Below are 132,270 nucleotides of genomic sequence, written 5' to 3' on the forward strand. Positions count from 1 at the left end.
TCCAAATTGCCTCAACAAACAAATAAATAAGAATTAGATTTAAATTTTGATTTGGATATCTTTAAATTTTCTAGCATCTATAAAATAATGGAAAAAAAATTGATTCCCAAATAATGTTCAATTGGATGAATAAACAATATGCTACGTAAGGTTTAAAATTAAAAAAATAATAATAAAATAATAATATAATATAATATTATAAAAAATATTATTAAAAAAATCCTTCTGCATGATACATCTCATGTTGGGCTCTTCTTGTTACATTCTTGTAGGCAAACAAAACAAGGAATTAAATGGTCAAATTCTAGTTAAACTGACATTAACTGCCCTCAACTTAACTATATTTTAATTGTTGCCAAATTTTAATCTTTTCACTAAAAAAAGTGTTAAGAAAACAAAGTTTTCTAAAAATGTTTAGGAAGTACTATTTATATAAATTTCAAAGTACATATTGAATGTGCATATGCATATACATATACATATATCATGTAACACACGTGAAAGAATGATAGGAAGTGAAGCAAGTCATCTGTAATGCATCTGATGCAATAGGATATCTAAAAAGAGGGTCAAAGTCAACGAGCATTTATTAAACATCTATTATGTGCCAGAAGCTGTGCTAAGTGCTGGGGATAGAGAGAGCCAAAATACCAGTCCTTGATCTTACAGTCAGCTTTAAGGATAGAGAAAAGGTCATTAAATTTATCAATTAAGAAATCATCAGTAACTTTGGTTTCATTTGGAATAGTGAAGCTGAAAGCCAACTTCTGGGAGTTAAAAGGAAAGAAATAAGAGACATCACTACAGATAGAACACAAGAGGAAAGAGACACAAAGAATATATAATGTGGTGGTTGGATCTATTTTTGAGGGAGAAAAAGGCAATAGGAAAGCATTCAGTATACTAGAAAAGTATGAGGATAAATGAGAAAATTAGAATAATTAGAAAATTAGGGAGCAATGTGCTGGATGGGATGGGATTATTTGTGTATACAAAGGAGTTAGCCTTGTGTTGGAATCTTTACAAACTGTTAAGCCATTAGAGCTGATAGAGACAATAATTATCTAATTTAGCATGGTTCAATATGATTGATCTTAGATTAATCTGATCCTAAGAGGAAATGTTATGGGCCAGAACTTGAAACAAGGTACTATGCACAACTGATAGACAATAATGCTTGTGTTCACACCTCCCTTGAAATTCTTAGGGCCAGAGAGCACTCTGGGAGATAACTCAGAGTCCCATTCTCTCAAAGGAAGAGTTAACCTTTGGGAGATCATATATATAGAGAGAGGAAGCTCTTGGAGCTTCAAGAGAGTTACTTGGGAACATTGACTGGGATCAGAGAGGAGCACTCTGGGAGGCAGCCCACAAGCCCTCTCTTTGAGGCAAGAGAGATTCATTGCATCTTCCACCTTGGTGCTGGCTGGAGGCTGAAGGACAAACCTTTGGATTTGGAGACATGGGAGGGAGCTCTTGGAACCAAGCAGAGAGATAGGCCTCTGAGCTAACCCGGCCCAAGCAAAGAGACAAGACTTTGAATAAGAAAATAAACATTTGCATTTTATCAGCTGGCTGCAATTTGGGTGATTATTTACTTTCAACTGAAACTAAGGCTGCCTCGAGGAAAACCTCCCCAAGAAACCTGCTTTCTCCCAGAGAGAATCCTATTATTATATTTTAAAGAAGGAAAACCACCAACAGTCTTGTAAAGGCCATCTATTTGTGTGATACAGAAATGAAAGAGAAGATAGTGGTAGTCACCACTAAGTTCAGCTAGCTCTTTACCAATATTTGGTGTCTAGTTCAATGGTACAGACCTTAATTGATCTCAAAAATCATTACATAAGCAAATTCAATGTCTTTTCTAGCCTTCACCAGTACCTACTATATTTTGAAGTGAATAAAATCCTGAAATAAAACTAATACACAAGGTTCCAGAAATCCTAAGAAGAGTCTGAAGGAAATTTTGTTTAGCCTGGAAAAGGGAAGAATAACAAATATTGTTAAATATTAGAAGTCTGTCACATAGAAGAAGGATTAGATTTCTCTGTGTTACTCTAATAAGAGACAGCATAAACAGATAAAAATTAAAGGGAGGTAGATATTGCCTCAAGTACAAATTTTCTAATAAAAAGATCTATCCACAAATTGAATGGGGGATGGGCTGTCTTGTAGAGGCAACTATCATCATTGCAACCATTTAAACAACCTAGATCTAAAACAGAATTTTTTTTATTGAATTAAATGGCAGGTGAGATTCTATAAAACTTTCTTTTAACTTTAAGATTCTAAAATGAATATTTCTTTTATGATCCTTAAGTTTTTCATATTGGATGGATTCATTTTTCTGTACAATTCTGTACATTTGACAATTTAGGCTTTTACCTTCACAAAGCAGTTTGGTTTTGTTGTCTAGAACGATGAATGGGAATATATTTTCTGGTATTTTTTAGATACTTTTTAAATCTATCTATTACTTTAATTTTAAAGACACCTGGATGGCCTAGAAGAACTTCCTAGCTCTGCACATTACAGACACTAATATTACAGATTATACTACAGTTTTGACTTTGAGACTAAACATCTACCCCATTATAAAATAAATGCAGACATTACATACACTAAAACATATTATGTATATGTATAACCCTTTTTGCCCACTACACATATTACTACTCTGATAAAAATCTTAGAGATCAAGTAACTCATTTATATCCAATTACAGATTCTCAATATTAAATGTTATACTTAAGGCTTATTAAAAAAAAAAAGGTAAGTTGAGATTTTTACTCTAAACGAGTTTTTAGAATTATAAAATAACCTAAAAATATGAAATCAATATTCAGAAAGAAAATTTTAAAGTATCTCAAGTTTAAGGTAAATTTTATCTCAAAAATTTTTCAAAAGAAACCTGTGGGGAGATTTTTTTAAAAGGCTATCTGGGTAGCTTATTATGTTTCTAAGAGTAGGAGTTTACCCTGAATAAAAAGATGATTTCAGAGCTTTCTTAATAATTTGAATGCTATAAAGAAGTGGCTTTATCCAGTTCCTAAGAAACAACTTTCAAAAAATAATTCATATTGAAAAAGACAGTTACAATAATAAAGTTTTAAAAGCATTCAATATTTTATTACAATTCAATAGCTGCAATATGCTTAATGATAAGACAGTTCTGTTAGATTTTTATATCCTAAAAAGTTCATACATGCTATTTTCAAACATATTTACAATACTTTTATTTTTAACCATTTTCACAAGACCCTAAACTTGGAATAATCAGAGTTTACATACAAATTACTTTTTGTACACATTTAAATTTTTTTAAATGTTAGCTGAAATGGATTTTGAAGTTTTTAATTCGATTTCATATAAATTAAGATTTCATAATTATGGGTAACCACAAAGGCAGTGTTTTTTAAAAAACCAGCCCTGAAGTCGGAGGACCGGAGTTCAAATCTGACCTCAGACACTTAACACTTCCTAACTGTGTGACCCTGTGCAAGTCACTTAACACCAATTGCCTCAGCAAAAAAAAAAAAAAGAAAAATATATTGAGTTCAAGTTTTATATTTATATAAAACTATATAAAACTTATATAAAAATATATTTATTTATATAAAATTATTTCAAGAAATAATTCAAGTCACACATTCTCAACTCCTAAAAGGACTCATTTATTTATTTATTTTTTTAATTGTGTGTATAGGTATATCCACAGGCACAAACATGTGGTATTTATGAATATATACATATATATATATATTAGAAATTTAAATATTTAAATTAATAATTTATATCTGTTGCTGGCAGTTTTAAATCAAGCTTTATATGAGAGCCTTCCTTTTAGAATATCTTACTTTAACCATGATTTGAGTCTGCAAATTTAATTTAGACATTAGTACTACATTCATTCTCAGTTGTTTCTTGTGATTCTCAAATTGAGATTACTACCCTAAATAAAAGATTATTTCAGAGCTTTCTTGATAATTTGAATGATATGCCAGGGACTTTATCTAGTTCCTAGGAAACAACTTTCAAAAAATAGTTCTAATAGGATTGAAAATGACAGTTACAGTAATATACAATAAAATTATATAATAACCTACTATAGTGTATTATAATTAAATAATATAATTCAAGAACTATGATTCTCAATTCTTCCTTTATGATCAAAGCTTATTATTATTTACCTTTTAATTACCTTTAAGAAACTGATCATTTCTCCCTATTGATAATTGGTCAGAATTTCTTAATTTGTCTCTTAGAGCTGTGAGGATTAAGCAGACAGAATACTGAGATTTCCTTTTAGCTTTTAGCAAATTTTAGCAGTTTAGAATGTTTCTTCTTAATTTGTCACATTTTAGAAGCACTCAGGACATGAAAAGAGACAAATATTCTACTGAAATGTTACATTTTAGTAGTATATATATTCTTGTAGATTTTGTGGCTCTTCTATGACCTGAGAGGAAGTGCAGAAGTCATTGATGCTGGTGTTAGATTCCTGATGATATTACTAAGGCTTGCAATCTTCTCTTCCAAAAGATAATTTTTCTTTTCTGCTGTTTTCTGCTGCTTTTCAGTAATCTCTAAAGTTTTTAATAGATGAGTCTTTTCAACAAATAGATCTTTCAACACTGCATCAGATTTTGTATTCTTGCAAAGCTGGAAACAGAACCAGATATTTTCAATTAGAGCTGGAGGGTGGGGAATGGATAAGAAGGGATATAGTGTTTATTTTGCATAAAGTGGGCAAGTGAACATAAGGCAAATTGTTTCTATTAAGTTTATAAATAAAGGATTTATCCTCAGTTGACAGTACTTTTAGTACAGAGACAATATACTTAATTCTTCACATTCTTTCACTGCTCAGTTGGCTTGACTGAGCCAAGATGACTGAACAAAAATACAAATAGTGTACAGCTAAAATAGAAATGTAATTAATTCTGTAACATGTTACTTTTAATTTATTCAAACTACTAAAACAGGAGAGTTGACTCTGTATATTAGCCACTAGTCAGTCATTCAATAAGCATTTATTAAAGATTTACAATGTGCCAGGTATTATGCTAAGTGCTAGGAATACAAATACAAGTAGAAAGAAAGACAGTCCTTCCCCCCACATTCTAATGCTGGGAAGATAATAGAGAATAGGAAACTCTTTTCAAAGATGAAAAGGGGGTGGTGATGGGAAGCCAAAAAATTAACAGGCAGTATGTAGGATAGAGGAAGTCCAGAATACAATTTGAAGAGGAATGAGGTATGACTGATTTGGGTATTCTACTTATATGGAGATTCTAGGAAAGACCATCTAATCAAAGAAATATATTGCAGGGGTGGATGGTCCTTCTAATATGCATTGAATTCCTGTGCTGGTACAAGGTTTCAAGAGAAAGAGCAGGAGTATGATCAGATCCATAGTGCCACCTGGGGAGGAGTATTCCCTTGAGCAAATGTTACCTCTTTGTGAGTATTTTTGTATATTTCCTAGAGCCCACCACAATACATGAAAATAAGTGCTTATTATATTTTAAATGAATCATTCATGTCACTACAGCTATGATATATCAATCTTCCTAAAAGTAATTGAAACATGGTAATTCAATGGTTACCACAGCTCAAAAGTATTTTAGAAATAATCTAGTGAAATCTTGTTTATATTTGAGGAATCTCATTTTTACTATCAGATACTAACTAGAATAAAATAAAATTTGAATACAATGATAGAATAAAATTAATATGTATATTAGATAAGCTATTAGTTACTGTAATCAACATAATCTGCATACCAGATATATATGACAAAGTAGTACTCGTCTAAACAATTTGGCTAAAAAATTGAGATGATCAATGGAACACAGTATTTATACAATTATGGAGAAGAAAATGGCTAATATTTGTTAAATTAAAAAAATATTTAATAATTAAATCAAAAGATCCTAGCCACTGGGGAAAGCAAAAACTCACTATTCAACAAAAAACTGTTGAGGAAAAATGGAAAGTAGTTATAAAAAGCAAAAGGTAGGTATATCAACATCTCATATATTTTTCCAAGACAAGCTCCAAATGGGTATATGATTTAGATACAAAGAGTGACATCAAAAAACAAATTACAGGAACTTAGCAAACATTACTTATCAAATTTATGAATAAGAGAAAAGAGAGGTTTTCATATGGACAACAAGTAAACAAGTCATCTCTCTCAAGCAGTGATATGTACAAATTTATTTCAACACTTTTCTAGAGCATCTGTGGCATTATTATAAAAATGACTTTGACCACCACTTATGCTTATTATTGCATTCCATTCAATCAGTAGACTTGATATACCTTAAAGATACAGATCTCAGTGGAGGAAGTTGAGTAGTATGGAAAACAGGCTCTGAATTATGTTTCAGAGAATAAATCAAAGATATGTAAAAAAAGCATAGCTTCTTGCTTTCTGATAATAATGTGCTTTGTTCTAATTGTAGTACCATTTTCCTATTTTATTGAACATTGATTTAATCCAATAAGCATTAATTAATTGTCTGTAGTGAGCAGAACTCTACTAGACATGAGGAGGAGATTTAACGTTTAGAAAGGGCAAGGTCTCTGCATTCATAGATCATATAGTCCCTAAAATTTTTTTCTCATTTCAAATGGCATGTTTGTAGAATATAGATTATATATTACAAACAAGACTGAATTACATTGAGGCTACTAATTATTTAACTATTTTAGGAAACAATGTTGACAAATAAAACCTTTGATAGGTTAACAGTAACAGAAAAATATACAATGTCAAAAGAAAAACTTGGAGGAAAAAAAACTTTTCCATAGTCATATTTTTTTTAAGTATTCTAATTCTTTTCAGATAAATTTAAGTTGTTGAAAAACAGTCTTTACATAACAAAGCAAGTCTGAGATTAAATGCTTTCTAAATTTGAGGAAAGTTAGTATCAAAGTTAGTTAAAGTTAATAGATGAGCATACAATTTGGCAACCATAGTGTAGGTGGGAAAGCTTACTTGTTCTTGTAGTTGATTCACTTTTTCCTGAAAAAGTCTTTTCACCAATTTCAACTTCTGCTCAACTTCTAGCATGCGTTCCTCCATAGCCATCATCAGCTGCTTTTGACTTTCCTGGGAAAAAATATAACCAAAGGGAATTTTCACAGTCCCTCTTCTCTTAGGAAGGTGAACATTATGCACTATACAAAAATGAATTTTAACCAGAATGAAATGGAAATTTTAGACATTACACCAATTATTCATATTAAAAATCAAAAGTTAAAGAAAATCGTTAACCATTCTCACATGAGATAACATAAAATGATTATAAGACTATGAGCAAATATTAGCTTCTCTGCCTATTTGTATTTCTTCTAATGAAGTGTTATTATGACTATTTCCTTCTTTTAATCTTTGGTTTTTAGCTATTACTATATGTTATTCAGGATTTCCTACTCTTACCACATTTATGGGCACCTGATTTTCTTTTCTTATGGTTGAAAACCAGAACTTTAGGAGTGTTTATTTTTGACAATACTCGATCTCTTCTGGTTTTTAACATAAATTGCCAAAATGATTTTGTCATCAAAAAAGTTCAGATTAAAAAAGCTTAGCTAATGTTAAACATAAAGGATAAGAAAGCTAGGCATTTATATAGCACTTGAGCAAAGTGCTTAACATATATTAGCTCATTTGAGCCCTACAACAACTACTTAGGTGGTAAGCCTCAAGCACAGAAAAGTTAAGAGAATTGACTTTATTCTAACAGATAGTGGCAGAAGCAAAAATTGAACACAAGATTCTTCTGACTCCTGGTCAGAATTCTTACTACTATATGATGCTACAAAAGAACTAGGTAAGCTCTAACCATTCCACATTTTCTTATAGCCAAATAGAATATTGCCCCTAAACTAGAGTTCAAATCCAGTTTCAATGTCCCTGAGCAAGTTACTTAACTCCAATTGCCTCGGGGTTGGGGGGAGGGAGAGGAGGAGAGAAGGGAGAGAAGGGCTTGGAGGGGAGAGAAGAAAGGTTGTAAGAGAGGGGGTACGAGGTGGGGGGGGGAAGGAGAGAAATAAAGCTAAAATCTAAAGAATTAAAAGAGGCACGACATATATTGTTCTCAATTTTTTAATCAATAAAATTTTTATTACAAGCCTATATTTTGTGATTATAAAGAATCTTTACAGAAAAAACATTTGATAAAATTCAATACTGATTCCTATTAAAAACACTAGAAAGTATAGAAATAAATGGACTTTTCCTTAAAGTAGTCAGTAGCATCTATTTAAAACCATCAGTAACCATCATATGAAATGGGGATAAACTGGAACCATTCCTAATAAGATAAGAGGTGAAACAAGGTCACCCAATATCACCATTACTATTCAATATTGTATCAGCTTTGGCAATAAGAGAAGAAAAGGAGATTAAAGGAATTAGACTAGGCAATGAGGAAACCCTTTGTAGATGATATGATGGTATACTTGGAAAGCCCTAGAGCATCAACTAAAAAAGTATCAGAAATAATCCACAACTTTAGCAAAGTTGCAGGATACAAAATAAATCCACATAAATCACCAGCATTTTTATATATCACTTAAAAAATCCAACAGCAAGAGATACAAAGAGAAATTCCATTTAAAAAAAAAACTGTCAATAGTATAAAATATTTGGGAATCTGCCAAAGGAAAAGTCAGAATGATATGAGCAAAACTACAAAACACTTTCCACACAAATAAAGTCAGATCTAAAAAACTGGAAAAATATCAAGTACTCTTGGATAGGTTGAGCAAATATAATAAAGATGACAATACTATCTAAACTAATCTATTTATTTAGTGCTATACCAATCAAACTCCCAAGAAACTATTACCTAGAAAAAAATAACAACAAAATTCATCTGGAAGACCAAAAGGTCAAAAATTTCAAGGGAATTAATGGGAAAAAAAAAAATCAAATGAAGGTGGCCTGGCTGTACCAGATCTAAAACTATATTATAAAGCAGGGGTCAGCAAAACTATTTGGTATTGGCTAAGAAATAGTCTAGTTGATCAGTGGAATAGGTTGGGTTCACATGACAAAATAGTCATCGTGACTATAGTAACTATAGTAATCTATAGTCAAAGACCCAGCTTTTGGGAAAACAATTCACTTTGACAAAAACTGCTGGGAAAATTGGAAACTAGTATGGCAGAAACTAGGCATTGATCCATACCTAACACTGTATACCAAGATAAGGTTGAAAAGGGTTCATGATCTAGAAATAAAGAATCTGTGGAGGAAGAAAGAATAGCAAAGAAGAACTGGAAATCATTATTGAAGCCAAAATAGATGATTTTTATTATATTAAGTTAAAAAGTTTTTGTACAAACAAAACTAATGCAGAGATGATTAGAAGGGAAGCAATAAACTGGGAAAACATTTTTACATTGAAAGGTTCTGAAAAAGGTCTCATTTTTTAAACAGATAAGAGAATTGACTCAAATTTATAAAAATTTAAGCCATTCAGCCCTTTTTGTAGTGGCTAGAAACTGGAAACTGAATGGATGTCCATCAGTTGGAGAATGGCTGAATAAATTGTGGTATATGAATATTATGGAATATTACTGTTCTGTAAGAAATGACCAACAGGATAATTTCAGAAAGGCCTGGAGAGACTTACACGAACTGATATTATATGATGACCAGTTCTGATGGACCTGGCCATCCTCAGCAACGAGATCAACCAAATCATTTCCAATGGAGCAGTAATGAACTGAACCAGCTACGCCCAGAGAAAGAACTCTGGGTGATGACTAAAAACCATTACATTGAATTCCCAATCCCTATATTTATGCCCACCTGCATTTTTGATTTCCTTCACAAGCTAATTGTACAATATTTCAAAGTCTGATTCTTTTTGTACAGCAAAATAACGTTTTGGTCATGTATACTTATTGTGTATCTAATTTATATTTTAATGTATTTAACATCTACTGTCATCCTGCCATCTAGGGAGGGTGGGATGGGGTAAGAGGTGAAAAATTGGAACAAGAGGTTTGGCAATTGTTAATGCTGTAAAGTTACCCATGCATATAACCTGTAAATAAAAGGCTATTAAATAAAAAAAAATTAAATTAAATTAAATTAAAAAAAAAAAAAGAATTTAAGCCATTCTCTAATTCAAAGAATATGAACAGGCAATTTTCAGATGAAGAAATTAAAAACATTTCTAGTCATATGAAGGTGCTCTAAATCACTATCGCTCAGAGAAATGAAAAATAAGACAACTCTGGGATACCACTACACATCTCTCAGATTGATTAAAATGACAAGAAAAAATAATGACAAATGTTGGAAGGGAACACTGGGACACCAATATATTGTTGGTGTAACTGTGAACAGATCCAGCCATTCTGGAGAGCAATGGAACTATGCTAAAAAAATTATCAAACTGTGCATACCTCAGTGTTACTATTGGGTTTATATCCCAAAGAGATCTTAAAGGAGGGAAAGGGACCCAAATGTCCAAAAATGTTTGTGGCAGCCCTTTTTATAGTTGCAAGAAATTGGAAACTGAATAGATGTCATCAGTTGGAGAATGGCTGAATAAGCCATGGCATACGAATAAGCATATGGCATATGAATATTGTTCTATAAGAAACAACCAGAATAATGATTTCAGAGAGGCCTCAGGAGACTTGAACTGATGCTAAGTGAAATGAGCAGAACCAGGAGATCATTAATACACAGCAACAACAAGACTATATAATGATCAATTCTGATAAACGTGCTTCTCTTCAACAATGAGATGATTCAAACCAGTTCCCAATTGTTCAGTGATGAAAACAGCCATCTACACCCAGAGAGAGGGCTGTGGGAACTGAGTGTGGAACACATCATAGAATTTTCACTCTCTGTTATTATTTGCTTGCATTTTGTTTTTGTTTTTTTCCTTCTTGATCCAATTTTTTTTAATAGAGCTTTTTCTTTTCAAAACATATGCACAGATAATTTGACAACATTGACCCTTGCATAGCCTTGTGTTTCAGATTTCCCCTCCTTCTTCCTACCTCCTTCCCTAGATGGCAAGCATATAAATATATGTTAAACATGTTAAAATATATATTAAATCCAATATATATAAATATATTTATACAATTATCTTGATGCATAAGAGAAATCAGATCAAAAAAGAAAATAAATAAGAAAACAAAATGCAAGCAAACAACAACAACAAAAAGAGAGAGAATTTTATGTTGTGATCCACATCCTTCGACTAGATAGTGGAACTAAAAGTGCATTTGTGCAAGTGGACGCAAGTGTGTGTGTGTATGTGTGCGTGTGTATGTGTGTATGTGTGCATGTGTATGTGTGTGCATGTGTTTTAAACGAAAATAAAGACAAACAACATTTATAATAGTTTCTTACCACTAAACCCCCCTACCCCTCCTTACTAAATTTTATTGCTTCCGTCAAACCCGAAACCTGGATGATAGGCCTTTAGTATGGTAATTAAATACCGCAGAGAAATAGGTACTAAAACACATGCAAACAGCAACTAGGTCTAACTAAGACCCACAAACCACCACTCACTATTAAACTTCTACTGTTACAGGATATTATAATAAACACCCTACTATCCTATAAACCAAGCATACGCCCGCTTTCCAACCCAATCTTAAAATTTTTTCATGGAAAAAACAAAAAAAATAGCAAAATAAATTTAATACTGACATAATATACAAACTTAAATTTATCAAAAGTTTTTTGAAAGTTTTGATAAGCTGTTTTGATCAGCTTAAAAAAAAGCTGAATTGACCACAGAGGTATACTTCATAAGTTTCATCATTGCATGGCAATCCCAAAGGTACTGGGGGGAAAACATATTTACTATGTCATTAAAGAGTAACCATGTGAATATTTTAAAATCAGAAATTTTTTAAAAGACAATTTTAGAATCTGACCTCAAATTTATCCTCAAATATCTGACCTCGGGGGGAAAAAACCATGGTCAAAAATATATGGAGATTTTAAAAATTATTTTGTTAATATTACGAAAATTTATTTTAATGTATTTATCTGTTTCACATCTAAATGGAAGAAAAACTCCCAAAATTCAAGCAACATTCAAATGCTCCAAATTAATTATGACATAAATCAAAATACTAGACTCCTGAATGACTTTTTTGACTGCAAATAGCAGTCATTTTTGCTTTGGCCAGAAGCTGTGAAGGTTTTCTTCTTTCAGATTCATTCATTCATTCATTTACTTATTACTTTAGATTTTTTTGGACTAGATGAAAAAAGAGTCTTTGCCTCAATTTCTACCTAGCCTTAATCACTAAATGGGTGCACCTTCAGTCAAACTGAGACAATTTGAAGGTCTTAGCTTAAAAAGACCAAATTCTCCTATTTCATCCAGGACCATCTCCAATTGTCTTGATCTTTTAGTCATAACTTCAGGTCTGTTGTATGTTAAAGGAAACATGGTGTTTTATCAATATAATAATAACAATAACAGCTAGCATTTATTTAGCTTTTAGCATTTTTTGGCACTATTTAGCATTTACTTAGCACCTACAATGTTCCAGAGCTGAAGCACTTTTCAAAATTTATCTCATTTGATCTTGATAATAAATCTGAGGTATATGTTATTGTTGTTCTTTTACAGATGCGGTTAACTTAAAAGATCATCAGGATGGATTTGACCTCAGGTTTTTCTGACTCCAGATCCAGCACTGTGGCTGCCTATTGAAGTTTGTACAGAACCTATTTAATACTCCACAAATGTCTACATTTAACATATCCCAGATGCCAAATGTCCTAAAATGACAATAAATGTATCACTATGGTGATAGATCCCTTGCTTACAGAACCAGGGTTATTTATATTTCTATATTAGGAAAAGATTGTTTTTACTGCTTGTTGAACTGGCATAATAAAAGATAATTTTAACTTTCACATAAAGTTAGGTAGCTAAGTGGCACAGCAGACAGAGTGGTGGGCTTGGAGTTAGGAAGATGAGTACAAATTAAGCTTCAGACATTGTATAAGGGCAAATCATGTAACCTGTTTGCCTCAATTTCCTCATCTGTAAAATGGGGATGATTATAGCTTCTACATCATAGGTTTGTTGTGAGGACCTAATGAGCATGGTAACTAATGAACAGCAAAAGGCAAACAGAAAAAAAATCAAACAGTTCATCAAGCTATGCTACCTAAGACTACTAATATATATAAAATATAAAATAATATAACTTGTACTTGTCATATGTTGGTTTCAGAGGTCCTATTTTAAATTTCATTCTGTAAGAGTTGATTTCTCCATTCTGCCTGAAACAATTGTTGAAGCTGGAGAAACTGCTTTCTGGGTATCACAAGACAGCCTTGTCGCAGTAGGAGCGGCATATTTTGATGGTGTAAAGATGGATTAAGCATCACACTGAATTTTGAATCTTGGATGTGAACGAGTATAAAAACCATTTAAATATAACAATGTTTTCAACAAGTTAGTATTGCATAAATTAAAATTTAGTATTAGAGAAATGTAAGGGACCTTAGCTCATTACTTACTAAGGCATTCATTTCAATTCAAACCAATTCAAATATTTAATTATGAGCTTAATTTCTCTTTGGATCCCAGTACAATTACATACTAATGATTCCATTCTTTCCATATAATGGAATTGGTGATGCCAGTTATTATGAAAACTTACATGATTTTCCAATGCTATTATTGCTGGGATTCTTGCACAGGGTACTCATTAGTTGATAATGATGTGTTGCAGAACCATTGTATATATAAACTACAGAGATCAATCACATTCTTTGAAGAAATGTAGCATGTTTACAATCAACTTCATACGTAAAAATAAAATACTATTACGGGAGGGAGGGGAAAAAATGTAACAAAATTACTTGGGCTCACTTGAGACAAACTTTTTTACTTGTCACTGCTCCCCCCAAAATTATTATGCTTTTTTTCATGTTTAATGTTATGTGCATTTGTGAGGTATAGCATGAAAGTATTTCGGTAGAGAAAAACCAATTTGGATTTTTTCAATAAATAAAAACATGCAGTTAGAATGAGAAATAGTTTGAAAAAAATATGTTTACATTAAATCTCTTATAAAAGCCTGATCTTCAAAATATATAGGGAACTTATACAATTCTTTTAAAATTTTAGAATTTTAATCACATTCCCTCAATAGTTAAGTGGTGAAACAATACATTTTTAAAAAGAGGAAAACATTTTAAAAATCACATAAAAATTACTAATCATTAAAGAAATGTCAATTGAAACAACTCAACTTTGAGATATCACCATAGATTCTCAAAGGAATAGTTACTAAGGGCTGGAAAAACTCGTTGTTGGAGACACTGTGGGAAGATAGAAAATTAATTTCCTCCCTTCTATTAAAATAACATTTCCTCAAATTTCAAAATTGACATTTTTATTACTAAAATGTCAAGATGTAAAAATTGAAACTTTTAATAAAAATTTTATAACATAATAAATTTTTATTTTAAAAATAGTCATTTCATCCAGTAGGTTATGATATAAAAGAAAAAAAAATCTAGATGATACTGAAGAGTTTCTTTTTGAATTAAATCAGAACTTATAAAAAGGATCTACTTGACTTTTATTTTATTTATTTTTGACTTTTATTTATTTATTTCCATGCTGAAGTACAAAATATTTAAGAGATCTAAGGAGTAGCATATATATATGTATATCACAGGAAAGATGAAAAAAGTTTACCACATAAAAAAGGTTTACCACATAAAGCTAATCCAAATTTGGTCATACATTCAAAAAGTATCAGGATTTGATGGAAGGCATGCAAATACATAATGCACTAAAATTTAAAGGGAGGACCCAGGCTAGTGAAAATTGTCAGTATCAGGATTTGATGGAAGGCATGAAAATACATAATGCACTAAAATTTAAAGGGAGGACCCAGGCTAGTGAAAATTGTCACTGTAATAAAACAAATGGTAATATGAAACTGAGCCACTATCCATTTCTTGAAACTAGTATCACACACAACTTTAATTCCCCATCTCTATGACTATGACTAAAGACTATGGACTAGTTTATTAGATTATTAGAGCTGTTCTTCATTTGGCTATGCTGAGGGGAAATTCCTTTGGTGAATTTAAAATAAAAGATCATACCTCCCTTTTCCCCTCAGCATAGCCAAATGAATAACGGCTCTTTTTAAAGTTGGTATAAAATGAAATCAGAGCTATTATTGACCAAAAAAAATAAAAAATAATGATGACATGTTTCTATCATGCTATGATAGTACATTGAAAGTAATGTTCTATTTCTAGTCATATGAAAAGATGCTCCAAGTCATTATTAATCAGAGAAATGCAAATTAAGACAACTCTAAGATACCACTACACACCTGTCAGATTAGCTAAGATGACAGGAAAAAATAATGATGATTGTTGGAGGGATGCGGAAAACTGGGACATTGATGCATTGTTGGTGGGTTGTGAGCAGATCCAACCATTTTGGAGAGTAGTTTGGAACTATGCTCAAAAGTTATCAAACTGTGCATACCCTTTGATCCTGCAGTGTTACTACTGGGATTATATCCCAAAGAGATTATAATGAAGGGAAAGGGACCTGTATGTGCACGAATGTTTGTGGCAGCCCTTTTCATAGTGGCTAAAAACTGGAAACTGAATGGATGTCCATCAGTTGGAGAATGGCTGAATAAATTGTGGTATATGAATATTATGGAATATTACTGTTCTGTAAGAAATGACCAACAGGATAATTTCAGAAAGGCCTGGAGAGACTTACACGAACTGATGCTGAGTGAAATGAGCAGGACCAGGAGATCATTATATACTTCAACAACAATACTATATGATGACCAGTTCTGATGGACCAGACCATCCTCAGCAACGAGATCAACCAAATCATTTCTAATGGAGCAGTAATGAACTGAACTAGCTATGCCCAGAAAAAGAACTCTGGGAGATGACTAAAAACCATTACATTGAATTCCCAATCCCTATATTTATGCACACCTGCATTTTTGATTTCCTTCACAAGCTAATTGTACAGTATTTCAGAGTCTGATTCTTTTTGTACAGCAAAATAACGTTTTGGTCATGTATTACACTTATTGTGTATCTAATTTATATTTTAATATATTTAACATCTACTGGTCATCCTGCCATCTAGGGAGGGGGGGGAGTAAGAGGTGAAAAATTGGAACAAGAGGTTTGGCAATTGTTAATGCTGTAAAGTTACCCATGTATATATCCTGTAAATAAAAGGCTATTAAATAAATTAAAAAAAAAAAAAAAAAAAAAAGTAATGTTCTATCTACCTTTACATACTTTATCAGTCAAAGTACTGTACCCCTCTTAGTTATTTCCAGCCAGACTTCTAGACCCAGGTTACCATAAATGTGACAGGAGTTAGAAAAAGAAAATCCAAAGTAACAAGTGATTTTTTCATAGAAGATATAATAAATATAGCCACATATCTGGCAGTATTATCAACCAGGAATAAGTTTTAAAAGATAAAATTGTGCATCTTACTAAATACAAAGTTTGAGAACAAATATGTAAGAACAGTCCTGACTCCAGATAATTGTACATGTGCAGTCATCTGCCTGAATGAATTTGGCTGAGTTGTCCCTTGAATATGACTAGGTAGGTTTATTAATCTCTATCCTAAGAACAATCCAGATTATTATATCACACTATATCAAAAACCTTGCATTTGACAAACAGGGTCCGGATTCTCAAAACAGAAAGAGGTGAAACAGAGATTAAGAATTATCCTAAATCATCATAAATAAGTTAAAGTTATTCCAGGAATTCAAAGATGGTTCAACATTAGAAAAACAATTATTCTAATGAGTTATACTAATAACGAAATGTAAAACCACATGATTTCACTAAGAAATGCAGGAAAAGGGCTTCAATTAAAAAATATAGCACTCATTTATATTGAAAAATTCTTAAAAGTATAAAAAGGAAAAAGCTTATTACTTAATCCAATACTAGAAATGCATTAAAAATATTAAAAAGAAATTAAGCTTTATCCAGCCATAAATTCCTCTGAATTTCAGACCTTTATCAAAACTTGCCTATTGCATATACAAAGTGCACATCTCAACATCTTTCAAACTAAACCTATTACCCTTTCCCATAAACTTCCCAATCTCATAAATTTATTATTTTGTTGAGGAAACTATTATACTTCCAATGTCTCAGATTCATCATTTTGGCATTACCCTTGATTTTTCAGTCTCCTTCATTCACAATTCCAATGAACTGCCATATATTTGCATTTCTTACTTTCACTATTTACAAAGCTATTTAGACTATAATCACCTTTTACCTAGATTATTGCAACATTAAGCTAATTGGTTTCCCTAACTCAAATCACTTACCTCTTCGATTAAATCATGTGATTCTTTTTCTTGAGTAGCTTCCTATTGCTTCCATGATAAAATACAAATTCATCTGCTCAGCTTGTAAAATTCTAAATCTGGCTGGAATCTTTCTAGTCTCCATGAACCTTGCTCTCCCCCATCCCATATTCCATGATACAAACACATTGGCCTTTTTTATGTTCTGTTTTCATTCTATTCAATTTTTCATCTTCATATCTTCATATCTTATAAAGTAATTTCTTCCTTTAAGATACAACTTATATACAACCAGTTTGTAGATGAAATCTTTCTTAATGTCACCAAATGTTAGTGCTTTCCTTTAAACTATTATATATTTATTTTTCATTTGTAAAAAATAAATTTTATTTTCCCAAGTATAATTAGGAAAAACAAATTCACGTAATAATCATGCCCAAAAAAAATGAGTCAATTTCTATTCTTTGTATAAATTGCTGTGATTAGAGATACTGTCTATAAAGGGACAATACTATTTCCTTGAATTTATGATCTCTTTAAATATCAAACTCTTTATCTTTCATTATGTGTGTGTGTGTGTGTGTGTGTGTGTGTGTGTGTGTAAAATATCCTTGCATTCACAGAAGTATTCCTCTGTGGAATCTTCTTTTCATCATTGAATCATGATGCCTTCCTTTTTGCCTCCTTACCCATTCTTTCATAGACCTTCTTCCTCAGAGCCTACAAGAATTTATTTTCGTTATTTCCTATTGACTAGATTAGGGTCCATTACAAATTCTCCTTTATCTTCTTCTTCCCCCTCTCCTTTTATGTGTCCTCTCATTCTGTACCTTAGTTGTACAGCATACATTAATTTACTCATAAATGGGATATCATGAAATTCATGGTTTTTCAGGTCTGTTCCTCTAACATTACTTTTTAAATTTTGCTTTCATCCTTATCTCTTTATACAAAGAGATACAGTTTTTGTAAGAAATCTCTTAATATACCCTGTGCTATTATTTTGTCGATACTATTTTTGACTTGCTCTCTTTTCCTTTCTGAAGTTTTCCCAATTTTCGTTGCTGTAGTTACTTTTTTTGTTTCTGCTTATGGGATATTTTCAAAGCAAATAATCTGATCATGTTTAGGAATACAAAGGTTTCTTCTATGTAGAGTGCTCTAAATAATTTAGTTAGATAAGTATAAGCAAATGTTGCCGCTAATATTGTAATATTATGTAAATATTCAAATTTACTATGTAAATATGCAAAATATTGTGGACATGAGATAAAAGCCTTTCATACCTAAGCCAGTTAGTGGAAAACTTACCTTCATTATCTCTTCATGTACTTTTACTTGATTATTTTTCAGGCTTTGATTTTCCAGCTGAATTGTTTCCAATTCTTCAAGTTTATTCATTTGACTAACCTGTTACAAAGTAGAAATGTCTTTTAAAACAGCCACTGAAATAACCATATATAAAAGGGAACCTATTCTTTGTTCTTGGGTTTAGTTGGTCAATTATTCACTTACTAATTTTGAAAATTTATTTTTATATTTCTGAAGATCCTTTCTAGATGATTATTTAACATAAAAGCAAATATAAGGGTTTTGAGTAGAATTTTATTCCTTATAATACACTCCTTCAATATTCCCACAATAATTCATAAATATTTTATATGATTGCACATATATAACCTATAATGGATTGTTTACTGTTTTGGAAAAGAGGGAGGGAAGGGAAGGGGAAATAGAAGGAAAGGAGATAACATTTAGAACTAAAAACATTATTTTTTGTTTTTTTTTTCAATTTGTACTTTAATAATTGATGTATTAATATATACTAATCTCTATACTAATCCCTACTGAATTTCATTTTGTCAGTTTCTTTTTTTTTTTTTTTTTTAATTTAATAGCCTTTTATTTACAGATTATATGCATGGGTAACTTTACAGCATTAATAATTGCCAAACCTCTTGTTCCAATTTTTCACCTCTTACCCCCCACTCCCTCCCCTAGATGGCAGGATGACCAGTAGATGTTAAATACATTAAAATATAAATTAGATACACAATAAGTATACATGACCAAAACGTTATTTTGCTGTACAAAAAGAATCAGACTCTGAAATATTGTACAATTAGCTTGTGAAGGAAATCAAAAATGCAGGTGGGCATAAATATAGGGATTGGGAATTCAATGTAGTGGTTTTTGAACTAAAAACATTTTTAAAAAAAGTTCAAAATATTTTTCAACATGTAATTGGAGAAAAAATTATTATTTTTTTAAAATTATAACTAATATATCAAACTGTGCATACCCTTTGATCCAGCAATGTTACTACTGGACTTATATCCCAAAGAGATTTTAAAGAAGGGAAAGAGATCTGTATGTACAAGAATGTTTGTGGCAGCCCTCATTGTAGTGGCTAGAAACTGGAAACTGAGTGGATGCCCATCAATTGGAGAATGGCTGAATAAATTGTGGTATATGAATATTATGGAATATTATTGTTCTGTAAGAAATGAGCAACAGAATGATTTCAGAAAGGCCTGGAGACACTTACATGAACTGATGCTGAGTGAAATGAGAAGGCCAGGAGATCATTATATACTTCAACAACAATACTATATGATGATCAATTCTGATGGAAATGGCCCTCTTCAACAATGAGATGAAGCAAAGCAGTTCCAATAGAGCAGTAATGAATGAACCAGCTACACCCAGCAAAAGAACTCTGGGAGATGACTATGAACCACTACATAGAATTCTCAATCCCTCTACCTTTGTCCGCCTGCATTTTTGATTTCCTTCACAGGCTAATTGTACACCATTTCAAAGTCTGATTATTTTGTTTTGCTGTACAAAAAGAATGGACATGTATACTAATATTGTATTTAATTTGTACTTTAACATATTTAACATGTATTAAGTTAACCTGCCACCTGGGGAAGTGGGGGAGGAGAAGGAGGGAAAAAATTAGAACAAAAGGTTTGGCAATTGTCAGTGCTGTAAAATTACCCATGCATATAACTTGTAAATAAAAAGCTATAATAAAAAAATTATAACTAATACGTATAAATAATGAGTTATAATATAGTGATTTATTTTAAGAGTTTATGAAGAATTACATTATTAAATATGATTTAAAATAACTTGCAGAAATTCATATTTTTGTCTTAAAATTCTTACCATAAGCAGTTTTTAATAATATCACTTCCCTTCTTTCAACATTTTAGAATAAATATTTCTTATATTAAAATCATTACATGAAATGAACTGAACCAGCTACACCCAGAGAAAGAACTCTGGGAGATGACTAAAAACCATTACATTGAATCCCAATCCCTATATTTATGCCCACCTGCATTTTTGATTTCCTTCACAAGCTAATTGTACAATATTTCAGAGTCTGATTCTTTTTGTACAGCAAAATAACAGTTTGGTCATGTATACTTATTGTGCATCTAATTTATATTTTAATATATTTAACATCTACTGGTCATCCTGCCATCTGGGGGAGAGGGTGGGGGGGTAAGAGGTGAAAAATTGGAACAAGAGGTTTGGCAATTGTTAATGCTGTAAAGTTACCCATACATATAACCTGTAAATAAAAGGCTATTAAATAAAAAAATAAAATAAAATCATTACATGAAAGTAACAACAAATTACCTAAATGATCCCTTCCAACCCTATTGAAATTCTACAGCAAGTTACTCAAATCTTTAATCTAGGAACATTTTGAAATTTCTCTTTTAATATTTTTTAAAGATAAGTCATAATGTCAGGACGTTCAACTTTTCTAGTTATTGTTTCTTGGGATAAGTTCTGTTGTGGACCTCTGCATCACAAAATGAACTCTTGTATTCTCCTGCATTAATAGCTGCTGTTCTTGGTTAATCAGATGATCCAATTTATGCCAAGACAGCAATTTCTGATGATTATATAATTAAGAAGGACATATGGCTAGTTCTGGAAGCCAGTTTTTTAAAAGAAAAAGTATTGGGCCTTAAAATTAACTAGTAAAAAATTTTTATAGCTATAATTTTAGAAATTTTGAGTGGTTAATTTTCTAACAAGATTATAGTATCTTCATCATCATCATAATTTCTTAAGAGTATGGGGAGTCTTACAACACTCAAAGTCTTACTGTTTGAAAATTTGGCAATAATTTCTTCAATGCAACAGTTAATATTATTTAGAATAGAAATTGTAGGAATTTTCAGTTTCATAAACATATCAATTTATAAATAAATGGCCAGAAAAAAAAATTGTCCCAATGAATTTAACATATTCAAACTTTGGGGCTATCATTTGAGGCTCAGCACAGAAGTTGTTGATAAAATGAATTCTGAAGAGTTATAAGTATAAAAAGTATGAAAAATGGATATTTAAAAAATCGGGTAATCTAATTGACTTCAGAATTTTACTTTCAAAATCTAAATATGCATAGAATCATCTAAGCCCCAAAATATAAAACAATAACAAGATTTACATTCTGAAAAAGTGAATGTCCCAAAGTCACTAAAAAACTAACTACTACTATTACTATATATTATTATTATAAATATTAAATATTACTGGTATCAAAACCTTCAGGGAGAAGAAAAAAAGCAAAACAAGCCAGTTAAAATTACTAGCAACAGATAAAATGATAGTCAACATTAGTTTTATTGCTTTTAAGTTCCTTTCACTTTTAAAATTCTATGCTTACATTATTTATAACAGGCATGATTTCTGTCCTGAATCACTTAACCCTTCTATCAAATATATAATGTGATTTGAAGGTAATGATATTACAGATCATTTAAAATAATAATCTTTTAGTTGTTAAAGTCTTTCCAACAGCCCTTTCTTTACTTTTCAGAATCACAATTATAATGCATCTGTCAGCAAGAAGAATGAATTGTCTAAGGAGCTCACTATTAAAACTATTGACTAGTATTCTGAATTGTACATACTATTTTATATTTTATATAGTACATACTATATATATATATATATATATATATATATATATTTCTATTTCTATTTCACTTTACCATGAAAATGTCATCAGTTACTATTCTTTAGTTAAGCCCAGTAGTTGGCCTACCCTGACCAATACCATTACCTTTCTATTGACATTCTGTAATTATTGATGTAATGTTATCATCTCCTGTTTTAAAGCTTCCTTACCTTTCCATTGACATTCTGTAATTGTTGATGTAATGATATCTCCTGTTTTAAGGAGGCTTCCTTTTCCTGCTGGGTCACTTGTAGGTCTGACTTCATTTGGGACATCTGAATGTTAGCATTCTGTAGACAATCACCTAAATTCTGAATCTGAATTCCAAAAATAAATATGTAGTTTTATATTCACTAACAATCCATTTGCTTTTTTTTTTTTTTAACATGATATAGGTATGAGTATAATGGAATAAACAGGATTAACTTGTCATACAGTTTTTGCTTTATTGTAAGTGTACCTTTCTGTGCAGGTGTCTATATAAAGAGATTTTTAAGTAATGCAAACTTGCCCAGACCTGGGGAAGGGAGGAAAGGAAAAAGGGAAGGGGCCTGCCTATCTGTGGAGGGAGGAGAATAATACATGGTTCAAAAAGAAGTGGGGGTCAAGGAAAGAGAAGCCAGAGCAAAAAGAGGAAGAACATGGGAGCACACACATAGGAGAAGACAGATGATGTGGAGAAATCAGAGATAGGCATACGTTACACCAGTACAGACAAGACATCCACATGCTATACAAGCTAGTGATGTGGAGAGAAAGAAAGAACACTATACAATAAAGTTAAAATATTAAAATAAGTATCCTTTTGGAATGTAGATTTCTTTCAATTTACATAAATCAATTTTCATAAAGCAAGAAGTCTGTATTCAGCACTTTCAATGTCTTTCAGTTCAGCAGAAAACAAAAATGTACCTCATTTTGATGAATTCAGGAAATAACCTCTAATTTGCTCATATATTATATCTATCTAACTCCATAAATAAATATTTCCTAATCAAATATTTTATAAAGAATTAAAACTTGAATATAAACATAGTTCATAACACATAATGTTATGGATGTCCAAAGAGATAGTCCTTTGTCCTGTAGAACCAGATGAACAAAGGAAAAAAACCAGTACAGGTTTTAATGTACTTTTGGTACATTAATTTATTCTAATGTGTTTATAAAATGGCCCATCAGTGTTTAGTAATTCTAAGATTACTGCTAGAATGATTTATGTAGCATTATAAAGTTATTCAATCATCAGTTGAACTTTTCTACTTTGTTGTCAATGCTGGATTTTGCTATGAAAGATCAATGTGGGTGATGAAGTGATGAAGACTATTGAAGTAGATGATGCTACAAATAATTAGGTGATATTAAATGATTTTTAATAATATGTTGAACATATTGAATGCATGGATCAATGCATTGCAAAAATTGCTCAGCTATCTAGGAAGGTTACCAACATTTATCTATTATTGATTCAAAATTACAATCAATTAAATAAATATATATTTAGCGCTTACAACACTCAAGGCACTTGAACTGATATTGAGATAACAGATTTCAATTCTAACTCTCTTTTAAGATTTTTTATGCAATCTTCCAAGAAAGCCTTGTGAAATGGGGGCCAGCTCATGTCTCCTTTTGGGGCTTCATCTGGAGTTGCTTTACCTTCAGGAACCTCATGATTTGATGTCTATGTTCTCTCTCTAAAAGCTGTTTATGGTGTTTTGGTTTTTTATTCATTTTTTTTTTAAGGTTTGAGGTTTGAGGCAAAGGAGTGACAGCTGCTTTAATCTGCTCTGGGGCAGATCTATATAATGGCGGCTAGCTCCAGGGGTCTTCTGGGGCTCAGTGGTTTATGATTTGTCTGCCAAACTACCTGCTTGCAACCAAGGCAGAGTGGCCTAAGAGGCTCACAAAAGATTCCCAATTGCTTGGAAGCTATAATGCTCTGACTCCCAGCCCCAGCTTCTTGCCCCATCTTCCCATGCTGCAGTATGGGTTCAGCAGACTGTCCCCCTGCCCATTTGAAACAGACTTGAAGCTCTTCCAAGGTAAATTCTTCTAAAAGTACATTGTACTCCAAATATGTGTGGATTCTTTGACTCCAAAACAAGTTTAAAGGCTTAATCTGCTGTTGGTTTGAAAGAAGGTCAGAGGAGTATATGATGTTCTTGGTGGTTTTCTGGAGGTCTTGGGAGCAGCCTTCTTTTCAGTAATCACTACAAGAAAGGCCAGAGTGTTACAAGATTCTCAATCTCTTGATATGCCTTCAAAGTCTCTGACTCCTAGCCCTGGCTTCCCTATCTTTCTGGAGAGGTCTTCAGAGTCTATTTCCTGTCCATTCTGAACAGACTCTGAAGCTCTTCAGGCTTAGTTTGTCAAAACTACATTGTACTCATATTACTTTGACTAACAAGTTTACATTACATTGTGTTGTTGAGAATCTTGTAGAGACTATATTAGATGTACTAGTATTACTGAAGTTGAGCAGCTCTTTATATCACTACAAGTACCATGCTAAATAGATAATCTTATTGTCTCTTCAAAGTAATTGCTCACTTGGACTTCAACACCTTGTAGAAGTCCTCTTTCAAGTTCAATCGTTCTGGCTTATAACACAGGCTAGTTCGTCAAGCTCATTGTCTACTTTACTACATATCATGGCTAGAATTTAGAACTATCAAGACTACTAAGTAAATTATAAATTAGAAATATATAAGACCATGCAAATAGATAATCATTGTTCTATATCCATGATAAACCGTGAAGGAATCACCTGTTCAAGCTATAGGTTGGTATAAACAAGGCATAGAGTCATTTATCAATTTGAATTGTCCAAAAACTATGAAATTATATTCAATAGACAGAGATAAATAGAAAGGTTATTCAGATGAAAGGAAGGACTCAACTTACATGAGGAATGAAAGATGAGGATAATCTTATGAATTTGAACTGGCCAAATATATAATTAAGACAGAGATAATAGAAAGTTATTAGATAAAGTAAACGAACAGGTGATTGAAGAGATGGATAATTGTTGATATAGATTGAGATGTAATAAAAATTAGAAAACCATAATGAAGAGGGTCTATGTTCTAGGAAAAAGAAGCTAGAATATTCAGTAGGCAATGAGGAGCCAATAAGGATTTTTGAGCAGGAACTGGATCTATGCTTATGCTCAAAGCATAGAAATTAATTTGGCAATATCATAGGAAAAATGAGTTAGTAAGATCTGTTGCAACAGCCCAAGTGAGAGGTAGTTAAAATCTGAACTATATTGATGCTAAGGATGCCGAAAGGAAGGGAATGAACTGAGAATATGGAGGTAAAAATTATGACAATTGGCAACTGATTAAATAGGAGAGGGAGGAAAAAAAAACTAATTTTCAAGTTTTCAAGTAATGGTTTTAACAAAAAGAGGAAAATCAGATCATCCAAGGTGGCAAAACTATTCAAGTGGAGATACATGTGGAATCAAAAATATGGTGCTCCCGAGAAAGGTCTAGTCTAGAATTGTAATCAAATGAAAAAATAAAATAATAAAAAGAAAATATATTTTCCTTATGCTAATTAACTCCATCATTTTGTAAAATTATGCTAACAATACATAAGTTTGCATTTCATAGCTCTGAGTACTTATTGGCTGAATTCAGAGTTAAATTGACCATCCTTGCCAAGTGAAAATTAAAATTAGCTCTTTAGACATAGTCGAAACATTTCTACACAGATATTTCAGAGATATTGCAAAGATTCCCTATTTTTTCCAACTGCATCATCATTTTCTGGTTTTCCAGTATTTATATTTGGCTCCTCACTCCCCTCACCTTACAGATAATAGTTGCCAAATCTTATACTTTCTATCCCCATAATTTCTTTTGTTTCTTTATTTTCATACAACCACTATCTTAGTTCAGATTTTCATTATTTCTGTCTGGATTATTGCAATAGCCTCCTAATGTTTTCCCTGCCTTCAGTCTTTCTCTCCACTTTACTTTGTCCTTCTCACCCCGGCCAAAAATATTTTCATTAAGTGTTATTCTGATTATGTCACTCCCCTTCTCAATAACTCCAAGGGTTCCCTTTTGCCTCTATGACAAAACAAACTCCATTTAGCTTTTAAAACCTTTTAAAATTAATCTGAGCAAGAAGAACTCAGGAAAACCTAAATTCAAATTCTGCTCATATAATTAATACTTATACTAACTACTATTATAATGAAACTAGCACAAACAATCCTTTGCTTTAGAGCCAGAAATCATTTGTCACCCTTGTTCATACAAAAGCTAACTGAAATGACAGATATAGTATAGTGATGATAAAGCGTTCAACTTGAAAAGGCTACCAGCCAAGACTTAAGTGGAAGGAAAGTCAGTGTGCAACTTTTTGTTTGCAGATGATTGTACTTTCTGAGGTTGAATGAAACCTCATTTGGCTAAAATGTGACAAATTATGGATTGATTCTCCGAAGCTTATCCTAATTTTGCCCTAACACCAAGAAAACAGAGATGTTCCACTAGCTAACACTACACTAATCATATATAGAAACATTGGTTCCAGCAAATGGAGATATTTTGAATGCTATAGATAAGTTCACTTACCTTGGCAGTAAAGAATCTACATGGAATCTACATATTGAGAATAAATTCTCAATTGGGAGAAAATTGTTTTAGTGCCACAGATCATACCTTTGCTTTGCAATTGTCTTGCTCTTCTTTTAGCTTTGAACTTTCTTTTCCCCATTCTTCCAATACAGAGTTTCCGATCTCTTTTTCTTTCTGACAGATAATTTGTGCTAAATATTGTTGAAGATACTGAAGATCTGCTTCACTTTGGGTGTTCTGTTGGATAAGTTCCGCATTTTCCAAATCCAAGTGCTGACTTTTGGCTTTTAATTCTGAAATCTAGTTAATATGGAAATTGAGTTGTTCAAAGTTAGTCCATTTCTTCTAAAGAAAAGCTATAGCAACTTGGATCTCGCTGCTACTCATCCAAACAAATTCTCTATGCATAAATCCTTTCTATTATAGCTAGACATTATGAGGTAGGGAGTTTTCTGCATATTCTCTTTCATTAAATCTTAATTCTGGGTAATGACATGTAATTGAATTTGCAATCTATTTGCTGGGTTCCATGTTCTCTAATAATCTGCTCTCAGCCAAAGCTGAACAATTTCAACAAGGTATTCTCTTTTATATATAGTTAATAGAACTAAATAGTTAATGAACACTTAACTATTCAATGTCTGAAAATCTTTTATGGACTGAAGAGGACGGGAAAAAAATAGGATACCTATCACAGAGCCTTTTAAGAATCCAAAGAAGACTAACACAGGCATACTTAAATGTAAAATGAGAAATTTTCAAAGTCAAAAAAATTGTTAGAAAATATTCAAAATCCATTTACCTGGTTTTTAAAGTTTTCAACCATCTTCTGTATAGCAATTTTTTCCTTTCTTATAGTTTCTATTTTTTTCCTAAAGTGACATTGGAAAAAAAAGATCTTTTAAAATTACAATAAATTTGAGTTCTTGTAATGATTCCTTAAATGTCTGTGTAAGTATAATGAGTATTAAAAAAAAAAAACTTACCATATTTCGTCTTGAGATCCCCATAATTCGCTTAATTTTAGGTAAGAAATGCTACCTTCCTTATTTAAAGTGGTAATTTCCTTCCTTAAAATAGAGTTTTCTTGAAACTTTTCAGACTCCTGTCTAAAATGCAGAGATAAAAAATAGAATTAAAACCTGTTATTTTTAGAAAAATTTCAATAGACTTCCAAAAAGACAAATGCCCTAAAGCCACTGAAAAGACAAATTTATATTATTTTTAATTGGCAAGAAGATGCTAACATACTGACTTTATAAGGAACCAATAGTATAATTAACTACCACATTAGGAAAAACCTAGGATATAGGACTAGAAATGGACATTTAAATTAGTTGTACCACTGACTAATATGACCCTTTGGACTTTTGTGGGTTTCAATCCCTCTCTTCCCTGCAAAACATATAAACAATTCATGTTTTAATTGTAGACAATAGTGATAAAGAAGATGATCTGTGGTGTTCTTTTTCCAAAACACAGGCAGGTGATAAAAGTCAGATCTTTTATTGTGTCCTTCAATATAGCCCGGTTAGCTCAGAGCCTATCTCTCTGCTTGGTTCCAAGAGATCTTGCAGCTTTGTCCTTTATCGCTTCCAGCTCAACTCCTACTCGTAGCTTCTCATTCTCCAACTGAAGTGAGTGGGCTTCTGTATCTCCCAGAGTGCTCCTCTCCGACCCTAGTCAATGTTCCTAAGAAAACTCTTCCCAGCTTTAAGAGCTTCCTGTATATATATGATCTCCCAAAGGTTAATTCCTCCTGGAGAGAGAGGGATTCTGGGTTATCTCCCAGAGTTCTCTCTGGTCCTAAGGGAGGTGTGAATTCGGATATCTCATACTAAGCCTGAAATCTCCCAAACGTGTGAACTCCATTGAGTACTTAGATACTTATAAGCTCTCTAAAAGTGTGAACACAAGCATTGTTTCTATCAGTTGTACTTAGTACCTTGTTTCAAGTTCTGGCCCAAAATATCTTTCTAAGATCAAAATCAATCATATTGAACCATGCCAAATTAGATAATTATTGTCTCTATCAACTTTAATGGCTTAACAGTTTGTAAAGATTCCAACAATGATCTATTACAAAAATTTAGAACTATGGTGTCAAAAGTCCTACATTGTGTGTGTATATGTGTATATAAGAGACAAAAAGAGAAAGATGAGAATGAGACTATCTAGTAATACAATACTAATAGCAATAGAAGGGAGGAGGAACTGGGTTATGCTTCATTCAAGGCAACCATCCCCAAAAATGATTTAGATTATATTTACATATTATTTATATTATATTTATATATTATTTATATTATACATATATATATATTCTATATATGGGTGATTCAATTCAGTTTTGCATTTTTATTTATTCTCTCATAAATATGTAACTATGTATTTATGCTTCTTTATCGTGCTCCCCATCTCCACTAAATTAAGATTTTTGCTAAAAGAAACGATTTTCTAATGTTTACTTTATAAAAAAGATCAACTTAAATTGAAAGCAAAATGACCACACACACCAAAAAAAAAAAAAAAAAAAAAAAATCAAGGAAGTCTTATTTGTGATGACTTTAATTAAACACATCTAGGTATCTAAAAATATGTTTCATTAAATGAAACAACTATAACATTCTTGGCAAAAATCCTTAAAGCCAAATAGAAGGGTTGACTGTGTTACTTGAGTTACTTAGTGTGATTTTAACTGTTCAGATATAGAAAATTAAACAGCAAAAAGTAAATTCATTTTTACACATCATATAAGAATAATTTGGTATACTAAAAAGGAATTGGAAGCAAGAGATTTTCCTTCTAGGAAAGGTTATTCTACTTGTTAAAACAGAAATTAATAGAATCAATAATATTACTCTGGTTTTTCAAATATAACAAATTTAAGTTTTTCTATACAAAACAAGTGGTATAAGTTAGGGGAGTTATAGGTAAGTTCCATAAAAAAATCTATAGGTATACATTACCTCAGCAGATCAACTTTGTGCTGCATTTCACTGCATGTGCTTTGTAAGTCATGCATCATTGACTTCAGTTCCTCCTCTCTTTCTCCATAAGAAAGTACATGTTTTTATTAATTACTATATTAATTAATTACTATATTAAATAATTACTATATTTTATTAATTACTATATTAATTACTTTCTCTCTTAATTGCCTAGTCAGCTCCTGTAACTTGTTTTTCTCTATTTCTAATTCTGCTATTCTTATGTCATGGTGCTGATATTTCCCTTGAAGTTCTGAGAATACAGCATTTTCCTCAAGTTTTTTAAACTGTATCTGTCCAATTGGCTTTTCTTCAAGGTTTGGCTTTTCTTCAGAGTTTAGCTTTTCCTGAAGCTGAAGATATCTTCAGATATCTTTGTTTTTTCTAGAAGCCATGTGTCTTCCTGCCCACAAGCCGGGTTGTCTTGATTACATTCTTTTAAAATAGACTCCACATTCATAATTTTTTTACTCCATTGTTCCACCCTTTTATTTTGTTCTAGTTTTCAGTTTTTAGTTCTTGAGTGTCAAAACCAATTTTACTTAATACTCACACTGTTCCATTGATTTTTCCTGGAATTTCCCAATGTTTTCCTCAAGTCTCAAAACTAGAGTCCTCAGGTCTTCATTTTCAGTTTTAACTTCATCATAACTCTTAAACTTTAATCTTGAGGAATGCTTCAGTTACTGTCTCAAATTTCTTCAGCTCAGTCTGTAACCTGAAAACTTCTGAAGTGAAATCTCTGCTATTTTTCATTTCTTTGTCTTTTTGTACTTCCATCATTTTGAGTTCTTCCTGAAGACAATAATTTTCCCTACTGGCATTCTCACATAACATTCTATACTTGGCAGTAGCCTCAGGATTATTCTCAAGTACTTTTACTTTCTTTTGTAGAACAGAAACAGCAAAAATGTTTTCTGAAGCTTGATCCCATTCTGTGTGCAAGACCTTCAATTTCTCCTGAAGATGAGAATTACTCATTAGGTCTAAACTCTCAGTATTTGTTACTTCATAATTCTCAAACTCAGAAAAACTTTCTAATGATCCTATAGATTTCCTGCATCTGAAAAGAATTTATTTCTATCCTTCCCATTTTTTGAACATTATCATCTTGTGATTTATACAGAATATGGTAATAATGTCTTCTCCTTGTATTATTCTCTTTTGTGATGACAGTGTCTCTATTTGTTCCACTGAAGATCTGAATAATTCATTTGATTCCTCTAAAGAAACTGTCACTGACTTTGGATCTAATTCTTGTAGTCTCTAATATAACCTAATGATTTCAGCAGCCATTTTGACATTATCTTTTACTGCCCTCTCATGAGCCCATTGCAGATTTATAACAATATCACCATTTTCTTCCAAAAGTTGTGTACTTTGCTGAAGCAGTGACATGTCACTAGCCATGTTGGCATTTTCATTTGCTTCTACTTGGCAGCCACTCTGAGGCTTGCTAAGCATTCCATACTGTAATTCCTTCATCTTATTCAGAAGTCTAGAGATTTCTAAACTTAGCTCAACTTTCTTTCTGACTGCTTCCTTACAAGTTTTTTTGAAGTCCTCCACTATCAAAAATTGAGAAGCCATGTCTTCATTTTCATACTCACACTTAATCTCCCATTCTTCAAGTTTCTCCCTCTCTAGCTTCCCTGCATCATCTACTTGAGATACCTTCAAATTCTTTTGATGGTCATTCTTGAACTCAAATATTTGGTTGGACAATTTTTGTTGACTTTCAGACATATTCTTTAGCTTTTCTAGGTGTTTTTGCAGCTGTTGTTTCTCATCCATTAAGTTGATTAAATTTTTTCTCTAATATCTTTTGTTCTCTTGTCAGAGCAAGAAAGGTTGCTTTCTCATGTGTCAATGTCTCTCTAAGTTGTTTTTGTGCTTTAGTATAATCCTGAATGAGTTCATCCCTTTCAAATTCTCACTGAGATGGGAATATGACTGAGAGGGTTAATATGCATTTGGATGTTTAATGTCATTTTAGGTATCAAGTTCAAATTTCAAATTAATTATTCTCATGGCATGCTATTTAGAATTGTATCCTCATGGAGGGAAAGTCATCTCAGTTAGGCAGCATATTTAATCTGTCAGCCTTTAATGAAAAAATTCTTTAATGGATTTGTATGTATTAATCAGATTATCCATAAATAACAAACCAGTTTATGAAATAGCATAAAATCAAACATGGAATTCAAATACTATTTTATAGTTCAACTTATGAAGTATGACTGCACTCTGAACAATGTAGTATATTAGCATTTCTTTTTAAACATTTGAAACTGCACTGGGAAAAGCTAAAATGAACAAGCAACTAAGAGAGCTTTCTTTGTATTACACTAAAATTAAGCCTAATTAAAGAACAACTTTTTAAAATTATATTGTTATAATAACAATTAGAAATTTTTATCAACAATTATAAAATTTCTGAATAGAAAGGAATCTTTGAAATAATAGGCCAAAACTGATCTCACATCATTCTAAATGTGCTTTTTCATGTGTGTGGTATTTTATGCTATTAAACCTTGTTTAAAAAATAAAATTAAATTTCACTTTAATAGTTAAAAGTAATTATCTCAAACTAGGCTTGTATCTACACAGAGTAATGTCTATACAGAATTTAGTCTTCAGAAAATGGACTGTTACCGAGTTTACTGAACTGATTGAGTACTTTAGTGTCATGTAATACAATTATTTCACTTATCTTTGGTTTCTTACCTTTCCTCCTGCAGTTTATTTTGATGCTTTTCTAGTAGTTTCCTTTGTAGCTCTTCTTTCTCAAGATTATGTTTTTCGATTAAGCTTTTTAGCTGCTTCTGGTAAAATTCTTCCAGTTTGCATTTCTCTTCTTCCTTTGCTTTAACTAAATTTCTCAACTTCTCTTCAGCCCATATACCATTTTGAATGAGACCCTCCCTCTCTCTGTTAAAGCTTTCCTCTATCTGTTGTAGTCTATTCTTAAGAGCTTCTTCATGTTCTAGTTTCAACTTCTCCTGGAGATGAGCCTTTTCTTCATTAAATTTCACTTGTAATTCGTTTTTCTCTTTCATATACCTACAGTCTGTTTGTTGTTGTTTTTTTTTCAGAACAACTGTCTGTTTCTGCAGTTCTGCAATTTCACTTTTAAGGGCACTAATTTGTTTTTCCAAAGTATGTATCTCATTCTTGTACTTTTGTTTCACATTTTCTTGCTCTTTTCCACAGTTGGCTTTGGTTTCATCTAGCTGCTTTTCATAATGACTCATCTGTAGCAGAAATAATACAAGTCACTTAATTCCAAAATTAAATAAAGAAACAAAAGATTGATAGGACTTTTCCTTGGAGAGCCTAAGATTTTTTTCTATATGGGTACAATGGAATCTCAAGAAAATTATCCACCAAAATCAGGAGTCCACCAGGTGAACCTACAATGTCACAGTAATAGATATACTAAATGTTATCTAGTAGCTAAACTCTGAGATTAGACAGTTTCTAAGTAAAGAATCTTTATCTTTCTAATGTTTTTTTTTCTTTCCCCAAGGCATAGCCCTGCTAAAATTGAATATAAACCAACAAATTCAACAATGTTTTTATGTTGTTTCTGAAGCAGTGCAAATTAGCAAATATGTGTATGTTATGTGTAGGAGATGTCAATCAGACTAAAAATATGCCTCCCTCCTAATTTTTTTATTAGGATCTGTGATTTTACTGGAATAGAAATTCTCTTCATAAATTGGTGAATAAGAAATGCCATCTGTTCATTTCAAACCATTTTAAGAACATCACTCTCTCCATGGGAACTTAACCCTTCTTTAACCCTATGAGACCAGGAACGTGTCACATGTGTTGGCTTCACTTCCCAGGAACTAGCCACTCCTTAGAACACAAAGGATGTCAGTACGGGTTGGCCCTTTCCCTGATATCTACATTAATCAAGTTATATCTTGAAGCCCATCTGGCACTTCCTTCTCCTATATATAAAATTCTATATGTAAGCCAGTTGGTTCTGTGCCTTCTTTGTTTTCAAGCCCTATAAAAAACTACTCAAGTTTAATCGTCTTTGGGACCTCACCCATGGAGATGACAATCTGCCTGGGATCTCTTTTCCCGTTCAGGACTCAAAGGCTGTTCAATCAGGGTTTTCCAGCCTGTGCAACTTAAGTGTTACAACTTAGAGTCGGTGCTCCCCCGGACTGGTGATGTTCTCTCTCTTTTATCTCTTTTTCCTTCTATTTTTATCATAATTTTCATTATTCTTTGTCTTTTATGTATTATTTGCTGTATTGATTGTTATTGTAAGCAATCTATTCCGTGTATTGTATAATTAAATTTTACTTTCACTTTGAGTGGGAGAATGTCACTTATAGGAGCAAATCTGAACTTTTCCCTAAAATCACATAACAACTGGCAATTTATCTGCAACTTATTGTTCTGGAGAGTAGCATACATACCACTGTGAATTACATGGCATAAGTGATTCCTGTATTGTTGTTGTGTTTGTCTGTTGTTTTTTAAATATAATTTAGAGATCGTTAGGAAACTAAAAACCTCATTTAAAAATAATTTCATAAATGTCAGGCAGAATTTAAAATTAACTTTTGGGAGTTAGATTTAAGGAAAATAAGATAAGCTCTTCATCATTTGAAGACGGGGGAAAGAAATAAGCATTTATTAAGTGCCTGCTATGGTGCTAGGTGCTTTACAAAGATGATCTAATTTGATCTTCACAACAACTATTTTCCCCATTTTGCAGTTGAAGAAACTTAGGCAGACAAAAATGGGTCTGCCAGACCAGGATTACAAAGCTCATAAGTATATAGAGATATATTTGAACTCGGGTTTTCCTGACTCCAACCCAACACTATCTATTTGGGTCAAATAACTTGAGAAAACATTTCTCAGACATAGAAGATTTTATGAAAAAAGCTTTTGGGAAACTCATAAAGATCTGTTGAAGTTCAAAAAAACTGCTTGCCCTTTTAGAAGATAAACATGTTTTTGAAGTTTAATGGTCAGTACTTACTTTATCCTTAAGTTCCAGTGTTAAACATTTCATGTCCCTGTCATGTTGTTCTTTCAGTTGTTCAATAATCAGTTCTGCTTCAATGCTCATGTTGGATGGATCACAATTTTCAGAACCAAATCCTAAAATACAAATTACACCCCATTTACAGTTTTCCTCCCCTATCCCCAAGAAAATACAACTCTGGAATCTGAGATAAGAAATTTATCCTAAGAAATTTATCTATGCCTATGGTACTTCAGAGATAATTGCATGGTCAAAAAAGTTCCCTTATATTCACTAGGTAAATATTTAGGTGAATTTGGGAGAGTGAGAGAGGTTGTTAGCAACAACTGCTTGTAAGTCATTTGGCAGAAGTATGGTTAGGGGAGGAAAGATACATACATCTCTAGATCTACTATGGTTTACACCACATATTTGATTGCCATAAAAGGAAAGATATGATATGATATGTTTATCAACAACAGTTTTCAGATAATGAAATTTAGATATTATCTAGACCAGAAGTTCTTAATCTTTTTAAATCATGAACACCTTTCTCAATCTGGTAAAGCCTATGGACCACTTCCTCCAACCCCAGGCCTTGAATTTTTACCTAACATTCATTTCACCTTCCAGGCCATCAAGAAGCAATGTAGGGACGCAACAAAGACCCAGGATCCTCAATATATCCTCTATGCCTAAGCATCCTCTTGGAATATATATATGTAGAAACCCAATAATAAATGCGTATCTAAGTCTAAGTAACCAAGAAGCTGAGATCAATATTATCATCCAATAATCAAAATGTCATTTTTTAATATTTATATTATATTTTTCTTTTATATCCGTTCATTTCAGAAATTCCTAGATGAGTTATAGTTCTTAGGGATTAAGATTTCAAAGAACAAAAACATCCTCTTCTTCTCCAGACATAGGTGAATAGCTTAGTAAAATAATGATGACAAATTATTTTTACATTTTAGGTGATTTTAGTCAAAGATCTCAACAAGGGAATGCTTCAAAAATGGCTTGGGTGTTTATACCTTGGTCAAGATCTATACTGTGACGTCTAACATCAAGCTCCTTAGAAAGAGAGTTCTTGAAAGGAACTTTAAACACTTTGCCTTGAGAACGATATTCCTCCAGTTCAGACTGGAGTTCATCCACTTGGTCCTGTAACATCTGAGGAAAAAGGCCCAAAGTAAAATGAAAATAAAATTTTAACATTAGGGAAACAACAATTAAAAAAAAAAAAAAGTAGCAAATCTCTGATTCTTGAGGGCAACACAACAATGTGGTAATCCTTTCCTTGAATATAACAGAAGTCTTACCCTCTAGCAAGCCCTAATAACTCCAAGCTCTATGAAGCATAAATTCTCTAAATTAAGGTGTATTTTATTTGCAATTTGTATGATTCTTCAATAATTATTATGCTTCAAGAAAACAGAAAAGGAATTCTAATGCTTACTCTGCACTGCTGTTCGTATTCAATTTTCATCTGGATTAGCCTCTCTTCTTGCAAAAAGAACTCAGCACTGTTGGGATCTGGGTCACCAAACTGCAAGAGAAAAAAAAAGTAGAAAGTTTTCACAGATGTCCTTCCTTATCTATAACATGCTAGACATTGATTTCTGTGTTATTCAAACAAACAAAGCATTATTCAAACAAACAAAAAAATCATCAAATACCTGAGAATAAAACATTAAATTTACTATAGATGACCAGACTGCTATTTCTGGTATCATGTATTTTTGCCTGCTTCTTAAAAACACATTAATACAGATAGTTGCAAAAACACAAATCTACCACTAACAATAATCCCAAACCAAAACTAAACTACTTTAGTACACGGTTTTTTTAATGAGGCTGTTTTCTTAATCATTTATCATCAAAATACATAAAAATAAAGAAAGAGCAGATCAAGAAATTGTTGCAACTTAAAAAAAAAAACACTAGAAGAACAAATTTAACACTAAATTGGAAATTGAAGGAATTAATAAAATTTAAAATGAGAAAACCACTGAAATGGATGAATGTTTATAAAATTTGTATAAAAATATATTTTATGTTTTATAAACTGACCAGATAACAAAAAAGGAAAAACAACCTATCAATGAACTCCCTATGAAAAAAATCTCCAGGAATAGATTCACAACTGAATTCTACCAAACATTAAAAGCACAAATAATTCCAATACTATTTAAGTTATTTGGGAAAACAGGCAAAAAGGGAGTCCTATCAAATTCCTTTTATGACCCAAATATAATAATAATAATAATACTTAAACCAAGAAGAAAAAACCAGACTAATTTCACTAGTGAATATTGGTGCAAAATAATTTAATAAAATAAATAAATAAAATACTAGCAAGGAGATTACAACATTATACCACAAAGATTATGCACTATAACTGGGTGGGATTTATACCAGGAATATCAAGGCTAGTTCAATATTAGGAAAACTAATTGACCATAACCAACAGAAAATTGAATTAGAATAGAAAATATACAATTTTTTTCTCAGTGTTACATGGCACCTAGACAATGACAGAATCAGAAAATTATTTTTTAAGATTTTAAAATTATCACATTCATTCTTTACAAATCATAATGTAATGAAAATTACATTCAATAAAGGGCAATGGAAAGATTAAAATTAATTAGAACCAAAATAATTCTAAAGAACAAAAAGGTCAAAGAACAAATCTGAAAAACAATTAATTTCATTAGAATTATTTTTATTAAAATTAAAACAGCATATCCAAATTCATGGGATGCAGCAAAACCAGTACTTACCAGGAAACTTCTATATATAAACTCTGATATCAACAAACAAGGGAAAGAACATATTATCTGGTCATAACTAAAAAATTCAAAGAACAAATCCTCACTTAAACATCAAATTGGAAATCCTAAAAACCGAAGCTAAGATTAATAAAATTGAAAGAAAACTTATTTACTAATAAATAAAACTAGTAGTTGGTTTTATGAAAAAAACAATAAACCAATGATTAATTTGATTGGTTAAAAAAAAAGAAGAAGAAAAACCCAAAATACCAATATCCAAAATGAAAAGAGTGAACTCAGCAGAAAACTTTTTAAAAACCTGGGAAGACTCATACAGTCAGGAAAACATGGTAATAGAAATATTGTATGATGGATGATCTACTCTGAATGACAGCTATCACCAGCAATGCAACATGTATTTGCTTGTAATGGAGAAAAAAAAAAAAATTTAAACCTGACCTTTTCTGATAGCACATTGTCCAAATTCTTCTGCAGTTTGGCGATTAAACTCTCATATTCTGTAAGCTTTTCTGTATTTTCCAGTAGTTCGCTTTCTAAACGACTGTTCTCCTAGACAAAATTGAAAATTTATAAAAATTTATAAAATTTATAAAAATTTATAAAAAGTTTCCCTAACTTTTATACAGCACCCTATATCACTTATTAATAGAATTTCCTCCATTTTGAAATGAAAACCATTGTAATTGGATTTCAAACACCTAATTAAAAACCTAATCAAAATGGGCTTTTTGTTTTGTTTTGCTTTTCTGTTTTTAGAAAAGATACTGATGGTAGCAAGTAAATATTGGTAGCAAAGTAAAGAATAACACACATATGGCACCCATAAAAAGAATAGTTGAGATCCACTGTGGTTGCTCCACATATTTGGCTATCAAACAGTCTTCTAATAATAAACTAGAAGTACTATGCAGAGCATAAGGTGAAGTGTCCCTTCTCAGAATAATGTTTTTAAATGCATATAGCAAAATACAAATGAAACCAAGTGAAATTATCAAAATACTTTTAAAAATCAAGTTCATATGCTCCAGATTAAGAAAGTTAATGTATACACACAATACAAAATAAATTAGAGCAGGCCTAAGGAAAACCAGACAGCAGAGAGATACATAGAAGAAACATAGAAGAAAAAATGCTTAAAATGGCTGAATAAATTATGGTACATGAATGTTAAGGAATATTATTGCTCTGTAAGAAACAACTAACAGGATGATTTCAGAGAGGTCTGGAGAGATTTACATGAACTGATGCTGAGTGAAATGAGCAGAACTAGGAGATCATTATACATGACAACAATAACAATCAGTTCCATTTGTTCAATAATGAAGAGAACCAGCTACACCCAGCGAAAGAACTATGGGAAATGAGTATAAACCAGAACATAGCATTTCCATTCCCTCTGTTTTTGTCCACTTGTAGTTTTTATTTCCTTCTCAGGTTATTTTTACCTTATTTCTAAGTTTGATTTTTCTTGTGCAGCAAAATAACTGTATGATATGTATACATGTTTTATATTTAACATATACTTTAACATATTTAACTAGTATTAGACTACCTGTCATCTAGGGGAGGAGATGGGGGAAAGGAGGGGAAAAGTTGGAACAGAAGGTTTTGCATGAGTCAATGCTGAAAAATTATCCATGCATATATTTTGTAAATAAAAAGCTATAATTTAAAAAAAACATGATTCAAACCAGTTCCAATTGTTCAGTGAAGAAGAAAGCCATATATACCCAGGGACAGGCCTCTGGGAATTGAGTATGGACCATCATTTTCACACTTTTTGTTGATGTTTCCTTGCAGTTTGTTTTCCTTCACAGATTTTTTTTTCTAGATCTGGTTTTTCTTGTGTAGCATATATATATATATATTGGATTTAACGTATATTTTAACATATTTTTAACATATTTAACATGTTAAATCTAGGGGATGGGATGGAGGGAAAGAGGGAAAAATTTGGAACAGAAAATTTTACAAGAGTCAATGTTGAAAAATTACCTATGCATATGTTTTGTAAATAAAAAGCTTAAAAAATTATAAAAAATTAAAAATTAAAAAAATTAATTTAATTTAAAAATTAAAAATTTAAAAATTTAAAAAATTATAAAAATTATTAATTTTTTTTAATCTATGCTTTCAAGATACTGGGCAGGGATAGACATGGGACATTTTATTTCAGCAACTTCTATGGTTGAGAAAATTTCCCTCTGCCCTCTGTAGGTAAATGAGAGCTAAAGTGATTTGTCCACAGTCATATGGTCAATATGATTCAGAGGTGTTAAATTCCAACTAGCTCCCTGGAGGCCTCAGGATCAGCCAGAGTCAGGATAAATTAAAGTCCTTGGTCTTTAGGGGGAGAAGTGAAGGAGAAAGACAAAGTCACCAATGTCTCTCCTTGTCCTCCAGCAAAGTCCCTCTGGTCTGTTTCACCCCACCCTCTAATCCTTGCCTTATCTTAACATCAAAAATTGAGTAAGCACCAAACAGTGAGAAGAGCCATTTATCCAAAATATATGCTAATAGAGTCATTGTCTCACATCTAAACCCATAATTCTGTTACTTAATGCCATGGCTCTACAAGCCAAATCTAAGAGATGACTAGATCTCATACAGCAATTAAAAATAATCAGGACCGATACCAATTCAAAACTATTCCCTTCCCAGATGTTTCCTAGGCATTTCCTTCTCTGTGAAGGTGAAGGATTTTGAATGTGGAACACTGCATATAATTTTATTTTTATTATTTAACGTAAAGGATTTCTTTCTATGCAGGGAACACTGGGAAATGCAGATGATAAAATAATTTTTTTTAATGCCTTCTCCAAAAAAGTACTTATATCTCAAAATAAGGAAGAATTTATTATATGGCTATTATTCTGGGCAACTATGTGATGTACAGGATGGAATCTAGGAATCAGGATACCTGAATTTGAATCTTGATTATTACTTAGGCAAATTATTTGACCTTTCTCACCCTTAGTTTTCTCATGTGTAAAATTAGGACAATAATGTTACCTATCTCACAAGATTGCTATAAGGAACAAGTAAAATAATAAACATATAACTCTTTGTTAATCTTAAAGCATTATAGAAATGTTGGCTATCTGCTTTGTTACCTTTAAAGAAAAACTAAGACGGTCTCGAATGTAGCTCTCTTCAATTTTCATTTTTTCTATTTCCTGTTCCAGTTCCAAATGCTGTTTGCCCACCTGCTGTAGAAGCTGTTCTCTCTCCTTTTGGATATCATTTTTGAAGGATGTTATCTTTTCCCTGTATAATTCCTCCAGTTTCCTACATAAAAGAGTGACCAATAAATTGCTATAAATTTACTAAAACCCAGCTTATATGAAATCAGCTTAAAGTTACATAAATGTAAAAAGTAAAATGTAAAAATAAATGTAAAAATCAAATTGATGAAAAGGATCGTGAAAAAAATCATTTTATCTCCTGCTTTCCTTTAGGCAATCACATAAACCATTACAGCAAGCAACAAATAAATTCTTATTTATTCAGATAATTAGAAACAGTACTCCAAGGTATGTCAATGTCTTATGATAAAGAAGTAGGTAAATAAGCTTCCAATTGTTACTGTTCTTACTTGAACTTGTATTCATATTGGTGTTCTATGGCAGCATGGTGATCATCCACTTCAGAAGCTATTAAAGACTTTAGTTTCTCAGCTTTTTCAAGATCCAACTGCAACTTCTCTTTCTCTCTGGCTACTAGGTCAATTTGTTCCCTGGAGCAAGATATAAATTGAGTTAAAGTCCATTCTTAAAGCAAATTCCCCAACCCAACAGGATTTACAATTTCCCAAACCCTTTTCTTAATGACTTTTTTTCAATGACTCAATACTTGCTTGTATTGGTAACAAAAAGTCATTATTAAGAATATTTCAAAACACAAAGAAAGCACTACCTTTAAGGGATACCCAAGATCTTCCATGTTTGCACACAAAATAGAATATTTATCTGAACAAATTACTAAATAAGAATTGGAGGACAAAGTACCACCTGATCAACTCACAACAAGTGCCTGATCTCTGTCTTGAAAGTGGCCAAGGCTGCCTGGTGCATGCTATTTTTGGTAATTAAAAGCTCATTTTCTAGTGCTAAGGTCAATTCCATTAAGTTGATATTTCCATCAAGTCTGAAATCCAAGTTCTAGAAAAAAGTAAAATATAATCAGTTGAAGGCAGCTAATAATCCTTTCTTTAGAGAGTAAAAGGAAAGAAGTTTATATAGCTTAAAGAGTAAAATTTTTGGTCCTTTATAGAACAGTCATATTCCATTACTTTTATATGCTATATTCAGCCATTCCCCAATTGATGGGCTTATACTCAATTTCCAATTTCTTGTCACCAGAAAAAGAGGTGCTATAAACATTTTTGCATATATGGGTCCTTTTCCCTCCTTTATGATCTCTTTGGAATACAATCCCAGTAGTGGCACTGCTAGATTAAAGGGTATGCATTTATAGCCCTTTAGGCAAGTTCCAAATTATTCTTCAGAATGACTGGATCAGTTCACAACTCCATCACCAATGTATTAGTATTCCAATTTTCCCAACATTTATCATTATCTTTTCCTGTCTTCTTAGCCAATCCAATAGGTATGAGGTAGTACCTCAGAGTTGTTTTAATTTGCACAGATAATTTGATTTTCAAATATAAGAAAGAAAACAATGAGAAGTCCTGGGGCATGAAAGATGGAGCCTCTGACCTCTGGTCCTCCTTCAAATTCCTCCTCCAGCCTTGAACCAAATCCAAGAATTCTACTTAGGGCTGGCCACAGCCAACAGTATCACTGCCTCACTGATTCTGCTGTCCTTTTCACCCAATGTTATGTCTCAGGCAGCACAGCTGGACCGGACATCTCTTATCAGAAGTGATTCCCTCAATCTTTCTAGCTCAGATATATAACTTCCCAAACTGTTCAGAAAATGGAACCAAAGTTACCTCACAATCCAGTTAGCCCCAATGTTCCCTGCTGCCTGTTTCAACACAGCTAGCCTGGAAGAGTTCACTTCACACAATACAAATATTCACTATTCTTCCCAACTCTTGTTTTTTGTTTTTAACCACTGTACACTCACCCTGAGGTACTATTTTGTCTTGTTTGAGGGAAATCTAAAGAGCTTAGAATTTTCTGACCTACTCCACAATCTGCACAGAATCTTCTTTCAATAATTCTTAAAACTGTCTCTTATTTTCCAAGAAGATATTTTTCTTCTTTTTCTTTTCCCATTCTTTTTACTGTTTTTTTTTTTTACTGTTTTATGAAGTTTTCTGAAATCAAACTTCCAGTTTTTAATTTTTAAGGAATTATTCTCTTCAGAAGGATTTTGTACTTCTTTTTTCCACTAATTCAATTTTACTTTTTAAGGAATTCTCTTCAGTAAATGCCTCTTATCATTTGACTTATTCTGTTTTTTAAAGTGTTATTTTTGTACCTCCTTTACCAGACTGCTAACTTGCTTGCATCACTTTCATTTCTTTATCTCATTTTCCCTCCATCTCTCCTTTTTGAGCGCTTCTAGGATCCAAGACAATTCCCATTTTTCTGTGCATGTAGCCTCTTTGATATTATTTTCTTCTGAATTTGTTTTGATCTTCTCTGTCATCACAATTACTTTGTATAATCAGATTCTTTGTTTGTTCATTTTACACCTTTTTTCTTTGGCTTGTTAAGTTCATTTTATACTTTTACTCTGCTCTTGAGATGAAGATGACACCACCCCAAGTTTCAGGTTTTTCATGCTGCTCATGCTGCTCTTTTTAGAGCAAGTTCTGCAGATCTGTAAGTTTCAGTTCTTCTAAAATTGTATGATCTAAAGATAGATCTGGTCAGTGCTCTCCTGGCTTGTGCTCTGCAGAGTGACCACAAGCACTCTGGAATTGTAATGAGTCTGACCCAGAATCATATAATGACAAAATAACAAATTGTCAAAAAAAAAAGAATCTCCTATAATCTCCTTCTAACCAGTTTTTTGACCTCCTCTTAACATCAGTGAGCTAAGAGCTCTGGAAGCTGCCACTGCTTTCACCCTCTTGACTCAACCATTCCAAAGGTGTGCTGCTTGTTTGCTGAGATGCTGCCTGTAGTGACCAATATGTACTGGATAGTGCTCCACTTTCACCTCAGTAAGATAGATTTTTCATGCTGACCTAAATTGTCTCATGCTGGAAAACTATTTCATCCCATCCTTTTGATGTATCTGCACTTGCAGAATCCATTTTGAGGCCTCATTTTAATATTATTTGGAGGGTAATTTAGATTTTGGAAGAAAAAATCCTTGGCTCTGCCCCTTAAAAGTTTATTTTTTTTTTAATCAAATATTGAGTTATTTCTTAAGTTATTCTTGTTTTTGGAGAGTAATTTGGAACTATGCTCAAAAAGTTATCAAACTGTGCAATCCCTTTGATCCAGCAGTTTTTCTACTGGGATTATATCCCAAAGAGATCTTAAAAGAGGGAAAGGGACTCAACATGTGCAAAAATGTTTGTAGCAGCTCTCTTTGTAGTGGCAAAAAACTGGAAACTGAGTGGATACCCATCAACTGGAGAATGGCTAAATAAATTATGGTATATGATTGAAAAGACGGTATATGAAAATTACGGTATATGATTGAAAAGACCAGCAAAATGATTTCAGAAAGGCTTGGAGATACCTACATGAGCTAATTAATGCAAAGTGAAATGAGCAGATCATTATACACGGCAACAACAAGACTACATGATGATCAATTCTGACAGACATGGCTCTCTTCAACATTGAGATGATTCAAACCAGTTCTACTTGTTCAGTGATGAAGATAACCATCTACACTCAAAGAGAGAACTATGGGAACAGAGGGTGGAATACAACATAGCATTCTCACTCTGTTGTTATTTGCTTGCATTTTTTCTCAGTTTTTCTTTTTCTTCCTTCTTGATCTGATTTTTCTTGCGCAACCAGATAACTGTATAAATATGTATACACATATTGGATCTAACATTATTTTCAACATATTTAACATGTATTAGACTACCTGCCAGACAGGGGAGGGAATGGGGGGAAGAAGAGGAAAATTTGCAACAAAAGATTATGTAAGGGTTAATGTTGGAAAAATTACCCATGCATATGCTTTGTAAATAAAAAGCATTAATTTTTTAAAAATTGGTATATTGAAATATTTAATTTCATTGACTTATTTTTTTTCTTTTTTTAAAAAAAACCTTTATTGATATCTTCTGTTTCTTACATCATCATGATTATCTTCCCCCGCCCAGAGTGTCATCTCATGAAACAAATATTTTTAGTGGGGTAATAAATCAGTAAACATGATCAATACACTGAAAAAGCATGCAATGTGTAATCTATTAGGTATCCTCTTGTCTCTCTTCATTTATGTCATACAGATTCCTATATAATTGAAATATTGCTTAATGGTAAGAATTCTCCATTCATTGTTGTGCAAATAATCGCTATCCTTTTCCCTCTTTTGGAGTTAATTGCCTCCCACTCTTAGGGTTGCCAATTGTTCCTAGGACAATTTATTCTTAGGCTGTAGAATGAACGTACCCTCTTTGAACATCAAATCTCCATTGTAATGTCCCCATGGCCTTCTATGGAATTTGGGAGTATTGTTATTGTAATCACTTGCCATCACTGAAACAGACCTGCCCATTTATTTCTCCATGTTTCAGTCCCTCTCTTTGCCTTCTCATCCATTTTCTCTTAAGTCTTCTTTCTGAGAGACCACAGGAATTATCTTCCCTTCATTGTGAACTTTAGATTTTATTAGGGTCACTATTTATTTTTCTCTTTTTACTTCCCTTTCCATTTTTATGTGCCTCTCCCCCCCCCCCACTATTCTGCAATGCATTTTCATATACAAACACAAAATTATTCATCTATACATGGCTTAAGATCAGGCTTATTTCTCTAGCAAAACTATTTCTGCTTTCATCTTTGTTTCCATATATACTTTTAGAAGGAAAAATCTCTTAATGGTCTTTCTGTGGTTATTGTTATTATTGTTGGTATTTACTCCATGAGTATTTTGATCTTCTATTTTTTTCTGCCTTTTTGGAGATATTTTCCTCCATTAATAGTTGCACTTGGGTTTTCAAAGTATATTATCTTGGTCTTCTTTCTTGGGCTCTTGTGATCTTTTGAACAACTGTAATTGCTTCCTGCAGTTTTGGGTAGATACACGAGTCCTGTGCTATACAAATTTTCTTTCCCTTATATATGAGGTTCTTGTCCTGGTTCCTTGCAGGATTTGTTGTTATGTCACTGAAACTGATAATTTAATCATGTTTTAACTGGTAATTTATCCATCATGTTTGTTAGAAGCTTAGACTTGTATTCTTTTGATTGGCACTTTTTTATCTGTATTTAAACATTCTGGACAATTTTCTTATGTTATTTCTTGCATTCAAGTTCAGAGGTTTTTTGGGGGTTTTTTTTGTTTTTTAACATGCTTCCTTCTGGAAGCATTTTTACTTATATATTTACCTATAATAAGGATTATAGATGTCTCTATGTATCCTGTCTTGAGAACAAGATGTTTTGCTTATATAAACATTTAACTTTTAAAAAAAAAAAAAAAACTGTTGGGGGGATTTGTTTTTCTTTAAATTTTCTTTCATTGTATTTGCATTCCCAATCAGTAGTTCTCTTTTCCTTTCCTTTTGGTGAAGTATCCCTACTGTGGATTCAAGTTTTCCTATTCTATTTATTTCCGAAGACCACAAATTCTGTTTTAACAAATATTTTTTCTTAAATCATTTGAGAACATGCATGTTCTAGGGTCTCTCTGGAGTACATCATGCTATCTTCTTTATTAGCATAGATTCATTTTTCTTTTTTTTCTTGAAAAATTTATTCATACATATTTCGACTCATTTTGTTGATCTAGAAACCTTGTTCCCTTCTGTTACCATTATTTCTCTGGTATTTTATCTACTTATGCTAACCTGAGTTTTATTCCTGTTGAGGTCTTTGGTAGTTTTAGTCCTTTTTCCTGTTCACTTTCTGACTTTTCCTTTGATGATGGCTTCCCTAGGGACTGGATCCTAATGTTCTCTCAGTTTTTTCTGCTGGCCTCAGTGTCTGCTCTATTCCACTGAATACACTTCTACTGCTGGAAAGTAGTGCACTTTCCCTCAGATTTGGTGGATGGAGTGCCACCTATTTGTTGCTCTAGTCTAGTTCTTCTGTTCCTCAGCTCTCTATCCAAGTACTGTTGAAGCACAGAATGTTCCCATGCTACAAGTGTAGCCAAAGAAAGCTTTTCATTTTCCATGATAAAGGAAAGATAAGGACAACCAATTGAGCAACTGAGCTTGTGGGTCAAACTGTGCATCCCTGCTGAAGTATGGTGGACAGTGAGGAAGGAGCTACTAAATTAGCATATTAAGGGTTAGAAATTTGCTTTCTCTGTTCATTGGGTTTTTTTTTTTTCTTGATGTCTCAGAATGTGAAAAAAGCTGAAATTATTTTATCAAATCCTCTTTTGAAGTGGTTTGAGAAGTTTCTTGTTCTCTATCTTGTTGGTCACATGACTATTAATTTTGCTAGTATTAACAACTATAGTATAAAACATCTTACAATTTGCTAACCAGAAACTAGAACATTCAACAATAACAAAAATATTCCTCTCCACAATTTGCTGATTGTCTTAGAAGGTATTTCGTATTAGAATTGTTAAGCAACAGACTAAATTGACTAAATTCCCTTTGAAAGAAAAGAGTGATTGTGAAACTTTCAAATGAAATAATCAGTCAGAAATTGAACCCATTTCTCTCAAAATTCTCCCATTATATTTCTCTCAAAATCACCTCAAAACTTTTCCTTCTTCCCTATCTCTCATCCTACAATGACATCCAAATATTTGCTAAGTTTTAGATATTATGTTTACTTTGGCAATAATTCTTTCATCTTTTCGCTCTTGACTCATACTGCCCCCACTGTGATAATTTAAATCTTCCTTATAGTTTACCCTCTTCACTAAGACAGATAACATTTATATAATGCTTAAACATATATAAAGTGTCTTATATACATTGAGTTCTATCTTTAATTTTCTTCCTCCTCTCTATTCTTCATACAGTTTCCAAAATAATTTGAAATAACAAAAAATAATAAAATAATTAAAAAATAATGTGTGTGTGCAATAAGTGATCAAATTACCTGAATACCAAGGCAGCTCCAATAGACTTGAGATGGAAAATGCCATCTATATCCAGAAAGAGAACTATGGAGATTGAATATGGATCAAAGAATAGTATTTTCACTTTTTATTTCTTTTTCTTTCTCATGGTGTTTTCCCTTCTAGTCCGATTTTTCTTGCACAATATGACAAACTGTATACATTTAACTTATATCAGATTATTTGCCATCTTGGAGAGGAAGAAAAATTTGGAACAAAAAATACAAATTGGATGCTACTGTTTCCATGAAAGTTTTCCTAGGTCCCCTGCCTAACTGAAAGAAATTTATCTTTCTTCAAATTTCTGATATATGATAATATGATGTCTCTTTTTAGCCTTTAGAAATTTTAATTTCTATCAAACTTAATTTATTAAGTTATAATTATTAATAGTCATTAATTTATTAAGTCATATTAATAATCACTAAATAAATTAAGTTATTTAATTATTAAATTAGTGTTCAAAAGCAGAGTTTTAAAAAGAATTATTAGTAGGCTGTTTCTTTCATGATGCTAATTTTTGTTCTAAGTTACCTGTAAGATCTCCTGGCCATTCTCAATGCCCTCTTCATTCCAGGTGTCAAGTATTTGCTCCACAGAACCATACCCCATTCCATCATCAAGGCAGGAGAATAATTGGAAGGTAACTGAACTTGAAATTGTAGAAGTCATGGTGCGTCTCCCACTTTCATCAAAAGACTAGAAAAGGGCGAGAAATTCTGTAGGCTAAGCTTGGTCCTCTACATTTCACCACTACAGTAGGTAGAGGTTGGTTAAAAGACTGGGATTTATTTATCCTATTTATGTGACAAAAGTCATGTTGTTCTAGAAAATAGTTAAGATAAGAAAGAAGTCCTTTTGCCCTTTTGATCTACTCCTTAGAATACTAAGACCATGAAATTCACTAAAAAAAAAAAACCCTGCCTAATAGGTTTTTTAAACTGAGTAAAGAAGTATGTCCTAAATATAATAATATTTAATAAGATAAGGATGTTGCACATAAAAATTCAATTTTTTAACTCCCAAAAGAATTTCTGGCAATAAATAGTCATCCTTTAGGAATGTGAGACCAGTTACTGCAGATACCTTCATGGAAACTTATTTCATATATTTAAAATTTCATATATTTAAAGGGTCAAAAAGAGAAGGTAATTTGAAATATCTTTATATCAAATTATGTGAAGCTGGAAAAATGGCTACCAACAACAACTAGTAGTAGAACTTGCCCACAGCAAAAGTATTCCCACAATTCAGGTCAAAGAGTATGAAAATTTTACTGTTGCTTCCCTTTAAATTAGATTGTAGGGGCAAGATGGAAGGGAGGCTCTTACTCCCGATCCTATAAATCAGTGGCAAATAGTCAAACAATTTTCTAACATCACCTCACGAGAAATAATCTTCTATGTGATCCTTACCTGCATGGAAAGATGCCTTTTCAACTGTCTGTAAGGAGTTGATGCTGATGTTGTAAGAGATTTTCCATTTTTAAATAAACCATGGAAAAAATCTTTTATGCTCATTGTACCATCAGGCTTAAGATCATGGAAGATATTTTCAAACATCTGAAAAGAAGTTAAGCAGGAATAACAAATCTTAAAATACTTCTTTGCTCACATAAGGTCTTTTAAATAAATAAATATTAATCAAATATCTTACAAATTAACATAAATGATCAAGATTTATATATAGGAATATATATTTCTATCTAGGAAGAGCTAGAAAAGTCAATTCCATTTAAAATAAATGAAGACAATGTAAAAACCATTTGCAGCTTTCTTGCAAATAAAGACAGATCTAAATTATTAATTGCTCATAGAGAGGCTGAGTCAACATATTAAAAATCTCAGTTATACCCAAATTAATTTACTTATCCAAAGAATTATTTTATAGATCTAGAAAAGGTAACAAAAATTCATCTGAATGAAGAAAACATCAAAAATATCAAAGGAATCAATGAAAAATAAAAGTGAAAAAAGCAGTTTAGCAGTACCAAATTTTCAATTATATTACAAAGCGCTAATATCAAAATAATCTGGCATCAGCTAAAAAATAATGCTGGATCAGTGAAATAGATTAGATACCCAATGCATAATAATAAATGGCCAAACTGATAAAATCTTTGATAAGCCAAAAGATCCAACCATTTGGGGCAAGAGCTTACTATATGACAAAAATTACTAGGAAAACTGCAGGGCAGTTTGGCAGAATATAGGCCAAATAATTAGGAATACATGGAAATGTTACATGTCAGATTTGTGGATAAGGGAAGAATTTATGGTCAAAAAAGATTTAGAAAGTTTCAAAGGAAATAATATTTCTAAATTATGATTACATAAAATTTAAAAAATTTTCCACAAAAAAAATCATAGTCAAGATTAGCCTATGAACAGGCAAGTTTCTGAAGAAATCAAAGCAACCTATGTTCCTATGCAAAAAAAAGTGTTCTAAATCACTAAATGCAAATTAAAATTACTACTTCACATCTTTGAGATTAGCTAATATAACAGGAAAGGAAAATGCTTGAGAGGATGTGGAAAAATAGGGACACTAAATTGGACACTAATTGTGAACTGGCCCAACCATTGTTTAGAATAATTTGGTGTGATGACCGCATATTTTCAAATCAGCTGGAGTCAGGAATTCAGGTTAAGGGAAAATCTTCAATCTTTATGCTCAGTAGAAGTGGAGAAGGATCGGAGGTAAAAGGGAATCGGAGGTAAAGGGAGATTAGCAATGTCAGCAGCTGCCTCAAGAAGCCAGCCAGACCAGAAGCCACAAGACCAGAAGCCAGCTACCTAAAGCAGAACCCAGCCAGCAGTCTCTCTCCGCCTCTCCTACTGCCCTTTTGCCTCCACCCACCAAAATCGTTATTTCCTATACAACACATCAGGACTTACACAGAAAGTGGGCAGGGGCCATTCTTTCTCCAAGCATATATGTTAACAGAGTATGGTCCAATTACTATTTAGCCTCACGTGTTTGGGACCTCAGTGCATCAACTCAAGCCTCAGCCCATTACAATTTGGAACTATGCCCAAAGGGCAATAAAATTGGACATAACCTGTGGCCCAGAAATACCATACTGATTTTGTATCCTATAGATTTAAAAAAAGGAAAATGACCTTATATGTACAAATGTCTTTATACCAGTTCTTTTTGTGGTAACAGAGAATGGGAGATTGAGGTGATATCCATCACTTGGAGAATGATTTAACAAGTTATGGTATATGATTGTGATTAAAAAAACTATTGTATTATGAGAAATGAGAGGAACAGTTTCAGAGAAAACCTATGAATGCAAATTTAAGTAAGCATAACTAGAAGAAACAACATTATTGTTACAATGATCAACTGTGAAAGATTTACATGCAATGATGTAAGACAATTTCAAATCAACTATTTTTGTAAACTGAATTTTGTAAATTTGTAAAATTGTAATCTTGTAAAAAAAATTTTTGTAGATATACCCCTGTGTACACATCTTACAACAACTTCCAAATATTTAATATATTCTCTAATTATATTAAATGGAATTTCCTTTTCTATCACTTTCCGAAGAGTTTTATTGATAATAATCAGAAATGCTGATTTGTGCATTTTTAAAATACTGCTACTTGCTGTAATTTGAAGTAATTTTTCATTAATTTTTATCTATTATGGTTTTCTAAGTAAACCATTATATATCTGCACAAAGTGATGATTTTTCTTTTTTGTCTCTTCCTTTAATCTCTAGAAACAGATGAAATAATAGAAATGACAGTGGATATCTTTATTTCTTCTTTTCTCTAGGTTAAATACATCCAAATTAAATACATCCAATTCTTTCAACTAGTTTTCATAAGCCAGTTAAAAGTTCTTAAATCTTCCTTTGGCTGCCCTGATTCTGGAGACTTTTTAATTTTGTAAATGCTATTTTTATGGTATTCCAAATAGAACACAAAAGTCTGATATGGACTAATCACGAGGAGTTTAGGACACACTATTTCATTTTCCTAGCCTTCTACATCATTTAATACATCCGCATATCACAGTAGTTTTATTATCTGTCACATTTTGGCTTGAAATCCATTTATCCCCATTTAATTACAGCTTTTAAATTTAGTCCAGCACTCTTGTCTGTCAAGATCTTTTTGGTTTCTGACTCAGTTATACAATATGTTGTATATCTGTTCTATCTGTCTTGGCTTTATAGTCTCTGTAATTTTGATAAACATATCATCTATAACTTTAGCAGTGCTAAAGTTAACCAAGATGAGGCCAACCAAAAATCACTGGTGGTTCTCCACTGGAGACTTCCTGTCAAGTTAACATTAAACATTACAACCTATTTTAGAATGCATAGTATAGAATGTAGTACATGCTCTAGAATCTTACTTGTACCTGCAGGTTGGGTCCTCCAAGAGTAATTGTTCTGTTTCCCCTTGGGATTTTAGTTTTGAAAGTGTCTCATGAACCCCACAAAATGTGCTTTCCAAAAAATCACCAACTGATATTCCTTACTCAGACAGTCATATTTTACTAAGGAAGACTGGGTATTACAAAATGTAGCTCCAATGTCTGTAACATACACTCTCCTAGCAGTATAGGAGAAAACTGGCTCAAGTTTAAGAAAATATATAATTCACAATTCCTGGTTGTTGGAAATCCTTTTCCCCTCATTGTAGCATTCTTGTGAATTTTCCTTCAGACATAAATTTTCATTCTGAATATTTATACCTCAGAAATTGGCAATAAATATTCAAGTGGGCTATAATCAAATATTCAAGCTAGATGGCTCAGTGGATAAAGTGCCGGGCCTGGAATCAGGAAGACTTTCTGAATTCAAATCTACAGGTTTAGGTCCAATGGTCTTGTGATGAAGAAAGCCATCTGCAGGCTTTGGATTTGGAGCTAGAAGGGAATTCAGAAGCCATTTAATTCAATCCTTTCACTTTACAGAGGCCCACAGAGAGTAAGTGATTTCCGCATGTATTAATTGGCAGATTTTAGATTTAAATTGAATCCAATTGCTCTGATTTCATATTACTCCAGTGATCATTTTATGGTGCTAACCTTTCCAATCCAAAGTCAATTCTCCTTGTTAGAGAAAAAGGAAGGAAAAGTATTTTTCCCTCTCCCCCTACTATCTTCCCAAAGCACTTAGTACAGATTTCTGAATATTTTCTGTACACTCATGACTAAGTCATTGAGTTTTACTTTGCTGATCTGTAAAATGAAGAAAGCATTGTAAGTCAATGTCTTATGAAAACATTAACTGCCAAACTGAAAAAGAAAAAAAAAGAAATCAAAATTTAACCATAATTACCTCCTTGTCAACATTTCTCAAGCCATACTGTTCACAGATGGAGATCAGCTTCTTTTTGGTCAAGTGGCCATCTTGAGTTAGTGCCAGATCTTCACAAATTTCATGTAGTTTGTCATCAATCCAGTCTTGAGAAAGAGAAGATCCCTTCTGTGAGGCATTTAAGTCATCAGGGTTCCAAAATTTTAACTGGCCTGAAATAAAATGATTAATTGTTTTCTGTTGTTGAATTTATACAAGGAAAAATTCTTACAACCTTAAATATACTAATTTTCTCCTTGTCAGATTTAGCCAAGTTTAAAAATAGCCCTGCAATCTGAATATTCAGCAGTTAGAAGCCTTGTGTTATACTTTCAGCAGAATAATTAGAAATCTGGCTTTGATGTAATCAGAAGAGTAGATCAAAAATTAAGATAACTTAATTTTTATTAATCCTTTCTCACTATTTGTCTATTAAGTTATCCTTCCAATAATTACCATTAACATTCTAAACAGTTTCAAAAAGATCAATGTTGTAACCTCCATAAGCCTATCATATATATAGGAATTAAATCATGCTAAACTCCCAATTAAGGATTAAAGTACATTAATCCTCTGTTACAGTGTCATGCTGTCTACTTACTAGTTCTGCTGCATGTTTCATACATCCATAAATTCATGATTTAGTATGAAGTCATCCTTGACATAGTTAATCCATGTCCCTGAAAACTGTGACATTCAAAAACTTTGAGAGACATAGTTTCTGGATAATTTAATTATTTTATTAATGATGCCAGCATGTTCATTAATAAAAGGTCATTTGGCTTTCTCTCTTAGACCAAAAACCCCTTTTGGTGGTGGGTTGACAATTTACGTGCTCTTAGAAGAGTAGGTGTTTCTGAGGAAAACAATCCTGATTGGTTAACAATCAATGATAAAATTAATATTACATTAAGAGGTTGAGCTATATTATAGTGAGGGTTTTAGGTAATGTGACTTAGATTACCCAAATTTTGGTTAAAGACATTAATTCCATATCATCTGTACAACAAAAGGAAGGATCCACATTTTCCCAGACCTGCTGAGCAAATAATGAGTAGAAATGCACTCATTAGCCCAAATTTTTAAAAATTTAAATGTTTTTTAAATTTCTCTTACTGTCTGATGAGATCTTGGCCTGGGTAAATCTTTGCACAAGATTTTCCATATTGGTTGATTTATGGATAAAGTAGGTCTCATTACAATAATTAGTTAATAAATAAAACAGAATAATAATCATTTTTCTCAAAATGAACCCTGGAGTATCAAAAGTAGTACAGTTAACTTATTCATTAACATTTACTATCGGTAATGAAGATCACTGCTTGCTCTTTCTGGTTTGAAGACTATTTAAATTTACTGTTAACCAAGGCTAACTTATAATATGCTACTGAATTACCCTGTTACTAGTTGGCAACTGATGCTTAACTTATTCTAAGCTTTAACCTTAAATCACAAGGAGTTACATCTCAAAACATAAACTTTTACAGAATACTATTTTTGTGTTGTTAAAATGATAGTTATATAATGAGAAACATTAAGTTTTTGAAAATGATAACTGCATTTTTTATAATTAGTTAGAAATGGACACATTGGGGCTCAGCGCACAATGCTTGAGAAAAACTATACGTAACCCACAATTGGACTACAAATCAGAAAAGTTTTGTCACATACCATCTTTGGAAAGTCATTTTTGTGAATCTTAATCTTGTGAATTGCTTCTGTAAAGTGGGTAAAAGTTATTTTAGATCTTATCCAACTCTAAGAATCTATTGATTTCATTAATGAAAATTTTGATATATATATATCTTTCACACTATCATGCCACCTTTTCTCCCTGTCTCCCTTCCTCAAGAGCTATAAGAGTTGAAAAGGACTTTAATGAACATCTAGTCCAACCTGTACATAACTAAGAACTCCTTCTACAATGTTACCAAATCAAGAGTCATTCAGCCTTGGCTTCAAGACTACTCTGCAAGTAGTCTGCAAATATTCCATATTTGTTTAATTCTTAATTGTTAATTTTGCCCATACATTAAGGCAAATTCTGTTTCATAGTAAATTAAAATTAGTAAACTGCAAGCACAGAGGACAGCCAGTGCTTTGTGATTAATTTGGCAGCCATGTGAAGTATGACTAGAAAGAGAAGAAAATAAGAGATTCTTCCCATAATTTAAGCAAGAAATAATAATAGAGTGGTAAGTATATAAATGGAAAAGGGGGAAAGGAACAATACCCATTAAGCAATTACTATGTACTAGGCATAGTGCTAAACAAAATATTTTATCTGATAAAGTTATGCAAGCAGAAATAGTAAGATCTAAAAACTTATTAGATATATGGGATGAAGGATTATGTCACCATAATCATAATAAGGATTATGTCTAGGATGACACAAAGATTGTGAATCTGAGTAATTAGAAGATTGTTAGTGTCTGTGAGAAATTATTATTTCTCTCTTATATTTAATAAGTAATTGTTACATTATTAGGGCCAAACTTTTTTCCTCCTTTATTTCCTCATCCAGAAATTAATCAGTATGGAAAATCTGAAAGATTTTCCCAAGCCAAGATCAAATCAGACAGTACAAGAAATTTGGCACAACAGGATTCTGCTCTTTTCCAGACAGATCTGGAGAAATGTTCATTCTCTGTCCCTGTCTCTCTCTTGCTCTGTGTGTGTGTGTGTGTGTGTGTATGTGTGTGTGTCTGTCTTTCTCTCTCCCTCTCTCTTTCTTAAGTGGAAACTGATATCTCAATTAACCAAAACGAGGATGACAGAAATTGAAGCATTGATAAAAATTATTCCCTGGAGCAGGCAGGGAGAAGGCTCCAACAGAGATAAGCTAAGTTCCATGATCCCACCACTGGGGAGGTCATCCAATCAGTATGTCAAACCTCTGAGAGACTACCCTCTGTAAGCCTCACCTTATCATGTCCTGTCAGCAATCCCAGTCATGTTCCTAAGCTTAAATTTTCCCTATCAATTTACTTAGGGTCCATATCACACTGACTGCCCTCTTTTGAGTCAACAACATTCCATATCATGGTGTCTTTCCCCTTACCTCTTCCCCATGCTATCCACTATCCCTCCAAGTTTTATGGTACCTCGCCTCTCCTGACCCTACTTTTCCTTATACCTAACCAACTTTTTCAGGATTTTGCCTGCCAGCTAGGGGCATGCCCCAACCTAATGAGGGGTTCCCTTTCTCCTAGGTAATTATAAGTTCCATTCTGTCACTATTTCATATTTCATATTTATCATTCCTAGTGTCTATTGTATCTCTTCATTTTGTCTGTAACCTCTCCTACACAGACTTTTGCCAAAGAGAATGGCCACTGTGAATTCTTTATATGATCAAACCCCTTACATCAATCACGTCAAGTGCCCCAAGACCTTTATTTTAATCTAGCCCACCTCCCATCACATTTATCAACTAGATTTAATTTCTGTTTGATAGATCACCTCTTGTCCAAAGGCATGTGGGGTCTTTTTGGCTGCCAGGGGACAATGAGCCTAGTTTGTTAACAGATTTGGTTTCCCCAAACTTTTCACTGTCACATCTCCTTTCAAGAAACCAGAGAGTTGAGCAGAGGGATGGATTTGGCATACATGTAAACATTTCAATTTTTTTCTATAGAGCATAACTATCATAATGTCAATTATTCTTCCTCTGAATATGAATCCTAAATCTACAGCTAAAGGTATGACCTTTTATGAGGTCTAGGCCTCAATTTCTAATTGTCTAGGGGAGAAGTTCATATGGATATCCTACTTATAACTCACTTATGTTAAAAAATTATTAATAAAATTTCACAATGTAATTGAGAAAATATTTAATTGGAAACCAGGAGTACTGATAATTAGGTATACTTTGTATTCAATTATTTAAAAATATTATTTTAATAATATTTCATATGAAACAATATTTCATATGAAATTATTTTAAAACTATGTTAAAACTTATTTAGTATCAACAATCCTACTTGCTTTCAGAGCAAGATAGTCATATGACTAACAGATCTGATTGACAATTTGTAAAAAGCATAAAATATAAAGGGGAGTAAGCATATTCAACCTCCTTCATGTGGTAAGAATGTATCTTTTTGGACTTTCTGTTCAAAAAGCACATAAGCACAGAATTTTGTACAGTTTGGGCTTTGGTTATTCTTACAAATTCATTTGCATAAAGTTGTGGTCAAAATAAATAACTGCTCTTACCTTCTGCCTCATATTCTTCATTATGCTGAGCCTTGTAATACTAAGAAAAATTTAAAAAGAATGACTATCATTGAGTCATGGAATATGAGTTTCTAAAGAAATCAAAATTAACATCACACAGCAAACAATGAAAAGATGCATGGTAGGTATGAACATGATGCAATTTATAACCAATAAGAAATTTGGAAGAACAGTAGTATAAAAATGTCATCAAGGAATTTTATAAGAAAAAATGAGCTGAAATATGGTGAGAGATGACAGGTAGGTAGTCATCATGCCATTCCAATGGTATCCTCAATATGTCATAAAATTAGACAGCCTCTCATTTAGAACACATTCAACAAACCTACTTTTTATGTATACAATTTTTAAAATTATATGTCAACAGATCTTGAATAAAAACCTTCTATATATCTGGTATAAGTCCTTTAAACCTGAAGAAACTACACACATATTTGGCTTCCTTTTTTATCCAAACTGGAACTGAAACAATCATGAATATAAAATCACAACCTTTGTGACTATTTTAGCTCCTAACTTCATTAATATTTTATAATAGATAATTCTGATTTGATGAACTTGTAAATCTTTTAAATGAACAAGTAATGCAACTAAGATAAAAAAGTAGCTAACTAGGAAAACAAATATATCTGATAAAAGTCAATCCATGATATGTAGACAATTTAAATAAGTATATAAGACCAAAAGCCATTCTCTAATAGTCAACAGATATGAATAAACATTTCTCAAAGAATTACAAATTATTAAATATGTGAAAAAAATGATCCAGATCACTAAAAGAGAATATATATATATGTATATATATATATGTTAAAACCCTGAGATTTCACCTGACGCTAAGAAAATTGGCAATGATAACAAAAAATGACAATGATTAGTGTTGAAGTGGTTGTAGAAAGAACAACAGAAGAGCTATTATTGGTGGAGCTATCAAGTTATTATCAAGTTAATTATCTTGAAAAATAAATTTTGAATTATGAAAATAAAGTGATTAAAATGCCAATTCTTTTTGACCAGAGACAACACAACTAGGCAATAAATTTCAAAAGGAAGTCAATGACAGAAAGGCCTTCATATATCAAAATATTTGTAATAGAATTTTTTGGGTTAACAAAGACCTAGAGAAAGAGTAATTGTCCATCAAATGAGAAATGATTAAACATCTTGAGGTACATGAATGAATGTTACTATGTTCCCTAAAAATCAATTAATATGATGAATGTAGAGACACCTAGGAAGCATAAGAACTGATGCAAAATAAACAGATCCAAGAATATGATGTTGTTTAAAGTGCTGCAGTCAATATGCCTGCACATTTGGGATTGGCCAATGGACTGGAAAACATCAATTTAAATCATAGTCCTACACTGGTACATTGTTGGTGGGGTTGTGAATGGATCTAACCATTATGGAGAGCAATTTTGGAATTATGCTCAAAAAATTGTCAAACTGTGCATACCCTTTGATCCAGCAGTGTTACTACTGGGCTTATATCCCAAAGAGATATTAAATAAGGAAAAGGGACCTGTATGTGCAAAAATGTTTGTAGCAGCCTTTTTTGTAGTGGCTAGAAACTAGAAATTGGACAATGGCTTAGTAAATTGTGGCATATGAATGTTATGGAATATTATTCTTCTATAAGAAATGACCAGAAGAATGAATACAAAGAGGTTTGGAGAGACTTACATGAACTGATGCTAAGTGAAATGAGCAGAACCAGGAGATCATTATACACTTCAATAACAATATTACATGAGGATCAGTTCTGATGGAAGTGGCTCTCTTCAACAATGAGAGGATCCAAATCAGTTCCAATTGATCAGTAATGAACAGAACCCATCTATACCCAGTGAAAGAACACTGGGAAATGAATATGGACCACAACATAGCATTACAAATAACAAAGCATAACTTTCTGTTATTGTTTGCTTGCATTTTTGTTTTTCTTCCCAGGTTATTTTTACCTTCTTTCTAACTCTGATTTTTTCTTGTGTAGCAAGACAACCATATAAATATGTATACATATATTGTATTTAACATATATTTTAACATGTTTAACATGTATGGGACTACCTACCATCTAGGGGATAGGGTGGAGGGAAAGAGGGGAAGAGTTGGAACAGAAGTTTTTGCAAGGGTGAATGTTGAAAAATTACCCATGCATATGTTTTATCAATAAAAAGAAAAATAAATAAATGAATGAAGGAATGAGTCACAGTCTTAAAGAACAATCTTTGAATAGAAAATGTCATCTGCATCCAGAAAAAACTATGGAGACTGAATGTATATCAATACATACAGTGTTCACTTTTTTCTGTTGGATTTTTTTTGGGTTTTTTTCTGTCATGATTTTTTCCTTTTGTTCCAATTTTTCTTTTCCAAAATGATTCATAAAGAAATTTGTACTTTTTAAAGTTAATAACATGTATAACCAGAAAAATAGAATCTAAAAAAGAATATCAAGAAATGCTCAGATTACTAAGCATTAATACTGTAATTAATACATTAATTACTAAGCATTAATAGCACCACTCATTTCACAAACTAGCAAGATTATGCTTAAGATTCTGCAAATTAGGTTTCAGCATATCTGAATTAACAGGAAAGCAGACTGGTTTTTGAAGAGGCAGAGGAACTAAAGACCAAACTGCCAGTAATTTCTGGATTATGGAGAAAGCAATAAATCTCCTTCTGCTTCATTGACTAAAATTAAGTTTTTGACTGTATAAATCACAATAAAATGTGGCAAGTGTCCTCAAAGAGATAAAAGTACCCGAACATTTTACTTGTCTCTGAGGAATCTGTATGTAAGTCAAGAAGCAACTATTAGAATTAAACAAGGAACAACTGGTTAAGAATGGGAAAGGAATATAATAAGGTTATATATTATTACCTTATTTATTTAATTATAGACAGAATACAAAATGCCAAGCTGGTTGAACAAAAGCCAGAATTAACAATGCTGCACATCTCAGATGTGCAGATGATACTACTTTGACGGCAAAAAGTGAAGGGGAAGTTTCTTGATGAGGGTAAAAGAGGATTTGACATAAAAAAAATTAAGATCTTCACAACTGGTCTCATTACTTCCTTTTCTTAGGGAGAAGACATGGAAGCAGTGTCAGGTTTTATATTCTTTTATATTCTACTATATTCTTATATTTTATATTCACTGCAGATGGTGACTGCAGTCATGAAATCGGAAGGAAAGCTACAGCAAATCTGAACAGCATACTAAAAAAGAACCATCAACTTGCTGATAAAGGTCCACATAGTTTAACTATATACGGCTGTGAGAAATGAACTATAAAGAAAACTGAGCATTACAGAATTCACACTTTCAATTGTGGTACTAGAGAAGTCCCTTGGACAGCAAAGAGACTGAATCAGCTAATACTGAATTAAATCAGGCTATTTATTGGAAGGTCAAATACTGAAGCTAAAGCTTAAATACTCTGGATACATGTATAATAAGATGGGGAGTCTTTGGGAAAAACCCTGATATTCAGAAATTGAAGGAAAAGGAAAAGGATATAGCAGAGGATGAGATCATGGAAAATGTGGACAGATTTTGATAGTGAAGGATAGAAAGGTAAAGTATCACAAAGAATCAGACACAAATGAACTACTAAACAATTCAACTACTACAACAAAGAACAATATAAATGTGAAGAACAAAACAAGACAATCAAAAACTGAAGGACAAATGTGTTCCACTCCCTAAATATAAAAAAGTTCCTTTGCAGATATGGATGTGGCATATTACATAAAACATTTCTTTTTCTTTTTCTTTTCTTATATCTGGAGGTAGAGGGAAGACTATTGAGAGCAAGAACATTTTTTGTTTGTTTTTTCTTTTCCTTGTACCACCAGTTCATATCACAGTTCCTGCCACATTATAGGTACTTACTGACTAACTAATTATAGAGGAAAAACCCTCTCCTTTAGTAGAATATAAAGTACTTGAAGGTAGGAACTGTTTTTGCCTCTCTTTATATCTCTAGAAATTAGTTGTCTCTGGCAGTCTGCTTTATAAATGACAGTCACTTGACAACGGAGCATAGTCTGATGCATGGACTATACATGCTATGACTTTCTAAAAGTGATTGAATCTAGCAGAATCAAGGATATCCAAAACAATGGAGTGGGAGTAAAGTATAAAGATGCAGATTTCTTATGACCTTTCTTTACCTATAGTAGCAGCAAGTTTGAATACTTGGTCTTTTTTTCTCTAAAAAAAACCACATCCATGATCTAAAAACCCATTTTATGGAACTGAAATCATCATAAAATTTGTTAAAATGACCAATTACAGGATTAAAATGTATACATGCACTTTGAAATCTGAGGAAATTTTTCTCATTCTATTTGGCATATTTGGCATTGGGGAATTTTGCACTAACAGTATCTGATTTTTCATTCTTAGACTATTTTATTCTTGGCTCAAGTATAGATAATATTATCTATCACACATACACAATGTCTATTTGTGAAGATTATGCCTCCATAATCTTCAGTAAAAATCTGTTTTAAGAAATGGAAGACAAGCACAACAGAATTCTTAGGGATCAAACATTTCTCATTTAATAACATTTTTGGGGTGAAAGATAAAGATCCAATTCATTCACAGCTTAAATTATATTTTCATCTTTTTCTGCCGATAGTTCAAGTAGGGAGGTAATAGGGAGAGGAAAAGAAAGACAGCTTAGAAGGTTCACTGATGGTTAATTAATTACTTTGATTACTGAGAAATTATGTTTAATCTGTTTAATCCATGCACAAAAATAAAATTAAATGAAGTTGGCTTATTTACTACAGGGAAACAGGAGGTACAAATGAAGAGGGAGAAAATTCCAGGCATTGAAATAGAGCATAGATATTAAAAATGCAGTCAGGAAGAATGTCTTAGTAAGGAACAAGTAGGCTTGTGTCATTGAATCACTGAGTAAACAGTTCCTCAGAAGAATGGAAAGGTGGGAAAACACCAATTTATAAAGAGCTTTAAAAAACTAAACAAAAAATGTTTATTTGGTCCTAAAAGTAATAAGAAACCACTAGAATTTAATAGGGAAGAGGGGTTTGACATGGTAAAACTTGTTTTAGATAATCACCTTGGTAACTGAGTAAGCATGGACTAGAATTGGAAGACAAAGAGACAGAAGCTTATTGAAAAAGTCCAAGTGTGAGATAAAGGCTTTCAGAGTGCTGGCTGTAACTAAGGAAAAAGAGGATATATACAAGATGGAAAGATGAAATCAATAGGATTTGGCAACTTTCCACTCTCTTTTTCTGTATCCAAAGTTGAGAAAGATACCTAGAAAGCACCACTCAGCTGCCATAAAGATTTTCCTAAAGTACTGGACTGATCATGTCACTCCCATATTCAATAAACCTAGTGTATTGTTATCGACTCTAGAATGAATTTTTCATATTCATATCATGCTTTTCAATTTATATTTTGTAAAAGTTTTATGCAAATTATTAGTATGGAAGTATATGGTGTTTATTTATTAAGTCATTAATTGCTCAAAACTTCAGGATGGGGATATCCTCAATTTAATTTATAAATACCTAAATATGCATATTTGGGAAGTTCCCTCATAAGTTCCTTCAGGCAAAGAAAAAGTCTTAATTTTTAAAAGATTTGATCTGTTGCTCTTATTTTCATAAAAAATAAAAAGGGTTCAGGATTTTATTATAATGAAATAGTCACGCGCGCGCGCACACATACACACACACATACACACACACACACACACACACACACACACACACAAAGACAATTTCTAATTTAGTTCAGGTACTGTCAGTCACTAACCTCCTCACATCTCTCATCCCTCTGACCCTCCAGTTCACCCTTCCTAGCTGCAGCTAAAGGTGGCAAATCTTTCCTTATTATTATGCTAAGTATAGTCAAGAACAGTTTCTATGTGAGCAGAAAGAGGTAAAGCATCCAATTGTCAAGTAGACTGAAAAGGTATACCATAGAAGCCAGCCATAGTTTTCAGAGAGCCTGCTATTTTCTCCAGATCATACATCTCTCTGCCACATTAAACAGCTGTTTAACCAGCTGGGATAATAATCAGCTGGATATGGGTGGATCATGCCCAGGAGGAGACCTCCATAAAGAAAAAGATTTTTGAGATTGGAATACACTATTTGAATAGGTCTACACAGTGAGACAGAAGAGCAGATGTCCAAAGCATTAATAATTCTGAGAATCTAGCTTGGAATCTATGTTAACATCTGCAGCCTGTGACATGCACTTTCCACAGTCTCATTCTATACAAATTTAGCAACCTATCTTGCCCTACCATCTGCTTCAGCTTGCCAGACTTTTGTGTTCATTCAGGATATGTTGCTAATTAAAATCAGTATAAGGGCACAGATTAAGGCTATTTTCCTTGTTGAGCTAACACTTAACATTACTGCTTCCCATCATAATTTTTTAAGGAAATGATAGTACAAAGAAGGCATTTCTATCGTGTGGAATGACATGAGTACAAAGAAGACATTTCTAAGGACAAAATCTTTTAAACTTAGAAAGAAAAAAATTTACTGATGTAAGAAATCAGAAAAAGATTCCCTAAACAACTATTCTCTACTTTTTTTTTCTTCAAGTCAGTGCAGTAGTAGATAAAATATGAACCTGAATTCAAATTCTCTTTCTAACATTGAGCTCCCACCAAAAAAAAAAGTCAGCTAGGTGATCAAGACCTTTTTGGTCTCTCAGGCTCATGATTTATAAAATAGGAGGAATAATATTTACATTCTTTATTACACAAGACTGCTAAGAAAATATTATATAAACCTTAAATACTACATAAATGAAAATTATTATTTAAAATTACAATATGATTTAGTTTTCTTAAAAAGTCAAGAGAAAAAATTTTAACAAGATCAATATTTATGAACAGAATTTTATCATTTTAATTTTCATAAGAAATCCTTTGAAAAATATTTTACTTTTAAATACATATGAATCTATGTAAATAATTCATAGCACATCAAATCTGCCAAATGATCTATTACTGTTTCATTGAGAACACAATATCTTTGAAAATAAGTAAATGTTTCACAGCTCAAGAGCCTATCATCACTGGAGGCATGAGACAAGCTGCTCAGTTGCAGGTCTATCATTAATGGAATGTGGATGTTGTATTTTCATGTATAAAATAAATCATATCAGTAAATAAAAAGGTCTCATCCTTTACAATTTTATAAAAATTGAGAATGTCATGTAAGTTACTGCCATACAGCCAATATAGCTTTAAGTATTACCAATTTGGAAACAATATCATCAAAAAAAAAAAAAAAAAACCTCAAACTCAAACCAGACTCAAACCATGAAGATTCCCATGCCATCTTGACAGATGATTACTACTGGTTTGGTAGCAAAATGCAATTAGCTAAGGCTTACTCTTTATTAACTAAAATTTAGAATTTAGAATTCCACTAATGCAACTAGTGTAGTATATATTTTCTGTACATTCAAATATTCTTGGTGAGCTACAGTGACTAACAAAATGGGGAAGCGGCTAGTTGTGGCCTCTTCATCTGTCATGTGGCATGAAATGATGCAAATGCTTGCTGCTCAATGAGCCTTCTTAAAAGCTTATGCTTTAGGAGCAGCTAGATGGCACAGTGGATAGAACACCAGCACAGTAGATAGAGCACTGGCCCTGAAGTCAGAAGGAACCGAGTTCAAATCTGAACTCAGAGTTAGCTCAGATCTCAGATTTAGCTCAGATTAGCTGTGTGACCCTGGGCAAGTCCCAACTGCCTCAGCAAAAAAAAACCAAAAACCTACTGCTTTGCTGCCATTGTCTATACATTTATTTTTTTTCTTGATGCTCAACAATTTTTTGTTTGTTTTTCTGACTCAGGAAATCTGTCAAAGACGTAATTATTGAACCCCAAAACACCTAAATAGCAGAATAGGACTTAGAAGGCAGATGAACCTAGACAAAATTTACTGTTTAAGTATCTCATATTTTAAAATTTAAAATTACAAATAGCTCGGCGTTTCCTCAGCTATATACATGAATTTAGGGAATTTTTATCTGAATTATGCCAATGAAGTACCAAAGGAAGACAAGTCATATGCTATTCTCATAGTGAAACCTGATTTTCTATAATACCTCAGCAGTGCTTAGAAATGCACCATTCTAAAAATAAGAACAATCACCTGTAGATTCCCCAATCACCTCAGGAATACTCAAAGCTACCCAGGAGTTTCATGGATAAACAAATAGACAAAGATAGGAAAATGGAAAGCTGAGGGAAGGCAGCTTTGGGAAAGGTCTAGCATGGCACTGCACATTTAGTCAAGTGTCCCTAAAGCCTGGTAAAGCAATCCCACAACCCATAGCCATATGAGACAAACATGTTGAGAGAACAACATGAGATATTTCAGATAAACTGAAACTGCAGGAATCCAGCTCCAGTGAGCAACCTCCAAGTGTGCCAGGTAGAGTCTTAGAATAGCACTGGACCATGAGCCCAACTGCAGCAAAAGGTCCTAGGCAATATCTAGCTAGAGCAGTCCAGTAAACCTATGCAGGACCCTGCATGGATATAGATCCTAAGAATAGCAGCAAGAAGATAGGATCCCAGTTAAATAGGGATATTCCAGAGCCATTGGCAAAAGGGCAACAGAGAAATCTTGGATTAACTTGAAGTAGGAGAGCTATTCTGGTCTACCATGCTCAACTATGCCTAACTAAGCAAGTAATAGAGAATGATCAAAGCACAGGCTTGCCAATCTTGATATCATAACAAGTAAGATAAGCAAACCAAAGAAAACTAAGGAAATGCCTTAATGAAAGACATCCTTTAGGTAAACCACAGGGGGGATAAGAAACACATAACTGAACTCAATAGACACTTTAAAGCAACTATCAATTAATTAGCTAGGTAACTGGGAATACAAATAAGATAAAGATAGTCCTTGCCTTCAAGGAGCTTACAATCTAATAATAACAAAAACATCAGAAAAAAAAAGTCTTAGCTACTTTGAAAGACTACCTGACTACCCGGAAAGAAATTAGTCAAGTACAAATGGAAAAGCAAAGGAAAAAAAGAAAAACTAAATGATAAAATGAAACGATACTAGAAATCTTTACTCAAGAAATGAATGCTCTGAAAATCAGAATGGATCAAAGAGTAAACAATAACTCAATAAGAAAACAAAAAATATTTTAAAAAGACTGGGGAAATGGAAAAAAAGGAAAGATATTAAACATATATATATGTTTAATATGTATAAAAACAATGTAATATGTAAATGTAATATAATATGTAAAATGTAAAAATGTAATATGTAAAAAAATAGAAAAGAAATTAAGGAGAGATAATTTAAGAATTATTAATCATCTAGAAATCACTGTTTATTTACTTTTTAGGATTCCTTTGGTGTTTTTCCCCAGTTACATTCAAAACAAATTTTTTACATTGGTAATTTCTAAACACATTACTTCTGATCACAATTCAATTAAAAAATATACTTTGATAAAGGACCTTTAAGGATTTTAAAAAGGAATTAGAGATTAAATTACATAAAATAAAATGAAAATTATCTAGAGACCAAAAAAAGAACCTGAGGAAATGATGGTTCAAAGAATATTAAATTGATAATTTTTTAAAAGGAATAAAATAAAGTAGTAGCAAATAATATCTAATTCCAAAGGGAGAAAAATAACAATTTTCCAATAAAATAGAAAGGCAAGAATATTCATCATCACCACTACTATAGCAATAAGACATAATAAGGCAATAAGAAATTTGAGAAAATTTAAGGATAGCCAAAAAGAATATGAACAAGTAATTTTCACAAAAGAACAAATGAAAGCTACAATCATATGGAACATGTTTTAAATCACTAATAAAATAAACATATGTTGAAACAACACTGAGGTGCCACCATACATCTATTAAATTAGGGTAATAAATGAGAAAAATCACAATTGTTTTTGGAAGGTGTCAGGGAAGAGAGACTAATGCATTGTCTAAAGGAGCTCTGAATTGGTCAAACCATTCTGAAAAGCCATTTCAAACAACCCAAAGCTCAATTAAAACCAAATATACCCAGTCAGTTTAAAAAAACACACACACACACAGAAAAAGTACCTATATGTACAAAAATATTTCAAGTAGCACTTTTTGTTATAGTACAGAACTAGAACTAGAAGTGTCAACTGAATAAATTATGATATAAAAAGATAATGAAGCATTGTCAATAATTATTATTATTAAATAATTACTAAATTATGACTGATAGTTTTAAAGAAACTTCATGTGAGTTAATTAGACAGATTAAAGGATTCCCTAGCAGCAGTGAGGGCTGAATTGAGATTATATAACATAAATTTGTAGCAAACACAATCCAAATGATGATATAATAATAAGGTCAGAGATCCCAAAGAAGAGAATAATATAGAGTTGAACTGGTTTACCAAGGAGTTAAGATAATTAAAAGAGGAGTGCTGCTATTGCAGGGGTGAAAGATCTGAGGGATCCAAATCCAGGATTTGATATTGGAAGGCAGAGAAAAAGGAGCTATGCCAATTGTAACAGAATTTCAGAGTTCATTAATGTAGATGTAGTGTATTTGCAATATTGCAACTTGAGTGACAACAGTATTCAGTGTATGATATTGTATGTGGCCATTTGAAATTTATAACATAAGAACTAGGAAGTTAAAGATTTGAGAGTATTAAGATGTACACAGAAGTACTTTAATATAAAATATAATATAATAAAATATAAAATCAGGAGTTTTGGAGGTTTGTTCTAGAGATCTGTTTTACAGAGTTATGGGATATATTTGGAATTAAATAATATGATACCATTAAAAAATGATTAAAAGAATGGTTTGATAAAATGAAAAATGTTGAAAAGGAACCTGGAAATACTGGAACAGTGAAGTAAGAAGAACCAGGAAAAATGACTCAATAACAACAGTTCTTAAAGTTATAAATTAGAGTCATTTTTCATTCATATCCAATTCTTCATGAGCTCATTTGGGATTTTCTTGACAGGAATACTGGATTGGTTTAGATCTGGTGCAGCTCTTAGGAAGGATGGTGCATTAACCCCACCTGACCTTGTATGTAATGTTGTTAGAAATGATATATTTCTTCCTTTAGGCTATCCTGTCCCAATTTATTCTGTATAACCAGGATGCTAAGCCCACAAATATATACTGGCTGTCAGGTAATAATAGCCTATTGATCAGTGATAATTTTGAAACTAATGAGCAACAATAATAAGGTGCTTAAAGGGATGTAGACACAGAACAAAATTGGGTGCTTATTACTTAACCTAGTGAAATTTCAGGCCTAAAAACTCACTTAAGGAAGGTTTTCTCCCTCTTCTCCCCCTCAACTACTCTTCAGGCAGAGGCTATATGACCAGTTATTGAGCATGTAATTGAGCATGAGTTATTGAGCATGTAATAGTAGAGATGAGTTACCTGGTCACGGAGATATATTCCAACTTTGTAAATTTGTGCGATTCTGTACAATATTTAGCCAAAATAACGCATGCACACACACACACACACACACACACACACATACACACACACACACCTTTAGTTACACATAGGACCAATAACCTATTTTCCAAATCTTTACATCTCATTAGGAAAAGAGGAGGATTTCTGTAAATGGAGTCACTCTACTCCTATGAAATCCTGTGCTCTGTATACACTAGTAGTAGAGTAGTTTGAAAGCCTGTTAGAAGTCATAACAATAACAAAGAGGAATCTTTCAATCTTCTAGCAAAAAAATCTATTATTTCCCCTACATCTGAAGAAAATGTCAATGCAATGATGTATTTTCCTGTTCTGCAGGACACTAAGCAGTCCCAAAGCCTTGAGTAACTCAAAAATCCCATGAGCACGAACAACAAGGAAAATATTGAAGATTTACATAAGATAACAATGATATGATATGATCAGTAGATTTGCTAACCAGAAGCAGATGCTTATACTAGAAGGAATTGTTATAAGACCATGAAAATTGCTGGAGAAGTCTTCAAAAGGAAAAAGGAGGGAACATTTTTTTTAAAAAGAAAAAGAAGAAAGGCAGATCATGAAGTAAATAATGCCACAACAAGAAGCATTCAAAAAGAATGACATGACTAAATAATGGTTTTTAATGATATGAACCTTAAAATATGCACAAACCACTATTTATCACCCACATCAAATGTCTGCCAGAAACATTTCAAACTTGCATAGTATTATTATTACTTATTATTATTATTTTCTATAACAAGACTTATTCTCAAAAGACATTTCTGTAAGTAGAATGCAATGTATGAAGTGAGATGGAAAAGGGAAAAGGTCTTTGTGTTGTGACAGGACTATTTCATTAAAAAGCTAAACTGGGTCTGGATATTAGTGACGTAGTAGAGAAACAGTACAATTATGTTTAACCTATATAAGGATTGCTTGCCATCTTGAGGATAGGTAAGGAAGACAGAGGAAAAATTTAGAACAGAAGGTTTTACAAATGTTGAAAACTATTTTTGCATATTTGAAAAAATAAATTTTTTTTAAAGAAAAATAGTGTAATTTCAAGGTATTTGGTGGCTCAGTAGATTAGAGCCTATAGTCAGGAAGACCTGTGTACAAATCCAGTCACAGCTATGTGATTCCAGGCAAGTCACTTAACCTATGATTGCCTGACATAAATGAATCCACTGGAGAAGGAAATAATAAACTACTTCAGCATTGAATTTATAGATGGTCAGACATGACTAAAACAATAACACAAAGTACAATTTTAAAAGAGTTCTCACTGCTTAATATCTATATACAAAACTAAATTTTTCTTAATATATACAAAACTATCTTAATATCTATACAACTATCTATCTAAATATCGTAATATCTATATAACTATCTATCTAAACTATCTATACAAAACTATCTTAATATCTATACAAAACTAATTTTTCTTAATAAAAAGCAATGTTTTTAAGCAATGGTTCAGATTATTAAAACAATTCTAAGCATTCATTTACATTTTTCAATTTTCATAAATACTACTTCATGTTTCTCAGAGGTTAATATTTTGCATAACTAAAACTGGTTGAAGCTGAAATAATGTACCTTCACAAAGATATAGTAATGACAAGACTATATGCAACTAACATGTGCATACTGATTTTAAAATAACTCAAAATTAGGTAAAAAATCTCAAACTGATACTGAGTCTGGGATACATTTTTTAAATGTAAATAACTTTTAAGATACTAACTACAGGTTGATAGCATGACAAAGTCTCTTCTTTTCACAGAATAATATTATCTGGGTCCCTAAATGTATGAACTAGATAAATGTATCTCATAAGTCTCATCTCTCTTTTTTTTTTTTTACCTCATTGAAGTCACTGGCAGCGACAAGTGAAGATTGAGTTTCTTTGTTCAATGATTCAAGCACTCTCACTTCAGCAAAGTCCCCCAAAGGTTCTTGAAACTCAGGTAAAGACCTTCGGCCATAACATTTTCCGTCTTTTATGTATTTGGGCTGAACTTCTGCTAAGCAGCCTGAGGCAAAGAAACAAATTGAAATACCACTGAATGACATATACTGTAACAGCATGATTCCTTATATCCAACAACAAACAGAATTGTAAAAGAAATGAATGTGTTCATAATCTCAAATTATACACAGAGACAATGAAGACTTTCAGTGCTGAATGACTTGGTTCACATTGGATATCGATTTGAATATAATGGGTTTGAAAAGGAGGAAAGATGCAGAATTCAAATAAGAAAAGAAGGGATTGGGGTATGAAGCCAAGATGGTAGAGAGGACACATGTTTCTCTCCGACTTTCTCCTACTACCCTCACACTAATTACGAAATCCAGCATCTGAATTTCAAGCTCTGAACTGACAGAATCCATGAATTTGGGCAGTGTACCAAATTACCAGCAGAAGACAATTTCAAAGATTGCCAGAAAAGGCTTATTTCAATCAGGCACAGAGAGAAGCAGGTCCAAGCACAGCCATAGAGCACAGACAATGCAGAGTCCCAGGGCAGTGGGAACTCCATACAGTGGAAAAACTATGAGGAGGAATCCACAGGAGTGTTGGCTTCTCTACCCTGGCTGCTAGCCAGTAAGATCAGAGAAGTTATAAAACACTCAACACAAACAAAAAAGGTAAATAGTGAACCCCAAAATGCCAAAAATTAGGAACCTGGCCACGCCTACCCAACATCTGGAGTGAATCTGCCCGGATTCAGCACAGCTTTCCACTTGCAGAGGAAGCTGCTGCCACTTGTAGAGGAAGCTTGAACAATTTCCCTTGCCCTAAAAAAAGATCTCAACTTAAAAAAAAATAAATAAAAAAGCAAAAAGAACTCTGACCATAGATAGTTTTTATGCTGAAAGAAAAGAGCAGATTTCAAATCCTGAGGAGACTAAAAGCAGATTGTTTCCAGATGAAGCCTCAAAAGGTAATATAAATTGGTCCCCATAACTAACACAAATGTCTCCTAGAAGAAATTTATAGTTTCCTAGATCTTAAAAGAGAGCTGGAAGAAAAATGGTGAAAGGAAATGAGAATATTACAAGAAGCCTAGGAAAAGGCAACACAGAAATTATCTGAAGAAAATTCACTACAAAATAGTGAAATGGAAAAAGCATACAACTCCTTAAAAAATAGTTTTGATAAAATGGAAAAAGAAAACAACACCTTGAAAAACAAAATCAGTTTTGAAGAAAATAATAAAAAAAGAAAAAAGAAAATAATAAGAAAAAGAAAATAATTCCTTAAAAAAACTGTATTGATGAAATGGGAAAAAAAATCCATAGAACAAGATAACTGATTTTAAAATTGGACAAATACAAAAAGAAGTACAAAAAAGTAAATGAAGAAAACAATTCACTAAAATTCAGAACTGAACAAATGGCAATGAACAACTCAATGAGATATCAAGAATCAGTCAAGCAAAATCAAAAAAAGTGAAACAGAAAAAAATTAAAATACCTACTTGGGAAAACAAATGACCCAGAAAATAGATCTAGGAAAGACAATCTAAGTATAATTTGACTTCTCAGAAACGATGACAAAAGAAGCCTAGACACTATTTTCTTTTCTTTTTCTTTTTTTGCTGCTGATACAGGATCTGTAATTTATTTATTTTTTAAAGCTTTTTATTAAAAAACATACACATGAGTGATCTTTCAACATTGACCTTTACAAAACTTTGTTCCAAATTGTTTCCAAATTTTTCCCTCTTTCCCCCCACCTCTTCCCCTAGCTGAGAGGTAGTCCAATATAGGATAAATATGTTGAAATATGTTAAATCCAACATATTTTTACATATTTATACAATTATCTTGGTGTACAAGAAGGAAGAAAAGAAACTGAGAAATAACAACAAAGAGTGAGAATGCTTTGTTGTGGTCCACACTCAGTTCCCACAGCTAGACACTATTTTATAGGAAATCAAAGAGAATGTTATAGAATCAGAAGGTAAAATAGCCATTCACCAAACACCTACTGAAAGAGATACCATGGAATATCATGGCTAAATTTCAGAACTATCACACCAAGGAAAAAATATTACAAACAGCCAGGAAAAAAAATAATTCAAATACCAAATAGCCACAATAAGGATGACTCAGAACCTAGCAGCTTTGACCTTAAAGGATCAAAGGACCTGGAATCTGATATTCCGAAAGGCAAAGAAACTTGGAATACAGCCAAAAATAAACTACCCCACTAAACTAAGCATTTTCTTTCATCGAAGAAGATGGACATTCAATACAACAAGTGAATGCCATTCATTTCTGACCTAAACAAAAAACAAAAAATTTGACCTTCATAAAGCATAAAAAGGTAAAAAGAAAACAATTTTTGAGAACCATATTACAGAGAGTACATGTATAATTTAAATTTACTTTTATAATATAAAAAAGAATCTAGAGGTGGGAAGGGGATTGTATCAGAAAAGGAGAAAGGAAGAAGCAAAGAAAACCTATAATAATTGAAGGAAAAAAGGGAAGGGGATAAACATTGTGTGACTCTCACATCAGATCTGGCTCAAAAAGAAAATATTAGACATTTGCTTTCACAGAGAAACTTCTCTCACCTTATTAAAAAAAAAAGAAAAGGGAAGGGATAGGCTAAATAGAAGGGAAAACAGAAATAGTAGAAGAAAGGTATAAAAGAAAGGGGGAGAAACTCTAAAGAGGGAGGGCTACTTGAGTCAAGTGGTGCTCATAAGTAAAATGCTGGGGAAGAGGAAAAGGGGAAAAGAAAAGAGAAAAGTATAATTTGGTGTTCATAAGATGGCAGGAAATACAGAATTAATATTGTATACCATAAATATGAATGAGGTGAACTCTCTCATAAAGCAGAAATGGATTGCAGACTGGATTACAAGTCAGAACTCTACAATATGTTGTTTATGAGGAAATATATTTAAAGCAGAGTGAAACATAAAGAGTAAAGGTTTAAGGCTGGAGCAGAATCTATAATGCTTCAGGTAAAGTAAAAAAAAAAAACAGAAAGAAAAGTAAAGGAAAGAACTGATAAAAAAAAAAAAAAGCAGGAGAAGCCATCCTTATCTCAGATCAAGCAAAAGCAAAAATTGATCTAACTGAAAGAGATAAGGAAGGAAACTATATCTGGCTAAAAGGTACCACAAATAATGAAGCAATATCAACATATAACTAAACATATATCCACCAAGTGGTACAGCATGGAAATTCCTAAAGGAGAAGTTAAGAGAGCTGCAAGACAGCAAAACAATAATAGTACAAGATCTCATTCTTGCACTCTCAGAACTAGATAAATCAAACCACAAAATAAATAAGAAGTTAGATAAATAGAACACTAGAAAAGTTAGGTATGATACATCTTTGGAGAAAACTAAATGGAGACAGAAAGGAGTACACTTTTTCTTTTCGGCAGTTCATGGAACCTACACAAAAATTGGCCATATATTACGACAAAAATACCTTAAATTCAAATGCAGAAAGGCAGAAATAGTAAATAGAAATAGTAAACGCATCCTTTTCAGATCACGATGCAATAAAAATTACATTCAATAAAAGGCAGGGGAAAATAGACCAAAAAGTCTAAATAATCTCATCTTAAAGACTGAATGGGTGAAACAGCAAATCATAGATACAATTAATAATTTCATCCGAGAGAATGACAATGAGACAACATATCAAAATGCAGACAAAGCAGTAATAAGGGGAAATTTTATATCTCTAGATTCTTACTTGCATAAAATAGAGAAAGAGAAGATCAATGAAGCGTACTTGCAACTAAAAAGGCTAGAAAAAGAGCATATTAAAACCCCCAATCAAATACTAAACTTGAAATTCTAAATTAGATTAGAAAAAGGGAAATCAAATTGTTAGTCTCAAAAAGAAAAGGGAGAATGTTCCACCCATGAAGAGGAAATTAGAGCAATAATTAGGAGTTATTTATTCAACTTTATGCCAATATAATAGAGGAATGCCTACAAAAATATAGATTGCCTAGATTAACAGAAGAGGAAACAAATTACTTAAATACTTCAATTTTAGAAAAAGAAATACAACAACCTGTGGCCTTCTCTTCTTTAAAATATAATATAATGGTTCTCTCTGGGAGCAGGTTTCTTGGGGAGGTTTTCTGGAGGCAGCCTTAGTTTCAGTTCAGAGTAATAATCACTCCAAGGGTAGCATAGACAATGAAGCAATATCAATAATAAACATATATGCACCAAGTGGCCTAGCAAATTAAGGAGAAATTAAGATAGTTGCAAGAAATAGACAGTAAAACTATAATAGTGGGAGATCTCAACCTTGCACTCTCAGAATTAGATTAATCAAACCACAAAACAAAAAAGAAAGAAGTTAAAGAAGCAAAGAGAATATTAGAAAAGTCAGGTATGATTGATCTTTGGAGAAAACTGAAAGGAGACAGAAAGAAGTATACTTTCTTCTCAGCAGCTCATGTAACCTCTACAAAAATTGACCATATATTAGGACATAAAGACCTCAAAATTAAATGCAGAAAGGCAGAAAAATAGTAAATGCATTCTTTTCAGATCATGATGCAATTAAAAATTACATTCAACAAAAAGCTTGGGGTAAATAGACCAAAAAGTAATTGGAAACTAAATAATCTCATCTTAAAGAATGAATGGGTGATCACAGCAAATCATAGACACAATTAATAATTTCACCCAAGAGAATGACAACAATGAGACAATATACCAAAATTTATGGGATGCAGCCAAAGTGGTAATAACAGGAATTTTTATATCCCTAGAGGCTTACTTGCATAAAATAGAGAAAGAGAAGATCAATGAATTGGGCTTGCAACTTAAAAAGCTAAAAAAAGAGCAAATTAAAAACCCCCAATCAAATACTAAACTTGAAATTCTAAAATTAAAAGGAGAAATTAATAACATTTAAAGTAGAAAAAAACTACTGAATTAATAAATAGTTTTATTTATAACACTATATGTTTTATGTTTTATGAAAAAAACCAACAAAATAGATAAACCTTTGGTAAATTTGATTAGAAAAAGGAAAAAGGAAAATCACATTGTTAGTCTTAAATATGAAAAGGGAGAACTTTCCACCAAAGAAGAGAAAATTATAGCAATAATTAGGAGTTACTTTGCCCAACTTTATGGGCAATAAATAACCTAAGTGAAATGGGTGACTACCTTCAAAAATATAGGCTGCCCAGATTAAGAGAGGAAGAAGTAAATTGCTTAAATAGTCCCATTTCAGAAAAAGGGAGTTGATTAATAGCTTTTTCTATTTCTTTTTCTGAAAATTTTTCTGAAAATTATTTCTTGAAATTATTTCTGAAAATTATTAATCAACTCCCTAAGAAAAATCCCCAGGACTAGATGAATTTACATGTGAATTCTACCAAACATTTAAAGAACAATTAACTCCAACGCTATATAAACTATTTGAAAAAATTGGGAATGAAGGACTCCTACCAAATTCCTTTTATGACACAGATATTTTACTGATACCTAAACCAGGTAGGTTGAAAACAGCAAGAAAATTATAGACCAATATCCCTGATGAATATTGATGCAAAAATCTTAAATAAAATATTAGCAAAAATCATCCCCAGGATCAAGTAGAATTTATACCAGAAATGCAGGGGTGGTTCAATATTAGGAAAACTATTAGAATAATTGACTATATCAATAACCAAATTAACAAAAGCTATATGATCATCTCAATAGACACAGAAAAAGCATTTGCTAAAATCCAACATCCATTCCTATTAAAAACACTGGAAAATATAAGAATAAATGGGCTTTTCCTTAAAAAACCATCAGTAAGCATGATATGTAATGGGGATAAACTGGAACCATTCCCAATAAGATCAGGAGTGAAACAAGGTTTGCCCACTATCACCATTACTATTCAATATTGTATTAGAAATGCTAGCTTTGGCGAGAGTTGAGAAATAAATTAAAGAAAAATTAACTATGTTGACAAGAAAGATCAAAACACACATTCAAAAGATGACAAAGTCAAAGCTCCTACATCTAAAGCCTCCAACAAAAATAAGAATTGGACTCAGACCATGGAAGAGCTCAAAATGAATTTTGAAAATCAAGTAAGAGAGATAGAGTAAAAGTTAGGAAAATAATTGAAAAGTGCTTTTAAAAAAAAAAGAAGAAAAATTAAAGAATTGAGAGAGGTACAAAAGGAAATATAAAAAGCTAATGAGGAGAATGCCTTAAAAAACAGAATTGGCCAATTGAGAAAGGATGTACAAAAGCTCACTGAGAAAAATTCTTAAAAATTAGAATTGAGCAAAGGGAAGCTAATAATTTTGTGAGAAATCAAGATACAATAAAACAAAATCAAAAAAATTGAAAAATAGGAAACAAAGCAGGTCAAATTTGGTTTGCATGCTGATCAGCAGTGGTTTCCAGCCAAAGAGTGGCTACTGCATTAATAGCCTGGACAATATAGGGAGAAATATAGGGAGAAAAAAAGACAAAACAAAAAATAAAGCAGTTCTTAAAATCAATAGACCAAACTTACTTGAGGTGAAATGAAGAGACTAAGAAGACTAGGTTAATTAACTTGGCCAGAATCAAACAGGAAATATCTGAAGTTGGATTTGAACTCAGATGTCCCTGACTCCAGATCCAGTGCCCTAGCCATTGTGCCAACTAAATGCCTCCTAACTGTTCTGGGTATTTTCTCTGGCTGTCCTTCATGCCTGCAATGCTTTTCCTCTTCAACTTTGATTAGTACTTCCTTTAATTAGCTTCCTGTAAAAGGTGAGATTTTAGTTGGTAATCTCACCTTTTACAGGAAGCTATCTCCCAAATCCTCTTAGTTCTAGTGCCTTCCTTCTGCTAATTAATTATTTCTAGCTATTCTATGTATAGTTTGCTTTGTATATGTTTAATTGTATGTTGTCCTCCCAATTAAACTGTAAGCTCCTTGAGGACAGAAACTGTTTTTTGCCTCTTTCTGCATCCCCAATGTTTAGAACAGTGCTTGGCACATATTAAGAACTTAATTTTTGTAGAAAACAAGTAGGAACTATATGTTCTATTATTTCTTTCATTAAAAGTGAAATTGAAGCTCAGAGAAACTAAGTACCTTGTCCATGGTTACATACCTAATAAGTGCCATTAGGTTTTTTTAAGTTCACAAAAGCATTCTATTATAAATCTAAACCTCACAGAAACCTGTGTGATATAACCATTCTCATTTTGTAGGTGAATAATTGTAGAAAATTTAAAATAATTAGAATCAGAATATATCAGAATTGTAAAGGGCTTTCAAGAGCATTAAAGCCCTCCCCCATCAATTTTGTTGTTATTGGTCAGTTGTGTCTGACTCTTCATAACTTGATTCAGAATAGTTTGCCATATCCTCTCTCCAAATCACTTTGCAGATGAAAAAATTAAGACAAATAGTATTAAATGACTTGTCCAGGATCTCATAGACATTAAGTTTCTGAGGCCAGATTTGAACTTAGGAATTTAAGTCTTTCTGCCTTGAAATTAAAGCCCAAAGAAGTTCCATTGTCATCCATGGTCACACAGATAGTAAGTGGAAAAGAATAATTTTAAATCCTGGTCACTTCAGTTCTCACTTCACAAAGTTCTCAGGTCTTGTGTTCTCAGGTCTTCTCTTGTTGGAGTTTCCTTGGGGTCTCTGGAGGCATTTCAGTTCAGTAATCACAAGTGTGGCCAGGTATTAAAGTCCAAATCTTTTATTGTCTCTTTCTAAGTCTTGTCTCCTTTCCTAGGGCCCAGTTAGCTTTCTTAAAGGCCTATCTCTCTTCTTTGTTCCGAGAGTTTAAGCTCCTGCTACCAGTCCTTTGTCTTCTCTGCTGCCAGCTTCTTGAGGTCCGCCTGAATGTGTCTTGGTTTCTGTGGGGGAGTGAGGAGGACTGCCACCACTTCTCTGGTCTTCCCTAGTTCTCCCCGCCTGCCTTCTCTGGCTTCTGAATCTCCCAACTGCCTTCTCTGGCATCTGAATCTCCCTGACTGAATCCTGGTTGAGGCTCCTAGTTTATATATGCTCTCTTAAAGGTGTGAATTTTGTGGAATTATAGTAAGTACTAAGTACATGTACTAAACTAGAAAACTGTTAAACATCATGCTAAATTAGATTAAATTAGATATTGTCTCTTTCTATTCTACTGACTTATTTCAAGTTCTGGCCCATAACAATTTTGCACTTACATTTAAATAGAAAAACAGGCTAAGACAGCAGACAAGATATATTCACCAAAAAGATGAATGTTGAAGGGGATGTGGAAAAACTAGGATACCAACACATTGTTAGTAGAGTTGTGAACTAATGAAACCATTCTGGAGAGTAATTTGGAACTATGCCCAAAGGACTATAAAATTGTGCATATATACCCTTTGACTCACCATTGCTTCTACTAGATCTATATCCCAAAGAGATCATTAAAAAGAGAAAAGGACCCACCTGTGCAAAAATGTTTATAATGGCAAAGAACTGGAAACTGCGTGGCTGTCCATCAGTTGAGGAATAGCTGAATAAGTTATGGTATATGAATGGAATCAAATATTATTCTATATGAACTGATAAAGCAGGCTGATTTCAGAAAAGCCTGGAAAGACTTACATGAAGTGATGCTAAGTGAAGTGAATAGAACCAAAAGAACACTCTATACAGCAAGATTATGTGATGATCAATTGTGATAGATGATTCAAGTCAAGTCAATTCCAAAGATTTGTAATGGAAAGAGTCATCCACATTCAGAGAGAACTATGGAAACTGATTATAGATCAAAGCACCTTTTTGTTGTAGTTATTGTTGTTTGCTTGGTTGATTTTTCTTTCTTGTGTTTTTTTCTTTTGATGTGATGTTTTTGATATGATTTTTTTTTGGCATATTGATGAATATGGATATATATTTAGAATTACACATTTAGCCTATATTAGACTGATTGCTGTCTAGGGGAATGGGAGAGGGAGAAAACTTTGGAACACGAGGTTTTACAAAGGTGAATGCTGAAAACGATCTTTGCATGTATTATTGTTTAAAAAAAAAAGCATTACCTTCATTTTGTATAAGCAAGTAGTTACTTGCAATTGAAAAATTACTCAGACCATCTGCATCCATAGACTATGGAGTATGTATCACAACATAATATTTTCACTTTTGTTGCTATTATTTGTTTGCATTGTTCTGTAGGGTTTTTTCCTTTTTAATCTGATTTTTCCTGTGTAGCATGATAATTGTGGAACTATATATAGAAGAATTGCACATGTTTAATATATATTGGCTATATATTGCATTACTTGCCATTTAGGGGAGGGGATAGTGGGAAGGAGGGAGAAAAAACTATCAATGCATCATGTTTTAAAAATAAAAAGCTTTTTGAGACACCTAGGTGGTGCAGTGAATCTAGAGTACCAGCCCTGAAGTCAGGAGTACCAGAGTTCAAATCTGGACTCAGACACTTAACACTTCCTAATTGTGTGACCCTGAGCAAATCACTTAACCCCAATTGCCTTAGCAAAAAAATAAATAAAAAGCTTTTTTAAAAAAAGAATGAAAAAATTTTTTAAATTTTTTTAAAAAAAGAATTTTTAATACAAAAGTTCCAGTCTCCAAATATTTGAGTATTATTTAAAGTTTAGCTGTTCCACAGAACATAAAAATAAATAAATAAATACAATCATCTCAAGGTAAATTTCTCTTAAGAAACATCCTATCCAAAATATAATTTCATTTGCCCAATGTATGCTGCAGATCAACTCAATCTTGGAATAAACGTGACAGAACCTATATGACAAAGACATTTTAATGAAGCTACAACAATATTTGTGAGGTTAATATGTTGGAATGTAAAGAGAATATACATATAGAAACCTCAATATCCTCGACATTTCCCCACTACTACTACTACTTTCTTTAAATCTATGAAATGTAAAGCTGTATCATATAGGATTTGAATAGTTCTCAGAGCAGTCTGATTCTATTTCTCCTTGCTTAAATTACTAAAGTTTCTTGTGGCTTATGTGACAGTACAGTTATCCTTCTATATTATAAACGTTAAGGGCACAGTACCCAAGTAAAATTTTTTGACCCTCCCTTTGTACCAGAGAAATCTTTTTTTTTTCTTTTATAGATATTTACAACATCTTATTGACAATTTTGATTAATTATTTGGTCACAGGCTCTGTTATCTGCTGATCCTCCCCTGTAGTCTTTAGTATCCACAAAACTCCCGTTTAATTTCTTGTGCTGACACATGATACATTGAAACACGAAAGGAAAAGCCATGATGTAGAAGGGAAACTGGTTTGAGCCCTCTTTCAGCTCCTTCAACTCTATTCTGAGAATGAATTATTTCTATACCATCTGATTTAGGGGAAAAGATTAATTATTTCTTCCTCCATAAGTGATACAACTTCCTCCATAAGTTGTTAGCAATACAGTTTAACTTCCATAAATTATTCTTGTTAAACACAGTGTTTGAAAAGGAAATGTGGAACAATATAGAAAAAATCCCACCTGGTTTTTCAAAGTGCTCTTCAAAGGACAGAGTTCTGGATAAAACAAGTATTAGTGCTTCTTTAAACTGGTCGAAGTATACCTAAGTGGAAAAAAATTGAATTAAGTTGCCATCCAAAGAATAAACAAGCACATAAATAATAGGTTTATAGAAAGTCACAATTTCTCTTTACTTTGGGTTTGTTTTTGTTTTTTTTTTCCCCGATTTTTTCTTAAATATAGGAGAGGGAAAAAAGAATTATCTTTTTAACCTTTCTACCATTAGTTTCAAAAGAGATATTTCCCCCATTTGCTAAAAAGAAAGTCATTTGGCAAAAATAAAAAACAAAAAAAGCCCCTTTTGCAATATTAGAAAAATTATTTTATCTTGTTTTCCATTTTTCTTTATGTTTAAGGTAAGTAGGCACAAACTATAGCAGAAAAAATAAGGGAAACCTCCTTAGGGATTGTGAGATACTAGAATAACTTAAGTGATATCATTTTAGCCTGCTTTTCAGATTGAGTGAAAAAGCAATTATCTTTCCCAAATGATTTGAATGATTAGAAGCAAAGAATAGATTTTTCCCTCTCTTGGTCTATTTCAGTCTGAGGATTCTGTAAACATAGATGAACAAGAAGAGCATTTATTTTAGAACTATTTCTTCAGTTCCTTTAAATAAAATTGTCTAACTGAAAAGGAAGTTCATCAAGAAATTAGAGCTAAAAGATAACTGTATAAATATGTATGTGTATACTATACAATATATATATATATACTATATATATATACTATACTATATGTATACATATATACAGCATATATATATATATATATATATATATATATATATATAGTACTTAACATATATTTTAACATATTTAACATATATTGGACTATCTGCCATCTACGGGAGAGGGGGGAAGGAGGGGAAAATTTGGAACGCAAGATTTTGCAAGGGTCAATGTTGAAAAATTACCCATGCATATGTTTTGTAAATAAAAAGCTATAATAATATTAATAATAATAATAAAAGAAATAAGAGCTAATATTACATTCAATGCCAAAAACTTTTATGGAATTTTTACCGTTATCAAATTTATTTTTACTGTAGATAAGTTAAATTATGTAACCTCATATCTGAAAAAGAGGGAAACATAAAATTCTCATATTGTAGGATAGAATTACCTAGGATAGACCACTTTAATTCTAGAATAATTATTAACAATTTTATAATGTGTGTGGTTGTCAATATGAAAGTGAAAATGAGGTTCTGTTTTTGTTTTTTTGAAAATGGGGTTTTTAAGATGTACTAATCACAAAACAAAGTATTTTCTACTTATAATACTTATAAAACTATGGTTTGGATAAGTGTAGAGTAGAATAGCCTTAGATTAAGGAAGACTTGGACACAAGTCCTATTTTTTGACCTTAGATATTTTAGATGAATCAATTAACTTCTCAGAGTCCCAACCAACTTGATACTCCTTACCAAGGAACTCTCCATCTCCGCTGGGAGAATGAGGAAGCAAGAAGTTATATCCTCCTAGAGTATAAATAGATATACTACCTTCCTAACTATTGTTTTTAATATGTCCTTTAAGTATTAACATGAGCTATATATTTGCCCACTTGAAAAGACAAGAAATTTACTCAAAATTTAACATTTCAACAATACATTTTTAATCAGGTGACTAAAGATTTCCTTAAAAAGAAAAGGGGAATCACAACTCTTATCTGTCTCAAACTAATAATATTGGATTTTACTTGCTTGAATCAACTAGGGATGTGTTTTTTTTTAATGATACCATCTTTGTACTTATGGGCTTTTTAAAGTAAAAAAAAAAAAACATATTTTAAAGGCATTAATTGATTAAATTTTTAAAAAATCCTTCCAAATTGGGGATCACTTTTTTTCAACTGGGAATTATGGACCTAAGAAGTTACCTAAGGACCTAAGGCACGGTCGCCTGGCATCAATTAATCCATTTTGTTTTGTTAGAGTAAACACAAGTTTAAACTACTTTATATCTTTACAGACACACACACACACACACACACACACATACACACACACACACACACACACACACACACACACTAGTGGCAGAGATGAGTCAACCCAATTTTTTTGATATCCTACATTCCAATACATTAATGCTCCATTCCTTACCCAGCAAGAAATTCCTTGAAATAAAGAATTAATTTTTTTAAAGGACAAAAAAAAAAAGTTACAAAACTATCCAAACTAATCTCAAAGTACATGGATTACCTTGTACCAATAAGATTCCACTTCTACAAAAAGGGAGTAGGATACTTAAGTACTACCAAATTCAGTCATTAAAGTTATCCAGGATTAAGTATTTTTTTATATCTTTCCATTTTCCCATACTGTTTCACTCATTCTCTTATTTGCATCTACATAAATTCACATAACTCTATAATTCTATGTATTTTTCATATTCTCTTACATTTGTATACCAGTTTGTTTACCCATTCTCCAATATATTATCATCAACTTTGTTTCCATTTCTTTGCTACTACAAAAAATGCTGGATTTACTATTTGCTCTATTTAGGACTTTTTATATTTGAGTACCTTGTGATTTATGACTAGCAGTAGAGTCAGTATGAACCTAACTCAAACAGACTTGTTGAAAATTAGAGGGGCAGCTAGATGGTGCAGCCCTAAAGTCAGAAGGACCCGAGTTCAAATCCATCCTCAGACTCTTGCTAGCTGTGTGACCCTGGGCACGTCACTAAACCTCAATTGCCTTTTCAAAAAGATTATTAATAGTTTGTAATTCTATTGAGAAGTGTTTGTTCATATTGTTTGACCACTTCCATATTGATATTTTAATTTTCTCATGTTTACCTATATATCACAGATATCAAATCCTCAACTGAGAAACTTGATATAGAGAATTTTTTCCTAGTGAACTAACTACTTCCCTTCTTTATCTAGTGGCATTAATTTTGTTCAAATAAATGCTTTTCAATTTCATGTGACTGTAGTTATCTATTTTATATTCTTTGCTTTTCTAGGAATTCTCTCCCCCTCCCTTTACCCATGGTGGCAAAAAGATACCCGGTTCCTTCTCTTTTTTTTTTTTTTACAAGGTGGTAAGATCTTTAATATTAAGCTCACTTAATATTAAGCTTTTCTGTTCATTATGATATGACATAAGAGATTGATTCACATCTACATTCTGTCAGGCAGTTTTCCCAATAATTTTTTCAAATAGGGAGTTCTTTCCTAGGTAATTCATGTTTTGGGATTTATTATACATTGGGTAATATTCAGTTCAACTATTTTTGTTTTTTCCTTGTCTAGTCCATTCCATTGATTTATTATTAAATATGAAGTGTGTGAAGGGGAAATAATGAGTAAAAATATTAAAGCTAGAATGGGACCAGACTAGGAAGAGCTTTAAATGTGAAACAGAACAATTTATATGGGATCATAGAGATTATAGAGAACAAATGGAGTTCACTGAACAGGGAAATGAACAAACTTGCTGGTACATGATTTATTGTGCTATAAGAAATGAAGAAAATGATTTCAGAAAAATCTGGCAAAAGCAGTTCATATAAGCTGCTACAAAATGAAATGAATAGAACAGGAGAATATTGTAGACAATAAAAACAGTATTGTAAGGATAATCAACTATGAAAGACTTAGCTACTCTGATACAATACAAACCAAAGGACTCATGATGAAAAATGTCATCCATCTCCAGAGATCAGAGTGAAGATTAAAGTATAATTTTTTTCTCTATTTTTTTGCTTTTTTTTTTTTTTTTTTGCAATATGACTAATATAATTGATCGCCTTCTCAATGGGAAAGGGGAAAACAAAAGAAGGGAATTTTGGCACTCAAATTTTTTTAAATGAATGCTTTAAATAATTGGTTTTATAAGAATTAATACAAAAATGGCAAGACTTGGCAACTAAATTAATATGCAGAGTGAAGAAAAAGGAGTCAAAGATGATGCTAAAGCTTTGAACATGGAACATGATTATTTTGTCAGTTTATGTCAACCTATTAATCTTAAACCTTTTCCAGGAAAAAAAAAAAATCTGCAAACATAATAGGCAGAGAATAGACTCTTCTCCTTACTTTACTCATGAGAATGTAGCCCTATTGTCCCAGATATAAACTAAGAGGTTAGTTGTCTTGTGCCCTGAATTTCCTAACCTGCATATAAGTGGCAAGAGGAAAAATAGTACATTAAAGGGAAAGGAGAGAAAGCCAAAGAAGTTTATTGTTTATGACTATGAGAAATGAATATTTTGGCATTTTCTCCAAATTCCTTTCCATCTTTGCCTATTTGGATTCCTAAATCCATGGGACTCCGAGTTCCTATTCAGAGTAATAGGATTTAGGGTTCAAACCATCATCATATTTATATGGAGTGATCACTCCCTTTTCAATGATTGCTATTAATATAAGCAATAATACATTTATCTTGAGCTAGTCACAGTAGTAAATACATAATTATAAAACATGGCATCGTGGATCAAAGTCACTTTCTCTAAAAATGTTCAGTCCTCCAAATTCCTACCTTCCCTCCTCCACAAGAAATTATGTGCTAGATGTAGAGTAAGTACTTTACAGAAATATCAGTGTATCGAGTACAACATATAGAGTACTCACTATAGAGTCCCTCCCTTTATTTAGGAGCACAAAATAATTTCTAAGTTTGTATGTGGGATTGTATGTGGGGAGGAAAGCATATATAGTTCAGTAGTGACTGTCCCTTAGGATTGTTTTCAGAAAAGGAGGAGATAGTAAGTAGACGGCAGGGGAAAACAAATAAAAGTTGTAACATTAAATACATAAGAAAAAATAAATGCCTAATGCTCTACAAGATAAAGCAAAAAAGAAAACAACTGATTAATATATAATGAATAATTTCTCTAAATTAGTGAAAAAGGCATTAATGGATTTTAAAAACTAAAATACTTAAGTGGATAAAAATGTAATAGAGGAAAAACAAAGGGAAATATCAAAAGAACACAAGCAATACTAAACAAATCAAAGCAAGTGACTTCAAAATCAGGAAGAGAAATGCACAAGAATCATAGATATTCCAGAAAATCATGACAAATTTTAAAAAACAAGTTCAATACCATTAATTAGGAAATGATAAAAGTAAAACTGTCCAAAATTTGTGGTCACAGCAAACAAATAATTGAAAAGAATCCAAAGATTCTTTCCATACAACCATACAAAACAAGCGAATACAAACATGCTTTAAACTACCTTAAACTACTAAACTTTAAGCTGTCGAAAGATCTTAAAATATGAAGAAAAAAAATTGCCCCATAGAATTTATGGAAGATAATATATTCTAAAAACTAATGAAGTTCAACTGAAAATTACATACCCTATAAAACTAAGCCTACTTACTAATGGGAAAAAAAAAAAAAAACCAACAGATTTGAGAATATTTAACTTGTAAATATCCTAAACAATAGAAGTACAAGACAGCTAAATAAAAACTACCAGGGAAATAATGACAACCATAGTAAGTATAACACAAATAATAATGGCTAACAGTTTGTAAAGCATGTTATATCATTTATTACAGTAAATTTATTTTTATTATATAGATAAAAAAAACTGGGACCGAGATTAGGTGATTTGTGTAGCGCTTGTCTGAAGCAGCATTAATATAAAATTTTCCTGACTCCCAATCCAACATTGTAATAAAATTCTTTTGTTGGTCTTTTTAAACAAGAGACAAAAGGACTCTTATCATTTATTAAGTACCTACTTTATTCTCTATTATACTCTATAATATTGTGCTAAGTATTATATCCCTAATACTTAGCACAATATTATAGACAACAACCACAAAAAATATTCCCAGCTCAAAGTCTAATGAGAGAAATAACATGCTAACAACTATACACAAATAAATAATAAACTCAGAAGGAAACCATTAAGTTTCTAAGGTTTCTTATGGAAAGGAGGGCTTTTGCTAAGATTTAAAGGAAGTCAGGTTTATTTTATATCTGAAATTTGCAAGTTGTTAAGTTTCAAATAGTTTAAGTTATCTTTCTTGAGTTCTTCAAGTAAACAATAATCATATCCACAAAAAGAGGGTGATTTTGCTTTCTTCTTTGACTTTAATATTTTTTTCTTTTCATATTATGATAGCTAGCATTTCTAGCATAATAACTGGTCTTGGTTTTGGTCTTGATAAATTACTTATTTTAGAAAAAGCCCTATTTATTTCTGTGCTTTCTAGTGTTTTTAACAGGAATTGGTCGTGTATATTTTTCAAAAGCTTTTTCTGAACGTATGGAAATAATTGTGACTTTTTTTTTGTTTTTGTCATGTCTAAAAGTTTCAAATAAGTTTATAATTTCTGTAGAACTGAAGCAGTGCTATATTCCTAGTATAAATCCAGCCTAGTCATAGTATATGATCTTTGTAATATACTATTGGGATCTGATTGTTAGTATTTTATTTTTAAATGTGCATCAACATTCATCAGGGAAATTGGTCTATAGTACTGTTTCAATTCTCCCTAGCTTAGATATTAAGATTTTATTTGTGTCATATAAGGTATTTAGTAGAATAATTTTCTTTCCATAATCTTTACCTAGAAGGGAAAGGGATAAAGGGGTCAGAAAAAAAAATTTTTAAAGATCATTCTCCCCTTATATATAGTTGTAAAAATTGCCTGACCTTGGTCTTTTTTTTTATGGTATATTTGGATCATAGGCACAATATCTATTCCTATTTATTTAAACATTTTCTTGCTGATAATCTTGCTGATTAAAATTTATTATTATTTATTAATTGAATGGAATATACAAGACCCAATGGATGTGGGTCAATGAATATGAATAATTCTCTTTTTTTCTTTTTTTTTTTTTAATAGCCTTTTATTTACAGGTTATATGCATGGATAACTTTACAGCGTTTATCTCGTTGCTGAGGATGGCCAGGTCCATCAGAACTGGTCATCATATAGTATTGTTGTTGAAGTATATAATGAACTCTTCTTGGTCCTGGCTCATTTCACTCAGCATCAGTTCGTGTAAGTCTCTCCAGGCCTTATATGAATAATTCTCAAATGAAGAATTGTATGTTTTTAATAACCATATGAAAGAATAATATATCTCTAAAATTACTCTTCAGAAATGAAAATCAAAATATCTGAAAGCCTTTTACAATCAACAAAAATAATAAAACATTTATTAGCTATTAGTCAACAAAACAGTAGCAAGAAAATTAGGGCAACATAGGTGTCACTATGGATAAAGCACCTGGAATCCTGAGGTCAAATTTGACCTTACCCTCTGTTGCCTCAAGTTTTAGCATCCATTCCTCAGGATTGTTGTGAGGACCAACATTTAGCATAGTATTTGGCAACCAGTAAGCAATGTTAAAAATGTTAGTTTTATATCATTATTACAGCACAAAAATGATACACTGAGTAGAGTGCACAGAGAACACAGAACTAGTTCAGCAACAAGAAAAGCAGAAACATAATTTTAACCATAATTTGTCAATAACAAAACCACTGACTATTTCAACAGATGCAATCCTTTATTACATCATTGCAATAGTCCACTGGTAGGTTGGTCTGCTTCAAGTTTCTCACTACTCCAGCCCATCCTCTGATTTTCCTAAAATGCATGTTCAACCAGTGTTCCTTCCTACATGCCCATGGCTTCCTATAACTTTCAATATCAAATACAATATCACAATTGTATCACAAATACAATTTCACAATCTAAGAAATAAGAAGCAGGCTCCAAACAGACTAAAACAGATCCAAATCTAGATATCCTATCCAGAAGCATGACATTAAAACAACATTCTATACTGTAATTAACAGTGGAAGAATGAATAAACCAAAGGGAAAGTTAGATGGTGAAGTGGACAAAGCACCGGCCCTGAAATCAGAAGGACCCGAGTCCAAAATACTTAACCTCAAAATACTTAACATTTATTAGCTGTGTGACCCTGTGCAAGTCATTTAACTCCAGAGGCCTCACCCCCCCCAAAAAAAAAAGCATGAATAAACAAAAACAGAACAAAAATTACACTATAAAGAGCTGTTATGAAGACAATAATACCCAAAGTAAAAATCTGAAAAATAAAGAGAATGACTCAAAAACACTTCACAGTTTGGACACAACTAGAATTTCTAAAAGAAATGAAGCAAGATTTTTTAACAGTTAAAAGTATTTTATAGATGAATTAAACAGCAAAAATGTTTGTAGCAGCCCTTTTTGTAGTGGATTTTGTCAGGGATGCATAAATATTTCAACATTAAGAAAACAATAAAATATACTATAAACCAAAAAACAGAAGACCACATGATAATTTCAATTAGATTAAAATAAAGCCTTTGACAATGCACAACATTCACTTATGCTAAAAACCTTGCACAAAGCATAGGCAAGGGACCTTTTCACAACTCATCTGACAATGGGTTAGTATTCCTCTTTCCATTATCTTTCCAAGTTGACTATTCCCAACTTTTATCATCTGTCAATTTGCAAGGTGTTGGGGAAAACCAATTTCCATTTCTTTTATGATGAATGTTTTGGATCATTTTTCATATTTCAATTCATACAATTAATAATTGTTTTCTAAACTATCTACTTCTATCCTCTCATTAAAAAATTAAAATAAATGCTATAAAGAGAAAATGACCAATCTTGACTGCAGAAAACAGATAAAATACAATATTACCTATCCAATATTACCTATCCTGACAGAAAGATCATAATCTCTTAAAATACTTGAGACATTTTTATTCTGGACATCACTGTTTGTTTAGCCTATCTATGCATATTTGTTACAAGGATTTTTTCTTTTTGTTTCTCCTTGCTTTGTTGTGATTTCACTTTATTACTTGTTATTTTATTGATCTGATTTTTACCTTCTTGTTTTTAAACAGATTAACCAAAAGCTTATCAATCCTATTTGTTTTTTCAAAAAACTGGCGTTTAGCTTTATCATTTCTATAGGAATTTTTCTAGTTCATCTACCTCAATGTTTAACATCTCCTTTTTCATTTTAGATTTATGTTTGTTTATTTTTACTTAAAATTGTCATTTTCATTTCATTGTTTCTTTCTGTCTTAAGCTTTTTAGTTTTAATTTCTTCAGCAATTTGTTCAGTTTCATATTTATCTTTTTATTTAACTTCACTGACATTAAACTTCCCTGCCACTTTTGTATTATTTTAATGTTTCCTTTATGAATTTGGATGCAAATATGTTGTTTTCTACGGTATCTTTCAATGTTATGGAGTTTCCTTGTCTCTGTTTTATGTTTTGAATGTTTTTTTTTTTTTTTGCTTTTTTCTCCTAGCATGATTATAACCCCTAATTTTTAATGCATAATAAATCTTTTTCCAGGTCCTTGTTTTTATTCTTTGTATGACTTCTTAAAATTTTTTTTTGTTTTGAATTCACTTTATTTTGTACTTCCATTTGTCTCTAATGTTAAGAGTTTTTTCCAACTTATTTTTTCTTTCTTCCACAGTAAGCAGAATATTTTAGCTTAATCTTCAATAAAATGACCTGTTCCCAACTGTTCTCTCACCCTTATCCTTGGCTTCCATCTTGCATCTGATACCCTTTACTCTAGTTTGGGAATTTTATCACTTCCCTTTTTATTTCCTCTTATTTTCATCTGGTTATTTAATTCTTTCCTTTTTTTTCCCTTTTAGTTAAACAAGTGTAATCCTTCTTTTTCTTTTCTACATTTTCACATTTTCATTTTCTGTATCTTTTACTAGAAGGGATTTCTTTCCTACATTCTCTTCATTATTTATCTTCCCTTCCTTTCCATTTTAACCTTTCATTCTTGGTTCATGATCCTCATACTTATTTAATCTTTCTTTATTCTTGGTAATTTTCATAGGATTAAAACTTTACAAGTATTTGGGTTCTTTCTTTTAAAGAGTCTCTGTTATTGTCTCATATATTTTGTCTCTTAGATATCTTTTCCTGCTAGCTGAGCAGAGGGTTAGACAACAATTCGAACTTTTACCACGTATGGGTTCTTGGTGTTCCAAACCATGGGAAAAACTGAAAATGATTTATTTCAGCTACATTATTTCTATTTTTTGTTTTGAGAGGTTGTGAGGAAAAGAGAAAATAGATTTTTTTTACCTTGTTGGTCCTCAATTTTTTTTCATTAATTTCCTTGAGAATCTCTAAATGGATTCTGTTATTTTTTATTCTAGCTTTTTAAATAATGGTGGCTGGCTTGATTGATATGTCATTGAAATTAGACAATGTTTTCATTTTTGTGGAATTAGCTTGGTGTATTCATGAGCAATTAATATTTCTCCAATTACTTTTATCTATATCTGAGTAATTTCGTTGTATTCTTATGTATGTGTGTTAACAAAACAAATCTATCTTTATAAAAGCCAGCTAAAGTACCTTTATATGTCAATTTACATAAATATCTTTTCATACATAGATCATATTTTACTCATTGCATACTAACTAAACTTTTTTCCTCATTATTTTAAAACAAATTTAAAAAGAACACGTAGGCTGAAATACAAACATATGGCCAACACTACAGAATCATCTGTACAGAATTATACAACTCCTCGGAAAGTGTAAAATATTATTTCAAGGTAGCTTTACTTTAAGTGAAAACTACAATATAATTAGGCAGATCTATTTGAATTTCATCATCTTCAAGACCCAGAGTAAATATCATGCTATTGAACATATCCATTATTCAAATGAAAATGTCAATTGTAATGGGCAGATAACTTATAATATCAAGTTTTTACAAAGTTAGTCAATGATTCTGCTTCCCTATTTTATTATCATAAACTATTAGGATATCATATGATCCTAGGTGGCTTAATGGCTAAATGCTAGACAAAGTCTTTAAGAAACTAAGTTCAAATACTGTTTGGTACTTGCTGGTTGTCCTGGGTAAGTCACTAAGCCTCAAGTTTTTTCAGTTTTCAAATGTAGCTAATGTCTTGGTGTACTGTTATTTTGAGCAATTGTTTTGAGGATTAAATGGGATAACTTATGTAAAGTAACTTGCAAATCTTACGTAGCTGACACAAAACATACAGTTTGGCTCTGGTGTTCAAATCTGGTCTCAAACACTTACTAGATGTGTGACCTGGACAAGTCAATTAAGCCTACCTCAGTTTCCTAACCTGTAGATTGGGGATAATGGTAGAATCTGTAATTAAATGATATTTGTAAGGGACTTTGAAACCTAAATGAAACCTTTGAAGCACTAAATAAATAGAACTATCATTGCAAATAATAATATTTAATTAAATAATATTTTAAATAATAATAATAAAATAAACGGTTGCACATTTACTCCAATTCTAGGACAACTTCCCTAAGAAACAAAAAGTTTTTTGGTCCTAAATTCTAACATATATTAAATGAAGCTGCTTATTATAAGATAAAAAAAAAAAAGTAGGATAGGCAACTAATTAATGGGGATTTATTTAGGTTTTTATTTTATAACTGAAGTTCCATTAATGGTACATGAACATTATTAAAGTCAAACTTCATGACAATGTCACACTCAATATACTAATTTCAACTTGATGTGTGTTTGATTGGAGTTGTTGTAGTCCCTAGCTCATAGTAAACATTTTAAATGTTTGTTGACTGATGACCAATAAGAGTTATGTATCACTTTTTTGACTGGATGAGGAAGAAAAAATGGAGGAGGAAGTTGTGAACGGAAGTTTTTCAGTTGGTAAAAGATACAACGCAATTTATACCACATGGTAAAAGCCAGTCTCAACAGGTGTTGGTATTCATACTGGGGAAAGTAAAAAATGAAAAACAAATGTCCGACAATTTAAAAAATGACTGTAATGAATTGGAACATATTGACATGTGAGTTGTATTTCAAAATAATGGTATTTCAGATAAACTGTAGGGACTATTTTTTTTAATGTAATAAAATCTGAACATGACATTAATGTGAAAAATTCTAAATCTTATTCAAAAACTGTTTTGAGTTTTCAAAATGAAAAAAATTTCATGTTTTCCTTTTTTACTATTGTGGAAACAGGTAATATTATAAAATGCACATCCTTTACATTGAATTAAAAAATTCAGAAATGATAAGTTATTTGATAATGTATCCTTGGAGAATTTACCCTTTTCCTATTGGTGCAGTAAATTTAGTAATAAAACTAGACTTGGGGCAACTAGATAGCTCACTGGATAGAGCATCAGCCCTGAAGGACTTGAGTTCAAATCCTATCTCAGATATTTAACAAGTACTAGCTGTGTGACACTGTGACACTTAGCCCCAATTCCCTCACCAAAGGGAGAAAAAAGAATAAATTGTTACTTAATTACTATATGAACCTGAGGGGGGAAAAATGGATTCTCACTAGATTCTTTTCAATGGCTGCATTATAAGTATTGCTTACAATTTTTACATCTTTTATAATATAATAAAGTATATTTTTAAATGAAAAATATTGACAGCATTCACAAATCAAAGCAAACCAAACCACCCTTCCACATACTCTGACAAAACCAGAGGAAAAGAAATACCTTCCTTCTGCACCTATAATCTCAATTACATTCAAGAGATAAGTCAAACTATTTGGTTAGCATTAATGCACATATATATATCTGGGAGAAATCTTGCTCCATTCTGAATGATATATTATGCCAAAGCTCTTATTACCTACCTTCCCATACTTTTATATATTTTTTCATCGAGAATGGGTATTTAATTTATACTCCACTACAGAAACAATCCATATGACGTAGGTTTGTCAGATGTTACAAATCATAACCAAATTCCAGATATAAATGTCAGTATTCTTAATGAATTTTCTCTTCTCAGTGAACATCTCAATTCCAAAATTGACTAGTACAAGCCCAATAAAATAGCTGTAGTCAAGAAGAGTTCATAAAGGATAAAAGAAATCACGATAGAAACTTGGACATCCCCTTTCCCTTTACTCTTGAAGATAGTTCATTTCCTTTTCTTCTATTGTAATTACTGTTCAGTGTACACGTAACAATAACAACTATTTGTTGTAATTACGACTGGGTGTTACTACTTCCATTTTAGAAATGAGGAAAATGAGTCTTATAGAGATAAAGTGGCTTATAAACAGCAATGTTAACCACCAATAACATATGCATCTACCTCTTTTACAAGTTGCAACACATACTGATCTTCCGTCTACATTTACACCCCACAATCCAAAGTCTCCTAATCCTCTGCCTCTCTCCAAATCTTACCCTGCCTAAGAGGTTATCCTGAAACAGTGTCTGCTGTAGTGCTGATGTCACTTCTTCTAAGTTCAGCAGTTGGCAGAGGTCTGTCAACTCCTCCTGGCCCAGAGACCCAGTGCCAGTGGCATCAAAACTGTCAAACATCTCCTTGAGTCGAGCTTCATGCTGATCTTGCTCTGCTTCATCCATCCCATAACCCACTGTCCTGACCTAAACATGACAAAAGAAATAAGAAAAACTCATTGAATGTTTTAGCATTCACTTTTGAATATTCTAATACTATAACAATAATTAATAACCCTGATAGCCTAATCAGCTGATTTAATAATATTAATATATAAAATTATAATTTTCCTTATTAATCAGTCATTCAATCAAAAAAGCATTTAGTAAGACCTGTTCTATGCCAGAAAAAGTAGCAAGTACAAAGATTCCCTTGAAGAGCTTATACAACAGTCTCTGCACTGAAATTATTGACATAGATTAAAAAAAAAAAAAAAAAAAAGCTTGTTGATTATTATTCTGGAAAGACTTGTGATGGCTGGAGAGAGACCAGAAAAAAAAAAAAAAAAAGAACCAGCAGTTTTAGTAAGGATTTAATGGTTACTTTGACTATTATCTTTCTTACAGCTGTACAATATTGTAAAATTACTTATTACTTGGCTTAACTGTGTATTATGCTATAAATAAACAACATAATTTTGTACTTAATCCTATGAGTTTAGGAAATATTACACACACTAATATTCATACATAATAGATGTTATGTATTATAAATATACACACAGATGTTAAAACAAGGAGTATAAATTGGGGAAGAGCAGAACAAATCATGGCATCTGTATAGAATGCAATACTATTAAGCTGGAAGAAATAATGAAAGCAAGAGTTTCAAAGAAAATTTATATAAAGTGAGCAAACCAGAACAATTCACATCAATATCATGCAAATAAAATATCTATTATCTTCTTTTTTTTTTTTCGGTTTCCATTGTAATTTTATTTTATTTTTAAATTTTTAAAAATTATTATTATAGCTTTATAATTACAAAATATATGCATAGGTAATTTTTTCAACATTGACACTTGCAAAACTTTCTGTTTCAAATTTTCCCTTCTTTCCCCTTACCGCTTCCCCTAGATAGCAGGTAGATAAATACATGTTAAATATGTTAAAGAATATGCTAACCCCAATATATGTATATATATCTATACAATTAATTTGCTGCATAAGAAAATTTGATATCCATATCTTCTGACCCAGAAATTCTACTCCTAGGCAAATACTCCAGGTATGTCACTCATAAAAAAAGTCTCTATGAACAAATGTATTTATATAAGGCATTTATGGTAACAAAGGACAACAAAGATATTTGCCTATCCATTTGGGGAATGGTTAAATAAAATGATTTATGAGTATAATGGAATTCGAAATGACAAATATGATTAATACAGAGATGTAGAGGGTGGAACTTTGGAGAAGTATACCTGAAACAAAGGTTAACTCCATTGATAAGTTGATTGTTCTCTACTTCACATATATACTTAGTACTCAGCTTGGTGATGTAATGGTTTACACATGCTCAATATAATATAATGATGTAATTGTAATAGGGTATTTAAAGTAGGGACAAAGTCAGGGAGGGAGACTGAGACTGTCCAACTGTCAGATTGCTGGAAGAGACTGGTCAGACTATGACATAAGAGATAATAAAGACCTTCAACTCTATTCTTGTCTATTTTCAAGGTGTCTATCCTGCTGAGACCAGAGGACCTCCAGAAAGCTAGCCCAAACATTATATTTTGGTGCCTGAACATGTTGACAAAGACCTATATTCAGCAGTTAGACTGGCATGATCATGAGTTCAGTGGAGAAGTTCCTATGACCTGGAAATAGGGTAAGTATAAAAATAGACAAGCAGGAAGGGTAAGGGTAAACTTCCTTTTTTTTAGCTAAAATGGGGCAAATACTAAGAAAAGAGTCTCCCCCACCCCAAGGGAAATATGCGGAATGCGTAGTTTGGTTAATAAAGAAGCAAGGATTGTTGGTAACTTGGAAGCAGATCACTGGACTTTTAAATTTATTAGAGTGCACATCTCCTTGCTCTCTAAGGAAAAAAAATTAGAGCCAGATATATGGGAAGTAGTGGGAGAGCAACTAATTGAATATTATGAAGCTATGGGTCCTGATTCAATTCCTGAAGTAACATTCCTTATATACAATATAATACAATTGGCTTTAAAGAATCCCAGAAGTTCTAACAAAGCAGCTGAAAAGCATAGAGAATTGGACAAGAACAGTGCTGATGAACTTAAGGGGTGTGGTGCTTCTCACTTTCACAATTCAGTTTCACCTGAGCAGGTGCTATTATGGCATTCCCCATCTCTTGACCTTCCTCCCTCAATTTCGTCATGAGTGGAGGGAGGAGGAGGACAGGGAAGGGCAGTGAAACCATTAGCACCACCCATGCAGCAGCATGGACAAGATATATCTGATTTAAGAATAGAAACGTACCCAAGTGATTGAAGAGTTTAACTCTTCAGGTCAAAAAAAAAAAGAAAAGAAAAGAAAAAAAGAAAATACACTCCATTTAATCTAGAAATTATCAAAGATCTGAAAAAGGCTTGCACTCTTTATGGGTCTATATCATTTTATGTTAAGATGCTGTTAGAGAATTCGGCTTTTGAAATTTTAACCCCTAAATGATTGGAAATCTATAGCGAGGACATGTTTAGAACCTGGACAACACTTGTTGTGGCTTTCTGAATAAAGTAAACTCTGTAGAATAAAAGTCCAACAAAATAGGCAACCTGGAGTTTAATATACCAGTCATCTCTGACTAACAGGTATAGCTCATTATGCAGACACTTTGACAGCATATGAACAAATCTCTTCTGCTACTATCAAAGCATGGGACACCCTCCCAGGAAGAAAAGAAAAAAGAGAAACCTTAACGAAAATAGCACAAAGTCCAAATGAACCCTTGGCTGATTTCATGGGACATCTGCAGACAGCTATCATACAAACTATTGGCGAAAATGTAGCAACAGAAATTATGATAAGACAACTTGCTAAAGAAAATGCTAATGAGGTTTGTAGAAGAATTATACTAAGGCTACACAAGGGGAGATCATAAGATGCTATGCCACAGTGGGCACAAATACTTTTAATACCCAGACTATGATGAAGACTGATCTGAAAGATCTGAACATGGGAAGACAGGGTCCCTTTTGGCAAGGGACTTCCAGAGAGACTTGTCAATGCTTTCAATGTGGCAAAGTAGGCATCTGAAAGCTCAATGTTGGCAAAGAAGACAGGATGGGAGATCAAGACCCAAAATTCTGTGTCCAAAATGCAACAGAAGCTTCCATTGGACATCAGAATATAGATTGACTCGGGGAAATGGGAAGTGGAACCTAAATCCAGGGCCCTAGGCAAAAAACACTTGGGGTATGATAGCAGCTGATGTTACACCCAGAGAGTCTCTACAAGTTCAGTATTCCGACATGATCAATCAGCCGAGAAGCAACTGAATGGGAGAAAGGGATTATAATTGGGGAGGATAGAGTTATATGCAGCTACTGAGATATCCCCTGGAGAGGTAAAATCTGTCCCTGTCCAGCTTATGGATCCTTTGCCTCCAGACACAGTAGGCTTGACCATTTCACCTCCTGAGAGTAGTTATAAAACAGTGTTCATCAATACACTGATGTGGGAAATGTGAGGAATGTGTAGCTATAATATCCCAGTCACTAATACAGGTAGATAATGTGTGACTTAGCAACTAGGAGAAGTAGTAGCATCAGGATTACTGATACAGACTCCTAATAAGCAATTTGGTGATATGTGCCCATATTTTTGACTCCCAAAAACAGAATCCAGGAATATTTTGGACTGCAGCTGTTACAGCTGACCATCCAGTGCTCACTATCTATGTAAATGGCATACCATTGAAAGGGTTGGTAGACACTAAATAATCCAAATCTAAAAATGAGTGGGTCAAAGAACAAATCCAGAAAAATGATAACTTAAGTAAAGTCAATGACCACAATAAAACAACATATGAAAACTGAGGTGGTAAAGCAATACTTAGGGGGAAATGTGTGTATCTAAATGTTTACAACAATAAAAAAGGGTAAATCAGTGAACTGAGCATGCAACTTAAAAAAATATATATTAGATAAAGAATAAATTAAAAATCCCTAAATAAACACCATTATAGAAATTTTGAAATCAAAAGGAGAGATTAATAAAATTAAAAGTAATAAACCATTGACTTAAGTAAAACTAATAACTGAATTTACAAAAAAAGTTTTTGGTTAACTTAAAAAGAAAAAAAATCGAGTCTCAAAATAGGTAAACATACAATGAAGAGTGAAATTAAAGCAATTATTAGGAGTTATTTTGCTCACTAATATGCCAATAAAACTGACAATCTCAAAATAAAATGAATGAAAATTAACACAAATATAAATTGTCCAGATTAACATAAGAGGAAATAGAAAATTAATCCTATTAAAGAAGAAATTGAATGTCATAAGTAGGCTCTCCCCCCCCAAAAAAAAAAACAAATTCTACCCAACATTTTAAAAACAATTATGTCTAATATAATGTAAACTGTTTGAAAAAAAAAAAGTAAAAGTCTTGCCAAACCCGTTTTATTATACAAATATGGTTATGATTTTTAAACCAGGGAAAGCAAAAACAGAGAAAGAAAACTACAGGCCAATTTTCCTAATTCCTAATTGACGCAAAAATGTTAAATAAAACCCTAGCAAGGAGATCACAGAAATTTGTCACAAAGGTCATTCTACCAGGAATGCAGGGCTTGTTCAATATTAGCATATAAACACATCAGCAATATAAGTATAGTTGACCATATCAATAATAAAAAAATTTAATCATATGATTTTATCAGTAGATGCAAAAAAAGCATTGGTCAAAATACAACATTCCTTGTGAAAGCAAAAGAATCAATGGAAATAAATAGTATCTAGCTAAAACAGTGAGCCAGATTTATAAACGGAATAAATTGTAAGTCTTGCCACTTTGATCAGAATGAAGAAAGATGTCCATTATTACCATGATAATTGACTATCATACTAGAAAATCTATCTATAGCAAAAAGACCCCAAAAAAAGGATATTATAGGAATAGGTAGAAAAATTATCATTTTTTTGTAAAAAATGAGTTGAAATTATTAAGCTTAGCAAGTTATAGGATATAAAATAAACCTATATAAATATTTCTATATATTGTAAACAATATAGGAAAGCCCTTAAAATAAATATAGACAGCATAAAATACTTTTAAGTATTTAAGTATTTAACTATTTGATTCTAAGACATCCAAAGGAATATATGAAGACAATTATAAAACACTCTTCACATAAAGCAGAGCTAAACAATTGAAAAAATATTAATTGATCATGAGCAGGTCAAGTCAATGTAATAATAATAATATAAATAATAATAAATATATTAATATTAATATTATTTAATATTTATATAATATATAATTTAATTAATATTAAATATTATAATAAATAATAATAATAAAATGCTACCTAATGCTACCTAAATTAATTTACTTATTTATGGCTATACCAATCACAGTTCAAAAAAATCACAGTTCAAAAAAGGGGCTAAAATAAAATAAAGTTCTAAGGGGCTAAAATAAAATAAAGATCTAGGAAAAAATATTATTTTAAAGAGCTAGAAAAAAATAACAAAATTTTATTTGGAAGAATAAAAGGTCAAGATTAAGCATATCAATGGAAAAAAATTTAAAAGGATAGCAGCTTAAACAATATCAGACCTCACACTATACTACAGAGTGGTAATAATTAAATCTCATATTACATAAGAAACAGTGACTAATAGAGATTATGCAATAATCAGAAATAAATAATCACAGTAACCTAGTATTTGATAAATCCAGAGATTTTTGTTCATTACATGACAAAAACTATTAGGAAAAACTGGAAATCAGTCTGGCAGATAGTAAGCAAAGAACAACATTTCACATGGAATACCCAGATAAATTCAAAATGGGTACATGATGTAGACATAAATGGGAATATGATAAGCAAACTAGGGAAATGGGGGGGAGGAAATACCTGTGAGATATTTAGGTAACTCAAAAGTTTATGATAAAACAAGAGATGAGTATCATAGAAAGGAAAATGGCCAATTTTAATACATGAAATAAAAAGGGTTTGCACAAACAAAACTAGTACAGCCAAATTTAGATGAACAACAACTTGAGATACCACCATCAGATTGGCTACCATGACAGAAAATGAAAATGACAAATGCTAGGGAAATAAGAAAAAATAGGTACATTGTTGTTAAAAAATAGGCATTGTTGTTATTATAGTGAACTAGTCCAAATATCCTGGGAAATGATTTGGAATTATGCCTAAAAGGGTTACAAAAGCATACATATCCTTTTATCCTGCAATACTACATTCTAAAGAAACTAAGAGGAAAAGAACCCATAAGTACAAATATATTTTTAGCACCTCTTTTTGTGGTAGCAAAATATATATATTATACTGAGAAGATTCACTTGAGTAATGTATAAACAAATTGTGGTATATGATTGGAATTCTTTGATTCTTTAACAAACAACGAGCTTAATTTCAGAAAAACAAGTGTGAAAGTACAGGTCAGTTCTCCAAAAGCCCCCATAGCTGTGAATCATAACAACCCTAAGGAATTGCAAATCAGCCTTTACTGACACAGATGTTGCTTTTGGATTAGGAATGAAATAAATGGAGGCAGGAGGAGAAAGGTCAGAGAATGCAACTGCTTCTCAGTTTCCTTGTATCATTATCATCCTCTCACATGAAAGGATCCATTCTGCTGGTCTGAGTAGGATCCCCAGCAGCCACTGGCAGGTGGGTCCCTTAACATCCAACTAGTCCATAATATATGGGAAAACATATGAATTGTTACAAAATAAAGTAAGGTGAACATTGTATACATTAAGAGCAGTGACGATCAAATGTGAAAGATTTAGCTTCTTCTAATCATTACATACTGTTAACATTCTAATAAGAAAGAAATGTCTCTTTGGAATCTTAACATCTAAAAATATTGAAGGAGATTAAAAAAAAAGCAGAGTTGAGGGATTGGTTCAGTTCTGGGGGATAAAAAGGAAATAGAAAAAATGGTGACAGGAAGAATATACAGTAGCGTAGAAAGAAAAAAATTTTCTAATTCTCATAATTTTAGCGTGTAAGAAGAACACAGAAACAAGAAAGAAGAGGTGGAGATAATTGGTATAAGATGAACCTCATATTTATGTGAAATGGTATAAGGAAGATAGAATACCCACAGAGACAGACAAAATTGTGTAAAAATAGATCAAACTCAAAAATACATAGGAATTAGGGAAAGGAGTTAAGAAGAAGGCATAATATATGAAAAACAGTCAAAACCAAAACAAATTTTCTACTTTTAAAGGAGGATTGAAATGGAGCAGGGAAGAAAAAAGACTAAAATCTAAAGTTGTACTTTAATGTGATATATTAATAATGTAACATATTAATGTAATGATTATTACATATACATATTTACACATATACATATGCAGATTTAATTCAGAGAACTTTGGGTAATAAAACTGATGCAGAATAAAGAGACAAGAAACCAGAGCAATTTATACAAAGACAAGAATACTGAAGAAAATACTAAGAGTTCTGATTTTTTAAAATTTTAACCTTGAGGACAAAAACTTTTATTTTCATATTTTAAAAAATCACAATGTAAGAGCATATTAAGTGCTTATTTAAACAGTTGCCTCACATTTGTATATTTCTGTATATCTCATTTAAATGAAAATTTTAAATTCCTCCCAATTTTTCCTCATTTCTTCTGTATTTTCCCCTTTTTTTCCCTCTGAAAGCTTAAAATATGGAATAAAATCACTCCCACTAATCTCCCCGTCATCCTGATGTAAACTGGGATCTTTTTTTTGGGGGGGGGGAATGATGTAATCTCTGGGGGGACTCCAGATGTAAATTGTGTCCCCTTTGGGGAAATTCTCAAACCCTGGGAAAAGCATACCTTTCCCAGACAAGTCTTTTCCAAGTTATGTGGTTTCAATTCAATCAAAGATCTTGTTCAATCACCCTCCATTGACATATCTTTTGGAGGTGGCCCGGATCCCCTTCAGGGAGGAGTTCCCAGACCCTGGGAAAAGCCTTCAAAGTCCCAAAAAAATTTTAAAGAAAAGGTAAAGCTTTATTTGACAATGGCCCTACTAATTCTTCTAAAAAGAGACATCTCCCACCACTGTGCCTTAGCATTGCCCGTTTCCTGTGTCTAGAATGCATGCTCCTATTTGCTCAATAATTTTATTGCGATTGCCTCTGTTCTTCTGGATATGGTGGCCTGACCTCTGCAAAAATCTAACAGCCAGCACAAGTTTTAATCTCACTCTTTCTCTGTCTCTTTCTTCAGCTTTAAATTCTAGGAGGAATTGCTTTTATCCCCTCTTGTGGACCTGATAAATTATACATGTCTTAGATCTCCTAATAAGTTTCCTATCCTACTCAATTGCTGTGATGGCCTTGACTTTTTGCTTTCGTGGTGATAGCAATGCCAGTTTCTAACCTCTTTTGGGGTCCTTTAGTACTAGGACTTTCTGGGCATCATGCTTGCCTTGTCTCCTGTGTAGCTTCAATACAGACTAGCAGGGAACCAGAATCTTAGAAAGTTAACATATATCTCCTCCTTATTGTCTCCCTATGCAAAGACCTGTGGAGACTTAAAGCCCCAATTTCCAGTGATAATTTCCTTTTTCTCTCTCCCCTTCCCCTTCTCCCCGTCTCCCCTCACTTTATCTCTCGTCAGAGAAGTTTATGACAATCTTCCTGTAGTTCTGGACTAGACAGAGAAACTGGTTGCTATTTTTCTTTTATTTTCTTCATTGTTCTTCATTGTGTTGAATTCTTATAACTTTTCTGGAATGTTTCTGGTGCATCTGAGCCCTTTCTTTTGTCATTTTCTTTTGAAAAGCAGACTTGCAACAATTTTTATTTCTAGGGTCACAATTACTCAAAGCTAAATATAGTATAATAAAGTATAGTCTATAGACTATACATGAAGAAAATGTGTACCTTGGGCTTACATTTGAAATCCTGCAGTTTTCTCATCTGTATTTCTCTTGAATAAACAATAAACTATGCATTTTGTTTTCTTTCTCAGGTTTTTTTTTTTCCTAGATCTGACTTTTTTTGGATTTAACATATTAACATATTCTAACATATTTAACATGTATTGGACTACCTGCCATCTAGGGGAGGAGGTAGGAGGGAAGGAGGGGAAAATTTGGAACAAAGTTTTGCAAGGGTCGGTGTGGAAAAATTACCCATGCATATGTAAAAAGCTTCAATAAAAAAATAAATAAATATTTACTTTGCTACATTTCATTATTATTTTTGAAAGCTTACATAAGATTATCATAAGAACAGAACTCAACTAACAGCCTTTAATAGAATTCAATCCACGTTAATTTAAAACAAATTCCTATTTTTAAATAAACTAATTTTAAAATTTTAAATTTAACAAAAAAAATTTTAATTTCTCTAAAGTTGTCTAAAGTGAAAGGTTAAGCTAGTCTATCCTTTGTCAAACCATTTTGTCAATAATTAATAATAATAATAATAATTTATCCTTTGTCAATCCATTTTCATCATTCCTAAAATTGAACTATCAATATTGGTGACATATCACTTTAAAATCATTTAAAAATCATTCAAAGAAATTTATAAAATATTTGACTCATAGCCAATACAAAAGTACTTTAAAATTAACACTAGCTGCAGACAAATTATTAGGCCCTCAGAGAAGCTCTGTTGATATTAAAGGTCATTATACATCTGGATGATGGGAGTGAACCCTGAAACTGTCCAAACTCCTCTGAAAGAGGCCCAAGGGAAGAAATGACATAAACTGGAGATCGTTTGGGGGGACCGGATGTCTATCCCCTTTAGGGAGTCCCAGACCCTGGGAAAAGCCTGCTCCCAATTAAGTGGTTTCATTCAATTGGAGATCAATCACCCTCCAATGAATTTCTATAAACAACTCTCAGTGGCTCAAACTCCCAGTTAAGTAATCTCATTCAATTTTAAATTGAATAGAAAATCAGGCTCTCAAGAGTTGGCCACATATCTAAGGCTACATGCCCAGATATCTTTGTAGAAGTCCTAAATAGGATTATGCTTGCCAAGGAAGCCGTCTTCTTAGCAAGCTGCCCACTGAGGGAAGATACTCTCTTCTCAGTGTTAACCTTTGCTATTTTCCTAACAGGATCTTTTTCCTACTAAAGGAGTCTGTCTTCCTAGCAAGCTGGTTCTCAGTGCCAATAAATCCCTTTTGCCACACAGATTTCAGATTTGTGAATTCTTTCACATAGGATCTGCACCTCTGAGCAGAGGGGATCTCCCATCCCAATTTTCACACCCCATCACAACTACCACTAACCTCATCTTTGCACCTCATCATAGATAAAGATAATTTTGACCATTCTAAGAAAGCAAAATGACCAATTCTTAAAAGTTTTACTAGAAGAACAGTGTGTATATTGTTTTCTATGGTCACTACTTTCTATTATCATTTCCTCCACTAAGGAAAAACATTTATTTTGGGGTATCTGTAAGGCTAGTCCAGATCAGAAAACTTCCCTCCTATAATAAGATCATGTACCATACACCAAAAAAAAGCAAAAAACTCATCTGAGATTCTACCTAAAACCTAATCTGAAAAAATTTTGTTGTCATTACTATCCTTATTAGATAAATAGGTCATAGATGCTATTACTATCCTTATTAGGTAAAAGATGAAATAAAACAAAATGAGATTAAGTGATTTGCTCAGAATCACACAGCCAGTAAATGTCTGAAGCTATTTAAGAACTCAGGTCTTCCTGACTCCAGCGCAAGCTCTATCTAATGAGCCACCTAGCTATTATACAAATAACTTCAAGTGAAGACAAAATTTTTATGAGTTATTTTAAGAAAAAATACAGTATATATTTTGTATAGTTTTTTGTAAAGTACGATATAGCTTTGTAAGTTATATGTTGAATTTATTATTTACTTTTTAAAAAAAGTAAGAGCTATGGAATATTCTACATATAGAAATGCTATTTTTTTTAGTGTTTGAATAAAGAATTTTTAATACTAAAAAAGAGAAAAACAATTGATTTTATTATTTTATTTCCACCTTAATTGAAATTTACTAATGCTTTAGTCTAGGAACAATGACTTAGTCCAGACCACTAATTTAATAGCTAGAACAATTCTTTTAGCACTATTTTTTATCAGTACAAATCTTTTGGTTAAAGGATGATTACAAAGTCTCAGAAAATAAACTAAGACATAAAACTGGAATTTCCTTCCTCCAGCAACATATCATACTTCAGTTTTTAAAAACTGGAATTCCAGGATTTTTTCAGTAATTAAGGATAGCATATTTTCTTCCTCTCTATTTTCTCCTATCCCTCTATGTTCTGATACTGATTCCATACATCTCTTAAAAAAAAAAAAAAAAACTTTTATAAAATATAGTAAATGAACGACATCAGCAAAGTATTTTTAATAGGGAATAACTATTTTAATATAATAACTAGATAGAAAAGGATAGATTAACAGAACAAGCCTACAAAGTTAGAATCCACTCTGACTCTCAAAACTGTCAAATTAGCAACAGGATCAAAATAAAAGTTGTTTATTTCCAACTCAGTCAGGTGTCAGTGGTTGTGAACTAGTGGTGCCGAACAGATGCGTTTTCCCTGTCAGCAACAATACATTTTCAATCACTAATTCGTTGCTATTAAGAAATATCATGCACATATGTCACAATAGGGCCTTTTCTTCCCTCCCCTTCAACTTGCCATAGACAAAGAAATTCCGCTAAGCACGCAATCTCCGGATCCGACCCCACCCCCATTTCTTCCCCGCCTCCTTTCCCCTCTCCTCCCAGTCGGGGTCACTAGAGAGCACAGCAACCCGTCCCAAGAGCCCCAGGAAAGCAAAAGATTAGGCTTTTGTCCAAAAAGTCCAAAAAGAGAGACAAAACTTTGCAGCCAACACAGCAGTACAGACAGCAAGTCCTTTACAAGAACACAAATGAGGAACAACCTTTCCATACGTAATGAATTAGCATACAAAAGCAGTATTTTTTTTTTCAAGAGATGCAAACTGCTAATTCCCCAAACTAGTCTTTCATTCTGTCCGGATCGTAGCCAGTATTAAAGTTATTCTCTTTCTACCTTTTTTCCTATCTAACCACTTTATCCCAGAATTTAGGCGACAATTCCTTACCCCCTTTTGAACTTTTTTTCCCGAAACAGTGGCACAAACCCCGTTAGTCTCAGAAAGGTAGGTAGGAGGTTCGTCCCTAATCCCAATCCCATAAACCAAGGTGACTCTCTGGCAAATACGAAAAGCCTGTATCATGTATCAACTATCCCTACCGCACCGGTCCCACTCAATCCCAAACATTCCATAGAGCTAAGGGCCCCGGGAGTATGCAAGGGCGGGGGGGAGGAGGAGGGGGGAGAAGAAAGTATGAATTCCTACCAGTCCGGTATAAAACTAGGTCCAACAAGCTCATTTCCCTAACCCGGGCGTTAATACCAAAATAACATCAGTTTAGACGGTGCTCCCCATCCCGTTTTCTCCCTATGCTTTATTCAAAGTTTACTTACCCACTTTCCAGCTCTGCCAAGAGTTTCTGACCCACAGAGGCCCAAGCTGAGGCTCACTTCAACAGATTGATGTGACTTGGTCAAACGCTCCGCACAAGGTCGGAATCTGTTAAATCTAGATTCTGCAGTAAACAAGCAATTGGGCACTGTGCAAAGCAGCAGGTTCTTTTCCTCCCGGAAGGCACAGGCGCCACAATAAACTACCTTAACTTCACTTTAATCTATCAAGACTAAGGCTGAAGAAGCTACTAAGATTTGAAAGCTCTTGATAGGAAGAAGGCGGTTCAGAGGTGGAGCCACGCCTGACCAAATGATGCAAAGACACCGGGACTCCTCCTTCCTACGTACCACCCTCCATTATAGGAAAGTAGAGAGCATTGTAACGCTTGTTATTAAATTACGGGAGAATCGGCGATTCTTTTTTGTTGTGTTCTGGGAAGGGCTTGATTTTTATGTGCTGCGGGAAAGGCTGGAGGAAATCAAAGAAAAGCGTTCTCCCTTCGGCTACTGCTTTATTCCAGAGAAGAGAATTTGACGTTGAAAACTTTGTGGATCCTTTTCCTGACAAAAGAAAGGGGAGAAGGGAGGTAGTTGGTGCAGTGGTTAGAGCACCAGCCCTAAAGTCTGGAGGACCTAAGTTCAAATGTGGCCTCAGACACTTAATACTAACTAGCTGTGTGACCCTGGGCAAGTCACTTAACCCCAATTGCCTCAGCAAAAAAAAAAAAAAGAAGACGATTGAGTCTCCAATCACAACTGTTTCCTACTGCTCCTTGTGCACTTTGTTTTTCAACTCCTTTTTTTCGTTATGCCTGAGGTACTATTTAAAAGTGTTTAGCACAGTGCCTGGCACATAAGTAGGTTTTTTATTAACTGTATGTTCCTTTTGCAACCTCCTCTTTTCCCTTAAAAAGAAAGTCTGGAGTTACATATTGACACGTTCATAAATGTAATAGTAGCATTAATTCTTTTCTTACTTTTAACTGTATCAAATGCCTCTGTAAGCACCCACTTTGTGATGCTACTATAACTCAATACTCAAAGGTTTTTAGGTTCAGTCTTCATGGAAACGACTACTTTCATTTCCAGGGTATTCTGTGGGTTTTGAAGATTAATAATTGGTCCATAGGCAAGATTAGGTCAAAGCAATTCTATTTTCCCATTAAAAACTGTTAATGAGGCTGGTAAATAGGAACAGGAAGCCAAGATAAGTCATAACTCCAGAACCACAATCTCCATGCCCAATGAGTTTTTATAGGTTCCTCTTTGCATCTCAATTTTCAATTATAATGTCCCTGTCTCTAGATTCCTAAATTCTAAAACATATCCGGTGTTATCAATTTCCATCTTTCTATATCTCATATATTTATGTATGTTTGCTTCTCTGCCCTAATATTACCACTATCCTGGTCCAAGCTTTCACCTCACTTCTGGACAAATGTAGTAGCTTCTGACTTGGTCTCCCTGACTCCCTCCCAATTCCTTTACATTGGCCATTCAACTATTTTTTTGTTGTTTTACTAAAGTGCAGTAATGACCATGTCTCCTCCTATGTTATCCCATTTAATAACTTCCAGTGATTCCTTATTATCTTCAGGATCAAGCATAAAATCCTTTTTGGCCTTATATAAACTGCCCCCTTACTATCATTCCAGTCTTCTTACACTTTGTTCCTCTCCATGTACTCTATAATCCAAGAAGTTCATTGATCTAGCTTTTCTTTGCACATGACATTCCTGCTTCTGAATGTGAATCTTCACTAGCTGTTCTCCATGTCTGGAATGATTTCCCTCTTTGCCATAACTTGGGTTTAGCTAGTTTCCTATGAGTCTCAGCAAAAATTTTATCTTCAAATAGTTTTTTTTTTTTTTAATCAGTCTTTATTTTCTGAAATTACCTCCAATTTATCCTGTTATTGAAGGCAAGATTCTAATGCACACCATTTCCTAGTTCAGGTTTGATGTTATGATGAAATGAGGCACTTGGAAGTTATTGAACACACAAGCAAGGATATGCAAAAAAGAATACATAGCTATCCCTTCCACATAATGGGGGGTAGCAGCATAGCACCACCATGATCTGGAAAATTCATATAAAAATTTTTGGCCCTCCATACACAGAAGAAATCTGAATTTTTTTTCTTTTTCTTTTATGGGGTGTTTACAATACGTTATTGTAATATTTGGGTTGAGCATTTGGTCATAGGGTCTGTATCATTTACTAGCCTTAGCATGTCATCTGCAGCTTCCACAAAACTAAAAAAACAATTCCCACTTAATTTTTTTATGCAGATCTTCAATATATCAAACTTGCAATGGGAAAAATCAAGATGTTGAAGGGATAATTGTAATTGTACTTAGATTCTCTAGCCTCAGCCCCACCTTCACATGTCTGATTAGGTAGGCAAGATAATGTTACACTTTCAGTGACCTAGATTCCATTAGGCTGGGACATTTTATGCCCCAGTGAATAGGATTAATCAAGTAAGAAAATCAGGTCCTAGAGGGCAGTTTTGTCTTTTAAGTAAAGCCTCTTCATGTAGCAAGAAGAAATTGTGGAAGTCCTATCATACTTGTGTGTAGATTGTTTTTGTCTCCCCCATTAGAGTGTGAATTCTTTGAGGCCAGGGACTATGTTTTTTGCTTTTATTTCCTTGGTGCATATACCAGTGATTGGCACATAAATAAGCACTTAATAAATGGTTTGTTTGTTTGTTTGTTTTTGATTGACTGACAATGGGTGAGGTAGATTAATTCTCTTCTTTCCCTAAAAAGGGAAAGAGATTGCTATCTAGTGGCTCAGGTCTTAAATCTCCCAAGCCAAAAAACTCTCCCTTTCTGATTCTAGAGTTTAGCTATTTAAAACCTTTTAGGGATATTCATCCAATGAAATTGTTCTTTTATAATTCAATCAGGAAAGTATTCATACTTGATTTTTTAAAAAAGTGTCAGATAGTAAACACTCAAATATGTTAATTTTGAACAAGGATCCCTGTTATTGAATCAAATGGTATATGAGGAGGAGGTAAGAAAGGAGTTTTAAGTTATGAAGGGCTTTGAAAATCAAACAGAGAATTTTATATTTGATCCTGGAGATGATAGAGAGTCATTGGAATGTATCGAGTAGAGGAGCAGCATAATCATACCTGAACTTTAGGAAAATCACTTTCATTGTCTGAATGAAAGATGGATTAGAGTAGACAAGCAATTGAGTCAGGCAAAGAATTGAATCAGATAGACTGAGCAGCAAGTTCTTACAATAAGACCTACACTATGATGTTCTCAGTGTCAAAGAAGAGAAGGAGATGTATACAAGAGATGTTGCAAAGGAGAAATCAACAGACCTTGGAAACATTGGATGGGAGAGAAGGGAGCAAAGTGTGAAATAACAAGGACTCCAGGATAACTGCTAGACTGAGAATTTGAGAGACTGGAAGATGATGTTGCCCTTTACAGTAATAGAAAAGGTGGGAGAGGGAGAAAGATAGAAAGGGAAAGATAATGAGTTTTATTTTAGAAATATTTACTTGACATCCAGTTTGAGATGTCTGAAAGGAAAGTGGAGATCTGAGATTGGCGATCAGTAGAGAGGATGGGGCAAATATTAGATAGATTTGAGAGTCATAGGAATAAAGATAGTAATTAAGTCCATCAGCAAATTAAATAATAGAGAGGGAAAAGAGAAGATAGCCCAAGACTATCTTGAACCTATGGTTGAAAGGCATGATCAAGAGGTCCTATCCAGCAAAAGAGATTGAAAAGTCTGATAGGAGAATAAGGAGAAAGTGATGTCACAAAAACTTGAGAAAAAAGGGTATCAAGAATGAGAGAGTGATTAAAGGCTTCAGAATGATCTAGAGAATGAGGATTAAGAAAAGGCCACTGGATTTGGCAACAAGATGAATAGTAACTTTGAAGAAAGCAGTTTCCATGAAATGATAAGATGAGAAGCCAGATTGTAAGTAGTTAAAAAGAGAGTGAGAGGAGAAAAACTAGAGGAGCCTATTGTAAATAGCTATTTTAAAAAGTTTAGCTACAAAGAGCAGAAGAGATATAGGATGATAATTAACAGTGATGGAAGGATAAGGATGTTTGGTCTTTTGGGATTTTTTTTCCAGGATGGGGTAGACATAAGCATATTTGTAGGTAATAGGAAATGAACCAACATAAACAGAAAATAAAAGAGTGAGCATTCAGAGGGACCAGTTTGTTAGAGGAGATGGGATGGAATGGAATCGCTTGAACAAATAGATGTGTTAAAGTAAGTAAAGAATAAGATCACTTCATCATGTGAGAGAGTAAATAAAGAAGATCAAGGCAGAAGGCAGAATCATAGGACTTGAAAAAACAAGAAGCTCATTGCAAATGACCTCAATTTTTTTCCCCATAAAATTTCAAGGCAAGCATCTCAGATGACAGTTTAGGGAGAGGTAAATATGCATAGCAAAGAGAGGTAAAAAAGGAAATCTTTAAGTAGCAATTGGGAGCAATTAGAGATTTGAGGAGAGATGAGAATGTTTAGAAAGGAGGTTGAGTTGAGTGGTATATAGTAAGTTGATAAGGGAAGTTTAATATAATAGGAGTATCAATGAGAGGCTATGTAACATAAAGTTATAATGGACCCCCATACAATGGTTGGATAATTTTCTTCACTTAGCATCACCAACATGTGTATTAACATAAAATTATAATGGACCCCCACACAATGGTTGGATGATTTTCTTCACTTAGCTTCACCAACATGTGTATTGGAATGTAGGTAGTGAATGGCTGAGGGATCTTAATCAGAAATTTAATAAAGGGATTCAAGAGAGGACAGAGTAGAATTGAATTGGTTCTCTAATTGAATTGGAGAAAGTGGAGAAAGTAGAGTAGTGCAGGGGAAATAGCCAGGAACATAATTGAAGGGTAAAGGGATTGGCAGTCATAGTGCAGATCGAAGACTTGGGTTTTGTAAGGGGAGATAGAAAAAGAGGTTAATTTTGAAGAGGAATCAATATATACATATTGATGTCTCCTAATATTGGAGCAGGAGTTAGAGGGTAAAGAAAAATTATAAGCCTGAACTCGCTGAAAAGGCTAAAATTAACTATTTTATAAAATTTTAAAAGCTTGTACACAAACAAAATTAATGTACCTTAAAATTAGAAGAAAAATAGAAAACTGGGAAACAATATTTGTAGCAAATTTCTCAGATAAAAGTCTCGTTTCAAAGCTATCTCAGTGAACTGACTCAAATTTATGACAGTAAGAACATTTCATCAAATGGTAAAAGAATAAAGGATATGAATGGACAGTTTTCTTTGAAAGAAAACCAAGTTATCAATAGCTATATGAAAAAATGTCACTAATTAGAAAAATATAAATTAAAACATTGATGCAGTGAATAGAGTGCTGGCTTGGAGTTAGGAAAACCTAAGTTTAAATCCAGTACTTACAAACTGTTTGACACTGAACAAGTTATTTAACCCTCTTTGCCTCAGTTCTCTCATCTGTAAAATGAACTAGAGACAGAAATGGCAAACTACTACAATATCTTTTTAAAGAAAATCCCAAATTGAGTCATGGAGAGTCAGACATTACTGGAAATGTACTAAACAACAACAAAATTAAAACAACTCTGAAATCACATTTCATTTCTCTAGAATTGTCCAAGTTCACAAAAAAGGAAAATGCTCAATTCTAGAAGGGACATGAAAAAATAAGTTCTTTAATGCACTGTTAGTGAAACTATGAATTGATCCAACCATTATGCAAAGTAATTTGGAAATATGCCCCCCAACACTAGTAGTGCTAAAGTGCACACCTTTTGACTCAGTGATATTATCACTAAGTCTATTCCCCAAAGAAATCAAGGAAAGAAGAAAAAGACACATATGTACAAAAAAAGAGTTAAGAAGAAGCTAGAGTTTAGGGAGTTTTGAACATACTAAAGTTAAAATGTTCACTAGATATCTAGTTCAAGATGTCTGAAATGCCCTTGGAAATATGAGATTGGAAGTCAGTAAGAGACATTAGATGAAGAGATAGATTTGAGAATTAGAGAATACAATTAAATCCAAGGGACTTGAAGAGATCACCAAATAAAGTAGAATAGAGGAAGAAGATAAGAAAAACCAGATGAAAATCCTGCAAGGGAGACTGAGGAGTGATTTGATAAGGAGAATTAGGATAAAGAGCTATCATTCAAAAACCTACAGAAAAGAAAGTATCAAAAAGAAAAGAGGAATTTACAGGCTGAAGAAATATCTAGAAGAATAAGAATTGATAAAATATCTTTGAATTTTATAACTTTGGAGAGAGTAGTTTTGGTGAAATGATAAGACTAGAATCCAGGTTGTAAGGGATTAAAAAGTGAGAGAAGAGAACATGGCGGCACCTATTGTAGGTAGCCTTTTTAAGGAGTAAGCTACATAAGAAAAATGTCATAGATATGTGACTGATGAAATGATCTAATAGCAGGGGTTTGAGATAGCAGAATTTGTTTATGATATATTAAAAACTTTGGTACAACATAAAATTGTTAAAAGACTTATAAACAGTCAAAGGATATGAGCAATTTTCAAATGATGACATTAAGGTCATTTATGGTTATAGTTTTAAAATGCTCTAAATAACTATTGATTAGAGAAATGCAAATTAAAACAAGCAGAACTAGGAATGCATTGTGTACAATAGCAGCAAGAATGTACCATGACCAACTAATGAAAGTCTTGGTTCTTCTCAGTGATTCAGTGATCTGAAGCAATACCAGTAAAATATGGACAGAAAATGCCATCTGTTGGAATCTTTACAAAGTGTTAAGTCATTATAGTTGATAGTGACAATAATTATCTAATTTAGCATGGTTCAGTGTGATTGATCTGATCCTATGAGGAGATGTTATGGGCCAGAACTTGAAACAAGGTACTAAGTACAACTGATAGAAACAATGCTTGTGTTCACACCTTTAGAGAGCTCATATAAGTAAGAAGTATTTAAGTACTCATTGGAGTTCACATGTTTGGGAGATTTCAGGGTTTAATATGAGATATCTGAATTCACACCTCCCTTGAAGCTCTCAGGACCAGAGAGCACTCGGGGAGAAACCCATAATCCCACTCTCTCAGAAGAGATCATATATAAGAAACTGACAGAGGCTTGGTTGAGAGTTGAGCTGAAAACATTGAGAGGGGAGCATCAAGTCAGTTCAGGAGAAGCCCACTCTCAGAGGTGCGAGCAGATTCACTTTATCGCACAGCTGTGGTGGCTGGGCTCCTGCACTTCCCCCATTGAGACCAACGCTGGTCTGAAAGGCTCTCCAGAAAGCTGCCCAGCCCCAGGCAAGGAGGTGCTAGCTAGAGGCTGAAGAAAGTAGAGACAGAAGCAAGGGACAAAGCTGCAAGAGCTCTTGGAACCAAGCAGAGAGATAGACCTCTGAGCTAACCAGGCCCAAGGAAAGAGGTAAGAAATAAAAGATCTGAACTTTTATCACCTGGCTGCATTTGGAGTAATTATTACTTTTAACTGAAATGAAGACTGCCTCCAGAAAACCTCCCCAAGAAACCTGATCCCAGAGAGAACCATTATATTATTTTAAAGAAAAAGAAACACCACAGCCATCTGTTTGAAGAAGAAAAAAGAAGAAAAAAAAAAGTGTTTGGGGCAATTGCACCTACCCAAACTGACTACTCTGGAGTCACTCCAAATGATGTACAGAAAGAATTTATTAGAATTTCAAGAAGCGGACTGTCCTGGCCTGTGGGCCTGAAAGGACAGCAAGGATACCCACAGGAGGAGAGTCATTCACTTGAAGATGCTTACAACTTTTATACATTTCAGACAAAGAACCCCCAAAATCTCACCCTCTATAGGTTGTGATTGGTTACATAAACCTTTATCCCCCTATTTGGTCAGTGGAATGCAGTGAAAAAGGTGATATACAGCTTCGGCCACTTAATTCCTTCTTTGGACAATGGAATGCAGTCCAGGTCTCATCTAAAATCACTTGACTGGGGCCTATAGGCCTGATTTACTTTAAGCACATATTGATCAGAGACTGTTAACTAAAGTTCTTCTTTAAGTAAAGTTCTTCTCCTTTCCACACATAAGGAAACTAAGTGTAAATCAACACATGCTATTTTCACTTCTTTCTTCTGTTTTTTTAAATCTCTCCCATGGTTTTTACCTGTTGCTCTGATTTTTCTCTCCCAACTACAATAAAAAAAAAAAAAAAAAGACATATTTTAAAAGAAATGTTCCAATACCTGAGAGAAGAGAAACCAGGAATTTCAGGTGGTAGGGTAGCTATGTTATTGATTCCTGTCCTCTATAGTCAGCTCAGATATAGGAGATAGTGGGTAATGGTGTTGGGTATAGGTCCCTCACCCTCTTTTATTCTACTCTTTTTTTTTCTCCAACCCATCCACCAAATCTTGACTCCTGTACTTCCACTGTTAAGATCTTTGCATTTTAGCCTACTTTACTCTGGGATAGTATGACAACTTTCAAAGTACTTTCTCTTATCCACACCAATTGTAAGAATGCTTTGGACCACTTGCATCTGATATAAATGCTGATTTGCTTTTGGAACCTTTCCATCCCTTCAGTGTCTTCCACAGTTTATAATCTCAAGGTTAAGTTCCATACACTAGAACAATTATCTGAACTTTAACATATAGATTTTCCTTGGAACTGAGAGAAATGAATGTTACTTATCACTCCTTTAAAACTAATGTTTTCTGCTTTAGCAAGGGCACCTAGTAGTAGACAATAAGATGGAAATCATTCAAATTCAAAAACATTGTCTAGCTAAAGAAGATCCTGAAATGGACAAAGGATTGGCCTCCCCCTCCCCTCCCTCAGTCTTAGGTCAAAGGGCCTCGGGCTTGCAGAGAAAAGTTTGCTCAGCCAGATTAAAGATGTTTTGCACTTCAAAGTGCCTGCTCAACAATGCTCCAAGGAGCATCTATTCCATAAGGAAGGTGTTCAATAACCCTGATCTATAATCTATGTCAAACATCTGCCATTGTACATTCTCCTTACATCCTGTAAACCCCTTATTTTTCCCCCTGTAAGTGGAAAGTCGAGTCACTATTTAATGTCAAATGTAACCCACAAGGCTGAACAAGAATGCTTATAAGACTGTCTTTGCTTCTGTTTGGGACCCTATGGAGAGGTCCATCCTGGCCATCTGGGCTGGTAAATAAAACTCTCTTTAAATTACGAACACCTTGGCTGTCTTGAATTTTATTGCCTGGGCTATCTCAACCCTCTCAATCTCAGTTTTGGTATTCATTATTCATCATGTCAATTTTTATTTTGTCCATATTTTTATTGCGTCTACTAAAGATGAGAGCACCTTTCAGGGTGAAGGAGAGGAATTATTGGCATGTTTCAATTTTCTGTACAAGAGATTTGGATTTGAGTGTATGAGATGCCATTTCTGTATAATCATAGGCATTTCATTTAAACTCCCTGAGTCTTAATTTCCTCATCTGTAAGTGGAATATAACAGTGTTTATTTTACCTACTTTATATTTTTAAGACAGTGCTTTATAACCATTAAATGTACATTGCTTTTGTTGTCATGTTTACACCCATACAGTCCTAGAAGGAGACCCACTGCCATGTTAAATAAAAAGTTTATAGGTAGGTATGAGTGGGGTAACCCACATGGAATGTGAGTTGGAATTGCATTGTTGGAGGGAGTCAGATTGAGGGTTGCTGATCTCTTGTGAGGGGAGGATAAAGGTATTCCTAAAGGTAGTGATTTGCTAGAGGAAGTAGCTTTATTGATTGTTATTCATGGATGTAATGTCTATGTACATCAACATAGTATGTCTTATGTAATATATACATATTATGTATTATGTACTATATGAGATATATTAGGTAAAGATATGCATGTATTTAATGATTTATAGTAATAGTTATATTAATGTCTTTAGTAATATTTACTTAATATGTATATTATTATATGATAGAGGACTATAAATGTATGCTCTATAAACAAGGTGAGCCATGTGCCGATAAGGAGGCTTAGTGTTAAAATAATGAGTACGTAGAGGGACATTAGTATGGGAAGGGTGTTGTAATGGGTGAGGCTTGAGTTGATGCACTGAGGTCCCAAGCACATGAGGCTAAATAGTAATTGGACTATACTCTATTAATATATATGCTTGGATAAAGAATGGCCCCCGCCCACTCTCTGTGCAAGTCCTGATGTGTTGTATAGGAAATGACAATGTTGGTGGGTGGAGGCAGAGAGAGAGACAGGAAGAGAGGCTGGGAGAGATTGGCCTGGGTTCTATTCTGGTGGTGCTGGTCTCGGGGCTTCTGGTCTAGCTAGCTTCTTGACTCAGCTGCACACATTGCTATTGTCGATTCTCTTCCACCTCCGATCTTTCTTCACTGAGAATAAAGATTGACGATTTTCCCCTAACCTGAATTCCTGACTCTGGCTGATTTTAAAATATGCAGTCATCACAGGGTATTTTCTGGGTATGGACCTAATAGTTTATTTAGCTGACCATACTAGGATGTGGTGTAATGGGAGCACAAAGGGTTTTGAGTTCTTTGGTATAGATTCAAGTCCTGTTGTCCTAGAAATAAGGGGACTTGCACCCCTATTTTTTATCCTATCAAGATAATTCTTTTTTCAGACATATCTGAATGTCTGATACATGCTAGGATAATACATGCTAGGGGGATATATGCTAGGGAAATGGGTAGGGAAATAAATCATAGGCATAGTGCTAGAGTTATTGGTAAGAAGTTTTTTCATAGAAGGTGTATTAATTGGTTGTAATGAAAGCATGGGTATGAGGCTTGAACTCATAGAAAGGCCATGATAAGGAGAAGTGTTTTTAGTATAAAGGAGATGGTACTAATGTGGGTAAGTATGGGTGTGAGGGATGGTCCTAGGAATAGGATAGTTGTGATGGTATTTATATATATATATATTTTTTTTGCTTTTTTATTTTTTATTTTTATTTATTTATTTAATAGCCTTTTATTTACAGGTTATATGCATGGGTAACTTTACAGCATTAACAATTGCCAAACCTCTTTTTCCAATTTTTCACCTCTTATTCCCCACCCCCTCCCCCAGATGGCAGGATGACCAATAGATGTTAAATATATTAAAATATAAATTAGATACACAATAAGTATACATGACCAAACCATTATTTTGCTGTACAAAAAGAATCAGACTCTGAAATATTGTACAATTAGCTTGTGAAGGAAATCAAAAATGCAGGTGGGCATAAATATAGGGATTGGGAGTTCAATGTAATGGTTTTTAGTCATCTCCCAGAGTTCTTTCTCTGGGCATAGCTGGTTCAGTTCATTACTGCTCCATTGGAAATGATTTGGTTCATCTCATTGCTGAGGATGGCCAGGTCCATCAGAACTGGTCATCATATAGTATTGTTGTTGAAGTATATAATGATTTCCTGGTCCTGCTCATTTCATTCAGCATCAGTTCATGTAAGTCTCTCCAGGCCTTTCTGAAATCATCCTGTTGGTCATTTCTTACAGAACAGTAATATTCCATAATATTCATATACCACAATTTATTCAGCCATTCTCCAATTGATGGGCATCCATTCAGTTTCTAGTTTCTAGTCACTACAAAAAAGGCTGCCACAAACATTCGTGTACATACAGGTCCCTTTCCCTTCTTTAGTATCTCTTTGGGATATAAGCCCAGTGGTAACACTGCTGGATCAAAGGGTATACACAGTTTGATAACTTTTTGAGCATAGTTCCAAACTACTCTCCAGAATGGTTGGATTCGTTCACAACTCCACCAACAATGCATCAATGTCCCAGTTTTCCTACATCCCCTCCAACAATCATCATTATTTTTTCCTGTCATTTTAGCCAATCTGACAGGTGTGTAGTGGTATCTTAGAGTTGTCTTAATTTGCATTTCTCTGATTAATAAGGACTTGGAGCATCTTTTCATATGACTAGAAATAGTTTCAATTTCTTCATCTGAGAATTGTCTGTTCATATCCTTTGACCATTTTTGTGATGGTATTTATAGCAATGATATTTGCATATTCTGCTAGGAAAAATATAGCGAATGGGCCAGCAGCATATTCTACATTGAAGCCTAATACTAATTCGGACTCCTCTTCGGTCAGATCGAAGGGTGCTTGGTTTGTTTCTGCTAGTGTGGAAATATATCATATTATGGCAAGTGGTCATGTTGTGATGATGAGTCATCAGTTTTCTTGGGTGGTTGAAAGTGTTTTTAAGGTGAAGGAGCCGTTAATCAGTATAATTGATAGGAGAATATTAGCTAGTGTTACCTCATATGAGATTGTTTGTGCAACTGCTCATAAGGCCCCAATTAGGGCATATTTTGAGTTGGATGCTCATCCTGATCATAAAATTGAGCGTACTGACAGTCTAAACAGTGATAGAATGAAAATAAGTCTGAGGTTGAGGTCTAGGAGTGTGTTGGGCTTGAGTAGTGGTGACCAAAGGCCTTCAAAGTCTTAAGCAGGTGTTAAATCACTTAGCCTTTGAATACACCCAGAGACTCCCCCCATTGTAAGAGAGAAAAAGGCAGGGAGTCCTGGGAGGGGTGGGGAAGAGGGAACAGATCTCAATAGATACCTCTGCCTCTAAACTGGAGGGTATCTATCTCCCAACTCTTAGTTAACAGCTAAGCGCCTTAACATTTGGCTTCAATTTATTATCCTAGTAAAAAGAGATATCTAGTTTCTGTCTTTGAATTTACAATTCAATGCTTACCCTCAGCCATTTTACCTATGTTCATTACTCCATGACTTTTCTCTACTAATCACAAAGACATTGGCACTCTTTACCTACTATTTGGTGCCTGAGCAGGCATAATTGGTACAGCCTTAAGATTCCTCATCCAAGCAGAGCTTGGCCAACCTGGAACCACTAATAATCAGAGCCCCAGATATAGCATTTCCCTGAATGAACAACATGAGTTCCTGACTGCTCCCACCATCATTCCTTCTCCTTCTGGCATCTTCAACAGTTGAAGCAGTCACTGGAACAGGATGAACACCCTCTATTCCCACCTCTAGCGGGCAATCTTGCCCACACAGGAGCATTCATAGATCTAGCCATTTTCTCACTCCATCTAGCAGGGATCTCCTCTATCCTAGAGGCTATTAACTTTATTACAACAATTATCAACATGAAACCCCTGGCAATATCCCAATATCAGACACTGTTATTTGTCTGATCTGTGATAATTACAGCTATATTAGTGAGATCTTATATTCATTGTATCAAATTCTCTCTTTTGGGAGACAAGTACTTTTGGGGGATATTTAGGTTCATTGAGTTACTCTGGATAAGTCATTTAACTTCTCATTTTCTTAATCTTAAAGAAAGGAAGCAAAGTGTCAAAAAGACTAACATTTAAGTCCCATTTCAATGGTATACTCAATTTGTGAACCTGGAAAACTCTCAATTATTAGGTAGGTTGCTGAGCCCCCGTATACTAATGAAATCATATGATCTTAAGTAATTAAATATTTGCTCAACTTGCCTCACCTCAAGTGTATCACAAATAGTAAAATGAAAGACTATGTGAAAGTGCTTTAGAAAACTAGAAATATTATGCAATGTGTTATTGCTATTATTTGAAAGACAATTGTATCAGTAATCAGAGCAAGTGGATTATTAAATATTTCAGAATTTTATTGGATCCATGATTTCATTGATATGGGTACTTCCTATAATCTATAAATAAGCCCTTGCCTAAAACTTCTATAGGCAATCTACCCTATGTTTTTTTCCGCCATTTATTTGATATTTTATTTTTCCAAGTTACATGTAAAACAATTTTTTTTTTAACATTTGTTTTTAAAATTTTGAGTTCCAGATTCTCTTGCTCTCTCTCCAATCCCTCCCTATTGAGAAGGCCCATGTGAAGTTATATAAAACATTTCCATAAAATGCTACAAAAGAAAACATATATCTGCCTACCTCCCCCCAAAAAAAACTCTCAAGAAAAATAAAGTTAAAAAAAAAAAGTATGCGTCAAATTGTATTCAGACAGAATCAGTTCTTTCTCTGGATATGGGTAAGCATTTTTCATCCCAAGTCCTTCCTAGTAGCCTTGGATCACTATTACTGAGAATAACAAAGTCATGCACAGTTGATCATCCCACAACTTTGCCATTACTTCATACATAGGGTAATTCATTTTGTACAAGCTCATGGAGAATTTTCCAGGTTTTTCTGAGAGCATCCAGCTCATCATTTTCCATAAAACAATAGTATTCCATTGTAATCACACATCATAATTTATTCAGCCGTTACCCAATTGATAGGCATCCCCTCAATTTCCAACTCTTTGCCCTAAGAAAAGAGGTAATATAAATAGTTTTATATACATAGATCCTTTTCTTTAAAAAAAAAAAATCTTTTGGGATTCATGCCTAGTAGTATCTACTCTATGATCTTGAGACTGTCACCCACATAGTTTCATATCAATAGAACTCTCTGGTTGTTTATTATCCTGCACTATTGCAACCTACACTATTGCAACATAACTAAAATTGTTTCTTTTATCTTTTTTTCTTTTTATTTTTTTTTTGAAAAAAACAGAGTATGAAAAAAAGTAAAATAGAAAAGAAATACAAAGCAAAACAGAATATTGTCATGTGCCCAGCAGCAGAACATCAGGAAGGACTCAAAATATATAACAATTGTTTCCCTTTCTAGTCATACACATCAGCAAAATGACTTTTTAAGGCTATCCTCATGATAAGGAATTCAAATATTATTATCTATATTTTACAAATGAGAAAACAAACTTGACGCTGACAGAAAAAAATTGTCAAAAGTTGTACTCAAGATTAAATTTCCTGACTAGGTTTGTATACTTGTGAGCAGGGCAGCTAGGTGGCACAGTATATAGAGCACCAAGTCTGGAATTAGAAAGATCTGAGTTCAAATGTAACCTCAGACACTTACTAGCTATGTTACCTTAGACAAGTTACTTAACCCTGTTTGCCTCAGTTTCCTCATATGTAAAGTGAGCTGGAGAAAGAAAGGACAAATTATTCCAGTATCTTTATTTTTTTTTGTTTGTTTGTTTTTTTTATTTAATAGCCTTTTATTTACAGGATATATGCATGGGTAGCTTTACAGCATTAACAATTGCCAAACCTCTTGTTCCAATTTTTTACCTCTTACCCCCACCCCTCCCTAGATGGCAGGATGACCAGTAGATGTTAAATATATTAAAATATAAATTAGATACACAATAAGTATACATGACCAAACCGTTATTTTGCTGTACAAAAAGAATCAGACTCTGAAATATTGTACAATTAGCTTGTGAAGGAAATCAAAAATGCAGGTGGGCATTTATATAGGGATTGGGAATTCAATGTAATGATTTTTAATCATCTCCCAGAGTTCTTTTTCTGGGCATAGCTGGTTCAGTTCATTACTGCTCCATTGGAAATGATTTGGTTCATCTCGTTGCTGAGGATGGCCTGGTCCATCAGAACTGGTCATCATATAGTATTGTCAGTATCTTTATCAAAAAATCTTAAGTGGGGTCATTTCAGATTCAGATATGACTGAAGCAACTGACCAACAAAAAATTGTAAGGAAGTAATTTCATCTTTCTTGCTCCTTAAAAAGAAGGGATTCAGACTCCTAGGAAGGCATATATGAGCTGACAGTGTGAAATAAATAGGTAGTATCTTTAAAAATCACATATAATGAGTATAACAATATAAGTAGAAACAACAGACACACAAAATGGGATACTGTGTAATTATAATGACTAACAGGACACTGAATAAAAGTTAAGGAATCAAACTTTTCTCCATTTACTGAAGGGAAAGGGTGGGTATTATTGTGGGAATATAATACTGTACAGTTCCTCTAAAATGTAATCAGTATGTTGATTAGTTTTGCTGACTTACTTTTGTCCTGTTTCAAAAATCTTTGTTATAAAGAATAGTTGACTTGATAGGGTACATGAAGGGATATATTTAGAAATGAATGATATAAAAAACAGTCATCAGTTTAAAAAAGATAATTGCTGAAAAGGAATTGGATTAGGTAAAATCTAATCTCTAAAATCCTTGTTCTCTTTTATTATGACTTTTCTGAGAACAGGCTCAGTGAAAGGATATTTTACCAATAGTTGAAGGATAGGGTATTGTTGGAATACAAAGCATCTTGAGAATTAACAGCAAATTAACTGCATTAATTTAATTAAATTAACATCAAATTAACAGGTATTAACAGCAAATAAATTGGAATTCCTAGAAAGGGAGAGGAAGAAAAAATGGGAGGGATCAGATTAAAAGTTGTCTAATTTTGTTAGGATTTCTGAAGGGGAAGATTGTGACATGGGGAAGATAATAAGGATTTTGACCTGTAGATGAAAATCCTTTTTAGTGTGACTTTAATAGTGTCCATCCTAATGGAATATGCATAATGATAAGTCTGTTCCCTGGACACTTATTATGACATTTTCTGCAGAGGGCATTTCCCATTGGACTTGGACACAAGTGTCTTAGACACTTTCAACAAAAATGGTAGCTTCTCTTCACTGGTTAGAGACTCACAAGACCTAGCCAGTGAGCATGATTTATACATGCTTATGTATATAATTTATGATTTATACAGAAATGCAAATACTGTCTTCACTGGAGTTTCCTGTCACATTAGAATTTTCTATTATTGGAATCATAACTATTTGTATTGCATCAAGACCAAAAATACTTTGTGAGCCAAGAAAATCCATGCCATGCTTATTTCTGTTGCTTTATTATTTATGTCTCTCATAAATATGACTATAACATGGCACTGCTAAACAAGATGAGCTTTTCAGATTGTTGTCAATTACCTCTAATCCTAGGAAACTAATTTCCCCCTTTCAAATGGTTTGGAGTAACTCTAGCAATTTTTTGCTCTTGTGGGATTCAGATTTCCTTTCAAACTTTCTGCTTGATGCCTTTCAGGGAAAAGTAAAAAATGACTGTCCATCTTAGTTCACTCAACATACAGGAGAGCTAAAATCTCCTAGCAGAATCTTTCTTAAGTTTTGTTATATTTCTTTATATGTCCAAATATTAAAAGCAATTAATAAATCCTTATATCCACTAAACTTATGGCAGCACAGGCTGCTCTTCAGGGGACTGCACAGAATTCATTGTAGAAAATATAATGCCAGATCTTCTCTATGTCACTCCACTTGGTTACAATGTTAGTAGGATACTTCAGGGTCAGAATACCTTTCTTTCTCTAAGTCTCACTTTCCATATAGCTATCTTTCTGCTCTATACTCACCATCACATCCTGATGTCTGGGGCACTCAATAATGGAAGGGAAGACAGTCCAAAGGGCATTGTCTCCTGCAATCAGCTTTGCATGTTCCAGAGCCGTTATCAACAATGAGCAGAAATATCACCATCGATAGCAAACTTTGAAGTGGCAGGTTTAAACCCTTAAGAGAGAGAGGAGGTAGTCCCTATACTTGGAGGCAGGTGAGAGGCAAGTAAATGCTTGCGGAGTGGAAAAGTTCACAACTTTAGTTGGTTCTAGGATTCTTTCTAATCCCTGGCTGGTCCCATGCCTACCTATGCTATTCTCCAACTCCAATATTGTCTTCTCCATCTCCAAAAAGAGAAGATGCAGCCCTGTCAATTTCCTCCAAACCAGTAAGAAATGGAAACTGTTCCATGTAAAAGAACTTATTCTCTAACTAATTCTCAGACCTCTTATCTTTATTGACTTCTGGAAAGAGAAATTATATAAAGAAATGTATTTATATGTTGTCATTCCAAGTCTTATTTTGATGAATCAAATTAATATATAATAAGTTTCCTAGAACTTTTTAACTCTTGGATATGGGAAAGTCAAAGTCATAAGGAAAGAGCTCATAAATACATAAATGTTTATTTAGAGCAACAGTGTTTTTTGGTATAGCAAAAAATTGGTAACAAATTAGGTAACCATCAATTACAGAAAGGTATGAACATATTCATATGGATATCATCTCATTGATCTGGGTGTTCTGTCCAGTGATACAAATAGCAATTCATTCCTGCCTGCCCATCCAATGCAATTTTTGTCCTTGTCCTTTGATAAGTTTGCCATAGAGAGTCCACCTAAAATCCGGAAGACTTTTAATTTTCTCACATTTAAAATTTTTCATATCATGAGGATGCAAATGGAATACTTCTACTCTTACCATGTGATCAATCCATTTTCTCTTTTTCTCTTCCTATAATACTGCTGTCAATAAAATCATGTGAAGGTATTATTATGTTATAACACTTTTAGATGTATGGAATATAAAGAATTCAAATAAATTTAGTAAAGGTTGTAAGAATTGATGCATAATAAAAAAGGACAATTTAATCAATTTAAATAATGACTATAATGATGCAAAGAAAACAGTGATAAAAAGGTACAATTGAGTCAAGAAAATTGACAAGAAAGAACATTATAAGTATTGCCAACCAGGCCAAACTGAATTCTAATCTATGGAGGCCTAGACCCAAACAAAGCAGGCCAGAGACAGGAGAGTCAAGAATCAAAGAGAAATTTAATTTCAAAGTGAGAGAAATGGTTTGCAAAAAAAGAGGGGAATCTAGACTCATGTGTCAGGGCCCTGCCCCTGGTGTAGTAAACTTTGATACTTATACCAATGGTGACAGTGATTTGTAGCCCTAATAATAAGATGATAATAGCAATAATGTGATGAGTTTGATTCATAGCAAAACATTATGATCTTGTCAGACCTTGTCCAATGCTTGTCTGAGCTCAGAGAAAACTGGTACTAGTCAAAGCAATACAACAATTATGTGATTTTGCCAGAGGGTGAGAGCAAAGAATTGTTGTTATGTCAAGTTCAGGGCACAGTTTGCTTTCTGGGCCTTACCTCTGGAAAAAAGGGTATCTCCTAATATTATCTTAAATATATGAAATGGAGCATATTGTATTTAAAAAATGACCAAAGTTTTTGTTTTGTATATATGTGTGTATGTGTGTGTATATCTTTATCTATCTATCTATATCTATATCTACATATGGAAAGAGAGTCCCATTGTGACAAATGAAAAGCCTGAGAGGCAGAATTTCTGGGTAATTAATAATCAATTTGTTAATTAAGTTACAATAGATAAATTGATGATCAGTGATCTCTCTTGGTAAACAAAGACAAAACCATGAAGATCCCTGAATGTGTAAAGATCTTTGGAAAAGGAGGTGTCCCTGATAGATGAAAATAACGCTGATTGACTAACAATTAAGAAGTGGGCATGTTAATGAGGATGTGATTTAATCATGAGACTCAGTCATGACACTCAGCTGCCTACAACAATCTGGACAAAGTAATACATCTCTACTTATACCACTCCATTTGATTTTCTCCATCATAAGTTAAATCATTTTAAATTCAATGAGGAAGTGCCATTGATAGGAGCTCACTTCCTGGGGGCCAAAACTTTCCTAGACTGCATTCTACTTACACTTTAAACAGAAGATCTAGTTGGATGGGTTCCTGCTCAAGGTCTAGGAACATGAACCCTGAGGACTTGGGCAATCTCATCCATTAGCAAGGTCTCTGACTAAATGATCTACAAGGACTAGTCCCTAAAGAAGGAAATAGAAAGGAAAAAACAGAATCCTAATTTAATAATTGGTTATTAATACAATAGAAAAATAATCATTCCTCTCATTATTTTGAGGTTATATTATTGTGAAATGACCATGATATAAAAAGAAAAGTATGAATAAAATATTTTTTTAAAAAAACTGGGTAGGGTAAAAATGAACCAGAAAAAGTATTAGTGAGAATCTCCATAATAGGAATCTGGTATGGTTATCAGAACTAAGTTACATTTTATATTGATTTTTCAAATTATGTCAAACCTTCCAGAACATAGTCTTTTTATTCCATTCCAGACTTTGTATTGTTTGAGTTAAATAATTTTTTCAAGAGATAATCATAAAGAAAGTCTAGTTTCATGATAATAACCTTGTGGATTTCTTTCCTCCTTTCTCTCAAAATATTTGGGAAAGATTTGACTTTTAATATCTATGTCAGACTGTCAAATAAATACTTGATTGATTTTTTAAATTTAGATTTCATCTATCTCAGAGATGAATATATGTGCAGGAAAAAATGAAAAGGAAAGAAAATTATTTTCATAATTCTGTGAAATGTCTAAATAATATTTCATACAAGACTTAAAAATAGATGCTTTCACTCAGATTATGAAATGCTATCCACAATGCCTGTTAATCTTGAACCATTATGTTCAGCTGCTTTTGCCTTTCTATCTACAAATATGTAAATTGACTAATTAATTCATAATTATAATGTAAAATGGATATCCAGGTAATTAAGAAGGGCTATATGAGGACTCATTGTATTAACTGTATTAAGATCATTTGAAGAATAAATCCAGGGGGACATGCAGAAAATCAGCAACTCTGAAGCTAATTAAGCTCATATTTGCTTTGAACCAGACCCTGAGTCATTTGATGGTTTATGGACTTAAGAGATAGCCTTGTCTTCAGAGACTCTTTTCACTTAACACACAAAAAAAGGCCTTATAATTTGTGTATCAAAAGGCCACAGCTCTGATACCTGGAATTCCTAATTCCCTTGGTTTCCTAGTTCTCTCCTTCTCTTGGGAATGAGGCTTCCTGCCTAGGATCTGTCCAAATTCCTGCCTTTTCTCTTTCCATTGTTTGAAAAGTATAAATGTCAAATTTCTATGGCTCAGAGAGAAGACAAGGTGGTAAAATGAAGCCAGGCAGCTGCTCTCCCAGTTTCCTTAAAAACTACATAAAACCAAGTCTCTGAACAGAGCCTGGAACAACAGAGCCTACAAAAAGGTGGAATGAAAAAAATTTCCACCCCAAGGTAGGTTGGAAGGACTTTAAGAAAAATCAGTCCCATTGGGTTGAAAGGGGTTTAGCCTAGATCAGTCCTAGAAAGCCAGTCTCACCTCAAAAGACAAATTGCTAGCCTAGGAAACCAGACAGTGACAGGAGAGACCCCGTAGGGTTTTCCCCCTGCTGTGAGCAAGACACCAAACATAAAGGGTCCCTGTGCTCAAAGCCAAAGCTCAATACTGCACAAGAAGCTTGGAATAGTACCCTCTATGCTCCAGGAGCAAAGTTTGAGATTAAAAGTCATGATTTTTTTTTTTTTAATGAGCAAGAAACAAAAAAGAACCTTGACTATGGTCAAGCTACTACATCAGCTACTATGGTCACAGGAAAGATCTAAAAGCAACTCAGAAGAGGACAAAATGCTTATATGTGAAACCTCAGTTGGGGATCTGAATTGGTTTCAAGCCCAAGAGTCTTCTTAGAAGAGCTTATAATAGATTTTTAATTTTTTTTATTATAGCTTTTTATTTACAAGATATATGCATGGGTAATTTTTCAGCATTGACAACTGCAAAACCTTTTGTTCCAATTTTTCCCCTCCTTCCCCTCACCCTCTCCCCCAGATGGCAGGTTGACCAATGCATGTTAAATATATTAAAATATATGTTAAATACTATGTGTGTATATATATATATATATATATATATATATACACACATACATATATATATATCCATATAGTTATTTTGCTGTACAAAAAGAATAGGACTTTGAAATAGTGTACAATTAACTTGTGAAGGAAATCAAAAATGCAGGCGGACAAAAAATAAAGGGATTGGGAATTCTATGTAGTGGTTCATAGTCATCTCCCAGAATTCTTTCACTGGGTGTAGCTGGTTTAATTCATTATTGCTCTATTGGAACTGATTTGGTACATCTCATTTTTGAAGAGGGCCACGTCCTTCAGAATTGATCATCATACAATATTGTTGTTGAAGTATATAATGATCTCCTGATTCTGCTCATTTTACTCAGCATCAGTTCATGTAAGTCTCTCCAGGCCTTTCTGAAGTCATCCTGTTGGTCATTTCTTACAGAACAATAATATTCCATAATATTCATATACCACAATTTATTTCGCCATTCTCCAATTGATGGGCATCCACTCAGTTTCCAGTTTCTGGTCACTACAAAGAGACCTGCCACAAACATGATGAACATAGTGTGAATCTTACTCTCATCAGAATTGGCTTCAAAGAGAAAACATTAGACATATTCGATTTACAGAGAAATTTCTCCTATCTCATTGAAAAGGGGGAGGGGAAAAGCGAAAAGGGAAGGAATAGGCTAAATATAAGGGAATACAGAAATAGTAAGGGAAAGATTTTTAAAAGGGGAGGGACTTTAAGGGGGGGAGGGATCCTAAAAAGGGAGGACTGCATGAGGCAAGTGATACTCACAAGTTTAATATTGGGGAGGGGGGTAAGGAGGAAAGGAAAGAGAAATGTATAATCTGGGTTAACAAGATGTCAGGAAATAAAGAATTAATAATTTTAACCATAAATGTGAATGGGGTAAACTCCCCCATAAAGCAAAGGCAGATAGCAGACTGGATTAAAAGTCAGAATCCTATAATATGTTGTTTACAGGAAATACACTTGAAGCAGGGTGTTACATACAGAGTGAAGGTAAAAGACTGGAGCAAAATCTATTATGCTTCAGGTGAAGTAAAAAAAGCAGGGGTGGCCATCCTGATCTCAGAACAAGAAATAGAAAAATTGATCTAATTAAAAGAGATAAGGAAGGGCACTATATCTTGCTTAAGGATAATATAGATAATGAAGCAATATCAATATTAAACACATATGCACCAAGTAATGTAGAATCTAAATTCCAAAGGAGAAGCTAAGAGAGCTGCAAGAAGAAATAGACAGCAAAAGTACAATAGTGGGAGATCTCAACTGTGCACTCTCAGAACTAAATAAGTCAAACTACAAATTAAATAAGAAGTTAAAGAGGTAAAGAGAACACTAGAAAAGTTAGGTATGATAGATCTGTGGAGAGAACTAAATGGAGACAGAAAGGAGTACACTTTCTTTTCGGCAGTTCATGAAATCTATACAAAAATTGACCATATCTTAGGACATAAAAACCTCAAATTCAAATGCAGAAAGGCAGAAATAGTAAATGCATCCTTTTCAGATCATGATGCAATAAAAATTATATGCAATAAAAAGCCAGGGGAAAATAGACCAAAAAGTAATTGGAAACTAAATAAGTTCATCCTAAAGAATGAATGGGTGAAACAGCAAATCATAGACAAAATTAATAATTTCACCAAGAGAATGGCAATAATGAGATATCATAGCAAAATGTGTGTGATGCAGCCAAAGTGGTAATAAGGAAAAATTTTATATCTCTAGAGGCCTACTTGCATAAAACAGAGAAAGAAACAATGAATTAGGCTTGTACATAAAAAAGCTAGAAAAAGAGCAAATTAAAAATCCCCAATCAAATACTAAACTTGAACTTCTAAAAATAAAAGGAGAGATTAATAAAATTGAAAGTAAAAGAACGATTGAATTAATAAATAAAACTAAGAGTTGCTTTTATGAAAAAACCAACAAAATAGATAAACCTTTGGTAAACTTGATTAGAAAAAGGAAAGAAGAAAATCAAATTGTTAATCTTAAAAATGAAAAGGGAGAACTTGCCACTAATGAAGAGGAAATTAGAGCAATAATTAGGAGTTATTCTGCCCAACTTTATGCCAATAAAGTTGATAACTTAAATGAAATAGATGAATACCTTCAAAAATATAACTTGCCCAGATTAACAGAGGAAGAAGTAAATTGGTTAAACAGTCCCATTTTAGAAAAAGAAATAGAACAAGCTATTAATCAACTCCCTAAGAAAAAATCCCCAGGACCAGATGGATTTACATGTGAATTCTACCAAACATTTAAAGAACAATTAACTCCACATTATATAAACTATTTGAAAAAATAGGGATTGAAGGAGTCCTGCCAAATTCCTTTTATGACATAGGCATGGTACTGATACCTAAACCAGGTAGGACAAAAACAAAGAAAATTATAGACCAATCTCCCTAATGAATATTGATGAAAAAATCTTTTTTATTTTATTTTATTATAGTAACTTTTTATTGACAGGATCCATGCCAGGGTAATTTTTTTTTACAACATTATCCCTTGCACTCACTTCTGTTGCAATTTTTCCCTCCCACCCTCCACCCCCTCCCCTAGATGGCAAGCAGTCCTATATATGTTGAATATGTCCTAGTATATCCTAGATACAATGTATGGATTGTGCAGATCCAAACAGTTTTCTTGTTGCACAGGGAGAATTGGATTCAGAAGGTAGAAATAACCCGGAAGAAAACAAAATGCAAATAGTTTACATTCATTTCCCAGTGTTTTTCTTTGGGTGTAAGCTGCTTCTGTCCATCATTGATCAATTGAAACTGAATTAGGTCTCTTTGTCAAAGAAATCCACTTCCATCAGAGTACATCTTCATACATTATCGTTGTTGACGTATATAATGATCTCTTGGTTCTGCTCATTTTACTTAGCATCAGTTCATGTAATTCTCTCCAAGCTTCTCTGTATTCATCTTGCTGGTCATTTCTTACAGAACAATAACATTCCATAACATTCATATACTACAATTTACCCAACCATTCTCCAATTGATGGGCATCCACTCAGTTTCCAGGTTCTAGCCACTACAAACAGGGCTGCCATAAACATTTTGGCACATACTGGTCCCTTTCCCTTCTTTAGTATCTCCTTGGGGTATAAGCCCAGTAGAAACACTGCTGGATCAAAGGGTATGCACAATTTGATAACTTTTTGGGCATAATTCCAGATTGCTCTCTAGAATGGTTGGATTCGTTCACAGCTCCACC

The 132,270-nt window shown here is 32.9% G+C and overlaps 2 protein-coding genes across 3 annotated transcripts; both read right to left on the minus strand.

Annotated features, from left to right (window-relative positions):
* Positions 1-3,838: 3,838 nt before the first annotated feature.
* On the minus strand, positions 3,839-107,777 carry LOC100914430 (ninein). 2 transcript variants are annotated; one of them, XM_031952924.1, is made up of 24 exons: positions 107,485-107,777; positions 94,771-94,974; positions 81,539-81,620; positions 70,901-71,070; positions 57,493-57,532; positions 53,257-53,447; positions 49,367-49,513; positions 48,486-48,650; positions 41,781-41,917; positions 41,353-41,493; positions 40,871-41,045; positions 38,196-38,306; positions 36,419-36,508; positions 35,994-36,132; positions 34,969-35,090; positions 32,685-33,211; positions 29,937-30,014; positions 27,954-28,076; positions 27,770-27,839; positions 27,052-27,267; positions 22,543-22,689; positions 18,694-18,792; positions 7,010-7,123; positions 3,839-4,665 (listed from the first exon to the last, which is right to left on the minus strand). In XM_031952924.1, the coding sequence occupies exons 2-24, from the start codon at positions 94,951-94,953 to the stop codon at positions 4,456-4,458; spliced, it is 3,477 nt and encodes a 1,158-aa protein (XP_031808784.1). In that variant the 5' UTR covers positions 94,954-94,974; positions 107,485-107,777; the 3' UTR covers positions 3,839-4,455. The 2 variants fall into 2 exon arrangements, with proteins under 2 accessions (XP_031808784.1, XP_031808785.1); XM_031952925.1 differs by lacking the exon at positions 29,937-30,014 and having other exon boundaries at positions 107,485-107,776.
* Positions 30,958-32,678, minus strand: LOC111718870 (ninein-like). Its single transcript, XM_023495571.2, has one exon. It carries the CDS (start codon positions 31,749-31,751, stop codon positions 31,224-31,226), a length of 528 nt encoding a protein of 175 aa, XP_023351339.1. The 5' UTR covers positions 31,752-32,678; the 3' UTR covers positions 30,958-31,223.
* Positions 107,778-132,270: the final 24,493 nt, after the last annotated feature.

This window comes from Sarcophilus harrisii, chromosome 2 (genome assembly GCF_902635505.1).
Source record: "Sarcophilus harrisii chromosome 2, mSarHar1.11, whole genome shotgun sequence".
NCBI classification, from domain to species: domain Eukaryota; kingdom Metazoa; phylum Chordata; class Mammalia; order Dasyuromorphia; family Dasyuridae; genus Sarcophilus; species Sarcophilus harrisii.

Bases quoted from the DNA above. Each gene is read 5' to 3' on its own strand.
- LOC111718870 (XM_023495571.2), bottom strand. From the start codon at position 31,751: ATGGATGAGAAACAACAGCTGCAAAAACACCTAGAAAAGCTAAAGAAT.
- LOC100914430 (XM_031952924.1), bottom strand. From the start codon at position 94,953: ATGGATGAAGCAGAGCAAGATCAGCATGAAGCTCGACTCAAGGAGATG. The intron at 71,071-81,538 runs GTGGGATTTTTT...TCTTTGCCTCAG, and splicing joins AGAGCACTTTGAAAAACCAG to GCTGCTTAGCAGAAGTTCAG. The intron at 33,212-34,968 runs GTAAGTACTGAC...TTTCTGCTACAG, and splicing joins CACTGGAACTTAAGGATAAA to ATGAGTCATTATGAAAAGCA.